Source organism: Patagioenas fasciata, chromosome 3 (genome assembly GCF_037038585.1).
Source record: "Patagioenas fasciata isolate bPatFas1 chromosome 3, bPatFas1.hap1, whole genome shotgun sequence".
In the NCBI taxonomy this organism is placed as follows: Eukaryota; Metazoa; Chordata; class Aves; order Columbiformes; family Columbidae; genus Patagioenas; species Patagioenas fasciata.
In genome coordinates, this window is record NC_092522.1 from 126220666 (window position 1) to 126356874 (window position 136209).

The following is a 136209-nucleotide window of genomic DNA, read 5'->3' on the forward strand; positions in this document are numbered from 1 at the left end:
TTTGTAAATTCTTATGCAGATACTCTTATGCCAACCAGCACGAACTTTTGTGAGTGTGAACTGCTGTGCAGTTAGAAAGAAGAAAGGTGTGTGAGCTAAACCAGCAGGAAGGCTGCAGCCGTGTAACCTGGGGGGCGCAAACGGCACGAAACGGGCTGCAGCGGCGGAGCCCTCGGTCCCGGGCTGTCCCGGGCAGGCGGCAGAGCCCTCGGTCCCGGGCAGACGCAGCCTGAAAGCTCCCGGCCCCGCCCTGCGGGCGGACAGCGCCGCTCTGCGGCCGCCGGTGGCTCCGGGACGGGAGGCGAGGGGCAGGGGGGGCCAGTGCCGGACGCGGAGGCGGGGGGCGGGGGCGCAGCCCGGTGGCGGACGCGGACGGGATTGGCTCCTGCGCGGGATGGGCGGGGACACGCTGCGTAAGTGCGCGGGCCGCGGAGCGCGTGCCGGCGGTGCGGCGGCTGGAGCAGCGCGCGAGGAACGGCGGGGCCGGCGGTGAGCGAGGGGCGGGCGGGCGGACAGCGGGGAGACTGGACGGGGCCGGCCCGGGACCGGCTGAGGGGCGAGGCTGGAGGGTGACAGACGGGCTGGTTTCGGAAGGAGGAAGGCGAGGGGCAGCCAGCCGCAACAGCGCGGCCCCAGGCCGGGGCGAGGGGGAAACACGCGGGCGGCTGTGAGGGAAGGGAGCCCCGCGCTGAGCGCTGCGCGGGGCTCGGGCGGGGCCTTGGGGCGGAGGGGGAGCCCCCGTAGTGACACAGGACAGAGGGAGGAAAGCGAGCGGGAGGGGGCAGCGGCGGGTCGGGAGCGCCAAGGGGGGGCGCGAGGGGCGGGGGGGGCCGGGAACGGAGGGAGCGGCGGAGGAACCTGAGGGCGGGACGGCGCGGGAGGAGCTTAGGCGGGAAAAGCTGAGGTACCTCGGGGAGGGGATGATATCGGGGGAGGCTTTGACAGGAAAGGCTGAGGTACCTCAGGGAGGGGATGATATCGGGGGAGGCTTTGACAGGAAAGGCTGAGGTACCTCGGGGAGGGGATGATATCGGGGGAGGCTTTGACGGGAAAGGCTGAGGTACCTCAGGGAGGGGATGATATCGGGGGAGGCTTTGACGGGAAAGGCTGAGGTACCTCGGGGAGGGGATGATATCGGGGGAGGCTTTGACAGGAAAGGCTGAGGTACCTCGGGGAGGGGATGATATCGGGGGAGGCTTTGGCGGGAAAGGCTGAGGTACCTCGGGGAGGGGATGATATCGGGGGAGGCTTTGACGGGAAAGGCTGAGGTACCTCGGGGAGGGGATGATATCGGGGGAGGCTTTGACAGGAAAGGCTGAGGTACCTCGGGGAGGGGATGATATCGGGGGAGGCTTTGACAGGAAAGGCTGAGGTACCTCGGGGAGGGGATGATATCGGGGGAGGCTTTGGCGGGAAAGGCTGAGGTACCTCGGGGAGGGGATGATATCGGGGGAGGCTTTGACGGGAAAGGCTGAGGTACCTCGGGGAGGGGATGATATCGGGGGAGGCTTTGACAGGAAAGGCTGAGGTACCTCGGGGAGGGGATGATATCGGGGGAGGCTTTGACAGGAAAGGCTGAGGTACCTCGGGGAGGGGATGATATCGGGGGAGGCTTTGACGGGAAAGGCTGAGGTACCTCGGGGAGGGGATGATATCGGGGGAGGCTTTGACGGGAAAGGCTGAGGTACCTCGGGGAGGGGATGATATCGGGGGAGGCTTTGGCGGGAAAGGCTGAGGTACCTCGGGGAGGGGATGATATCGGGGGAGGCTTTGGCGGGAAAGGCTGAGGTACCTCGGGGAGGGGATGATATCGGGGGAGGCTTTGACAGGAAAGGCTGAGGTACCTCGGGGAGGGGATGATATCGGGGGAGGCTTTGATGGGAAAGGCTGAGGTACCTCAGGGAGGGGATGATATTGGGGGAGGCTTTGACGGGAAAGGCTGAGGTACCTCAGGGAGGGGATGATATCGGGGGAGGCTTTGGCGGGAAAGGCTGAGGTACCTCAGGGAGGTGATGACATCGGGGGAGGCTTTGGCGGGAAAGGGTGAGGGACTTAAAGGAGAGGACGGAAGGGAGAGAGGTTTTGGTGGTAAAGGCTGAGGTACCTCAGGGAGGAGATGGCATCGCAGAGGCTGCAGTGGGAAATGCTGAGGTAGCTCTGGGACGGAATGGCACTAAGGTGTGGTTTCAAAGGGAAATGCTGAGGTACTTTGAGGAAAGGATGCTGGGCTAGGAACCATGAACACATCAGATCGGTTAAGAGAATGTTGATGACAGAAATTTCTACAGTAAAGTATTCCAGCAAAGACAGGGAGATGAACAAAACTTATATCAGGCCTCCTAGGATTCCTGCAGGTTAGGGGTCAGGGATGATGAGGTTGTTAACTCGGTCCTAACTTTTTCTTTCTCTCCCTCTCTTGCAGCACCAGACTGAATGGAGAAGCAAGTGGATGGGAAGTTCCTGCGCCACGACACAGACCACATTTATTACTCTCGCCCTCCGAGACCCGGAGAACCGAACCGTTCTCATCGTGCCTTGAAGCAACCTCTGCTCATGCGCTTCTCCCAGGGAGAAGGCAGAATGGGAGTGACTCGCCACGTTAAACAACAGGGTGTACACTCTGCAGCTTTCAAGCCCAGCTCTGCGTTAGCTCACCCCTGCAATTTTGCACCGCCCACGCAAATTTGAGTTGTCGCTGGTTGTTGCAGCGTTTGGCTTTGGTGAGGACAGCGTGTGTTTGTCAGCAGTTGGTGTAGGGTGGAATCTTGAGGAGAAAGTGATATTTCCGTGCCAGAACTGGTTGGTGTTTGCATGGTATTGTGGTAGTTGTTCCCACAGGTGATCAGTGCTGGAGTGTTATTGCAGGATGAGGGGATTTTGAAGGCTTGTCTGTGAGATGCACTAGAGGCAGCAGTTGCAAACGAAAGGCTGAGGTGTGGAGAGTTTGTCGGTGGGTTTTGGACAGTTGTCAGTTGAAGAGTTGGTTGTTTGCAGGTGAGGTGTAGAGCAGAGGGTGAAGCTGACTTTGCCTGGGCGGCGCAACTGGATGGGTGTGCAGAGCTGAGGAGAGCGGGCTTCTGCGGGTGACCCTAAAGCTGGAGAACCAGCCAGCGGCAGCTCCAGACAGTCCCGCTGCCGAGCTTGGCTGTGTAGGGCCGGTGCCCTGGGGCACAGGGAGTGTGACCCTCCGCAAGCACCAAACAGCAGGTGAGGACTGTGGGGATTTGTACTGAGCTATGATATCTCTAAGGCATGTGCGAGGGGCCGGGGCCAAGGCAAGGTGGGCTCATTGTGGGGTGTGGGGAGGTGTCAGCCCCCGGACTCAGCCCCTGTCTGATTGTAGTGCCCTTGGGCTGGTGTAGCTCAGTCCTCTGTGTGTTTCTCTTCAGGTGGAGCAGCGTGCAAAGGAAAAGCAAGGAAGGAGAGGAAGGTGGTGAACCTATGAGGAAGAGTGTAGCGAATCTGGCGTGGACTCACGGTAAGGTGCCATGAGAGACATTTATTACAAACTCAGGTTTGCATTTATACTCGCTATGATGCTTGCTCAAGCATTTGCTCTTTAGCTAAGTTAGACATTACATGAGCGATGTAACTGCCATATACGCATTTTTTTCTATAGTAAGCTGTGCCTCTGTCCCTGATGTATCAGTCCTGTATCCTGTATCTTAGTAGTCATAATTTTTCCCCAAGTAGATGAATATTTGCAAGCAGCTTTATCTCCAGTCGTTACCTGTTCATATAATTCTCATTCATCTTTGTGCCATGTCTCCAACTGAAATGTACCAGTTGTAGGAAAGTCTAGCACATGATTAGCAATCCATTGTAATAAACTCACCAATCAGACCCCTGATACATCCTGATTTTGCGTTTGTAGCGCATGTTGAAGGACATCCAGGGTTTGTCTTTGCTTAAGGGATAACTTCCCTCCCATGGTTCCCAATCGCTCACCTTTCGTTGGTGGTGGGCGCGCACTGTCCTGGTTCCCGGTCCTGTTTCCTGGTTCGATTGGGCTTCGCTACCAGAGCGGCTACTGCCTTTATAGGCACGCTGAAAGTCCCTGTTCCAGGGCGCCATTTGTAGCGAATGCGGTACGGACTCTCTTTTAAGGTGCAATGAGAGATGTTTATTACAAATTCAGGCTTGTGTTTATACTCGCTATGATACTTGCTCAAGCATTTGTTGATTAGCTAAGTTAGTCATTACATAAGTGATGTGTTTTGTGTTCCCACCGAAGTCACTGCCATAAACACCTTTTTTGTCTATCACAAGCTGTCCCTCTGTCCTTGATGCATCAATCCTGTATCAACTCCTCTGTCCTTGATGTATCACATAGCATACAGTCCTTTGTTCTTGTATTTTTCCACTAATGCTTGTTCTCATGCTGTTGACTCTTGCAGTTTCTCATGCGCCCGGTCTTCCGCGTACTGACACAGAAGAGCGATCACGAAAGAGGATTGGAGCGCACCTGTGAGTCAAGCAGAGTCAAGAAAGAAGATGACAGTGGTGGACCTGTGAGTCAGGAGGGGACAAAAGAGGAGAAAGGTGATGGAGCTACGAGTCAAGAGTGAGGAGGAAGATGGGCAGCCTGAGCCAGCGAGAAGGAGAATGTATCCTTAAGCACAGGGAACGATCTGTGATTAGTGCGTCCCCCTCCCACCCCTAGAAACCATGCTCGGGGGTAAAGTGGTAAAATGGGAGCAGGGGCTGTTGGCTGTGTTTTGGGAGGTGGGGGTGGTGAGCAGGGGCTGGGCTCTTGGACTTGGGAGCCGTTAAGGGAGCAGGGTGGTCATCCCTTGGGAGGTGTCTGTCTGCCAGCAGGTAAAGGAGGGGGAAGAGGATCCTGCCGGGGTGAGGGCCTGGCCAGCTCTCCACTCCCAGGGCTCTTGATGCTGGTGTGGTGTGTTGCTGTAAGTGCCAGGGGTGACTGGCAAAGAAAGTCTTTGTGGGGTGCATGCTGGGAAACTGTGCTGCTACGGAGGGGCTGGGTTGGTGGGAAGGCCTGTGCGGGGGGCCGGGGCCAAGGCAAGGTGGCCTTGTGGTGGGGTGTGGGGATGCGTCAGCGACCGGACTCGCCCCCTCGTGTGACTGTACGGGCCTGGGGTGGGTATATTTTTGTTTTCTGTGCATCTCTGTTCGGGTGGAGCAGCTCGCAAAGGTGAAAGCAAGAAAGAAGAGGAAGGTGGTGAACCTACGAGGAAGAGCGATCAAGAAAGAGGATTGGAGTGCATCTGCAAGTCAACAGGGATCAAGAAAGAAGATGACGGTGGTAGACCTGCGAGTCAGGAGGGATCAAGAAAGAAGAGGAGGAAGGTGATGGAGCTGCGAGTCAGGAGTGAGGAGGAAGAAAATGTCCCCCTTGGGACAGGGACCTCCCTGTAATCAGGACTGCGCCCTCCCACCCCTGGAAACTGCTCAGGGGCCCAGACATCCATGGGAAGGTTGTGTCCGACAACACGAGCCAGATCTTCAGCACTGGCTGCTGTTCAGCTGGGACCAGGGGCTGCTGGTGGGGTTTTGGGAGGCGGGGTGGGTGAGTAGAGGCTGGGCTTTTGTACTCATGAGTGGTTGAGAGAGAGGGCTGGACACCTCTTGGGAGGTGTCTTGTCTGTCTGCCATCAGCTAAAGGAGGGGGAAGAGGATCCTGCCGGGGTGAGGGCCTGGCCAGCTCTCCACTCCCAGGGCTCTTGATGCTGGTGTGGTGTGTTGCTGTAAGTGCCAGGGGTGACTGGCAAAGAAAGTCTTTGTGGGGTGCATGCTGGGAAACTGTGCTGCTACGGAGGGGCTGGGTTGGTGGGAAGGCCTGTGCGGGGGGCCGGGGCCAAGGCAAGGTGGGCTTGCTGTGGAATGTGGGGATGCGTCAGCGACCGGACTCACCCCCTATGTGACTGTACTGGCTTGGGGTGGGTGTATTTCTGTCTTCAGGGCATTTCGGTTTGGGTGGAGCAGCTCACAAAGGCGAAAGCAAGAAAGGAAAGTAAGGTTGTGAACTTACGAGAAAGAGTGATCAAGAAAGAGGATTTGAGTTCATCCGGGAGTCGAGGGATCAAGAAAGAAGAGGAGGAAGGTGATGGACGTGCATATTGAAAATGAGAGGGAAGATGGGCAACCTGAAGCATGGAGCAAGGGAATGTCTCCTAGAACAAAGGGACCTTTCTGTAATCAGAGATCCCCCCTCCTACCCTACAAACTGAACAAAGAGGACTGCGAGAGGGAGCGCTCTGACAGGACAAGAGGTATCAGTAAATCTGGCAAGAGGAGAGTGGGGGAAGCGCTCTGGCGGATCAACAAGTCTCAATATATGTGGCAAGAGGATGATGGGGGAGAGTTCACCAGTGGTTCAAAAGTCACCCAGAAAAAGGGGAAGAGGATGTCAAGGGGGGAGCGCTCTGGTCGATCACAAGACTCTCCTAAAAAACACAACAGGATGGTGGTGGGGGGGAATGTCCTATATGGGACAAGGGGTCCCGAGAAATCCAGCAAGAGGATGGTGGGGGGGAGCACTCCAGCAGACCAAGAATGTACTAAGGAAAGGCAAAAGGACGGCAGGAGGAGAGACCCAGTGGGTCAAGAGGTACCGAGAAATCCAGCAAGAGGACGACAGGGAGGAGCTCTTTAGCAGGCCAAAATCCCACTGAGGAAAGGCAAGAGGACAGCGGGGGAGAGCGCTCCAGTTCTTCAAGTGACTTCCCAGGCAGAAGGCAGGAGCATGGCGGGGCAGGACTGCGGCAGGTCAAGAATTCTCAGTCTGGCAGTAGGATGGCGGGGAGGAGCGTTCCAGCGGGAGAAGAGCGCCCTGACTAGAGGCAAGACAAGGGTGAGGGAGAGCACTCGGACGTGTCAAGAAGACTCCCCCAAAAAGTGCAAGAGGAAGGCCGGTGGGGAGAGCAATCCAGCAGATCAGGAAGTCTCGATAAATGCGGTAAGAGGATGGCGGGTGGGAGCTCCCCAGTGGTTCAAGAGGTCCCAAGATATCCAGCAAGAGAACTGTGAGGGGGAGCGCTCCAACAGGTCAAGCGGTGTCAAGAAATCCAGCAAGACAATGGTGGAAAACGCTCCGGTGAGTCACAAGATTCCCCCAAAAAAAGGCAAGAGAATGGTGCAGGGGAGCACTCTGGTGGATCAAGAAGCACCCAGGAAAAGGGGAAGAAGATGGTGGGGGGGAGCACTCTGGTTGGTCACAAGACTCCCCCAGAAAACACAAGAGGGTGGCAGGGGGAACGCCCTAATGGGTCAAGAGGACCCAAGAAATCCAGCAAGAGGACGGCGAGGGGGAGCGCTCCAGCAGATCAGGAAGTCTCGATAAATGCGGTAAGAGGATGGCGGGTGGGAGCCCCCCCAGTGGTCCAAGAGATCCCAAGAAATCCAGCAAGAGGACGGCGAGGGGGAGCGCTCTGGCAGATCAGGAGGTCTCAATAAATGCGGTAAAAGGATGGTGGGTGGGAGCCCCTCAGTGGTTCACAAGGTTCCAGGAAATCCAGCAAGAGGACGGCGTGGGGGAGCGCTGTGGCAGATGAAGAACCCTCAGTACATCTGGCAAGAGGACGGTGAGGGGGTGCTCTGATGGGTCAAGGTTGCTCTGAAAAAAGCCCAAGAGGGTGGTAAGGAGAAGCTCACCGGTGATTCAGGAATCACCCAGAAAAAAGGGAAGAGGACAGTGCGGGGGAGCTCTTCAGTTGTTGAAGAGAATCCCCAGAAAAAGGCAGGAGGATGATGAGGGGGAACACTCTGGCGGGTCAAGAAGTCTCAATAAGTCCGGCAAGAAGACGGTGGGGAGGAGAGCTCGTGTGGGTCAAGAGGTCCCAAGAAACCCAGCAAGAGGACAGCAGGGGCGAGCGCTCCGGCAGATCAGGAAATCTCGATAAATGCAGTTAGAGGATGGTGGGTGTGAGCCCCTCAGTTGTTTAAGACGTCCCAAGAAATCCAGCAAGAGAACTGCGAGGGGGAGCGCTCCGGCAGGTCAAGCGATGTCAAGAAATCCAGCAAGACAATGGTGGAGAACTCTCCGGCGAGTCACAAGACTCTCCCAAAAAAGGCAAAAGAATGGTGCAGGGGAGCACTCTGGTGGATCAAGAAGCACCCAGGAAAAGGGGAAGAGGATGGTGGGGGGAAACGGCCTGGTTGGTCACAAGACTCCCCCAAAAACCACAAGAGGGTGGCAGGGGGAACGCCCTAATGGGTCAAGAAGTCCCAAGAAATCCAGCAAGAGGACGACAGGGAGGAGCTCTTTAGCAGGCCAAAATCCCACTGAGGAAAGGCAAGAGGACAGCGGGGGAGAGCGCTCCAGTTCTTCAAGTGACTTCCCAGGCAGAAGGCAGGAGCATGGCGGGGCAGGACTGCGGCAGGTCAAGAATTCTCAGTCTGGCAATAGGATGGCGGGGAGGAGCGTTCCAGCGGGAGAAGAGCGCCCTGACTAGAGGCAAGACAAGGGTGAGGGAGAGCGCTCGGATGTGTGAAGAAGACTCCCCCAAAAAAGTGCAAGAGGAAGGCCAGGGGGAGAGCAATCCAGCAGATCAGGAAGTCTCGATAAATGCGGTAAGAGGATGGCGGGTGGGAGCCCCCCCAGTGGTCCAAGAGATCCCAAGAAATCCAGCAAGAGGACGGCAAGGGGGAGCGCTCCAGCAGATCAGGAAATCTCGATAAATGCGGTTAGAGGATGGTGGGTGGGAGCCCCACAGTTGTTTAAGGCATCCCAAGAAATCCAGCAAAAGGACGGCGAGGGGGAACGCTCTGGCAGATCAGGACGTCTCAATAAATGCGGTAAGAGGATGGCGGGTGGGAGCCCCCCAGTGGTTCAAAATGTCCCAAGATATCCAGCAAGAGAACTGTGAGGGGGAGCGCTCCGGCAGGTCAAGCGATGTCAAGAAATCCAGCAAGACAATGGTGGAGAACGCTCCGGTGAGTCACAAGACTCCACCAAAAAAGGCAAGAGAATGGTTAGAGGATGGTAACAGGCAGCTTTGAGAGCACTCTGGTGGATCAAGAAGCACCCAGGAAAAGGGGAAGAGGATGGTGGGGGGAAACGGCCTGGTTGATCACAAGACTCCCCCAAAAACCACAAGAGGGTGGCAGGGGGAACGCCCTAAGGGGTCAAGAGGTTCCAAGAAATCCAGCAGGAGGACGGCGAGGGGGAGCGCTCCAGCAGGCTGAGATTGTACTAAAGAAAGGCAAAAGGACAGCAGGAGGAGAGACCCAGTGGGTCAAGAGGTCCCAAGAAATCCAGTAAGAGGACAACAGGGAGGAGTGCTCTGGCAGGCCAAAATCTCAGTGAAGAAAGGCAAGAGGACAGCAGGGGGGAGTGCTCCAGTTCTTCAAGTGACTTCCCAGGTAGAAGGCAGAAGGACGGTGGGGTAGCGCTGGGACAGGTCGAGAATTCTCAATCTGGCAATAGGACAGCAGGGAGGAGCATCCAGCGGGACAGGAGCGCCCTGAAAATAGGCAAGACAAGGGTGAGTGAGAGCACTCCGAGATGTCAAGAAGTGTCAAAAAATCTGGTAAAGGATGGCAGGGGGGAGTGCTGTGGATATTCAAGAGACTCCCCAGTAAAAGGCAAGAGGACGGCGCGGGGAAGTGCTCCAGCACGTCAAGATCGCACTGAAGAAAGGCAAGGTCACAGTGGGGGGGAGCATTCCCGTTGTTCCAATGGTTCAAAAGGTCCCAAGAAATCCAACGAGAACTGCGAGGGGGAGCGCTCTGGCAAGTCAAGCGGTGTCAATAACCCCAGCAAGGCAACGGCGGAGAGCGCTCTGGTGAGTCACGAGACTCCCCTACAAAGGACGAGAGGATGGTGGAGGGGAGCCCACCAGTGGTTCAAGCAGCACCCAGGAAAAGGGGAGGAGGCTGGCGAGGGGCAGGCCTCTGGCGGGCCAAGATCACTGAGGGAAGGTGCGGGGGAGCTTGCTGGTGGCTCAAGAGACCTCTAGAAAAAGGTAAGAGGGCGGCGGGGGGTGGGAGGGCGCCTCAGCTGGTGAAGAGGAACCCCGAAAACAAGGCAAGAGAATGTTGGTGGGGGGAGCGCTCTGGCGGTTCCAGAGGCTCCCCGAGATCCGCTCAGACGGCAGCGGGTAACGCGGCAGCTCAGCGTCAATCAAAGAAGAACAGGAAGGCGGTTGACCTGCAATTCCAGAGCGAGGAGGAAGACTGGCAACCCGAACGAGGAGCAGCAGAACTTGGCATGGCCTCTGAAATCCTCCTTTAATCTGGGCTCAGGTAAGCTGGAAGCAGGGGCCGTGGGCTGGGGTTTGGGAGGCGGGCAGGTGAGAAATGATCCGCGTTTTTGATCTCCTGAGTGACTGAAGCGCCTGGGATTGCGTTTGGAGTCGCTGCCTTACTTGATTTTACACTGACTTTCGCATTATATTTTAATTACGTAGAATTTTCTGTTCTGACATCGAAACCTAAACTTCTTTGGAAATTCATCCTCTGTCCCTTCAGTCTCAGCTCGTGGCACTTCCACTGTCTCGTGGCCCGCGTTTCAATGTACATTAGATCGCTTCCCGGGCCTTGGATTTTAAGTAATGGTCCGTCACAAGTTTGTTTTTCTTGTCCTTAACAGGCAGCTTTGAGAGCTCTCTAAGGAAAAGTGATATCTTTTTACCTTGTTACTGCTCTTTCCATGTTACGAGCAGCCACCCTCTTTATGATCAGTCTCATGCTTTTCTTCCTTTCTTGCCCAGGTTCAGAATACCAGGAATTCCAAGCTTCAAGTTTCCTGTGGAACATTGCGGGAGACCTTGATAACGTGGCAATGAGGGAGGTGATGAAGAGAAACAATACCTGTTCCTTTCCCATTTCAAGACGTTATTTTTTACCTTCCTGGTAGCTGTGAGATGATTTGCAATCTTGCGCTAGCATCTGCCTGAAAGAGAACACGGACCCTTTGGGTGCCTCCTCAAGAAATACTTGCTCTATGGTTCTGGCGATGTCCAGGCTTCAAGGGTGGGGCATAGGGGAGTGTAAATCTTAGGGGGCCTCCCGGGATGTCTGCAGGTTTGGGTGACCCGTGGCTGGGACGGGGACGCCGAGGTTGTCAATCTTGCCCTGAATCTCTCGCTCCCTCTCTTGCAGCACCCGAGACCGAATGGAGGAGCAAGTGTGCGGGAAGTTCCTGCGCCACGACACAGATCACATTTATCGCTCTCGCCCTGAGAGACCCGGAGAACCAAACCGTTCCCATCGTGCCTTGAAGCAGCCTCTGCTCACGCGCTTCTCCCAGGGAGAAGGCAGAATGGCAGTAGCTCGCCACGTTATACCACAGGGTGCACACTCTGCAGCTTTCAAGCCCAGCTCTGCGTTAGCTCACCCCTGCAATTTTGCACCGCCCACGCAAATTTGAGTTGTCGCTGGTTGTTGCAGCGTTTGGCTTTGGTGAGGACAGCGTGTGTTTGTCAGCAGTTGGTGTAGGGTGGAATCTTGAGGAGAAAGTGATATTTCCGTGCCAGAACTGGTTGGTGTTTGCATGGTATTGTGGTAGTTGTTCCCACAGGTGATCAGTGCTGGAGTGTTATTGCAGGATGAGGGGATTTTGAAGGCTTGTCTGTGAGATGCACTAGAGGCAGCAGTTGCAAACGAAAGGCTGAGGTGTGGAGAGTTTGTCGGTGGGTTTTGGACAGTTGTCAGTTGAAGAGTTGGTTGTTTGCAGGTGAGGTGTAGAGCAGAGGGTGAAGCTGACTTTGCCTGGGCGGCGCAACTGGATGGGTGTGCAGAGCTGAGGAGAGCGGGCTTCTGCGGGTGACCCTAAAGCTGGAGAACCAGCCAGCGGCAGCTCCAGACAGTCCCGCTGCCGAGCTTGGCCGTGTAGGGCCAGTGCCCTGGGGCACAGGGAGTGTGACCCTCCGCAAGCACCAAACAGCAGGTGAGGACTGTGGGGATTTGTACTGAGCTATGATATCTCTAAGGCATGTGCGAGGGGCCGGGGCCAGGGCAAGGTGGGCTCGTTGTGGGGTGTGGGGAGGTGTCAGCCCCCGGACTCAGCCCCTGTCTGATTGTAGTGCCCTTGGGCTGGTGTAGCTCAGTCCTCTGTGTGTTTCTCTTCAGGTGGAGCAGCGTGCAAAGGAAAAGCAAGGAAGGAGAGGAAGGTGGTGAACCTATGAGGAAGAGTGTAGCGAATCTGGCGTGGACTCACGGTAAGGTGCCATGAGAGACATTTATTACAAACTCAGGTTTGCATTTATACTCGCTATGATGCTTGCTCAAGCATTTGCTCTTTAGCTAAGTTAGACATTACATGAGCGATGTAACTGCCATATACGCATTTTTTTCTATAGTAAGCTGTCCCTCTGTCCCTGATGTATCAGTCCTGTATCCTGTATCTTAGTAGTCATAATTTTTCCCCAAGTAGATGAATATTTGCAAGCAGCTTTATCTCCAGTCGTTACCTGTTCATATAATTCTCATTCATCTTTGTGCCATGTCTCCAACTGAAATGTACCAGTTGTAGGAAAGTCTAGCACATGATTAGCAATCCATTGTAATAAACTCACCAATCAGACCCCTGATACATCCTGATTTTGCGTTTGTAGCGCATGTTGAAGGACATCCAGGGTTTGTCTTTGCTTAAGGGATAACTTCCCTCCCATGGTTCCCAATCGCTCACCTTTCGTTGGTGGTGGGCGCGCACTGTCCTGGTTCCCGGTCCTGTTTCCTGGTTCGATTGGGCTTCGCTACCAGAGCGGCTACTGCCTTTATAGGCACGCTGAAAGTCCCTGTTCCAGGGCGCCATTTGTAGCGAATGCGGTACGGACTCTCTTTTAAGGTGCAATGAGAGATGTTTATTACAAATTCAGGCTTGTGTTTATACTCGCTATGATACTTGCTCAAGCATTTGTTGATTAGCTAAGTTAGTCATTACATGAGTGATGTGTTTTGTGTTCCCACCAAAGTCACTGCCATAAACACCTTTTTTGTCTATCACAAGCTGTCCCTCTGTCCTTGATGCATCAATCCTGTATCAACTCCTCTGTCCTTGATGTATCACATAGCATACAGTCCTTTGTTCTTGTATTTTTCCACTAATGCTTGTTCTCATGCTGTTGACTCTTGCAGTTTCTCATGCGCCCGGTCTTCCGCGTACTGACACAGAAGAGCGATCACGAAAGAGGATTGGAGCGCACCTGTGAGTCAAGCAGAGTCAAGAAAGAAGATGACAGTGGTGGACCTGTGAGTCAGGAGGGGACAAAAGAGGAGAAAGGTGATGGAGCTATGAGTCCAGAGTGAGGAGGAAGATGGGCAGCCTGAGCCAGCGAGAAGGAGAATGTATCCTTAAGCACAGGGAACGATCTGTGATTAGTGCGTCCCCCTCCCACCCCTAGAAACCGTGCTCGGGGGTAAAGTGGTAAAATGGGAGCAGGGGCTGTTGGCTGTGTTTTGGGAGGTGGGGGTGGTGAGCAGGGGCTGGGCTCTTGGACTTGGGAGCAGTTAAGGGAGCAGGGTGGTCATCCCTTGGGAGGTGTCTGTCTGCCAGCAGGTAAAGGAGGGGGAAGAGGATCCTGCCGGGGTGAGGGCCTGGCCAGCTCTCCACTCCCAGGGCTCTTGATGCTGGTGTGGTGTGTTGCTGTAAGTGCCAGGGGTGACTGGCAAAGAAAGTCTTTGTGGGGTGCATGCTGGGAAACTGTGCTGCTACGGAGGGGCTGGGTTGGTGGGAAGGCCTGTGCGGGGGGCCGGGGCCAAGGCAAGGTGGCCTTGTGGTGGGGTGTGGGGATGCGTCAGCGACCGGACTCGCCCCCTCGTGTGACTGTACGGGCCTGGGGTGGGTATATTTTTGTTTTCTGTGCATCTCTGTTCGGGTGGAGCAGCTCGCAAAGGTGAAAGCAAGAAAGAAGAGGAAGGTGGTGAACCTACGAGGAAGAGCGATCAAGAAAGAGGATTGGAGTGCATCTGCAAGTCAACAGGGATCAAGAAAGAAGATGACGGTGGTAGACCTGCGAGTCAGGAGGGATCAAGAAAGAAGAGGAGGAAGGTGATGGAGCTGCGAGTCAGGAGTGAGGAGGAAGAAAATGTCCCCCTTGGGACAGGGACCTCCCTGTAATCAGGACTGCGCCCTCCCACCCCTGGAAACTGCTCAGGGGCCCAGACATCCATGGGAAGGTTGTGTCCGACAACACGAGCCAGATCTTCAGCACTGGCTGCTGTTCAGCTGGGACCAGGGGCTGCTGGTGGGGTTTTGGGAGGCGGGGTGGGTGAGTAGAGGCTGGGCTTTTGTACTCATGAGTGGTTGAGAGAGAGGGCTGGACACCTCTTGGGAGGTGTCTTGTCTGTCTGCCATCAGCTAAAGGAGGGGGAAGAGGATCCTGCCGGGGTGAGGGCCTGGCCAGCTCTCCACTCCCAGGGCTCTTGATGCTGGTGTGGTGTGTTGCTGTAAGTGCCAGGGGTGACTGGCAAAGAAAGTCTTTGTGGGGTGCATGCTGGGAAACTGTGCTGCTACGGAGGGGCTGGGTTGGTGGGAAGGCCTGTGCGGGGGGCCGGGGCCAAGGCAAGGTGGGCTTGCTGTGGGATGTGGGGATGCGTCAGCGACCGGACTCACCCCCTATGTGACTGTACGGGCTTGGGGTGGGTGTATTTCTGTCTTCAGGGCATTTCGGTTTGGGTGGAGCAGCTCACAAAGGTGAAAGCAAGAAAGGAAAGTAAGGTTGTGAACTTACGAGAAAGAGTGATCAAGAAAGAGGATTTGAGTTCATCCGGGAGTCGAGGGATCAAGAAAGAAGAGGAGGAAGGTGATGGACGTGCATATTGAAAATGAGAGGGAAGATGGGCAACCTGAAGCATGGAGCAAGGGAATGTCTCCTAGAACAAAGGGACCTTTCTGTAATCAGAGATCCCCCCTCCTACCCTACAAACTGAACAAAGAGGACTGCGAGAGGGAGCGCTCTGACAGGACAAGAGGTATCAGTAAATCTGGCAAGAGGAGAGTGGGGGAAGCGCTCTGGCGGATCAACAAGTCTCAATATATGTGGCAAGAGGATGATGGGGGAGAGTTCACCAGTGGTTCAAAAGTCACCCAGAAAAAGGGGAAGAGGATGTCAAGGGGGGAGCGCTCTGGTCGATCACAAGACTCTCCTAAAAAACACAACAGGATGGTGGTGGGGGGGAATGTCCTATATGGGACAAGGGGTCCCGAGAAATCCAGCAAGAGGATGGTGGGGGGGAGCACTCCAGCAGACCAAGAATGTACTAAGGAAAGGCAAAAGGACGGCAGGAGGAGAGACCCAGTGGGTCAAGAGGTACCGAGAAATCCAGCAAGAGGACGACAGGGAGGAGCTCTTTAGCAGGCCAAAATCCCACTGAGGAAAGGCAAGAGGACAGCGGGGGAGAGCGCTCCAGTTCTTCAAGTGACTTCCCAGGCAGAAGGCAGGAGCATGGCGGGGCAGGACTGCGGCAGGTCAAGAATTCTCAGTCTGGCAATAGGATGGCGGGGAGGAGCGTTCCAGCGGGAGAAGAGCGCCCTGACTAGAGGCAAGACAAGGGTGAGGGAGAGCACTCGGACGTGTCAAGAAGACTCCCCCAAAAAGTGCAAGAGGAAGGCCGGTGGGGAGAGCAATCCAGCAGATCAGGAAGTCTCAATAAATGCGGTAAGAAGGTGGCAGGTGGGAGCTCCCCAGTGGTTCAAGAGGTCCCAAGATATCCAGCAAGAGAACTGTGAGGGGGAGCGCTCCAACAGGTCAAGCGGTGTCAAGAAATCCAGCAAGACAATGGTGGAAAACGCTCCGGTGAGTCACAAGATTCCTCCAAAAAAAGGCAAGAGAATGGTGCAGGGGAGCACTCTGGTGGATCAAGAAGCACCCAGGAAAAGGGGAAGAAGATGGTGGGGGGGAGCACTCTGGTTGGTCACAAGACTCCCCCAGAAAACACAAGAGGGTGGCAGGGGGAACGCCCTAATGGGTCAAGAGGACCCAAGAAATCCAGCAAGAGGACGGCGAGGGGGAGCGCTCCAGCAGATCAGGAAGTCTCGATAAATGCGGTAAGAGGATGGCGGGTGGGAGCCCCCCCAGTGGTCCAAGAGGTCCCAAGAAATCCAGCAAGAGGACGGCGAGGGGGAGCGCTCTGGCAGATCAGGACGTCTCAATAAATGCGGTAAAAGGATGGTGGGTGGGAGCCCCTCAGTGGTTCACAAGGTTCCAGGAAATCCAGCAAGAGGACGGCGTGGGGGAGCGCTGTGGCAGATGAAGAACCCTCAGTACATCTGGCAAGAGGACGGTGAGGGGGTGCTCTGATGGGTCAAGGTTGCTCTGAAAAAAGCCCAAGAGGGTGGTAAGGAGAAGCTCACCGGTGATTCAGGAATCACCCAGAAAAAAGGGAAGAGGGCAGTGCGGGGGAGCTCTTCAGTTGTTGAAGAGAATCCCCAGAAAAAGGCAGGAGGATGATGAGGGGGAACACTCTGGCGGGTCAAGAAGTCTCAATAAGTCCGGCAAGAAGACGGTGGGGAGGAGAGCTCGTGTGGGTCAAGAGGTCCCAAGAAACCCAGCAAGAGGACAGCAGGGGCGAGCGCTCCGGCAGATCAGGAAATCTCGATAAATGCAGTTAGAGGATGGTGGGTGTGAGCCCCTCAGTTGTTTAAGACGTCCCAAGAAATCCAGCAAGAGAACTGCGAGGGGGAGCGCTCCGGCAGGTCAAGCGATGTCAAGAAATCCAGCAAGACAATGGTGGAGAACTCTCCGGCGAGTCACAAGACTCTCCCAAAAAAGGCAAAAGAATGGTGCAGGGGAGCACTCTGGTGGATCAAGAAGCACCCAGGAAAAGGGGAAGAGGATGGTGGGGGGAAACGGCCTGGTTGGTCACAAGACTCCCCCAAAAACCACAAGAGGGTGGCAGGGGGAACGCCCTAATGGGTCAAGAAGTCCCAAGAAATCCAGCAAGAGGACGACAGGGAGGAGCTCTTTAGCAGGCCAAAATCCCACTGAGGAAAGGCAAGAGGACAGCGGGGGAGAGCGCTCCAGTTCTTCAAGTGACTTCCCAGGCAGAAGGCAGGAGCATGGCGGGGCAGGACTGCGGCAGGTCAAGAATTCTCAGTCTGGCAATAGGATGGCGGGGAGGAGCGTTCCAGCGGGAGAAGAGCGCCCTGACTAGAGGCAAGACAAGGGTGAGGGAGAGCGCTCGGATGTGTGAAGAAGACTCCCCCAAAAAAGTGCAAGAGGAAGGCCAGGGGGAGAGCAATCCAGCAGATCAGGAAGTCTCAATAAATGCGGTAAGAGGATGGCGGGTGGGAGCCCCCCCAGTGGTCCAAGAGATCCCAAGAAATCCAGCAAGAGGACGGCAAGGGGGAGCGCTCCAGCAGATCAGGAAATCTCGATAAATGCGGTTAGAGGATGGTGGGTGGGAGCCCCACAGTTGTTTAAGGCATCCCAAGAAATCCAGCAAAAGGACGGCGAGGGGGAACGCTCTGGCAGATCAGGACGTCTCAATAAATGCGGTAAGAGGATGGCGGGTGGTTCAAAATGTCCCAAGATATCCAGCAAGAGAACTGTGAGGGGGAGCGCTCCGGCAGGTCAAGCGATGTCAAGAAATCCAGCAAGACAATGGTGGAGAACGCTCCGGTGAGTCACAAGACTCCACCAAAAAAGGCAAGAGAATGGTTAGAGGATGGTAACAGGCAGCTTTGAGAGCACTCTGGTGGATCAAGAAGCACCCAGGAAAAGGGGAAGAGGATGGTGGGGGGAAACGGCCTGGTTGATCACAAGACTCCCCCAAAAACCACAAGAGGGTGGCAGGGGGAACGCCCTAAGGGGTCAAGAGGTTCCAGGAAATCCAGCAGGAGGACGGCGAGGGGGAGCGCTCCAGCAGGCTGAGATTGTACTAAAGAAAGGCAAAAGGACAGCAGGAGGAGAGACCCAGTGGGTCAAGAGGTCCCAAGAAATCCAGTAAGAGGACAACAGGGAGGAGTGCTCTGGCAGGCCAAAATCTCAGTGAAGAAAGGCAAGAGGACAGCAGGGGGGAGTGCTCCAGTTCTTCAAGTGACTTCCCAGGTAGAAGGCAGAAGGACGGTGGGATAGCGCTGGGACAGGTCGAGAATTCTCAATCTGGCAATAGGACAGCAGGGAGGAGCATCCAGCGGGACAGGAGCGCCCTGAAAATAGGCAAGACAAGGGTGAGTGAGAGCACTCCGAGATGTCAAGAAGTGTCAAAAAATCTGGTAAAGGATGGCAGGGGGGAGTGCTGTGGATATTCAAGAGACTCCCCAGTAAAAGGCAAGAGGACGGCGTGGGGAAGTGCTCCAGCACGTCAAGATCGCACTGAAGAAAGGCAAGGTCACAGTGGGGGGGAGCATTCCCGTTGTTCCAATGGTTCAAAAGGTCCCAGGAAATCCAACAAGAGAACTGCGAGGGGGAGCGCTCTGGCAAGTCAAGCGGTGTCAATAACCCCAGCAAGGCAACGGCGGAGAGCGCTCTGGTGAGTCACGAGACTCCCCTACAAAGGACGAGAGGATGGTGGAGGGGAGCCCACCAGTGGTTCAAGCAGCACCCAGGAAAAGGGGAGGAGGCTGGCGAGGGGCAGGCCTCTGGCGGGCCAAGATCACTGAGGGAAGGTGCGGGGGAGCTTGCTGGTGGCTCAAGAGACCTCTAGAAAAAGGTAAGAGGGCGGCGGGGGGTGGGAGGGCGCCTCAGCTGGTGAAGAGGAACCCCGAAAACAAGGCAAGAGAATGTTGGTGGGGGGAGCGCTCTGGCGGTTCCAGAGGCTCCCCGAGATCCGCTCAGACGGCAGCGGGTAACGCGGCAGCTCAGCGTCGATCAAAGAAGAACAGGAAGGCGGTTGACCTGCAATTCCAGAGCGAGGAGGAAGACTGGCAACCCGAACGAGGAGCAGCAGAACTTGGCATGGCCTCTGAAATCCTCCTTTAATCTGGGCTCAGGTAAGCTGGAAGCAGGGGCCGTGGGCTGGGGTTTGGGAGGTGGGCAGGTGAGAAATGATCCGCATTTTTGATCTCCTGAGTGACTGAAGCGCCTGGGAGTTCATTTGGAGTCGTTGCCTTACTTGATTTTACACTGACTTTTGCATTATATTTTAATGACGTAGAATTTTCCGTTTTGACATCGAAACCTAAACTTCTTTGGAAATTCATCCTCTGTCCCTTCAGTCTCAGCTCGTGGCACTTCCACTGTCTCGTGGCCCGCGTTTCAATGTACATTAGATCGCTTCCCGGGCCTTGGATTTTAAGTAATGGTCCGTCACAAGTTTGTTTTTCTTGTCCTTAACAGGCAGCTTTGAGAGCTCTCTAAGGAAAAGTGATATCTTTTTACCTTGTTACTGCTCTTTCCATGTTACGAGCAGCCACCCTCTTTATGATCAGTCTCATGCTTTTCTTCCTTTCTTGCCCAGGTTCAGAAGACCGGGAATTCCAAGCTTCAAGTTTCCTGTGGAACATTGCGGGAGACCTTGATAACGTGGCAATGAGGGAGGTGATGAAGAGGAACAATACCTGTTCCTTTCCCATTTCAAGACGTTATTTTTTACCTTCCTGGTAGCTGTGAGATGATTTGCAATCTTGCGCTAGCATCTGCCTGAAAGAGAACACGGACCCTTTGGGTGCCTCCTCAAGAAATACTTGCTCTATGGTTCTGGCGATGTCCAGGCTTCAAGGGTGGGGCATAGGGGAGTGTAAATCTTAGGGGGCCTCCCGGGATGTCTGCAGGTTTGGGTGACCCGTGGCTGGGACGGGGACGCCGAGGTTGTCAATCTTGTCTTGAATCTCTCGCTCCCTCTCTTGCAGCACCCGAGACCGAATGGAGGAGCAAGTGTGCGGGAAGTTCCTGCGCCACGACACAGATCACATTTATCGCTCTCGCCCTGAGAGACCCGGAGAACCAAACCGTTCCCATCGTGCCTTGAAGCAGCCTCTGCTCACGCGCTTCTCCCAGGGAGAAGGCAGAATGGCAGTAGCTCGCCACGTTATACCACAGGGTGCACACTCTGCAGCTTTCAAGCCCAGCTCTGCGTTAGCTCACCCCTGCAATTTTGCACCGCCCACGCAAATTTGAGTTGTCGCTGGTTGTTGCAGCGTTTGGCTTTGGTGAGGACAGCGTGTGTTTGTCAGCAGTTGGTGTAGGGTGGAATCTTGAGGAGAAAGTGATATTTCCGTGCCAGAACTGGTTGGTGTTTGCATGGTATTGTGGTAGTTGTTCCCACAGGTGATCAGTGCTGGAGTGTTATTGCAGGATGAGGGGATTTTGAAGGCTTGTCTGTGAGATGCACTAGAGGCAGCAGTTGCAAACGAAAGGCTGAGGTGTGGAGAGTTTGTCGGTGGGTTTTGGACAGTTGTCAGTTGAAGAGTTGGTTGTTTGCAGGTGAGGTGTAGAGCAGAGGGTGAAGCTGACTTTGCCTGGGCGGCGCAACTGGATGGGTGTGCAGAGCTGAGGAGAGCGGGCTTCTGCGGGTGACCCTAAAGCTGGAGAACCAGCCGGCAGCTCCAGACACTCCCGCAGGGCCGGGCAGGGCCAGTGCCCTGGGGCACAGTGAGCGTGACCCTCCGCAAGCACCAAACAGCAGGTGAGGACCGTGGGGATTTGTACTGAGCTATGATATCTCTAACCCATGAAACTGGGGTCCAGCCTGAGCAGGGCATGTGCGGAAGCTGTGCTGCAGCGGAGGGGCAGAGCTGAGGGGAAGGGCTGTGTGAGGGGCCGGGGCCAAGGCAAGGCGGGCACGCTGTGGGGTGTGGGGAGGTGTCAGCCCCCAGATTCAGCCCCCGTCTGACTGTAGTGCCCTGGGGCTGATGTAGCTCAGTCCTCTGTGTGTTTCTCTTCAGGTGGAGCAGTGTGCAAAGGAAAAGCAAGGAAGGAGGCGAACCTGTGAGGAAGAGTGATCGAGAAAGAGGATTGGAGGGCACCTGTGAGTCAAGAGGGATCAAGAAAGAAGACAACGGTGGTGGAACCGCAGGTCAGGAGAGCTCAAGGAAGGAGAAAGGTGATTGTGGCAGTATTCTGACATTGGGCCTATGAGAAACTGTGAGAGTTGACAGCGTGAGAACAATCATTAGTGGAATAACACAAGAAGCAAGTACTGTATGCTACGTGATACATCGAGGACAGAGGGATTGGTACAGGAATGATACATCAAGGGGGATGACGGGGGTAGCTTGTGGTATAGACAACGATGCTTTTATGGCAGTAACAATATATCACTTATGTTATGACGAACTTACCAAATTAGCAAATGCTTGAGCAAGCATCATAGCGAGTATAAATGCAAACCTGAGTTTGTAACAAATGTCTCTTGTCTCACCTTAAAAGAGAGTCGGTGCCACATTCACTACAAATGGCACCCGAACAGGGACTTTGAGTGCGGCTGTAAAGGCAGCAGCCGTTCTGGTGGCAAAGCCCAATTGAACAAGGACAGGGAAACAGAGCCAGGAAACAGAAACCACAGCGTGCGCCCATCAGCAAGAAAAGATGAGCAATTTGGAACCATAGGAGGGAAGTTATCCCTTGAACCAAACAAACCCTAGATGTCCTTCAACTTTTATTAAGAAAGCAAAATCACAATGTACCAGTAGTCCGATTAATGACTTTATAAGAAAGGCTTGCTGATCATGTGCTGGACTTTCCTACAACTGGTACATTTTAGTTGGAGGCATGGCAGAAAGTTGAACGAGAATTATATGAACAGGCAGCAACTGGAGATAAAGCTGCTTGTGAATATTTATCTACTTGGGCAAAAATTATGTCTGCTTTAATAGCGACTCAGAAGGAAGTAGTTGCGTGGGTTGCAACTAATTGTGAACCTTCTGCTCCTCCCTTGCCAGGGAAGGAGGGGGATCCTGTAGATAGATCAGGCAAAAATGCACTGACCACAGATGTAGTAGTGGATAAAGGATTGGCTGATAACAAAGCCCCTGCATGTACACTACAGTGAACACTTTTGGCAAATGATGGTTTGTGGGAGTCGCCTGACAAGCCCCTTGATCCTGGCCCGACGGACCCAGAGTAAGACCCTGATTTATTCCCCCCGGATGTTACTTTGCAACCGAAAGTGCACACTAATTAAACCATGTGGGATAAATGTAGAGAAGAGGCTTTGAAAACAGGAGACTCGAAAGTGGTTACGGCATGGCCTGTGATCTGTTGTGAACAGCAATCTCCAGGCTTTCAGCAGCTACCATATGATGTTGTAAAGGAATTACCAACATTAGCTAAAGAAAATGGGGTTACTTTATCATTTGTTATACATTTTTGAAGCATTAAGCTCCTCTTACGAACTTACTCCACATGACTGGCGTTCTTTGTTGAAAATGATCTTAACCATACGGTATATTGACTAGTAGTTATCTGATTTTTGGGAGAACTGTACTATAGAGACCGTTGATAATGCATATTGGATGAGATGGATTGATTGCAGTCCTTTAGCTGGGGAATGTGCCCACGCTTTGCCAGATAATCAAGTTGCGTAACCCAGAGAGATATATATGTGGTGTAATAGCAAAACTAGCAATGAAAGTGGTTCGGAAGTTACTGGAGGTTGGGAGAGATGCCAATACGTGCTTTTCAAAAATCTTGCAAAGATCACAGGAACCTTATGCGCTGTTTTTAGACCGCTTGCAAACTGCTTTGGAGAGACAAATTGATAATGACACAGCGCATGAGTTGTTACTAAAATAATTGGCTTTTGAGAATGCTAATGCTGATTGTCAGCGTGTGTTGCAGGATTTGGGGAATAGGGAAAGGTGTACTATAGCAGATATGAGAGTGTGTCAAAACATAAGTCAACTGAACATTATACCAGCTCTCTAGCTGCTGCTTTAGCAGCACAGTTACAAGTATTGGGAACAGAACTGAAATCGAATTGTTTTTGTTGTGGGACACTGGGTCGTGTAAAGAAAGATTACACAAAGTATGCACGCCAGACTTCAAAGGCTGTACCTCCTAGAGATCGTCCAAAATGGGGAAAGGGCAAGCACTGTGTGAGTGAACATCATTCAAGGGTTAATGTAAAGGGGGAGCCAATTAACCCTTCCCAGGAGGTGGGGGACAGGACTTCCCCCACCCCCATCAAATAAATTCAAGTCTAAACTCATGACCCGAGATCTCTTCCCTGGAACAGCTGGAAGTGCAGGGCTGGACTTGGCTGCCAGCCCGTCAGTGATGATAATTAATTACTGCTGTGGTATTGCTTATTCCCAGAGGAGTGTGGGGGCCTTTAGTGCCTAGTGTGCATGCTTTGTTAATAGGTTGGTCATCTACTACCAAATTGGGTTTGTTTGTTTTACCTGGAGTAATTGACTCTGATTATCAAGGTGAAATCAAAATTATGGCATGGACACCTGTGCCACCTTGCTACATCCTGAGGATGCCCCCAGATTTGCATTTTGTGTTCCTTCACTTAATCAAGAGGAGCCTATGAAGAGATAGCATTGGGTGGTATCACCACAAGGGATGAGAAATAGTCCAACCATTTGCAAGACAGTAGTTGCAGCAGCTGTACAACCTGTGAGGAAGCTGTACCCCTCAGCTTGTATCTGTCGTTATATGGATGATATCTTGCTTGTCATGTTATAAGAGCAGGAACTACAACAAGTAATGCAAGTCCTATGTAACGCTATACAAAAGGCTAGATTACAAATTGCACAAGAAAAAATTCAGAAAACTGCTCCATGGAAATATTTGGGGTGGCAAATAACAGAACAAGAAATCATTCCTTAGCCAGTAACTCTTAAATTCCATAATATCATGACCTTAAATGACTTACAAAATTGCTAGGAGCCATAAATTGGCTCCGACCTATTTTGGGCATTGCCACAGAGGAACTGTGTCTACTTTTTACAGTTTTGAAAGGAGACCTGAATTTATTGTCTACTCAGGTATTGGATGACAAAGCTCAGCAGGCCATATAGAAAGTATTCGATGCTGTTGAACAAAAATAGGGATGGGGACGCAATTTGCAGCTGCCAGTTTGGCTGGCACTCATAGCCAATACCGTCCAACCGTTTGCAGTACCGTTTCAATGGGACAAGTCATTAAGTGATTCTTTAAGAGTTGGAATGGGTTTTTCTAGCTCACACACCAATGAAAACAGTTTGGATAATAAAAGAAATGTATGCAAACCCAATAATTAAAGGCAGAGAATGTTTGTATGCTATGTATGGGACAGACTTTGAATGTATATTTATTCCTACAACAAAGGAGAATTTGCAATGGTAATTAACTGAAGATGTGAATTTCCAGATTGCATTGGCAACATACGCAGGGAACATATCAGTTTATTACCCTCAACATAAACTGTGGGCTGAAATTGGTAATTTACCGTTGTAGGGCAAATGCTGCTGTCAGCAACGACCAGTAAGTGACAAGACTGTATTTACTGATGCCTTTGGTCGCTCACGTAAAGTTGTAATTATGTGGCTAAACTCAGATACCCAGTGTTCCAAACACAAGGTAGAAAAAGGAGACCAAGGGTCAAACAAGTTCTTGAGCTGACAGCTGTTAGGATCGCTTTTGAGTGTTCTGTAATGAGCCTTTGAATGTTGTAACTGACTCATTATGCAGCTGGCATACTTAACCGCCTGGAAGCTTCTTTTCTGAAGGAAGAGGATAATCCTCTTTTGATGGCTGAATTGAGAATGCTATGGTTCCTAATAAATCATAGACGTCATGGTTTTTATGCAGCGCACATCCGCTCTCGCGCTGCCCTTCCAGGACCTCTTGTGGAAGGCAATAGGAGGGCCGATGCACGAGCTGTGCCGCTTACTGTGCCTAAAGCCTTGGAGCAAGCTAAATTATCACATAAACTCTTTCACCAGAATGCAAAGTCGTTAAAATGACAATTTCAAATTACAACGGATCAGGCCAGGAGCGTTCTTATGTCCTGCCCTGATTGCCAACAGTCGGCACCCGTGCCATCCAAAGAGGGTGTTAATCCAGGAGGGATTACTGACAAGTACGGCCAGCTGATGTAACGCGTTGTTCTGAATTGGGTAAATACGTATGTGTTTCTGTAGACGCTCATTCCAGATTTCTCGTTGCGGCTGCACGCACTGGTGAAAGAGCACGGGACGTCTGTAAACAGTGGTTGGCGTGTTTTGCTGTTTCAGGAGTTCCAGGATATGTAAAACCAGAGGAAAGCGGAACGCACGCTGGATTAGAGGAGCGATCCCCCGAGTGCCCAGCGCGCCGTAATAAAAGTGCCTGCTTTTTAACACTTTCAAAACCATGTTAAAGGGTCTGTTTGCCGACTTTTCGGTATCGTTTTCTGGCGACGAGGATGGGATAATCTGCCTGACCTCCCGTGGACCCCAGGATCTCTGGGACCTTGTGCCGGCACCGGGGAATTCCCGGAAGGGATCACGGATCCTCGGGCCAGCTCGGGACGTGGGTAAAACCCCATCAATGAGATAAGGCACTTTCATAGTCTGGTTTGTTTGCAGGCTGCCTGCGCGAGACGTGGGCGACACCAGCGCGTTGGGTCTGCGCGTTTTGGTAAATTGGGTAAATTAAAAAGAAATAAAAAACCAAAGAGGAAAATGAGAAAACAATAAATAAAAGAGAAAAACGAGGGAATAGTAATTTGGTAAAGGTACCTTTAGTGATTTTGCTGTTTGTGCCTTAGCAATTGTATGATTGTTTGTGTCTTTAGTGATTTGTTGTTGTTGTTACTTGTGTCTTGGGTGATTTTGTAGTCCAATACTTATGGTTCACCAATTGTCTGTTATTGTGATTGTGAAATAGGTAGTGGACAATGGACAGGAGCGATTCGGAAGAAATCCCCCCCGGGCTGTGTTTTGTGACATTGGAAAAGGATCGTTTGACTCCCTAGGGAACAGCAACCAGGGAATATTGTAATTAATGGTGGCCACTGTCAATAATATTAATATGCTGCACAGGTCTGGGTGGGTATACCCGAGATGTGTAGTATAGTAATGCACTACATGTAATATATAATGAGATATGTTTTAAATCATATATTGTCTATTATATAATGCATATTACACAATACAAAATGTTACATACGCATTGTATTTGAAAAAGGATAATCAGAGAAAGAAATTGAAACCAGTAAAAGGTTTGTTGACGAACAGATATTGGTGTAGAATACACAGAGAACATTAGATCAGGATTGTCCCTTGGTGAATGCAGGGTGGCATCCTGATGTCCTTATATCGGGGGACAGGCTGAATTGGTATGGACAGTGCATTTTATACGGGATTGGACACGCTGTGCCTAAAGCTGTAAATACGCCAAAGCCTTCTGAGATAAAACAGGATCGTCTGTGCCTCATTTGCTACACCCCTTTATCTGTTTCCCAAATTACGATTTAGACTGTATTTACCATTGTAAAAATAAAGCTTTCCCCCTTTAATTTTTGTCATGTATTGTAATTCATAGAGATATTGGAGCCCGTCCTACCTAAACTGTAGAAAAGACAGCAGCCATGTGCATTTTTAAATAAAGATTAAACCAAGTCTGCTAGCCCATTATCTCTAAGCGTTCTACTGTGATCACCTCCCTCCCAAGGTTTTGTGTCTATTGTATCAGGGCCTGACACCCACGGCCACAGTGGATGAATCGCCATGGGCACAGCACCAGGACCCGCTTGTTGGTGTCCAGGGTATCCACTCCAGCAGACACTGTTAGTAAAAGAGCACATCATGAAACTGGAGAACCATCTAATTGTGTCATTATACACATTCACTGCTCTTTTTTCTGCTTTATACCCCTGGTAGCTTTTTAAAATGGCACAGTTTGAAAAGGATTTCTGTTTTGGCCCTGCACACGGAGGCTGATTTTCCTTTTCTAGGGCCTTCCACCCGGTTCACCGCACCCGTGTGATCACTGCGCTGCACGTGGGCAAAATCAGCTGTGCCCTGTGTTTCTCCCGTAAAATAGTAAGAACGCTAATACAATCGTGCCAGGAACTACCTTCACTGTGAATATTTGAAGGAACCCACTGCTAATGTATTGTTAATGGGTACTTGCATTGTGGATTAGATGCAACAAAAATCCATACTTTCTTTTATCCTTTGCTGTACAGGAGGTGGTTGAACTTTTCTATAGCAGATTCAATCACCTGTTGTAAAGCGAGATGGTTGTCTCCTGTGAGGAAGCAGGGTAGATTTACCCATACTCTATAAGCACCATGGATGAGCTATATAGAGTAACAGCTTAAAAACAAACCAACCAGCAACAAGAAGCTAACGATCAAAACAACAAAAGGAAAAAAACCCCAAACAAACCAACCCAAAAGCGCAGAGGCTCCTGAATGCCCCCTCTCAGTGCTGTGATGTCCGTTTCCAGGAAGCCCGTGGGGTGTCCCCACAACCGCAGACACAGGTGACCCGGCTGGGTGGTGCCAGCAGAGAACAGTTGGTGTGACCCAGCCCGCTGCGCTGCCCTGGGAAAGCCGGGGACAAAGGGCCGGGCCGGGGCATGGGGAGGTTGGTTCCAGCTCACGGATCAACTCACAGCGACTGCGGAAACAGCCCCGAGCCGGGACGGGCCCGGCCGTGTGCTCCTGTCCCCCCGCCGCGGGGTCCTGGCTCTGGACATCGTTGCACAGGATCGTTTGAGAACCGTTCCTGAAGGATGCGCAGCGCCCAGAGCAGCAGCGCCTGCCCGGCTGCTGCTCAGCCGAGGGTAAGGGCTGGAACTGACCCTGTAGCAGCAGCAGAGCTGCCACAGCTGCGGGCGAGCCGAGTTACTGCTGCAGACAAGACACGGGGCACAGGGAGAGGCAATGTATTTTATTAGGATAGAAGGCATCTTTAGGAAAAAAAAACATTTTAGCAATGTTGGGCTATTATCTTTTATCAGTGTGTCTGCCATGTGCGCGGCTCTGGGAAAGCGCGTTCGGGGAGCTCGGGCTGCCCACGGGTCAAGAAAAAGCGCCCGCGCTGCGGGGCCCGGGGGCGCTGCGTGACCGCGCTCGGTGCTGCCGTCTGGTGGCCACAGCCCGGAACTGCAGCTGGGGAGCGGCGCCCGGTGCCCGTGCCGCGGGTAAGAGGGGGGCGCTGCCGCTGCGACCGAGGTCGTGCCCGTCAGAAAGGGGGGGCAGCGGTCGGACGAGCCGCCGGGAAAAAAAGAGGCGCCCGGCTCTCCCGGGGCGGCCCCGCTGCGAGGGGAACGGGCGAGGCGGCAGCAGGAGGAGGCGGCGTCTCCTCAGTCCCGGGCACAGGGGAGAGAAACCTGCCGGCCGGAGCTCCTTACGGCTCTCTCTGTTCACAATGAATTTAAGGGTAGGTGACCACCCGCCCCCCTTGTCAGCGTAAAGCAAAGGAGCGCGGTTTGTTGTTTCCTTTCAAACGCGGCTGCTGGAAGCCGCGCGGGCAAAGGGCGGGGGGGGCCCGGCAGGGCGGAGAGCAGACGGGTGAGGGTGCAGAGCGGGCCAATCAGATGGCGCGGGAAGGCTGGGGGGGGGGGCGGATCGCTGATAGGCTGCCAAGGCACGTCAATTGCCATTCTGTCCGCCAATCAGATTGCCGGAGGGGCGGGTGTCGGAGGCTCCGTACTGCGCATGAGCAAACTGCGAGTACTGATGGGCCAAGAGAATGATGATTGACTTGTCTTCGGCAGCCAATCGTGTTGCGGAAAGGGGCGGGTGCTGCTCTCTCCCTACTGCGCCTGCCCTCACTGCGAGCTCTGATAGGCGGAGAAAATGGTGATTGACGTGCCTAGGCAGGCTATCATTTTGCCGGAGGGGCGGGCGTTGCGGGCCTCTGGGCGCCGGACGGAGCATCCAATAGGAGGACAGCGTGGTGGGGTGGAAAGCAGCCAATCAGCGCGGGTCCTGGCGAGCGGGTCCGTGGTGTCTCGGGGTGGGTACCGGGAATTAACGGGAACGGGGGTCGGGGCGGCTGTGGAGCGGTTGCTGCAACCGGTACCCGGGGACCTGGAGGCAGTCGGCTCAGGGTAGCCCTTCGTGAGGTCCCCGGAGGCGGCAGAAAGGAAGGAGGCGACAGAAAGGCAGAGGGGGCCTCCCGCCGCGGAGGTCTCCGGGGCGCGGCGGGTGTCGGTGCCCGCGGAGCCCGGCGGGACGGTGGGAGAGTGCGAGGGGAACGGAGCGGCGAAAGAGGCGGCAGGTGAGTGCGGCCGCGGCGAGGGTGACCGTGCCGTTGGAACGGGGGGAGTGGGATGGGCCGGCGCGGTGAGGAGGCGTTCGGTTCAGTTTCCCCCCTGCCCTTACGGCCGAGTTGGCGAAGCCGGTGGGAGGTGTGTGACCCCGAGGGCAGGTGCGCCGAAGGCTTACGGTCTGGAGCCGTGTGTCCCTCCGGGACAGCAGTCGCTCCGGGAGCGGCGCAGCCCCCGTTAGTCGGGGGGAGACGTTTCAAACCAGAGCTAAGGCGCGGTGGCAGGCTCGGTGGCGTGGCGGGTCGGGCGCCGCTTCGGCGGGAGCTCGGGGCGAGGCCCGGCGGGTTCTGTGTCCTGTACGCGCGGCTTTCGTTCCGCGGCTCTCTGTGTGCGTTTTTGTTTCGTTGCGTTTGTTTTCTGGAGTTTATTTTGCGGGGTTCCCGCGAAACGCGGCACGACCGCTCGCCCGGGGCTGCCGCGGCGGTCTCAGTGCTGCCGCCCTGTGGCGAAACTCGGGTACTGCAGCGCACGGCCGGGGGAAGAGGCGCCGTTTGACCCGAAGCGGTCAGAAGTGCCAGAAACCAACGCCAGAACCGGCAGGAGCTGCGGCTTCGCAGTTCTGTCAGCATTGATCTTAGGACTCTGATTTTGATGCTAGTCGTTTTTACTTACATTACGCTACAGTGTTCTGTTTGGTACTGCTAGTGGGTAACAAATAATTGTGCTGTACCACAACGCGAGAGGATAATATTTCATAGACTTATACTGCCAAAGAGTTTGCAAGTATATTGAAAAGGGGGGAATTCAAGAGAAGCTACCAAGTTAATGTATACTGCGATGAAGTTATAGAAGATGTACCCTTCATTAACCGGTTCACGTGGGGTAAATGCTTTCTGACCGCCTGCACGATGAGGGGATATTTTTCACCTTTTAGATCCTTCTGCATGACAAGAGGGAGACAGAAGATTTAATAACACATTGTTTAGAAGCTGAGAGCTTAGTTTATATTTAACTAATAGATGTGTTGTCAGTGAGAAACTAAACATTTATAACTAACTTCATCAATTATTTCTTAGGTTAGATATATTGTATGTTCAAAATTTAAAACAATTGTAATTAATATGTAGCAACTGTGTGATTATAAGCAATGCAAGAGCATCCAGTCGTGGGAGCACTTACAGAGGACGACCCCCAGAGCTCCCCAGTGCAGATGAAAGAAACATTGCCTGCTTAACGGTGTAATTGACTCTGCTGTCAAGCTTATTTCTCCGTTTCAGTACGAGCCCATCCCGTGGCCTCACAGGGCTGTGTCCTGTGGCGGTGCTGTGGGGAAGGGGCGAGATGCTTTCCTGCACCGGTGGATGTGTTTGCTTTTATGCTGAGCGTGTCCTAAACGGTGTCAGTTTGTCTTAATGCTGTCTGGCGTTGCTGCAGTTGCTCTGGTTTTTTGAGGATGCCTTGTGTTTTGAGGTGGCCCGTTTCCCTCGAATCCTCCGTTAGCTCAGCTGCTCTCCTGTCCCTTCTTCTGACTAATTCCTCTGCTTTCTCCTGCTCTATATTTTTTCAGAGGTTGAACTCTAATTTGGAATTTCTGTGTTTCTGAGGGGGAGCTGTGAACGCCCGATGCTCAGCAGACCCCCCAGCCCAGGCGGGGAATGGAACCTGGGGAGCAGCGCCCAGGTGGGAGACGCGGCGCCATCCTCCGTCCCCAGCGTGCGGCAGAGGAGCAGGAGGCGACAGCCGGCCGGGGGCAGATGCCGGGTGCGTCCCCAGCTCGCCAGAGCTCCCCCCGAGCCTCCTCCCGCGGCCCCGCTCGCCCCGTGCAGCCGCTCCCAGCTCCGGCAGCTCCTGCGAGCCCGTCCCGTGTTCCTGGGCCGCTCCCAAGCCCCGTCGTGAAGGCGGCAAGCCGGCCCTCGGCACCTCTCCGGTGGCCCCTGCGGAAGGAGCAGGCTGGGGCAGGGGTGAGCTACGGTGCTAACGGCCGCTGCTTCTTCTCTCCCTCTCCCAGAGGCCGCGCTGAGGATGTGGCCGTTCGCTCCCAGCCCGGGGGATGCCGTTGGCTGCGCCCGCCTCGGGCTGGCGAGGCTCGTCTGGCAGCGTGGCGGGAGAAGGGACAGGGGAGCACGTCCCGTGCGTGGACGGGGGCTGCTGCTGCTGGAGCCAGAGAGGTTGGGGAGAGGTAAAGAGGAAGAAATGCGGGGCCGTCGGCCCAACGTCCGCTTCCTGCGGCGGGCGAGAGAGCGAGCCCCTCTCTCCGGGTGGCGAAGGCTCCCTCTGCGCGGCGTGCGGCGGGCCGGGGGCCAACGTGCGCGGCAGGGTCCGTGCGCGTATCCTGGAGCGGGACGGCTGCCTGGCGAGCGAGCCAGCGAGGCTCCATGTCCCCGAAGCCTCGTCTCGTAGGAGCCCTGACACCCCACCGTGTTCTCCTAGGCTGAGGACGGCCGAGCGCCCCGAGTTACCGGAGAGGAAGGGAGGAGAGAAGGAGACGGGAGCGTCTGAGCTGTTAGAAGCCTCCTGGCAGCCACTGAAAGCGAGAGCCGCTGTGAGTCCCTGGCCCTCGGGGCCTCGTCCCCGGCTTGTGTGTCCTGGTGCCTCCCTGCCCCTCCGTCTACTTTTTCCCCACGCTTTCTCTGGCCCGTTCTTTTCCCTGCCATTAGTTTCCTCTCTGTGTCTGTATGTGCTGCTCTGTCTCTTTCCTTCCTCCCTCCCTTCGCCGTCTCTCTCTCTGTGCCTTTGTCGTGCTCGGCGTTGCCGGCTTTCTTCATTCCGTACGGCACTGTTCCCGTCCTCGTTCACGTTCTGAGCCTTTGTGCCGCCCCGTTTTTTTTTCTCTCTTTTTATTTTCTTTTTTCCTGTCCTCCGTCTCTCCGCAGGGCTCCGCATTCCTCTCTTTCTTCCTCCAAGCCCCTGTGTTCCCCGCGGTCTCTCGCTCTGCCATCGTTTTTGCCTGTTGCCCTCTCTCTTGCTTCCCGTTGATAGGAGGAACAAAAATCTTGTAGAAAGCCCTTGGCATAAGGCAGCAAGACCAGGCCTAACGGAACAGAAACCTAACAGAGAAACACTAGCTCTGTAGGGACTGGAGGTGGGGCAAAGCGGGATGTCCTTGGCTCGCAGGCTGGGAAAATGGGACGTTCCACTAAATGGAGAAGGAGCTACTTGAGTAGCAGCACAAAATGACAGCGGGCGTGCTCAAGACATGAGGTCGAGGAGCCGACACCGGGGCAGGGGGCACCGGGCTGCAGGGGCACCGGGGACCGCTGGAGACCCTTGATGGACACTGGCATACCAGAGATGGACTGCCAGCGAAGGGTGGGGTTATGGAAAGAACTTCTGTTTAATGCACTAACTAAGCGGTAGAAGCAAATGAATATGCAATAGGTGTATGTAAAGAATACCAAGAAGCGTGAATCACACGTACGCTCAAATACAGGGGCCATCCTCTGAGCGTGCGGTGCGCTGTATTGAAATTGCCCGCCGTTTCACACTTTCAGAACAGCGTTAGAGAGTCTTTTTTGCCGACTTTTTGGTATCTCTCCGCGTCCCGTGGTTCCTCGCCGTGTCCCCGTGTCCCGCTCCCTGCCCGTGGTCGCGTTCCTCTCTGTCCCGTTGACCGTTCCGGGTTTTTTTCCTCCGTCTCCGCGCCGCTGCCGCCGCGCCGATTTGTTTCTTTCTGTGCCCTGTTCCTGGTGCTCTTCCGGCCTCTTTTCCTCTGTCCCCCCCGCTGCTTTGATCTCTGCCTTGTTTTTTCAGAGCCCTGTCCCTTTTTTCTCTTCTCGCTTTTGAAGAGAAGCTGCCAAGTTAACGTATACTGCGATGAAGTTATAGAAGGTGTACCCGTCATTAACCAGTTGACATGAGGTAAATGCTTTCTGACCGCCTGCACGATGAGGGGATATTTTTCACCTTTTAGATCCTTCTGCACGACAAGAGGGAGATGGAAGGTTAAGTAACACGTTGTTTAGAAGCTGAGAGCTTAGTTTATATTTGACTAATAATTAACAGATGTATTGTCAGCGAGAAACTAAACAATTATAACTAACGTCGTCAAATGAAATAAAGAACGTGGCTTAGCAGTGCTGCTGACTCTGCCGTCCCGTTTCTTTCCCCGTTTCAGGCGGTGAGCCAGCCGGAGGACCCGCTCTGTCCGGCCGCAGGGCCCGTGGAGCCGAGGACTCTCTTGGCGCACCCCGGGGATGTCTCTGGAGAGACTCCTCGTCTCGGTCGGATCGCCGCGGGGACGGACGAGGACCTCTGGTGAGAAGTCTTTCTTCTCTGAAATTTGGGACCGGTCACGTGCTCGCGAACTGTCCGTAAGTCGTGGTACGGAATTTCGGCAGGATAGCGTGGACGGGGTTGCGAGCACCTTAGAGGTATACAGTAGTTGCTGTGGAGTTGTTTGTGCGGCCAGCTTTTGGTGTTGGTTGTTCCCGTGCTCCGTTGTGGTGCAAAGCTGGCTCTGTATGTAGCTGTGAAGAGTACCGTAGTTGGGTTTAATTCTTGGATGTGCCTTGGTTCTGACTATGCACTTGAACACCGAAAACTACAGCAGGAGCTGCTGTGGCTTTAACTTGCGAGGAGTGTGAGCGTTGTGGAGCCATCTGTGTTGCAGAGTGTCCTAATTGCGGTGCTGAGTGTTAGAGAGATTTGAGCTGGGTACCGGAATTGTTTTGTTTTGGAGACGGTGGGATAAACTTGGAGTACAACTTGTGAGGGCGGTGTGTCGTGGGTAGGTTTGAGTATTATCTGTGGAGTACTGCTGTAGGTGTTAATAGTTATTTGCTCGTATTTGTTACAAGATGAGCCGTGTCGTTCCGTGTGACGCGTAATGGGAGGACGGCGTAGTAGCGGTATTCTGAAAAAGAGCCCGTTAGGGTGTATTTTAGCTCACAGGAAAGAGATTGAGGAACCACCTGGTGATAATGTGAATAGAGCAACCTTGATGAAATCTTGTGAGCAGAGGCCATTGTATAAATTGGACAAGGAAGGAAAGCCTGTGCGCAAAGCGCGGTGCTGCACCCGGAAGGAGGCGAACCTGTGAGGAAGAGTGATCGAGAAGGAGGGTTGGAGCGCACCTGTGAGTCAAGAGGGCCCCAGAAAGAAGACACGGGTGGTGGAACCACAGGTCAGGAGAGCTCAAGGAAGGAGAAAGGTGATTGGGGCAGTATGGGTTTTTCTAGCTCACGCGCTAATGGAAACAGTTTGGATAATAAAAGAAATGTATTCAAAACCAATAATTAAAGGCAGGGAATGTTTATATGCTATGTATTGGATAGACCTGAAGGTGTATTTGTTCCTAGAACAAAGGTGAAGTTACAATGGTAATTAACTGAAGATGTGAATTTCCAGATTGCATTGGCAACATACGCAGGGAACATATCAGTTTATTACCCTCAACATAAACTGTGGGCTGAAATTGGTAATTTACCGTTGCATGGCAAGTGCTGCTGTCAGCAACGACAAGACTGAATTTACCAATGCCTCTGGTTGCTCACGTAAAGTTGTAATTACATGGCTAAACTCAGATACCCAGTGTTGCAAACACAAGGTAGAAAAAGGAGACCAAGGGTCAAACAAGTTCTTGAGCTGACAGCTGTTAGGATCGCTTTTGAGTGTTCTGTAATGAGCCTTTGAATGTTGTAACTGACTCATTATGCAGCTGGCATACTTAACCGCCTGGAAGCTTCTTTTCTTAAGGAAGAGGATAATCCTCTTTTGATGGCTGGATTGAGAATGCTATGGTTCCTAATAAATCATAGACGTCATGGTTTTTATGCAGCGCACATCCGCTCTCGCGCTGCCCTTCCAGGACCTCTTGCGGAAGGCAATAGGAGGGCCGATGCACGAGCTGTGCCGCTTACTGTGCCTAAAGCCTTGGAGCAAGCTAAATTATCACATAAACTCTTTCACCAGAATGCAAAGTCGTTAAAACGACAATTTCAAATTACAACGGATCAGGCCAGGAGCGTTCTTATGTCCTGCCCTGATTGCCAACAGTCGGCACCCGTGCCATCCAAAGAGGGTGTTAATCCAGGAGGGATTACTGACAAGTACGGCCAGCTGATGTAACGCGTTGTTCTGAATTGGGTAAATACGTATGTGTTTCTGTAGACGCTCATTCCAGATTTCTCGTTGCGGCTGCACGCACTGGTGAAAGAGCACGGGACGTCTGTAAACAGTGGTTGGCGTGTTTTGCTGTTTCAGGAGTTCCAGGATATGTAAAACCAGAGGAAAGCGGAACGCACGCTGGATTAGAGGAGCGATCCCCCGAGTGCCCAGCGCGCCGTAATAAAAGTGCCTGCTTTTTAACACTTTCAAAACAGTGTTAAAGAGTCTGTTTGCCGACTTTTCGGTATCGTTTTCTGGCGACGAGGATGGGATAATCTGCCTGACCTCCCGTGGACCCCAGGATCTCTGGGACCTTGTGCCGGCACCGGGGAATTCCCGGAAGGGATCACGGATCCTCGGGCCAGCTCGGGACGTGGGTAAAACCCCATCAATGAGATAAGGCACTTTCATAGTCTGGTTTGTTTGCAGGCTGCCTGCGCGAGACGTGGGCGACACCAGCGCGTTGGGTCTGCGCGTTTTGGTAAATTGGGTAAATTAAAAAGAAATAAAAAACCAAAGAGGAAAATGAGAAAACAATAAATAAAAGAGAAAAACGAGGGAATAGTAATTTGGTAAAGGTACCTTTAGTGATTTTGCTGTTTGTGCCTTAGCAATTGTATGATTGTTTGTGTCTTTAGTGATTTGTTGTTGTTGTTACTTGTGTCTTGGGTGATTTTGTAGTCCAATACTTACGGTTCACCAATTGTCTGTTATTGTGATTGTGAAATAGGTAGTGGACAATGGACAGGAGCGATTCGGAAGAAATCCCGCCCGGGCTGTGTTTTGTGACAGTGGAAAAGGATCGTTTGACTCCCTAGGGAACAGCAACCAGGGAATATTGTAATTAATGGTGGCCACTGTCAATAATATTAATATGCTGCACAGGTCTGGGTGGGTATACCCGAGATGTGTAGTATAGTAATGCACTACATGTAATATATAATGAGATATGTTTTAAATCATATATTGTCTATTATATAATGCATATTACACAATACAAAATGTTACATACGCATTGTATTTGAAAAAGGACAATCAGGGAAAGAAATTGAAACCAGTAAAAGGTTTGTTGACGAACAGATATTGGTGTAGAATACACAGAGAACATTAGATCAGGATTGTCCCTTGGTGAATGCAGGGTGGCATCCTGATGTCCTTATATCGGGGGACAGGCTGAATTGGTATGGACAGTGCATTTTATACGGGATTGGACACGCTGTGCCTAAAGCTGTAAATACGCCAAAGCCTTCTGAGATAAAACAGGATGGTCTGTGCCTCATTTGCTACACCCCTTTATCTGTTTCCCAAATTACGATTTAGACTGTATTTACCATTGTAAAAATAAAGCTTTCCCCCTTTAATTTTTGTCATGTATTGTAATTCATAGAGATATTGGAGCCCGTCCTACCTAAACTGTAGAAAAGACAGCAGCCATGTGTATTTTTAAATAAAGATTAAACCAAGTCTGCTAGCCCATTATCTCTAAGCGTTCTACTGTGATCACCTCCCTCCCAAGGTTTTGTGTCTATTGTATCAGGGCCTGACACCCACGGCCACAGTGGATGAATCGCCATGGGCACAGCACCAGGACCCGCTTGTTGGTGTCCAGGGTATCCACTCCAGCAGACACTGTTAGTAAAAGAGCACATCATGAAACTGGAGAACCATCTAATTGTGTCATTATACACATTCACTGCTCTTTTTTCTGCTTTATACCCCTGGTAGCTTTTTAAAATGGCACAGTTTGAAAAGGATTTCTGTTTTGGCCCTGCACACGGAGGCTGATTTTCCTTTTCTAGGGCCTTCCACCCGGTTCACCGCACCCGTGTGATCACTGCGCTGCACGTGGGCAAAATCAGCTGTGCCCTGTGTTTCTCCCGTAAAATAGTAAGAACGCTAATACAATCGTGCCAAGAACTACCTTCACTGTGAATATTTGAAGGAACCCACTGCTAATGTATTGTTAATGGGTACTTGCATTGTGGATTAGATGCAACAAAAATCCATACTTTCTTTTATCCTTTGCTGTACAGGAGGTGGTTGAACTTTTCTATAGCAGATTCAATCACCTGTTGTAAAGCGAGATGGTTGTCTCCTGTGAGGAAGCAGGGTAGATTTACCCATACTCTATAAGCACCATGGATGAGCTATATAGAGTAACAGCTTAAAAACAAACCAACCGACAACAAGAAGCTAACGATCAAAACAACAAAAGGAAAAAAAACCCAAACAAACCAACCCAAAAGCGCAGAGGCTCCTGAACGCCCCCTCTCAGTGCTGTGATGTCCGTTTCCAGGGAGCCCGTGGGGTGTCCCCACAACCGCAGACACAGGTGACCCGGCTGGGTGGTGCCAGCAGAGAACAGTTGGTGTGACCCAGCCCGCTGCGCTGCCCTGGGAAAGCCGGGGACAAAGGGCCGGGCCGGGGCATGGGGAGGTTGGTTCCAGCTCACGGATCAGCTCACAGCGACTGCGGAAACAGCCCCGAGCCGGGACGGGCCCGGCCGTGTGCTCCTGTCCCCCCGCCGCGGGGTCCTGGCTCTGGACATCGTTGCACAGGATCGTTTGAGAACCGTTCCTGAAGGATGCGCAGCGCCCAGAGCAGCAGCGCCTGCCCGGCTGCTGCTCAGCCGAGGGTAAAGGGCTGGAACTGACCCTGTAGCAGCAGCAGAGCTGCCACAGCTGCAGCTGGGGAGCGGCGCCCGGTGCCCGTGCCGCGGGTAAGAGGGGGGCGCTGCCGCTGCGACCGAGGTCGTGCCCGTCAGAAAGGGGGGGCAGCGGTCGGACGAGCCGCCGGGAAAAAAAGAGGCGCCCGGCTCTCCCGGGGCGGCCCCGCTGCGAGGGGAACGGGCGAGGCGGCAGCAGGAGGAGGCGGCGTCTCCTCAGTCCCGGGCACAGGGGAGAGAAACCTGCCGGCCGGAGCTCCTTACGGCTCTCTCTGTTCACAATGAATTTAAGGGTAGGTGACCACCCGCCCCCCTTGTCAGCGTAAAGCAAAGGAGCGCGGTTTGTTGTTTCCTTTCAAACGCGGCTGCTGGAAGCCGCGCGGGCAAAGGGCGTGGGGGGCCCGGCAGGGCGGAGAGCAGACGGGTGAGGGTGCAGAGCGGGCCAATCAGATGGCGCGGGAAGGCTGGGGGGGGGGGCGGATCGCTGATAGGCTGCCAAGGCACGTCAATTGCCATTCTGTCCGCCAATCAGATTGCCGGAGGGGCGGGTGTCGGAGGCTCCGTAGTGCGCATGAGCAAACTGCGAGTACTGACGGGCCAAGAGAATGATGATTGACTTGTCTTCGGCAGCCAATCGTGTTGCGGAAAGGGGCGGGTGCTGCTCTCTCCCTACTGCGCCTGCCCTCACTGCGAGCTCTGATAGGCGGAGAAAATGGTGATTGACGTGCCTAGGCAGGCTATCATTTTGCCGGAGGGGCGGGCGTTGCGGGCCTCTGGGCGCCGGACGGAGCATCCAATAGGAGGACAGCGTGGTGGGGTGGAAAGCAGCCAATCAGCGCGGGTCCTGGCGAGCGGGTCCGTGGTGTCTCGGGGTGGGTACCGGGAATTAACGGGAACGGGGGTCGGGGCGGCTGTGGAGCGGTTGCTGCAACCGGCACCCGGGGACCTGGAGGCAGTCGGCTCAGGGTAGCCCTTCGTGAGGTCCCCGGAGGCGGCAGAAAGGAAGGAGGCGACAGAAAGGCAGAGGGGGCCTCCCGCCGCGGAGGTCTCCGGGGCGCGGCGGGTGTCGGTGCCCGCGGAGCCCGGCGGGACGGTGGGAGAGTGCGAGGGGAACGGAGCGGCGAAAGAGGCGGCAGGTGAGTGCGGCCGCGGCGAGGGTGACCGTGCCGTTGGAACGGGGGGAGTGGGATGGGCCGGCGCGGTGAGGAGGCGTTCGGTTCAGTTTCCCCCCTGCCCTTACGGCCGAGTTGGCGAAGCCGGTGGGAGGTGTGTGACCCCGAGGGCAGGTGCGCCGAAGGCTTACGGTCTGGAGCCGTGTGTCCCTCCGGGACAGCAGTCGCTCCGGGAGCGGCGCAGCCCCCGTTAGTCGGGGGGAGACGTTTCAAACCAGAGCTAAGGCGCGGTGGCAGGCTCGGTGGCGTGGCGGGTCGGGCGCCGCTTCGGCGGGAGCTCGGGGCGAGGCCCGGCGGGTTCTGTGTCCTGTACGCGCGGCTTTCGTTCCGCGGCTCTCTGTGTGCGTTTTTGTTTCGTTGCGTTTGTTTTCTGGAGTTTATTTGGCGGGGTTCCCGCGAAACGCGGCACGACCGCTCGCCCGGGGCTGCCGCGGCGGTCTCAGTGCTGCCGCCCTGTGGCGAAACTCGGGTACTGCAGCACACGGCCGGGGGAAGAGGCGCCGTTTGACCCGAAGCGGTCAGAAGTGCCAGAAACCAACGCCAGAACCGGCAGGAGCTGCGGCTTCGCAGTTCTGTCAGCATTGATCTTAGGACTCTGATTTTGATACTAGTCGTTTTTACTTACATTACGCTACAGTGTTCTGTTTGGTACTGCTAGTGGGTAACAAATAATTGTGCTGTACCACAACGCGAGAGGATAATATTTCATAGACTTATACTGCCAAAGAGTTTGCAAGTGTATTGAAAAGGGGGGAATTCAAGAGAAGCTACCAAGTTAATGTATACTGCGATGAAGTTATAGAAGATGTACCCTTCATTAACTGGTTCACGTGGGGTAAATGCTTTCTGACCGCCTGCACGATGAGGGGATATTTTTCACCTTTTAGATCCTTCTGCATGACAAGAGGGAGACAGAAGATTTAATAACACATTGTTTAGAAGCTGAGAGCTTAGTTTATATTTAACTAATAGATGTTTTGTCAGTGAGAAACTAAACATTTATAACTAACTTCATCAATTATTTCTTAGGTTAGATATATTGTATGTTCAAAATTTAAAACAATTGTAATTAATATGTAGCAACTGTGTGATTATAAGCAATGCAAGAGCATCCAGTCGTGGGAGCACTTACAGAGGACGACCCCCAGAGCTCCCCAGTGCAGATGAAAGAAACATTGCCTGCTTAACGGTGTAATTGACTCTGCTGTCAAGCTTATTTCTCCGTTTCAGTACGAGCCCATCCCGTGGCCTCACAGGGCTGTGTCCTGTGGCGGTGCTGTGGGGAAGGGGCGAGATGCTTTCCTGCACCGGTGGATGTGTTTGCTTTTATGCTGAGCGTGTCCTAAACGGTGTCAGTTTGTCTTAATGCTGTCTGGCGTTGCTGCAGTTGCTCTGGTTTTTTGAGGATGCCTTGTGTTTTGAGGTGGCCCGTTTCCCTCGAATCCTCCGTTAGCTCAGCTGCTCTCCTGTCCCTTCTTCTGACTAATTCCTCTGCTTTCTCCTGCTCTATTTTTTTCAGAGGCTGAACTCTAATTTGGAATTTCTGTGTTTCTGAGGGGGAGCTGTGAACGCCCGATGCTCAGCAGACCCCCCAGCCCAGGCGGGGAATGGAACCTGGGGAGCAGCGCCCAGGTGGGAGACGCGGCGCCGTCCTCCGTCCCCAGCGTGCGGCAGAGGAGCAGGAGGCGGCAGCCGGCCGGGGGCAGATGCCGGGTGCGTCCCCAGCTCGCCAGAGCTCCCCCCGAGCCTCCTCCCGCGGCCCCGCTCGCCCCGTGCAGCCGCCCCCAGCTCCGGCAGCTCCTGCGAGCCCGTCCCGTGTTCCTGGGCCGCTCCCAAGCCCCGTCGTGAAGGCGGCAAGCCGGCCCTCGGCACCTCTCCGGTGGCCCCTGCGGAAGGAGCAGGCTGGGGCAGGGGTGAGCTACGGTGCTAACGGCCGCTGCTTCTTCTCTCCCTCTCCCAGAGGCCGCGCTGAGGATGTGGCCGTTCGCTCCCAGCCCGGGGGATGCCGTTGGCTGCGCCCGCCTCGGGCTGGCGAGGCTCGTCTGGCAGCGTGGCGGGAGAAGGGACAGGGGAGCACGTCCCGTGCGTGGACGGGGGCTGCTGCTGCTGGAGCCAGAGAGGTTGGGGAGAGGTAAAGAGGAAGAAATGCGGGGCCGTTGGCCCAACGTCCGCTTCCTGCGGCGGGCGAGAGAGCGAGCCCCTCTCTCCGGGTTATTTGCTCGTATTTGTTACAAGATGAGCCGTGTCGTTCCGTGTGACGCGTAATGGGAGGACGGCGTAGTAGCGGTATTCTGAAAAAGAGCCCGTTAGGGTGTATTTTAGCTCACAGGAAAGAGATTGAGGAACCACCTGGTGATAATGTGAATAGAGCAACCTTGATGAAATCTTGTGAGCAGAGGCCATTGTATAAATTGGACAAGGAAGGAAAGGCTGTGCGCAAAGCGCGGTGCTGCACCCGGGCGCCCCAATGCCGTGCCGCAGCGCGCCTCAGTGCTGCCGCCCTGTGGCGAAACTCGGGTACTGCAGCGCACGGCCGGGGGCAGAGGCGCTGTTCGCCCCGCAGGGCTCGCGGCCAGGTATCTGTGTGTCAGTGCCCGTCCCCATTTGTGTAAAAACGACATCCCTCCCTCGGTGGCTCCTTAGAACGTTTAAAGATGTAAATATTGCTACCACTAACATTGTCGATCCGGCTTCTTTCCTCAGTGTAAAGCAAAGGAGCGCGGTTTGTTGTTTCCTTTTAAAGGCGGCTGTTGGAAGCCGCGCGGGCAAAGGGCGTGGGGGTCCCGGCAGGGTGGCGAGAAGGCGAGTGAGGATGCAGAGCGGGCCAATCAGATCGCTCGGGAGGGCTGGAGGGGCGGAGCGCTGATAGGCGGGGAGAATGGCAATTGATGTGCGCAGGCAGCCAATCAGATTGCCAGAGGGGCGGGCGTTGAGGCCTCAGTATTGCGCATGCCCAAATTGCGCAGTCCGCAGTCAGGTCCGACCCTGAGGCGGGCACCTGGGCGCGGAGCGCGGGAAGGAGCATCCAATAGGAGGACGGCGCGCTGGGGTGAAAAGCAGCCAATCAGAGCGCACCGACTCAATCCCGTTTGAACAGCTGCCTCCCTGGCAAGCGCGTCCGTGGTGTCTCGGGGCGGGCACCGGGAGTTAAGGGGGAAACGGGGGTCGAGGCGAGGGAGGGGAGGCTGAGGAGCGCTCATTTTGGCCTCTCCTTCCCCTTGCCCTGCCTCTCCGTCCCTTTTGCCTCTCTCTCCCTCTCTCTGTGTCACCTTGTCTTGCTCCCTGTCCCTATCTGTCTCTGACAAGCTGACCTGCTCCTTGCCCTCCTTTTGTATGGAATCACAGGCTCATTCTGCTTGGAGAAGACATGTGCAATTTTCTAATGACTTGACGGTTTAGAGAAACGGCCTGGAAGAGATCATTCCTTTGTCTTTTTTTTGTGTGTGTTTTTTGTGTGTTTTTTTTTTTTTTTTTTCCCCACGTGGAGGAAAAAAAAAAAAACAAAAAAACAGAAGAGGCAAATTCAGTGCCTCTGCGGAGAAGCTGGCGACCAGTTTTAGTTAAGAACGCACACCCCGTTGGCGAACGGGTCCCGCGGCAGTTCCACGTGTTGCAGGTAAAAGAAGGAAGTTTGATCTGCCATAGAGGAACAGCCGCCTCTTTCCCTCCTTAGGGTCGAGCGTTGCCCTTGTCTTTGTTCACATGAATTTATGGGCACGCTGGAAATAGCCTTTAAGATTTATATGTAGAGTTTAATCTAAGTGGTAAGTGGCATGGGCATAGTTAATTTTTGAACACCTTGCTGCCAGTTGAAATGTAAGGGATGAAATGTGATGGGAAGTAATAAGTAAATTTGGGTTTGACTTCTAGGGTGTTTTTTTCCCCATTAGTGTAAATCAATGGCACCGTTGTCCTGTGGCTCAATCTCCGTTCTGTTCCGTGGAGTCTTCAATTTAGGATGTTCAGGTAAGAAAGTTTGTCCTTCCAAAGAATGACCAGCCATTGGTAGGACAGAGAGAGGCTTTTAAGTGCATGATCAGAATTTAAGCCAAATTCCACTTGACGTTGCTGCTGTTGGTTTTGGCTTTCACTGGTTTCCCCACAGCTCCCTAGTGTTTGGGAGCTCGGAGTGGGCATTTTTTTCCCCCAGGGAGAGGCTATGCTTAAGAATGAATTTGTTTCCTTAGAGGAGTGAGAGTCCGTTTGTGTAACACAAAGAAAAACCCCAGCCTAGTCGAGTTCTGAGTGTGTGTCTGTGAGATGGCTGCTTTACTTTGATGAGTTCACACCTGTGCAATTGCAATGCCAAAGAGCAATGCAAGATAGGAGGGTTTTTTCCGCTGTGGGGGGGGATGCATAAAACCAGAGCTAAGGTGCGGTTGCAGGCTTGGTGGTGTGGCGAGTGGGGCGCCGCTTCGGTGGGAGCTCGGGGTGAGGCCCAGCGGGTTCTGTGTCCTGTACGCGTGGCTTTCGTGCCGCGGCTCTCTGTGTGCGTTTTTGTTTTGTTGTGTTTGTTTTTTGTGTTTTTTTCTGCGGGATTCCCGCGAAACGCGGCACAACCGCTCGGCCCGGGCTGCCGCGGCGGTCTCAGTGCTGCCGTCCTGTGGGCAAAGCGCGGTGCTGCACCCGGGCGCCCCAATGCCGTGCCGCAGCGCGCCTCAGTGCTGCCGCCCTGTGGCGAAACTCGGGTACTGCAGCGCACGGCCGGGGGCAGAGGCGCTGTTCGCCCCGCAGGGCTCGCAGCCAGGTATCTGTGTGTCAGTGTCCGTCCCCGTTTGTGTAAAAACGACATCCCTGCCTCGATGGCTCCTTAGAACGTTTAAAGATGTAAATATTTCTACCACTAACATTGTCGATCCGACTTCTTTCCTCAGTGGATCCGTTTTGCAGTCGGTGACCCACGATTACTTGGAAACAGCAGAAGCTGTTCGCTCCGGCGGAGCGGATTGAAAGGACCAGCCGCTGGAGGATGCTGAAGACTCCTGGGTCGCTGATGGAAGCAGCTTTGCATAAAGCAAGGGGTACGTGAACCTGGGCATGCAGTGACGACTGCCCAGCAGGTAATGGAAGCTAAACCTTTACCTCCAACGCCCGACAAAAATAACGCCAAGAAATGCCACTGAAAAAAACACAGTCAGGGAGGGTTTTTTTTAAATTTCCTTTAGTTCCCCCCCCTCTGCCCCGCCCTGCTGCGTTTAGTGCAGTGAATGACCCATTGGGAGATGACTGTGGATCTGGCTGTTGAAGGGTGTCTGAAGGAGAGGGAGATGTGTGTAGAGCAGGATTGGTTGTGGGGGTGAGTGTAACTGGTTTGGATGTGGGGTTGTAAATTCTTTTTGGAGGCTTCCTAGTTTCTGGTGTCACCTGTGGGGTGAAGCGTCTTTCTGTGTGCAGGTTTGAAAGGTGCGACGTACGGAGCTCCATCATTTGCCACCAGAACTCCAAATCACAGAGACAACGTTGCTGTGCAGCTGCTAAGGACAGTGTGTGTCTCAGGTAGAGTAACGTCCTTTGTGCTCTGTGTGCGTGTTCCTCCCTTGAAACGAAGGTGCGCTGCCCGGAGTTTCACGTTCCGTGTGGTACCTGCTGGGCTGAGTCTCCTCCCTACGCTCGCCCGTTTTAGCCACGTCTCTGCTCCAGCCCAGTTCGGGAGCAGAGTGGGTCATCACTGACTGCAGGGCGGTTGCACCTTCTTCAAGCTGCTAACACAGGAGGATGAATTTGGCTTTCTGCTCACATCACACATTCAGATACTGGGCAAGCTGCGTATCTCCTTCAAAAAAGAAACACTGTCAAGGGGCTGACAGAGCGTGAGTTTCACAACACAACAAACCAACTCTGCTAGGCTTACATCGTTTTGGTGGTGCATAGCATGTTTCACTTAATCCCGTCATTGCAGGTCTCTTCTAGAGCCTCCATTGTCAAATCTTGCTGGTTACTCACCCAATTTCCTTTCCTAACTGTCTTCCCTTTTTCCTTAGCGTTTTGAGAAGCTTGATCCTGGGGTGTCTGGGGGTTGCCAGCTGACAAAATGACATTGCTGTGGCCTTGCTGAGAACAGGTGTCCCTGTGAGCCACCTCCCGGGAGCAGAGCTGAAGTTGAAAGGCGGCCTGAAAGCCCCGGTGAGAGTTTTCGTTAAAGAAACCGGAGATGATGGGGTTGACGCTGCTATTGAAAAAGGCCAGCCGGTGAGCAAAGGGATAGATATAAATGTGAAAGAACTGCAACTGGACATCTGAAAGGTTGACATAGTCAGAAAGCATCATCAGAGTCCACAAGGGAAGCCAGGAGAGGGTGAAAAGCAAACCCACAATAATGAGCATTTTGATTACTCTTTGTTTCTTCTTTGACGTGCTGTGCCATCGCTCCTGGCTGTGCTTTCCCACCGTGGGCATCGCAGTGTTGAAGAGAGCAATGCTTATCCTGGCGTACATGATAACAGTGAGCGACAGGGGAGCCAGATAGATGTTCGCAAAGAGAACTGTTGTGTAGATCTTTCTCATTCCTGGGTCAGGCCAGTCCTCTCGGCACCAGTATACGGGGCGGGTTTCGTTGCCGTAGCCGAGGATCACCCTGAAATGTTTCTCTTCTTGTACGTGCAGCATGACGGCAGAAGGACACGTGATTGCGATGGCCAGAATCCAAGTGACGGCTATGATGATGACTGCAGTTGAAACGGTCAGCTTCTGCTCGAACGGATGAACGATGCAGCGAAACCTGCAGCAAAGATATCCGGCGACATACGTAGAGAAGCTGATTAAGGAACGCTCACTCAAACAGGCAAGCATACGTTCACTTCTTCAATTGCATGCTTTTGAAACAGATTAAACATGATACTCCAGTTGTTGGAAGCTGTGCTGTTGCTGGAAAAGTTACCATCGTGCGTTGCAAAGGGCCTCAGAAGGGAAACACTGATCAGGAAACTGGAAATAAGTTAGCAGATGCCAGTGTGAAACCAGCCACCGAAAGGACAGAGACCGATACAAAAGCCACACCTCTGATCCCAGGTGGCTGTCTCCTCCAGCCAACATCAGGAAACCGCAACAAAGAGGATAAGAAATTAATAGGAGATTTATAGCCGAATTAGAATTAGGGTCCAAAGAAGCTGTCACTGGTGACGGGAGAGCAGTGGTACCTCGCAGCGCAAGGAGCTGATGCGCTCTATTAAGATTAGGTGAAAAGGTAAGAGTGAATTTATAAACTGTTTGCGAAGGAGTGACCCAGCAATGTGAAATGTGTCTAGAAAACCATCATCTTAATACTGTATACAGGGTATAAATAAGAACAATTGGACGAGGGAAACGTCCCAGGACAACACTGGCAAATAGGGTTCTCCAAGCTGCCTAGAAAAGAGGGGTATGGCTATTGGGTGGCACTCACAGCAGCTCCCTTCTCAGGTTGGCCAGGAGCATTGCCGTGCCGGGGGGCGGCTGCCGGCCTGTGGGCCGGGGGCTGCGGCTGTTTGGGGCGCTGCCCCCGCTTTGTTTTCCTAGGGGAGCCCCCCCCCGCTTTTTGGGGGTTGTGGTACGTGCACGTGTAAATGACACAATGAGAGTAAATGACACAATGAGCTGCCTGTCGGGGCCGTTTCCCTCGTGTCGCGTGACGGTGTCGCTTGTGGCGCCCCAGCGTGAGCAGGGGCCGGCGATGCGGGTGGGGGACGCGGGGGTCAAAAGGGAGTCCCCCTGAAAAGAGGGGGTCACAGTCCAAACGTGCCTGAAAATTCCCGGGGGAGGAGAACACGTGTTCGACCTGTAAACACGAGTGTGGCAATTGCAAACAGAGAAATCTGTCCTTGGTATTTATATATTGCAGGATGGCATTCACGTGTATATCAAATGCTTTTATATCAACGCCCTTTTCTACTCTATTATATAAAGGATTTTTCGAATGTAAAAAATTCCTGTTGATGGTTTTAAAAATACCAATATCTTGTCTATACGTAAATTAAAAAATGAAGGACTCGAAAATGAGAAAAAATTATATAGAAAGCAATTTAAAATAGAGAAAAGTGTGAGTAGGTAGAGCTACCTGTAATGACTGTGCGTTACATAATCTAAACGGATATTAAATATCATCTCTATGTATTCACTCATACCCGTGTACGTATTTTTTTAATAAGTGCAAATAGATATCTCCGTCTAAACCTATGTAATTGTAAATATGTCAAAATCTGTAGATCTGGAAGGATCCTGAAGCAATGCGGGGCTGTGGGCCCGACGTCCGCTTCCTGCGGCAGGCGAGAGAGCGAGCCCCTCTCTCCGGGTGGCGAAGGCTCCCTCTGCGCGGCGTGCGGCGGGCCGGGGGCCAACGTGCGCGGCAGGGTCCGTGCGCGTATCCTGGAGCGGGACGGCTGCCTGGCGAGCGAGCCAGCGAGGCTCCATGTCCCCGAAGCCTCGTCTCGTAGGAGCCCTGACACCCCACCGTGTTCTCCTAGGCTGAGGACGGCCGAGCGCCCCGAGTTACCGGAGAGGAAGGGAGGAGAGAAGGAGACGGGAGCGTCTGAGCTGTTAGAAGCCTCCTGGCAGCCACCGAAAGCGAGAGCCGCTGTGAGTCCCTGGCCCTCGGGGCCTCGTCCCCGGCTTGTGTGTCCTGGTGCCTCCCTGCCCCTCCGTCTCCTTTTTCCCCACGCTTTCTCTGGCCCGTTCTTTTCCCTGCCATTAGTTTCCTCTCTGTGTCTGTATGTGCTGCTCTGTCTCCTTCCTTCCTCCCTCCCTTCGCCGTCTCTCTCTCTGTGCCTTTGTCGTGCTCGGCGTTGCCGGCTTTCTTCATTCCGTACGGCACTGTTCCCGTCCTCGTTCACGTTCTGAGCCTTTGTGCTGCCCCCCGCCCCGTTTTTTTTCTCTCTTTTTATTTTCTTTTTTCCTGTCCTCCGTCTCTCCGCGGGGCTCCTCATTCCTCTCTTTCTTCCTCCAAGCCCCTGTGTTCCCCGCGGTCTCTCGCTCTGCCATCGTTTTTGCCTGTTGCCCTCTCTCTTGCTTCCCGTTGATAGGAGGAACAAAAATCTTTTAGAAAGCCCTTGGCATAAGGCAGCAAGACCAGGCCTAACGGAACAGAAACCTAACAGAGAAACACTAGCTCTGTAGGGACTGGAGGTGGGGCAAAGCGGGATGTCCTTGGCTCGCAGGCTGGGAAAACGGGACGTTCCACTAAATGGAGAAGGAGCTACTTGAGTAGCAGCACAAAATGACAGCGGGCGTGCTCAAGACATGAGGTCGAGGAGCCGACACCGGGGCAGGGGGCACCGGGCTGCAGGGGCACCGGGGACCCCTGGAGACCCTTGATGGACACTGGCATACCAGAGATGGACTGCCAGCGAAGGGTGGGGTTATGGAAAGAACTTCTGTTTAATGCACTAACTAAGCGGTAGAAGCAAATGAATATGCAATAGGTGTATGTAAAGAATACCAAGAAGCGTGAATCACACGTACGCTCAAATACAGGGGCCATCCTCTGAGCGTGCGGTGCGCTGTATTGAAATTGCCCGCCGTTTAACACTTTCAGAACAGCGTTAGAGAGTCTTTTTTGCCGACTTTTTGGTATCTCTCCGCGTCCCGTGGTTCCTCGCCGTGTCCCCGTGTCCCGCTCCCTGCCCGTGGTCGCGTTCCTCTCTGTCCCGTTGACCGTGCCGGGTTTTTTTCCTCCGTCTCCGCGCCGCTGCCGCCGCGCCGATTTGTTTCTTTCTGTGCCCTGTTCCTGGTGCTCTTCCGGCCTCTTTTCCTCTGTCCCCGCCGCTGCTTTGATCTCTGCCTTGTTTTTTCAGAGCCCTGTCCCTTTTTTCTCTTCTCGCTTTTGAAGAGAAGCTGCCAAGTTAACGTATACTGCGATGAAGTTATAGAAGGTGTACCCGTCATTAACCAGTTGACATGAGGTAAATGCTTTCTGACCGCCTGCACGATGAGGGGATATTTTTCACCTTTTAGATCCTTCTGCACGACAAGAGGGAGATGGAAGATTAAGTAACACGTTGTTTAGAAGCTGAGAGCTTAGTTTATATTTGACTAATAATTAACAGATGTATTGTCAGCGAGAAACTAAACAATTATAACTAACATCGTCAAATGAAATAAAGAACGTGGCTCAGCAGTGCTGCTGACTCTGCCGTCCCGTTTCTTTCCCCGTTTCAGGCGGTGAGCCAGCCGGAGGACCCGCTCTGTCCGGCCGCAGGGCCCGCGGAGCCGAGGACTCTCTTGGCGCACCCCGGGGATGTCTCTGGAGAGACTCCTCGTCTCGGTCGGATCGCCGCGGGGACGGACGAGGACCTCTGGTGAGAAGTCTTTCTTCTCTGAAATTTGGGACCGGTCACGTGCTCGCGAACTGTCCGTAAGTCGTGGTACGGAATTTCGGCAGGATAGCGTGGACGGGGTTGCGAGCACCTTAGAGGTATACAGTAGTTGCTGTGGAGTTGTTTGTGCGGCCAGCTTTTGGTGTTGGTTGTTCCCGTGCTCCGTTGTGGTGCAAAGCTGGCTCTGTATGTAGCTGTGAAGAGTACCGTAGTTCGGTTTAATTCTTGGATGTGCCTTGGTTCTGACTATGCACTTGAACACCGAAAACTACAGCAGGAGCTGCTGTGGCTTTAACTTGCGAGGAGTGTGAGCGTTGTGGAGCCATCTGTGTTGCAGAGTGTCCTAATTGCGGTGCTGAGTGTTAGAGAGATTTGAGCTGGGTACCGGAATTGTTTTGTTTTGGAGACGGTGGGATAAACTTGGAGTACAACTTGTGAGGGCGGTGTGTCGTGGGTAGGTTTGAGTATTATCTGTGGAGTACTGCTGTAGGTGTTAATAGTTATTTGCTCGTATTTGTTACAAGATGAGCCGTGTCGTTCCGTGTGACGCGTAATGGGAGGACGGCGTAGTAGCGGTATTCTGAAAAAGAGCCTGTTAGGGTGTATTTTAGCTCACAGGAAAGAGATTGAGGAACCACCTGGTGATAATGTGAATAGAGCAACCTTGATGAAATCTTGTGAGCAGAGGCCATTGTATAAATTGGACAAGGAAGGAAAGGCTGTGCGCAAAGCGCGGTGCTGCACCCGGGCGCCCCAATGCCGTGCCGCAGCGCGCCTCAGTGCTGCCGCCCTGTGGCGAAACTCGGGTACTGCAGCGCACGGCCGGGGGCAGAGGCGCTGTTCGCCCCGCAGGGCTCGCAGCCAGGTATCTGTGTGTCAGTGCCCGTCCCCATTTGTGTAAAAACGACATCCCTCCCTCGGTGGCTCCTTAGAACGTTTAAAGATGTAAATATTGCTACCACTAACATTGTCGATCCGGCTTCTTTCCTCAGTGTAAAGCAAAGGAGCGCGGTTTGTTGTTTCCTTTTAAAGGCGGCTGTTGGAAGCCGCGCGGGCAAAGGGCGTGGGGGTCCCGGCAGGGTGGCGAGAAGGCGAGTGAGGATGCAGAGCGGGCCAATCAGATCGCTCGGGAGGGCTGGAGGGGCGGAGCGCTGATAGGCGGGGAGAATGGCAATTGATGTGCGCAGGCAGCCAATCAGATTGCCAGAGGGGCGGGCGTTGAGGCCTCAGTATTGCGCATGCCCAAATTGCGCAGTCCTCAGTCAGGTCCGACCCTGAGGCGGGCACCTGGGCGCGGAGCGCGGGAAGGAGCATCCAATAGGAGGACGGCGCGCTGGGGTGAAAAGCAGCCAATCAGAGCGCACCGACTCAATCCCGTTTGAACAGCTGCCTCCCTGGCAAGCGCGTCCGTGGTGTCTCGGGGCGGGCACCGGGAGTTAAGGGGGAAACGGGGGTCGAGGCGAGGGAGGGGAGGCTGAGGAGCGCTCATTTTGGCCTCTCCTTCCCCTTGCCCTGCCTCTCCGTCCCTTTTGCCTCTCTCTCCCTCTCTCTGTGTCACCTTGTCTTGCTCCCTGTCCCTATCTGTCTCTGACAAGCTGACCTGCTCCTTGCCCTCCTTTTGTATGGAATCACAGGCTCATTCTGCTTGGAGAAGACATGTGCAATTTTCTAATGACTTGACGGTTTAGAGAAACGGCCTGGAAGAGATCATTCCTTTGTCTTTTTTTTGTGTGTGTTTTTTGTGTGTTGTGTGTTTTTTTTTTCCCCACGTGGAGGAAAAAAAAAAAAAAAAAAAAACAGAAGAGGCAAATTCAGTGCCTCTGCGGAGAAGCTGGCGACCAGTTTTAGTTAAGAACGCACACCCCGTTGGCGAACGGGTCCCGCGGCAGTTCCACGTGTTGCAGGTAAAAGAAGGAAGTTTGATCTGCCATAGAGGAACAGCCGCCTCTTTCCCTCCTTAGGGTCGAGCGTTGCCCTTGTCTTTGTTCACATGAATTTATGGGCACGCTGGAAATAGCCTTTAAGATTTATATGTAGAGTTTAATCTAAGTGGTAAGTGGCATGGGCATAGTTAATTTTTGAACACCTTGCTGCCAGTTGAAATGTAAGGGATGAAATGTGATGGGAAGTAATAAGTAAATTTGGGGTTGACTTCTAGGGTGTTTTTTTCCCCATTAGTGTAAATCAATGGCACCGTTGTCCTGTGGCTCAATCTCCGTTCTGTTCCGTGGAGTCTTCAATTTAGGATGTTCAGGTAAGAAAGTTTGTCCTTCCAAAGAATGACCAGCCATTGGTAGGACAGAGAGAGGCTTTTAAGTGCATGATCAGAATTTAAGCCAAATTCCACTTGACGTTGCTGCTGTTGGTTTTGGTTTTCACTGGTTTCCCCACAGCTCCCTAGTGTTTGGGAGCTCGGAGTGGGCATTTTTTTCCCCCAGGGAGAGGCTATGCTTAAGAATGAATTTGTTTCCTTAGAGGAGTGAGAGTCCGTTTGTGTAACACAAAGAAAAACCCCAGCCTAGTCGAGTTCTGAGTGTGTGTCTGTGAGATGGCTGCTTTACTTTGATGAGTTCACACCTGTGCAATTGCAATGCCAAAGAGCAATGCAAGATAGGAGGGTTTTTTCCGCTGTGGGGGGGGATGCATAAAACCAGAGCTAAGGTGCGGTTGCAGGCTTGGTGGTGTGGCGAGTGGGGCGCCGCTTCGGTGGGAGCTCGGGGTGAGGCCCAGCGGGTTCTGTGTCCTGTACGCGTGGCTTTCGTGCCGCGGCTCTCTGTGTGCGTTTTTGTTTTGTTGTGTTTGTTTTTTGTGTTTTTTTCTGCGGGATTCCCGCGAAACGCGGCACAACCGCTCGGCCCGGGCTGCCGCGGCGGTCTCAGTGCTGCCGTCCTGTGGGCAAAGCGCGGTGCTGCACCCGGGCGCCCCAATGCCGTGCCGCAGCGCGCCTCAGTGCTGCCGCCCTGTGGCGAAACTCGGGTACTGCAGCGCACGGCCGGGGGCAGAGGCGCTGTTCGCCCCGCAGGGCTCGCAGCCAGGTATCTGTGTGTCAGTGTCCGTCCCCGTTTGTGTAAAAACGACATCCCTGCCTCGATGGCTCCTTAGAACGTTTAAAGATGTAAATATTTCTACCACTAACATTGTCGATCCGACTTCTTTCCTCAGTGGATCCGTTTTGCAGTCGGTGACCCACGATTGCTTGGAAACAGCAGAAGCTGTTCGCTCCGGCGGAGCGGATTGAAAGGACCAGCCGCTGGAGGATGCTGAAGACTCCTGGGTCGCTGATGGAAGCAGCTTTGCATAAAGCAAGGGGTACGTGAACCTGGGCATGCAGTGACGACTGCCCAGCAGGTAATGGAAGCTAAACCTTTACCTCCAACGCCCGACAAAAATAACGCCAAGAAATGCCACTGAAAAAAACACAGTCAGGGAGGGTTTTTTTTAAATTTCCTTTAGTTCCCCCCCCTCTGCCCCGCCCTGCTGCGTTTAGTGCAGTGAATGACCCATTGGGAGATGACTGTGGATCTGGCTGTTGAAGGGTGTCTGAAGGAGAGGGAGATGTGTGTAGAGCAGGATTGGTTGTGGGGGTGAGTGTAACTGGTTTGGATGTGGGGTTGTAAATTCTTTTTGGAGGCTTCCTAGTTTCTGGTGTCACCTGTGGGGTGAAGCGTCTTTCTGTGTGCAGGTTTGAAAGGTGCGACGTACGGAGCTCCATCATTTGCCACCAGAACTCCAAATCACAGAGACAACGTTGCTGTGCAGCTGCTAAGGACAGTGTGTGTCTCAGGTAGAGTAACGTCCTTTGTGCTCTGTGTGCGTGTTCCTCCCTTGAAACGAAGGTGCGCTGCCCGGAGTTTCACGTTCCGTGTGGTACCTGCTGGGCTGAGTCTCCTCCCTACGCTCGCCCGTTTTAGCCACGTCTCTGCTCCAGCCCAGTTCGGGAGCAGAGTGGGTCATCACTGACTGCAGGGCGGTTGCACCTTCTTCAAGCTGCTAACACAGGAGGATGAATTTGGCTTTCTGCTCACATCACACATTCAGATACTGGGCAAGCTGCGTATCTCCTTCAAAAAAGAAACACTGTCAAGGGGCTGACAGAGCGTGAGTTTCACAACACAACAAACCAACTCTGCTAGGCTTACATCGTTTTGGTGGTGCATAGCATGTTTCACTTAATCCCGTCATTGCAGGTCTCTTCTAGAGCCTCCATTGTCAAATCTTGCTGGTTACTCACCCAATTTCCTTTCCTAACTGTCTTCCCTTTTTCCTTAGCGTTTTGAGAAGCTTGATCCTGGGGTGTCTGGGGGTTGCCAGCTGACAAAATGACATTGCTGTGGCCTTGCTGAGAACAGGTGTCCCTGTGAGCCACCTCCCGGGAGCAGAGCTGAAGTTGAAAGGCGGCCTGAAAGCCCCGGTGAGAGTTTTCGTTAAAGAAACCGGAAATGATGGGGTTGACGCTGCTATTGAAAAAGGCCAGCCGGTGAGCAAAGGGATAGATATAAATGTGAAAGAACTGCAACTGGACATCTGAAAGGTTGACATAGTCAGAAAGCATCATCAGAGTCCACAAGGGAAGCCAGGAGAGGGTGAAAAGCAAACCCACAATAATGAGCATTTTGATTACTCTTTGTTTCTTCTTTGACGTGCTGTGCCATCGCTCCTGGCTGTGCTTTCCCACCGTGGGCATCGCAGTGTTGAAGAGAGCAATGCTTATCCTGGCGTACATGATAACAGTGAGCGACAGGGGAGCCAGATAGATGTTCGCAAAGAGAACTGTTGTGTAGATCTTTCTCATTCCTGGGTCAGGCCAGTCCTCTCGGCACCAGTATACGGGGCGGGTTTCGTTGCCGTAGCCGAGGATCACCCTGAAATGTTTCTCTTCTTGTACGTGCAGCATGACGGCAGAAGGACACGTGATTGCGATGGCCAGAATCCAAGTGACGGCTATGATGATGACTGCAGTTGAAACGGTCAGCTTCTGCTCGAACGGATGAACGATGCAGCGAAACCTGCAGCAAAGATATCCGGCGACATACGTAGAGAAGCTGATTAAGGAACGCTCACTCAAACAGGCAAGCATACGTTCACTTCTTCAATTGCATGCTTTTGAAACAGATTAAACATGATACTCCAGTTGTTGGAAGCTGTGCTGTTGCTGGAAAAGTTACCATCGTGCGTTGCAAAGGGCCTCAGAAGGGAAACACTGATCAGGAAACTGGAAATAAGTTAGCAGATGCCAGTGTGAAACCAGCCACCGAAAGGACAGAGACCGATACAAAAGCCACACCTCTGATCCCAGGTGGCTGTCTCCTCCAGCCAACATCAGGAAACCGCAACAAAGAGGATAAGAAATTAATAGGAGATTTATAGCCGAATTAGAATTAGGGTCCAAAGAAGCTGTCACTGGTGACGGGAGAGCAGTGGTACCTCGCAGCGCAAGGAGCTGATGCGCTCTATTAAGATTAGGTGAAAAGGTAAGAGTGAATTTATAAACTGTTTGCGAAGGAGTGACCCAGCAATGTGAAATGTGTCTAGAAAACCATCATCTTAATACTGTATACAGGGTATAAATAAGAACAATTGGACGAGGGAAACGTCCCAGGACAACACTGGCAAATAGGGTTCTCCAAGCTGCCTAGAAAAGAGGGGTATGGCTATTGGGTGGCACTCACAGCAGCTCCCTTCTCAGGTTGGCCAGGAGCATTGCCGTGCCGGGGGGCGGCTGCCGGCCTGTGGGCCGGGGGCTGCGGCTGTTTGGGGCGCTGCCCCCGCTTTGTTTTCCTAGGGGAGCCCCCCCCCGCTTTTTGGGGGTTGTGGTACGTGCACGTGTAAATGACACAATGAGAGTAAATGACACAATGAGCTGCCTGTCGGGGCCGTTTCCCTCGTGTCGCGTGACGGTGTCGCTTGTGGCGCCCCAGCGTGAGCAGGGGCCGGCGATGCGGGTGGGGGACGCGGGGGTCAAAAGGGAGTCCCCCTGAAAAGAGGGGGTCACAGTCCAAACGTGCCTGAAAATTCCCGGGGGAGGAGAACACGTGTTCGACCTGTAAACACGAGTGTGGCAATTGCAAACAGAGAAATCTGTCCTTGGTATTTATATATTGCAGGATGGCATTCACGTGTATATCAAATGCTTTTATATCAACGCCCTTTTCTACTCTATTATATAAAGGATTTTTCGAATGTAAAAAATTCCTGTTGATGGTTTTAAAAATACCAATATCTTGTCTATACGTAAATTAAAAAATGAAGGACTCGAAAATGAGAAAAAATTATATAGAAAGCAATTTAAAATAGAGAAAAGTGTGAGTAGGTAGAGCTACCTGTAATGACTGTGCGTTACATAATCTAAACGGATATTAAATATCATCTCTATGTATTCACTCATACCCGTGTACGTATTTTTTTAATAAGTGCAAATAGATATCTCCGTCTAAACCTATGTAATTGTAAATATGTCAAAATCTGTAGATCTGGAAGGATCCTGAAGCAATGCGGGGCTGTGGGCCCGACGTCCGCTTCCTGCGGCAGGCGAGAGAGCGAGCCCCTCTCTCCGGGTGGCGAAGGCTCCCTCTGCGCGGCGTGCGGCGGGCCGGGGGCCAACGTGCGCGGCAGGGTCCGTGCGCGTATCCTGGAGCGGGACGGCTGCCTGGCGAGCGAGCCAGCGAGGCTCCATGTCCCCGAAGCCTCGTCTCGTAGGAGCCCTGACACCCCACCGTGTTCTCCTAGGCTGAGGACGGCCGAGCGCCCCGAGTTACCGGAGAGGAAGGGAGGAGAGAAGGAGACGGGAGCGTCTGAGCTGTTAGAAGCCTCCTGGCAGCCACCGAAAGCGAGAGCCGCTGTGAGTCCCTGGCCCTCGGGGCCTCGTCCCCGGCTTGTGTGTCCTGGTGCCTCCCTGCCCCTCCGTCTCCTTTTTCCCCACGCTTTCTCTGGCCCGTTCTTTTCCCTGCCATTAGTTTCCTCTCTGTGTCTGTATGTGCTGCTCTGTCTCCTTCCTTCCTCCCTCCCTTCGCCGTCTCTCTCTCTGTGCCTTTGTCGTGCTCGGCGTTGCCGGCTTTCTTCATTCCGTACGGCACTGTTCCCGTCCTCGTTCACGTTCTGAGCCTTTGTGCTGCCCCCCGCCCCGTTTTTTTTCTCTCTTTTTATTTTCTTTTTTCCTGTCCTCCGTCTCTCCGCGGGGCTCCTCATTCCTCTCTTTCTTCCTCCAAGCCCCTGTGTTCCCCGCGGTCTCTCGCTCTGCCATCGTTTTTGCCTGTTGCCCTCTCTCTTGCTTCCCGTTGATAGGAGGAACAAAAATCTTTTAGAAAGCCCTTGGCATAAGGCAGCAAGACCAGGCCTAACGGAACAGAAACCTAACAGAGAAACACTAGCTCTGTAGGGACTGGAGGTGGGGCAAAGCGGGATGTCCTTGGCTCGCAGGCTGGGAAAACGGGACGTTCCACTAAATGGAGAAGGAGCTACTTGAGTAGCAGCACAAAATGACAGCGGGCGTGCTCAAGACATGAGGTCGAGGAGCCGACACCGGGGCAGGGGGCACCGGGCTGCAGGGGCACCGGGGACCCCTGGAGACCCTTGATGGACACTGGCATACCAGAGATGGACTGCCAGCGAAGGGTGGGGTTATGGAAAGAACTTCTGTTTAATGCACTAACTAAGCGGTAGAAGCAAATGAATATGCAATAGGTGTATGTAAAGAATACCAAGAAGCGTGAATCACACGTACGCTCAAATACAGGGGCCATCCTCTGAGCGTGCGGTGCGCTGTATTGAAATTGCCCGCCGTTTAACACTTTCAGAACAGCGTTAGAGAGTCTTTTTTGCCGACTTTTTGGTATCTCTCCGCGTCCCGTGGTTCCTCGCCGTGTCCCCGTGTCCCGCTCCCTGCCCGTGGTCGCGTTCCTCTCTGTCCCGTTGACCGTGCCGGGTTTTTTTCCTCCGTCTCCGCGCCGCTGCCGCCGCGCCGATTTGTTTCTTTCTGTGCCCTGTTCCTGGTGCTCTTCCGGCCTCTTTTCCTCTGTCCCCGCCGCTGCTTTGATCTCTGCCTTGTTTTTTCAGAGCCCTGTCCCTTTTTTCTCTTCTCGCTTTTGAAGAGAAGCTGCCAAGTTAACGTATACTGCGATGAAGTTATAGAAGGTGTACCCGTCATTAACCAGTTGACATGAGGTAAATGCTTTCTGACCGCCTGCACGATGAGGGGATATTTTTCACCTTTTAGATCCTTCTGCACGACAAGAGGGAGATGGAAGATTAAGTAACACGTTGTTTAGAAGCTGAGAGCTTAGTTTATATTTGACTAATAATTAACAGATGTATTGTCAGCGAGAAACTAAACAATTATAACTAACATCGTCAAATGAAATAAAGAACGTGGCTCAGCAGTGCTGCTGACTCTGCCGTCCCGTTTCTTTCCCCGTTTCAGGCGGTGAGCCAGCCGGAGGACCCGCTCTGTCCGGCCGCAGGGCCCGCGGAGCCGAGGACTCTCTTGGCGCACCCCGGGGATGTCTCTGGAGAGACTCCTCGTCTCGGTCGGATCGCCGCGGGGACGGACGAGGACCTCTGGTGAGAAGTCTTTCTTCTCTGAAATTTGGGACCGGTCACGTGCTCGCGAACTGTCCGTAAGTCGTGGTACGGAATTTCGGCAGGATAGCGTGGACGGGGTTGCGAGCACCTTAGAGGTATACAGTAGTTGCTGTGGAGTTGTTTGTGCGGCCAGCTTTTGGTGTTGGTTGTTCCCGTGCTCCGTTGTGGTGCAAAGCTGGCTCTGTATGTAGCTGTGAAGAGTACCGTAGTTCGGTTTAATTCTTGGATGTGCCTTGGTTCTGACTATGCACTTGAACACCGAAAACTACAGCAGGAGCTGCTGTGGCTTTAACTTGCGAGGAGTGTGAGCGTTGTGGAGCCATCTGTGTTGCAGAGTGTCCTAATTGCGGTGCTGAGTGTTAGAGAGATTTGAGCTGGGTACCGGAATTGTTTTGTTTTGGAGACGGTGGGATAAACTTGGAGTACAACTTGTGAGGGCGGTGTGTCGTGGGTAGGTTTGAGTATTATCTGTGGAGTACTGCTGTAGGTGTTAATAGTTATTTGCTCGTATTTGTTACAAGATGAGCCGTGTCGTTCCGTGTGACGCGTAATGGGAGGACGGCGTAGTAGCGGTATTCTGAAAAAGAGCCTGTTAGGGTGTATTTTAGCTCACAGGAAAGAGATTGAGGAACCACCTGGTGATAATGTGAATAGAGCAACCTTGATGAAATCTTGTGAGCAGAGGCCATTGTATAAATTGGACAAGGAAGGAAAGGCTGTGCGCAACGCGCGGTGCTGCACCCGGGCGCCCCAATGCCGTGCCGCAGCGCGCCTCAGTGCTGCCGCCCTGTGGCGAAACTCGGGTACTGCAGCGCACGGCCGGGGGCAGAGGCGCTGTTCGCCCCGCAGGGCTCGCGGCCAGGTATCTGTGTGTCAGTGCCCGTCCCCATTTGTGTAAAAACGACATCCCTCCCTCGGTGGCTCCTTAGAACGTTTAAAGATGTAAATATTGCTACCACTAACATTGTCGATCCGGCTTCTTTCCTCAGTGTAAAGCAAAGGAGCGCGGTTTGTTGTTTCCTTTTAAAGGCGGCTGTTGGAAGCCGCGCGGGCAAAGGGCGTGGGGGTCCCGGCAGGGTGGCGAGAAGGCGAGTGAGGATGCAGAGCGGGCCAATCAGATCGCTCGGGAGGGCTGGAGGGGCGGAGCGCTGATAGGCGGGGAGAATGGCAATTGATGTGCGCAGGCAGCCAATCAGATTGCCAGAGGGGCGGGCGTTGAGGCCTCAGTATTGCGCATGCCCAAATTGCGCAGTCCTCAGTCAGGTCCGACCCTGAGGCGGGCACCTGGGCGCGGAGCGCGGGAAGGAGCATCCAATAGGAGGACGGCGCGCTGGGGTGAAAAGCAGCCAATCAGAGCGCACCGACTCAATCCCGTTTGAACAGCTGCCTCCCTGGCAAGCGCGTCCGTGGTGTCTCGGGGCGGGCACCGGGAGTTAAGGGGGAAACGGGGGTCGAGGCGAGGGAGGGGAGGCTGAGGAGCGCTCATTTTGGCCTCTCCTTCCCCTTGCCCTGCCTCTCCGTCCCTTTTGCCTCTCTCTCCCTCTCTCTGTGTCACCTTGTCTTGCTCCCTGTCCCTATCTGTCTCTGACAAGCTGACCTGCTCCTTGCCCTCCTTTTGTATGGAATCACAGGCTCATTCTGCTTGGAGAAGACATGTGCAATTTTCTAATGACTTGACGGTTTAGAGAAACGGCCTGGAAGAGATCATTCCTTTGTCTTTTTTTTGTGTGTGTTTTTTGTGTGTTTTTTTTTTTTTTTTCCCCACGTGGAGGAAAAAAAAAAAAAAAAAAAAAAAACAGAAGAGGCAAATTCAGTGCCTCTGCGGAGAAGCTGGCGACCAGTTTTAGTTAAGAACGCACACCCCGTTGGTGAACGGGTCCCGCGGCAGTTCCACGTGTTGCAGGTAAAAGAAGGAAGTTTGATCTGCCATAGAGGAACAGCCGCCTCTTTCCCTCCTTAGGGTCGAGCGTTGCCCTTGTCTTTGTTCACATGAATTTATGGGCACGCTGGAAATAGCCTTTAAGATTTATATGTAGAGTTTAATCTAAGTGGTAAGTGGCATGGGCATAGTTAATTTTTGAACACCTTGCTGCCAGTTGAAATGTAAGGGATGAAATGTGATGGGAAGTAATAAGTAAATTTGGGGTTGACTTCTAGGGTGTTTTTTTCCCCATTAGTGTAAATCAATGGCACCGTTGTCCTGTGGCTCAATCTCCGTTCTGTTCCGTGGAGTCTTCAATTTAGGATGTTCAGGTAAGAAAGTTTGTCCTTCCAAAGAATGACCAGCCATTGGTAGGACAGAGAGAGGCTTTTAAGTGCATGATCAGAATTTAAGCCAAATTCCACTTGACGTTGCTGCTGTTGGTTTTGGCTTTCACTGGTTTCCCCACAGCTCCCTAGTGTTTGGGAGCTCGGAGTGGGCATTTTTTTCCCCCAGGGAGAGGCTATGCTTAAGAATGAATTTGTTTCCTTAGAGGAGTGAGAGTCCGTTTGTGTAACACAAAGAAAAACCCCAGCCTAGTCGAGTTCTGAGTGTGTGTCTGTGAGATGGCTGCTTTACTTTGATGAGTTCACACCTGTGCAATTGCAATGCCAAAGAGCAATGCAAGATAGGAGGGTTTTTTCCGCTGTGGGGGGGGATGCATAAAACCAGAGCTAAGGTGCGGTTGCAGGCTTGGTGGTGTGGCGAGTGGAGTGCCGCTTCGGTGGGAGCTCGGGGTGAGGCCCAGCGGGTTCTGTGTCCTGTACGCGTGGCTTTCGTGCCGCGGCTCTCTGTGTGCGTTTTTGTTTTGTTGTGTTTGTTTTTTGTGTTTTTTTCTGCGGGATTCCCGCGAAACGCGGCACAACCGCTCGGCCCGGGCTGCCGCGGCGGTCTCAGTGCTGCCGTCCTGTGGGCAAAGCGCGGTGCTGCACCCGGGCGCCCCAATGCCGTGCCGCAGCGCGCCTCAGTGCTGCCGCCCTGTGGCGAAACTCGGGTACTGCAGCGCACGGCCGGGGGCAGAGGCGCTGTTCGCCCCGCAGGGCTCGCAGCCAGGTATCTGTGTGTCAGTGTCCGTCCCCGTTTGTGTAAAAACGACATCCCTGCCTCGATGGCTCCTTAGAACGTTTAAAGATGTAAATATTTCTACCACTAACATTGTCGATCCGACTTCTTTCCTCAGTGGATCCGTTTTGCAGTCGGTGACCCACGATTGCTTGGAAACAGCAGAAGCTGTTCGCTCCGGCGGAGCGGATTGAAAGGACCAGCCGCTGGAGGATGCTGAAGACTCCTGGGTCGCTGATGGAAGCAGCTTTGCATAAAGCAAGGGGTACGTGAACCTGGGCATGCAGTGACGACTGCCCAGCAGGTAATGGAAGCTAAACCTTTACCTCCAACGCCCGACAAAAATAACGCCAAGAAATGCCACTGAAAAAAACACAGTCAGGGAGGGTTTTTTTTAAATTTCCTTTAGTTCCCCCCCCTCTGCCCCGCCCTGCTGCGTTTAGTGCAGTGAATGACCCATTGGGAGATGACTGTGGATCTGGCTGTTGAAGGGTGTCTGAAGGAGAGGGAGATGTGTGTAGAGCAGGATTGGTTGTGGGGGTGAGTGTAACTGGTTTGGATGTGGGGTTGTAAATTCTTTTTGGAGGCTTCCTAGTTTCTGGTGTCACCTGTGGGGTGAAGCGTCTTTCTGTGTGCAGGTTTGAAAGGTGCGACGTACGGAGCTCCATCATTTGCCACCAGAACTCCAAATCACAGAGACAACGTTGCTGTGCAGCTGCTAAGGACAGTGTGTGTCTCAGGTAGAGTAACGTCCTTTGTGCTCTGTGTGCGTGTTCCTCCCTTGAAACGAAGGTGCGCTGCCCGGAGTTTCACGTTCCGTGTGGTACCTGCTGGGCTGAGTCTCCTCCCTACGCTCGCCCGTTTTAGCCACGTCTCTGCTCCAGCCCAGTTCGGGAGCAGAGTGGGTCATCACTGACTGCAGGGCGGTTGCACCTTCTTCAAGCTGCTAACACAGGAGGATGAATTTGGCTTTCTGCTCACATCACACATTCAGATACTGGGCAAGCTGCGTATCTCCTTCAAAAAAGAAACACTGTCAAGGGGCTGACAGAGCGTGAGTTTCACAACACAACAAACCAACTCTGCTAGGCTTACATCGTTTTGGTGGTGCATAGCATGTTTCACTTAATCCCGTCATTGCAGGTCTCTTCTAGAGCCTCCATTGTCAAATCTTGCTGGTTACTCACCCAATTTCCTTTCCTAACTGTCTTCCCTTTTTCCTTAGCGTTTTGAGAAGCTTGATCCTGGGGTGTCTGGGGGTTGCCAGCTGACAAAATGACATTGCTGTGGCCTTGCTGAGAACAGGTGTCCCTGTGAGCCACCTCCCGGGAGCAGAGCTGAAGTTGAAAGGCGGCCTGAAAGCCCCGGTGAGAGTTTTCGTTAAAGAAACCGGAGATGATGGGGTTGACGCTGCTATTGAAAAAGGCCAGCCGGTGAGCAAAGGGATAGATATAAATGTGAAAGAACTGCAACTGGACATCTGAAAGGTTGACATAGTCAGAAAGCATCATCAGAGTCCACAAGGGAAGCCAGGAGAGGGTGAAAAGCAAACCCACAATAATGAGCATTTTGATTACTCTTTGTTTCTTCTTTGACGTGCTGTGCCATCGCTCCTGGCTGTGCTTTCCCACCGTGGGCATCGCAGTGTTGAAGAGAGCAATGCTTATCCTGGCGTACATGATAACAGTGAGCGACAGGGGAGCCAGATAGATGTTCGCAAAGAGAACTGTTGTGTAGATCTTTCTCATTCCTGGGTCAGGCCAGTCCTCTCGGCACCAGTATACGGGGCGGGTTTCGTTGCCGTAGCCGAGGATCACCCTGAAATGTTTCTCTTCTTGTACGTGCAGCATGACGGCAGAAGGACACGTGATTGCGATGGCCAGAATCCAAGTGACGGCTATGATGATGACTGCAGTTGAAACGGTCAGCTTCTGCTCGAACGGATGAACGATGCAGCGAAACCTGCAGCAAAGATATCCGGCGACATACGTAGAGAAGCTGATTAAGGAACGCTCACTCAAACAGGCAAGCATACGTTCACTTCTTCAATTGCATGCTTTTGAAACAGATTAAACATGATACTCCAGTTGTTGGAAGCTGTGCTGTTGCTGGAAAAGTTACCATCGTGCGTTGCAAAGGGCCTCAGAAGGGAAACACTGATCAGGAAACTGGAAATAAGTTAGCAGATGCCAGTGTGAAACCAGCCACCGAAAGGACAGAGACCGATACAAAAGCCACACCTCTGATCCCAGGTGGCTGTCTCCTCCAGCCAACATCAGGAAACCGCAACAAAGAGGATAAGAAATTAATAGGAGATTTATAGCCGAATTAGAATTAGGGTCCAAAGAAGCTGTCACTGGTGACGGGAGAGCAGTGGTACCTCGCAGCGCAAGGAGCTGATGCGCTCTATTAAGATTAGGTGAAAAGGTAAGAGTGAATTTATAAACTGTTTGCGAAGGAGTGACCCAGCAATGTGAAATGTGTCTAGAAAACCATCATCTTAATACTGTATACAGGGTATAAATAAGAACAATTGGACGAGGGAAACGTCCCAGGACAACACTGGCAAATAGGGTTCTCCAAGCTGCCTAGAAAAGAGGGGTATGGCTATTGGGTGGCACTCACAGCAGCTCCCTTCTCAGGTTGGCCAGGAGCATTGCCGTGCCGGGGGGCGGCTGCCGGCCTGTGGGCCGGGGGCTGCGGCTGTTTGGGGCGCTGCCCCCGCTTTGTTTTCCTAGGGGAGCCCCCCCCCGCTTTTTGGGGGTTGTGGTACGTGCACGTGTAAATGACACAATGAGAGTAAATGACACAATGAGCTGCCTGTCGGGGCCGTTTCCCTGGTGTCGCGTGACGGTGTCGCTTGTGGCGCCCCAGCGTGAGCAGGGGCCGGCGATGCGGGTGGGGGACGCGGGGGTCAAAAGGGAGTCCCCCTGAAAAGAGGGGGTCACAGTCCAAACGTGCCTGAAAATTCCCGGGGGAGGAGAACACGTGTTCGACCTGTAAACACGAGTGTGGCAATTGCAAACAGAGAAATCTGTCCTTGGTATTTATATATTGCAGGATGGCATTCACGTGTATATCAAATGCTTTTATATCAACGCCCTTTTCTACTCTATTATATAAAGGATTTTTCGAATGTAAAAAATTCCTGTTGATGGTTTTAAAAATACCAATATCTTGTCTATACGTAAATTAAAAAATGAAGGACTCGAAAATGAGAAAAAATTATATAGAAAGCAATTTAAAATAGAGAAAAGTGTGAGTAGGTAGAGCTACCTGTAATGACTGTGCGTTACATAATCTAAACGGATATTAAATATCATCTCTATGTATTCACTCATACCCGTGTACGTATTTTTTTAATAAGTGCAAATAGATATCTCCGTCTAAACCTATGTAATTGTAAATATGTCAAAATCTGTAGATCTGGAAGGATCCTGAAGCAATGCGGGGCTGTGGGCCCGACGTCCGCTTCCTGCGGCAGGCGAGAGAGCGAGCCCCTCTCTCCGGGTGGCGAAGGCTCCCTCTGCGCGGCGTGCGGCGGGCCGGGGGCCAACGTGCGCGGCAGGGTCCGTGCGCGTATCCTGGAGCGGGACGGCTGCCTGGCGAGCGAGCCAGCGAGGCTCCATGTCCCCGAAGCCTCGTCTCGTAGGAGCCCTGACACCCCACCGTGTTCTCCTAGGCTGAGGACGGCCGAGCGCCCCGAGTTACCGGAGAGGAAGGGAGGAGAGAAGGAGACGGGAGCGTCTGAGCTGTTAGAAGCCTCCTGGCAGCCACCGAAAGCGAGAGCCGCTGTGAGTCCCTGGCCCTCGGGGCCTCGTCCCCGGCTTGTGTGTCCTGGTGCCTCCCTGCCCCTCCGTCTCCTTTTTCCCCACGCTTTCTCTGGCCCGTTCTTTTCCCTGCCATTAGTTTCCTCTCTGTGTCTGTATGTGCTGCTCTGTCTCCTTCCTTCCTCCCTCCCTTCGCCGTCTCTCTCTCTGTGCCTTTGTCGTGCTCGGCGTTGCCGGCTTTCTTCATTCCGTACGGCACTGTTCCCGTCCTCGTTCACGTTCTGAGCCTTTGTGCTGCCCCCCGCCCCGTTTTTTTTCTCTCTTTTTATTTTCTTTTTTCCTGTCCTCCGTCTCTCCGCGGGGCTCCTCATTCCTCTCTTTCTTCCTCCAAGCCCCTGTGTTCCCCGCGGTCTCTCGCTCTGCCATCGTTTTTGCCTGTTGCCCTCTCTCTTGCTTCCCGTTGATAGGAGGAACAAAAATCTTTTAGAAAGCCCTTGGCATAAGGCAGCAAGACCAGGCCTAACGGAACAGAAACCTAACAGAGAAACACTAGCTCTGTAGGGACTGGAGGTGGGGCAAAGCGGGATGTCCTTGGCTCGCAGGCTGGGAAAACGGGACGTTCCACTAAATGGAGAAGGAGCTACTTGAGTAGCAGCACAAAATGACAGCGGGCGTGCTCAAGACATGAGGTCGAGGAGCCGACACCGGGGCAGGGGGCACCGGGCTGCAGGGGCACCGGGGACCCCTGGAGACCCTTGATGGACACTGGCATACCAGAGATGGACTGCCAGCGAAGGGTGGGGTTATGGAAAGAACTTCTGTTTAATGCACTAACTAAGCGGTAGAAGCAAATGAATATGCAATAGGTGTATGTAAAGAATACCAAGAAGCGTGAATCACACGTACGCTCAAATACAGGGGCCATCCTCTGAGCGTGCGGTGCGCTGTATTGAAATTGCCCGCCGTTTAACACTTTCAGAACAGCGTTAGAGAGTCTTTTTTGCCGACTTTTTGGTATCTCTCCGCGTCCCGTGGTTCCTCGCCGTGTCCCCGTGTCCCGCTCCCTGCCCGTGGTCGCGTTCCTCTCTGTCCCGTTGACCGTGCCGGGTTTTTTTCCTCCGTCTCCGCGCCGCTGCCGCCGCGCCGATTTGTTTCTTTCTGTGCCCTGTTCCTGGTGCTCTTCCGGCCTCTTTTCCTCTGTCCCCGCCGCTGCTTTGATCTCTGCCTTGTTTTTTCAGAGCCCTGTCCCTTTTTTCTCTTCTCGCTTTTGAAGAGAAGCTGCCAAGTTAACGTATACTGCGATGAAGTTATAGAAGGTGTACCCGTCATTAACCAGTTGACATGAGGTAAATGCTTTCTGACCGCCTGCACGATGAGGGGATATTTTTCACCTTTTAGATCCTTCTGCACGACAAGAGGGAGATGGAAGATTAAGTAACACGTTGTTTAGAAGCTGAGAGCTTAGTTTATATTTGACTAATAATTAACAGATGTATTGTCAGCGAGAAACTAAACAATTATAACTAACATCGTCAAATGAAATAAAGAACGTGGCTCAGCAGTGCTGCTGACTCTGCCGTCCCGTTTCTTTCCCCGTTTCAGGCGGTGAGCCAGCCGGAGGACCCGCTCTGTCCGGCCGCAGGGCCCGTGGAGCCGAGGACTCTCTTGGCGCACCCCGGGGATGTCTCTGGAGAGACTCCTCGTCTCGGTCGGATCGCCGCGGGGACGGACGAGGACCTCTGGTGAGAAGTCTTTCTTCTCTGAAATTTGGGACCGGTCACGTGCTCGCGAACTGTCCGTAAGTCGTGGTACGGAATTTCGGCAGGATAGCGTGGACGGGGTTGCGAGCACCTTAGAGGTATACAGTAGTTGCTGTGGAGTTGTTTGTGCGGCCAGCTTTTGGTGTTGGTTGTTCCCGTGCTCCGTTGTGGTGCAAAGCTGGCTCTGTATGTAGCTGTGAAGAGTACCGTAGTTCGGTTTAATTCTTGGATGTGCCTTGGTTCTGACTATGCACTTGAACACCGAAAACTACAGCAGGAGCTGCTGTGGCTTTAACTTGCGAGGAGTGTGAGCGTTGTGGAGCCATCTGTGTTGCAGAGTGTCCTAATTGCGGTGCTGAGTGTTAGAGAGATTTGAGCTGGGTACCGGAATTGTTTTGTTTTGGAGACGGTGGGATAAACTTGGAGTACAACTTGTGAGGGCGGTGTGTCGTGGGTAGGTTTGAGTATTATCTGTGGAGTACTGCTGTAGGTGTTAATAGTTATTTGCTCGTATTTGTTACAAGATGAGCCGTGTCGTTCCGTGTGACGCGTAATGGGAGGACGGCGTAGTAGCGGTATTCTGAAAAAGAGCCTGTTAGGGTGTATTTTAGCTCACAGGAAAGAGATTGAGGAACCACCTGGTGATAATGTGAATAGAGCAACCTTGATGAAATCTTGTGAGCAGAGGCCATTGTATAAATTGGACAAGGAAGGAAAGGCTGTGCGCAACGCGCGGTGCTGCACCCGGGCGCCCCAATGCCGTGCCGCAGCGCGCCTCAGTGCTGCCGCCCTGTGGCGAAACTCGGGTACTGCAGCGCACGGCCGGGGGCAGAGGCGCTGTTCGCCCCGCAGGGCTCGCGGCCAGGTATCTGTGTGTCAGTGCCCGTCCCCATTTGTGTAAAAACGACATCCCTCCCTCGGTGGCTCCTTAGAACGTTTAAAGATGTAAATATTGCTACCACTAACATTGTCGATCCGGCTTCTTTCCTCAGTGTAAAGCAAAGGAGCGCGGTTTGTTGTTTCCTTTTAAAGGCGGCTGTTGGAAGCCGCGCGGGCAAAGGGCGTGGGGGTCCCGGCAGGGTGGCGAGAAGGCGAGTGAGGATGCAGAGCGGGCCAATCAGATCGCTCGGGAGGGCTGGAGGGGCGGAGCGCTGATAGGCGGGGAGAATGGCAATTGATGTGCGCAGGCAGCCAATCAGATTGCCAGAGGGGCGGGCGTTGAGGCCTCAGTATTGCGCATGCCCAAATTGCGCAGTCCTCAGTCAGGTCCGACCCTGAGGCGGGCACCTGGGCGCGGAGCGCGGGAAGGAGCATCCAATAGGAGGACGGCGCGCTGGGGTGAAAAGCAGCCAATCAGAGCGCACCGACTCAATCCCGTTTGAACAGCTGCCTCCCTGGCAAGCGCGTCCGTGGTGTCTCGGGGCGGGCACCGGGAGTTAAGGGGGAAACGGGGGTCGAGGCGAGGGAGGGGAGGCTGAGGAGCGCTCATTTTGGCCTCTCCTTCCCCTTGCCCTGCCTCTCCGTCCCTTTTGCCTCTCTCTCCCTCTCTCTGTGTCACCTTGTCTTGCTCCCTGTCCCTATCTGTCTCTGACAAGCTGACCTGCTCCTTGCCCTCCTTTTGTATGGAATCACAGGCTCATTCTGCTTGGAGAAGACATGTGCAATTTTCTAATGACTTGACGGTTTAGAGAAACGGCCTGGAAGAGATCATTCCTTTGTCTTTTTTTTGTGTGTGTTTTTTGTGTGTTTTTTTTTTTTTTTTTTTCCCCACGTGGAGGAAAAAAAAAAAAAAAAAAAAAAACAGAAGAGGCAAATTCAGTGCCTCTGCGGAGAAGCTGGCGACCAGTTTTAGTTAAGAACGCACACCCCGTTGGCGAACGGGTCCCGCGGCAGTTCCACGTGTTGCAGGTAAAAGAAGGAAGTTTGATCTGCCATAGAGGAACAGCCGCCTCTTTCCCTCCTTAGGGTCGAGCGTTGCCCTTGTCTTTGTTCACATGAATTTATGGGCACGCTGGAAATAGCCTTTAAGATTTATATGTAGAGTTTAATCTAAGTGGTAAGTGGCATGGGCATAGTTAATTTTTGAACACCTTGCTGCCAGTTGAAATGTAAGGGATGAAATGTGATGGGAAGTAATAAGTAAATTTGGGGTTGACTTCTAGGGTGTTTTTTTCCCCATTAGTGTAAATCAATGGCACCGTTGTCCTGTGGCTCAATCTCCGTTCTGTTCCGTGGAGTCTTCAATTTAGGATGTTCAGGTAAGAAAGTTTGTCCTTCCAAAGAATGACCAGCCATTGGTAGGACAGAGAGAGGCTTTTAAGTGCATGATCAGAATTTAAGCCAAATTCCACTTGACGTTGCTGCTGTTGGTTTTGGCTTTCACTGGTTTCCCCACAGCTCCCTAGTGTTTGGGAGCTCGGAGTGGGCATTTTTTTCCCCCAGGGAGAGGCTATGCTTAAGAATGAATTTGTTTCCTTAGAGGAGTGAGAGTCCGTTTGTGTAACACAAAGAAAAACCCCAGCCTAGTCGAGTTCTGAGTGTGTGTCTGTGAGATGGCTGCTTTACTTTGATGAGTTCACACCTGTGCAATTGCAATGCCAAAGAGCAATGCAAGATAGGAGGGTTTTTTCCGCTGTGGGGGGGGATGCATAAAACCAGAGCTAAGGTGCGGTTGCAGGCTTGGTGGTGTGGCGAGTGGGGCGCCGCTTCGGTGGGAGCTCGGGGTGAGGCCCAGCGGGTTCTGTGTCCTGTACGCGTGGCTTTCGTGCCGCGGCTCTCTGTGTGCGTTTTTGTTTTGTTGTGTTTGTTTTTTGTGTTTTTTTCTGCGGGATTCCCGCGAAACGCGGCACAACCGCTCGGCCCGGGCTGCCGCGGCGGTCTCAGTGCTGCCGTCCTGTGGGCAAAGCGCGGTGCTGCACCCGGGCGCCCCAATGCCGTGCCGCAGCGCGCCTCAGTGCTGCCGCCCTGTGGCGAAACTCGGGTACTGCAGCGCACGGCCGGGGGCAGAGGCGCTGTTCGCCCCGCAGGGCTCGCAGCCAGGTATCTGTGTGTCAGTGTCCGTCCCCGTTTGTGTAAAAACGACATCCCTGCCTCGATGGCTCCTTAGAACGTTTAAAGATGTAAATATTTCTACCACTAACATTGTCGATCCGACTTCTTTCCTCAGTGGATCCGTTTTGCAGTCGGTGACCCACGATTGCTTGGAAACAGCAGAAGCTGTTCGCTCCGGCGGAGCGGATTGAAAGGACCAGCCGCTGGAGGATGCTGAAGACTCCTGGGTCGCTGATGGAAGCAGCTTTGCATAAAGCAAGGGGTACGTGAACCTGGGCATGCAGTGACGACTGCCCAGCAGGTAATGGAAGCTAAACCTTTACCTCCAACGCCCGACAAAAATAACGCCAAGAAATGCCACTGAAAAAAACACAGTCAGGGAGGGTTTTTTTTAAATTTCCTTTAGTTCCCCCCCCTCTGCCCCGCCCTGCTGCGTTTAGTGCAGTGAATGACCCACTGGGAGATGACTGTGGATCTGGCTGTTGAAGGGTGTCTGAAGGAGAGGGAGATGTGTGTAGAGCAGGATTGGTTGTGGGGGTGAGTGTAACTGGTTTGGATGTGGGGTTGTAAATTCTTTTTGGAGGCTTCCTAGTTTCTGGTGTCACCTGTGGGGTGAAGCGTCTTTCTGTGTGCAGGTTTGAAAGGTGCGACGTACGGAGCTCCATCATTTGCCACCAGAACTCCAAATCACAGAGACAACGTTGCTGTGCAGCTGCTAAGGACAGTGTGTGTCTCAGGTAGAGTAACGTCCTTTGTGCTCTGTGTGCGTGTTCCTCCCTTGAAACGAAGGTGCGCTGCCCGGAGTTTCACGTTCCGTGTGGTACCTGCTGGGCTGAGTCTCCTCCCTACGCTCGCCCGTTTTAGCCACGTCTCTGCTCCAGCCCAGTTCGGGAGCAGAGTGGGTCATCACTGACTGCAGGGCGGTTGCACCTTCTTCAAGCTGCTAACACAGGAGGATGAATTTGGCTTTCTGCTCACATCACACATTCAGATACTGGGCAAGCTGCGTATCTCCTTCAAAAAAGAAACACTGTCAAGGGGCTGACAGAGCGTGAGTTTCACAACACAACAAACCAACTCTGCTAGGCTTACATCGTTTTGGTGGTGCATAGCATGTTTCACTTAATCCCGTCATTGCAGGTCTCTTCTAGAGCCTCCATTGTCAAATCTTGCTGGTTACTCACCCAATTTCCTTTCCTAACTGTCTTCCCTTTTTCCTTAGCGTTTTGAGAAGCTTGATCCTGGGGTGTCTGGGGGTTGCCAGCTGACAAAATGACATTGCTGTGGCCTTGCTGAGAACAGGTGTCCCTGTGAGCCACCTCCCGGGAGCAGAGCTGAAGTTGAAAGGCGGCCTGAAAGCCCCGGTGAGAGTTTTCGTTAAAGAAACCGGAGATGATGGGGTTGACGCTGCTATTGAAAAAGGCCAGCCGGTGAGCAAAGGGATAGATATAAATGTGAAAGAACTGCAACTGGACATCTGAAAGGTTGACATAGTCAGAAAGCATCATCAGAGTCCACAAGGGAAGCCAGGAGAGGGTGAAAAGCAAACCCACAATAATGAGCATTTTGATTACTCTTTGTTTCTTCTTTGACGTGCTGTGCCATCGCTCCTGGCTGTGCTTTCCCACCGTGGGCATCGCAGTGTTGAAGAGAGCAATGCTTATCCTGGCGTACATGATAACAGTGAGCGACAGGGGAGCCAGATAGATGTTCGCAAAGAGAACTGTTGTGTAGATCTTTCTCATTCCTGGGTCAGGCCAGTCCTCTCGGCACCAGTATACGGGGCGGGTTTCGTTGCCGTAGCCGAGGATCACCCTGAAATGTTTCTCTTCTTGTACGTGCAGCATGACGGCAGAAGGACACGTGATTGCGATGGCCAGAATCCAAGTGACGGCTATGATGATGACTGCAGTTGAAACGGTCAGCTTCTGCTCGAACGGATGAACGATGCAGCGAAACCTGCAGCAAAGATATCCGGCGACATACGTAGAGAAGCTGATTAAGGAACGCTCACTCAAACAGGCAAGCATACGTTCACTTCTTCAATTGCATGCTTTTGAAACAGATTAAACATGATACTCCAGTTGTTGGAAGCTGTGCTGTTGCTGGAAAAGTTACCATCGTGCGTTGCAAAGGGCCTCAGAAGGGAAACACTGATCAGGAAACTGGAAATAAGTTAGCAGATGCCAGTGTGAAACCAGCCACCGAAAGGACAGAGACCGATACAAAAGCCACACCTCTGATCCCAGGTGGCTGTCTCCTCCAGCCAACATCAGGAAACCGCAACAAAGAGGATAAGAAATTAATAGGAGATTTATAGCCGAATTAGAATTAGGGTCCAAAGAAGCTGTCACTGGTGACGGGAGAGCAGTGGTACCTCGCAGCGCAAGGAGCTGATGCGCTCTATTAAGATTAGGTGAAAAGGTAAGAGTGAATTTATAAACTGTTTGCGAAGGAGTGACCCAGCAATGTGAAATGTGTCTAGAAAACCATCATCTTAATACTGTATACAGGGTATAAATAAGAACAATTGGACGAGGGAAACGTCCCAGGACAACACTGGCAAATAGGGTTCTCCAAGCTGCCTAGAAAAGAGGGGTATGGCTATTGGGTGGCACTCACAGCAGCTCCCTTCTCAGGTTGGCCAGGAGCATTGCCGTGCCGGGGGGCGGCTGCCGGCCTGTGGGCCGGGGGCTGCGGCTGTTTGGGGCGCTGCCCCCGCTTTGTTTTCCTAGGGGAGCCCCCCCCCGCTTTTTGGGGGTTGTGGTACGTGCACGTGTAAATGACACAATGAGAGTAAATGACACAATGAGCTGCCTGTCGGGGCCGTTTCCCTGGTGTCGCGTGACGGTGTCGCTTGTGGCGCCCCAGCGTGAGCAGGGGCCGGCGATGCGGGTGGGGGACGCGGGGGTCAAAAGGGAGTCCCCCTGAAAAGAGGGGGTCACAGTCCAAACGTGCCTGAAAATTCCCGGGGGAGGAGAACACGTGTTCGACCTGTAAACACGAGTGTGGCAATTGCAAACAGAGAAATCTGTCCTTGGTATTTATATATTGCAGGATGGCATTCACGTGTATATCAAATGCTTTTATATCAACGCCCTTTTCTACTCTATTATATAAAGGATTTTTCGAATGTAAAAAATTCCTGTTGATGGTTTTAAAAATACCAATATCTTGTCTATACGTAAATTAAAAAATGAAGGACTCGAAAATGAGAAAAAATTATATAGAAAGCAATTTAAAATAGAGAAAAGTGTGAGTAGGTAGAGCTACCTGTAATGACTGTGCGTTACATAATCTAAACGGATATTAAATATCATCTCTATGTATTCACTCATACCCGTGTACGTATTTTTTTAATAAGTGCAAATAGATATCTCCGTCTAAACCTATGTAATTGTAAATATGTCAAAATCTGTAGATCTGGAAGGATCCTGAAGCAATGCGGGGCTGTGGGCCCGACGTCCGCTTCCTGCGGCAGGCGAGAGAGCGAGCCCCTCTCTCCGGGTGGCGAAGGCTCCCTCTGCGCGGCGTGCGGCGGGCCGGGGGCCAACGTGCGCGGCAGGGTCCGTGCGCGTATCCTGGAGCGGGACGGCTGCCTGGCGAGCGAGCCAGCGAGGCTCCATGTCCCCGAAGCCTCGTCTCGTAGGAGCCCTGACACCCCACCGTGTTCTCCTAGGCTGAGGACGGCCGAGCGCCCCGAGTTACCGGAGAGGAAGGGAGGAGAGAAGGAGACGGGAGCGTCTGAGCTGTTAGAAGCCTCCTGGCAGCCACCGAAAGCGAGAGCCGCTGTGAGTCCCTGGCCCTCGGGGCCTCGTCCCCGGCTTGTGTGTCCTGGTGCCTCCCTGCCCCTCCGTCTCCTTTTTCCCCACGCTTTCTCTGGCCCGTTCTTTTCCCTGCCATTAGTTTCCTCTCTGTGTCTGTATGTGCTGCTCTGTCTCCTTCCTTCCTCCCTCCCTTCGCCGTCTCTCTCTCTGTGCCTTTGTCGTGCTCGGCGTTGCCGGCTTTCTTCATTCCGTACGGCACTGTTCCCGTCCTCGTTCACGTTCTGAGCCTTTGTGCTGCCCCCCGCCCCGTTTTTTTTCTCTCTTTTTATTTTCTTTTTTCCTGTCCTCCGTCTCTCCGCGGGGCTCCTCATTCCTCTCTTTCTTCCTCCAAGCCCCTGTGTTCCCCGCGGTCTCTCGCTCTGCCATCGTTTTTGCCTGTTGCCCTCTCTCTTGCTTCCCGTTGATAGGAGGAACAAAAATCTTTTAGAAAGCCCTTGGCATAAGGCAGCAAGACCAGGCCTAACGGAACAGAAACCTAACAGAGAAACACTAGCTCTGTAGGGACTGGAGGTGGGGCAAAGCGGGATGTCCTTGGCTCGCAGGCTGGGAAAACGGGACGTTCCACTAAATGGAGAAGGAGCTACTTGAGTAGCAGCACAAAATGACAGCGGGCGTGCTCAAGACATGAGGTCGAGGAGCCGACACCGGGGCAGGGGGCACCGGGCTGCAGGGGCACCGGGGACCCCTGGAGACCCTTGATGGACACTGGCATACCAGAGATGGACTGCCAGCGAAGGGTGGGGTTATGGAAAGAACTTCTGTTTAATGCACTAACTAAGCGGTAGAAGCAAATGAATATGCAATAGGTGTATGTAAAGAATACCAAGAAGCGTGAATCACACGTACGCTCAAATACAGGGGCCATCCTCTGAGCGTGCGGTGCGCTGTATTGAAATTGCCCGCCGTTTAACACTTTCAGAACAGCGTTAGAGAGTCTTTTTTGCCGACTTTTTGGTATCTCTCCGCGTCCCGTGGTTCCTCGCCGTGTCCCCGTGTCCCGCTCCCTGCCCGTGGTCGCGTTCCTCTCTGTCCCGTTGACCGTGCCGGGTTTTTTTCCTCCGTCTCCGCGCCGCTGCCGCCGCGCCGATTTGTTTCTTTCTGTGCCCTGTTCCTGGTGCTCTTCCGGCCTCTTTTCCTCTGTCCCCGCCGCTGCTTTGATCTCTGCCTTGTTTTTTCAGAGCCCTGTCCCTTTTTTCTCTTCTCGCTTTTGAAGAGAAGCTGCCAAGTTAACGTATACTGCGATGAAGTTATAGAAGGTGTACCCGTCATTAACCAGTTGACATGAGGTAAATGCTTTCTGACCGCCTGCACGATGAGGGGATATTTTTCACCTTTTAGATCCTTCTGCACGACAAGAGGGAGATGGAAGATTAAGTAACACGTTGTTTAGAAGCTGAGAGCTTAGTTTATATTTGACTAATAATTAACAGATGTATTGTCAGCGAGAAACTAAACAATTATAACTAACATCGTCAAATGAAATAAAGAACGTGGCTCAGCAGTGCTGCTGACTCTGCCGTCCCGTTTCTTTCCCCGTTTCAGGCGGTGAGCCAGCCGGAGGACCCGCTCTGTCCGGCCGCAGGGCCCGTGGAGCCGAGGACTCTCTTGGCGCACCCCGGGGATGTCTCTGGAGAGACTCCTCGTCTCGGTCGGATCGCCGCGGGGACGGACGAGGACCTCTGGTGAGAAGTCTTTCTTCTCTGAAATTTGGGACCGGTCACGTGCTCGCGAACTGTCCGTAAGTCGTGGTACGGAATTTCGGCAGGATAGCGTGGACGGGGTTGCGAGCACCTTAGAGGTATACAGTAGTTGCTGTGGAGTTGTTTGTGCGGCCAGCTTTTGGTGTTGGTTGTTCCCGTGCTCCGTTGTGGTGCAAAGCTGGCTCTGTATGTAGCTGTGAAGAGTACCGTAGTTCGGTTTAATTCTTGGATGTGCCTTGGTTCTGACTATGCACTTGAACACCGAAAACTACAGCAGGAGCTGCTGTGGCTTTAACTTGCGAGGAGTGTGAGCGTTGTGGAGCCATCTGTGTTGCAGAGTGTCCTAATTGCGGTGCTGAGTGTTAGAGAGATTTGAGCTGGGTACCGGAATTGTTTTGTTTTGGAGACGGTGGGATAAACTTGGAGTACAACTTGTGAGGGCGGTGTGTCGTGGGTAGGTTTGAGTATTATCTGTGGAGTACTGCTGTAGGTGTTAATAGTTATTTGCTCGTATTTGTTACAAGATGAGCCGTGTCGTTCCGTGTGACGCGTAATGGGAGGACGGCGTAGTAGCGGTATTCTGAAAAAGAGCCTGTTAGGGTGTATTTTAGCTCACAGGAAAGAGATTGAGGAACCACCTGGTGATAATGTGAATAGAGCAACCTTGATGAAATCTTGTGAGCAGAGGCCATTGTATAAATTGGACAAGGAAGGAAAGGCTGTGCGCAACGCGCGGTGCTGCACCCGGGCGCCCCAATGCCGTGCCGCAGCGCGCCTCAGTGCTGCCGCCCTGTGGCGAAACTCGGGTACTGCAGCGCACGGCCGGGGGCAGAGGCGCTGTTCGCCCCGCAGGGCTCGCGGCCAGGTATCTGTGTGTCAGTGCCCGTCCCCATTTGTGTAAAAACGACATCCCTCCCTCGGTGGCTCCTTAGAACGTTTAAAGATGTAAATATTGCTACCACTAACATTGTCGATCCGGCTTCTTTCCTCAGTGTAAAGCAAAGGAGCGCGGTTTGTTGTTTCCTTTTAAAGGCGGCTGTTGGAAGCCGCGCGGGCAAAGGGCGTGGGGGTCCCGGCAGGGTGGCGAGAAGGCGAGTGAGGATGCAGAGCGGGCCAATCAGATCGCTCGGGAGGGCTGGAGGGGCGGAGCGCTGATAGGCGGGGAGAATGGCAATTGATGTGCGCAGGCAGCCAATCAGATTGCCAGAGGGGCGGGCGTTGAGGCCTCAGTATTGCGCATGCCCAAATTGCGCAGTCCTCAGTCAGGTCCGACCCTGAGGCGGGCACCTGGGCGCGGAGCGCGGGAAGGAGCATCCAATAGGAGGACGGCGCGCTGGGGTGAAAAGCAGCCAATCAGAGCGCACCGACTCAATCCCGTTTGAACAGCTGCCTCCCTGGCAAGCGCGTCCGTGGTGTCTCGGGGCGGGCACCGGGAGTTAAGGGGGAAACGGGGGTCGAGGCGAGGGAGGGGAGGCTGAGGAGCGCTCATTTTGGCCTCTCCTTCCCCTTGCCCTGCCTCTCCGTCCCTTTTGCCTCTCTCTCCCTCTCTCTGTGTCACCTTGTCTTGCTCCCTGTCCCTATCTGTCTCTGACAAGCTGACCTGCTCCTTGCCCTCCTTTTGTATGGAATCACAGGCTCATTCTGCTTGGAGAAGACATGTGCAATTTTCTAATGACTTGACGGTTTAGAGAAACGGCCTGGAAGAGATCATTCCTTTGTCTTTTTTTTGTGTGTGTTTTTTGTGTGTTTTTTTTTTTTTTTTTTTCCCCACGTGGAGGAAAAAAAAAAAAAAAAAAAAAACAGAAGAGGCAAATTCAGTGCCTCTGCGGAGAAGCTGGCGACCAGTTTTAGTTAAGAACGCACACCCCGTTGGCGAACGGGTCCCGCGGCAGTTCCACGTGTTGCAGGTAAAAGAAGGAAGTTTGATCTGCCATAGAGGAACAGCCGCCTCTTTCCCTCCTTAGGGTCGAGCGTTGCCCTTGTCTTTGTTCACATGAATTTATGGGCACGCTGGAAATAGCCTTTAAGATTTATATGTAGAGTTTAATCTAAGTGGTAAGTGGCATGGGCATAGTTAATTTTTGAACACCTTGCTGCCAGTTGAAATGTAAGGGATGAAATGTGATGGGAAGTAATAAGTAAATTTGGGGTTGACTTCTAGGGTGTTTTTTTCCCCATTAGTGTAAATCAATGGCACCGTTGTCCTGTGGCTCAATCTCCGTTCTGTTCCGTGGAGTCTTCAATTTAGGATGTTCAGGTAAGAAAGTTTGTCCTTCCAAAGAATGACCAGCCATTGGTAGGACAGAGAGAGGCTTTTAAGTGCATGATCAGAATTTAAGCCAAATTCCACTTGACGTTGCTGCTGTTGGTTTTGGCTTTCACTGGTTTCCCCACAGCTCCCTAGTGTTTGGGAGCTCGGAGTGGGCATTTTTTTCCCCCAGGGAGAGGCTATGCTTAAGAATGAATTTGTTTCCTTAGAGGAGTGAGAGTCCGTTTGTGTAACACAAAGAAAAACCCCAGCCTAGTCGAGTTCTGAGTGTGTGTCTGTGAGATGGCTGCTTTACTTTGATGAGTTCACACCTGTGCAATTGCAATGCCAAAGAGCAATGCAAGATAGGAGGGTTTTTTCCGCTGTGGGGGGGGATGCATAAAACCAGAGCTAAGGTGCGGTTGCAGGCTTGGTGGTGTGGCGAGTGGGGCGCCGCTTCGGTGGGAGCTCGGGGTGAGGCCCAGCGGGTTCTGTGTCCTGTACGCGTGGCTTTCGTGCCGCGGCTCTCTGTGTGCGTTTTTGTTTTGTTGTGTTTGTTTTTTGTGTTTTTTTCTGCGGGATTCCCGCGAAACGCGGCACAACCGCTCGGCCCGGGCTGCCGCGGCGGTCTCAGTGCTGCCGTCCTGTGGGCAAAGCGCGGTGCTGCACCCGGGCGCCCCAATGCCGTGCCGCAGCGCGCCTCAGTGCTGCCGCCCTGTGGCGAAACTCGGGTACTGCAGCGCACGGCCGGGGGCAGAGGCGCTGTTCGCCCCGCAGGGCTCGCAGCCAGGTATCTGTGTGTCAGTGTCCGTCCCCGTTTGTGTAAAAACGACATCCCTGCCTCGATGGCTCCTTAGAACGTTTAAAGATGTAAATATTTCTACCACTAACATTGTCGATCCGACTTCTTTCCTCAGTGGATCCGTTTTGCAGTCGGTGACCCACGATTGCTTGGAAACAGCAGAAGCTGTTCGCTCCGGCGGAGCGGATTGAAAGGACCAGCCGCTGGAGGATGCTGAAGACTCCTGGGTCGCTGATGGAAGCAGCTTTGCATAAAGCAAGGGGTACGTGAACCTGGGCATGCAGTGACGACTGCCCAGCAGGTAATGGAAGCTAAACCTTTACCTCCAACGCCCGACAAAAATAACGCCAAGAAATGCCACTGAAAAAAACACAGTCAGGGAGGGTTTTTTTTAAATTTCCTTTAGTTCCCCCCCCTCTGCCCCGCCCTGCTGCGTTTAGTGCAGTGAATGACCCACTGGGAGATGACTGTGGATCTGGCTGTTGAAGGGTGTCTGAAGGAGAGGGAGATGTGTGTAGAGCAGGATTGGTTGTGGGGGTGAGTGTAACTGGTTTGGATGTGGGGTTGTAAATTCTTTTTGGAGGCTTCCTAGTTTCTGGTGTCACCTGTGGGGTGAAGCGTCTTTCTGTGTGCAGGTTTGAAAGGTGCGACGTACGGAGCTCCATCATTTGCCACCAGAACTCCAAATCACAGAGACAACGTTGCTGTGCAGCTGCTAAGGACAGTGTGTGTCTCAGGTAGAGTAACGTCCTTTGTGCTCTGTGTGCGTGTTCCTCCCTTGAAACGAAGGTGCGCTGCCCGGAGTTTCACGTTCCGTGTGGTACCTGCTGGGCTGAGTCTCCTCCCTACGCTCGCCCGTTTTAGCCACGTCTCTGCTCCAGCCCAGTTCGGGAGCAGAGTGGGTCATCACTGACTGCAGGGCGGTTGCACCTTCTTCAAGCTGCTAACACAGGAGGATGAATTTGGCTTTCTGCTCACATCACACATTCAGATACTGGGCAAGCTGCGTATCTCCTTCAAAAAAGAAACACTGTCAAGGGGCTGACAGAGCGTGAGTTTCACAACACAACAAACCAACTCTGCTAGGCTTACATCGTTTTGGTGGTGCATAGCATGTTTCACTTAATCCCGTCATTGCAGGTCTCTTCTAGAGCCTCCATTGTCAAATCTTGCTGGTTACTCACCCAATTTCCTTTCCTAACTGTCTTCCCTTTTTCCTTAGCGTTTTGAGAAGCTTGATCCTGGGGTGTCTGGGGGTTGCCAGCTGACAAAATGACATTGCTGTGGCCTTGCTGAGAACAGGTGTCCCTGTGAGCCACCTCCCGGGAGCAGAGCTGAAGTTGAAAGGCGGCCTGAAAGCCCCGGTGAGAGTTTTCGTTAAAGAAACCGGAGATGATGGGGTTGACGCTGCTATTGAAAAAGGCCAGCCGGTGAGCAAAGGGATAGATATAAATGTGAAAGAACTGCAACTGGACATCTGAAAGGTTGACATAGTCAGAAAGCATCATCAGAGTCCACAAGGGAAGCCAGGAGAGGGTGAAAAGCAAACCCACAATAATGAGCATTTTGATTACTCTTTGTTTCTTCTTTGACGTGCTGTGCCATCGCTCCTGGCTGTGCTTTCCCACCGTGGGCATCGCAGTGTTGAAGAGAGCAATGCTTATCCTGGCGTACATGATAACAGTGAGCGACAGGGGAGCCAGATAGATGTTCGCAAAGAGAACTGTTGTGTAGATCTTTCTCATTCCTGGGTCAGGCCAGTCCTCTCGGCACCAGTATACGGGGCGGGTTTCGTTGCCGTAGCCGAGGATCACCCTGAAATGTTTCTCTTCTTGTACGTGCAGCATGACGGCAGAAGGACACGTGATTGCGATGGCCAGAATCCAAGTGACGGCTATGATGATGACTGCAGTTGAAACGGTCAGCTTCTGCTCGAACGGATGAACGATGCAGCGAAACCTGCAGCAAAGATATCCGGCGACATACGTAGAGAAGCTGATTAAGGAACGCTCACTCAAACAGGCAAGCATACGTTCACTTCTTCAATTGCATGCTTTTGAAACAGATTAAACATGATACTCCAGTTGTTGGAAGCTGTGCTGTTGCTGGAAAAGTTACCATCGTGCGTTGCAAAGGGCCTCAGAAGGGAAACACTGATCAGGAAACTGGAAATAAGTTAGCAGATGCCAGTGTGAAACCAGCCACCGAAAGGACAGAGACCGATACAAAAGCCACACCTCTGATCCCAGGTGGCTGTCTCCTCCAGCCAACATCAGGAAACCGCAACAAAGAGGATAAGAAATTAATAGGAGATTTATAGCCGAATTAGAATTAGGGTCCAAAGAAGCTGTCACTGGTGACGGGAGAGCAGTGGTACCTCGCAGCGCAAGGAGCTGATGCGCTCTATTAAGATTAGGTGAAAAGGTAAGAGTGAATTTATAAACTGTTTGCGAAGGAGTGACCCAGCAATGTGAAATGTGTCTAGAAAACCATCATCTTAATACTGTATACAGGGTATAAATAAGAACAATTGGACGAGGGAAACGTCCCAGGACAACACTGGCAAATAGGGTTCTCCAAGCTGCCTAGAAAAGAGGGGTATGGCTATTGGGTGGCACTCACAGCAGCTCCCTTCTCAGGTTGGCCAGGAGCATTGCCGTGCCGGGGGGCGGCTGCCGGCCTGTGGGCCGGGGGCTGCGGCTGTTTGGGGCGCTGCCCCCGCTTTGTTTTCCTAGGGGAGCCCCCCCCCGCTTTTTGGGGGTTGTGGTACGTGCACGTGTAAATGACACAATGAGAGTAAATGACACAATGAGCTGCCTGTCGGGGCCGTTTCCCTCGTGTCGCGTGACGGTGTCGCTTGTGGCGCCCCAGCGTGAGCAGGGGCCGGCGATGCGGGTGGGGGACGCGGGGGTCAAAAGGGAGTCCCCCTGAAAAGAGGGGGTCACAGTCCAAACGTGCCTGAAAATTCCCGGGGGAGGAGAACACGTGTTCGACCTGTAAACACGAGTGTGGCAATTGCAAACAGAGAAATCTGTCCTTGGTATTTATATATTGCAGGATGGCATTCACGTGTATATCAAATGCTTTTATATCAACGCCCTTTTCTACTCTATTATATAAAGGATTTTTCGAATGTAAAAAATTCCTGTTGATGGTTTTAAAAATACCAATATCTTGTCTATACGTAAATTAAAAAATGAAGGACTCGAAAATGAGAAAAAATTATATAGAAAGCAATTTAAAATAGAGAAAAGTGTGAGTAGGTAGAGCTACCTGTAATGACTGTGCGTTACATAATCTAAACGGATATTAAATATCATCTCTATGTATTCACTCATACCCGTGTACGTATTTTTTTAATAAGTGCAAATAGATATCTCCGTCTAAACCTATGTAATTGTAAATATGTCAAAATCTGTAGATCTGGAAGGATCCTGAAGCAATGCGGGGCTGTGGGCCCGACGTCCGCTTCCTGCGGCAGGCGAGAGAGCGAGCCCCTCTCTCCGGGTGGCGAAGGCTCCCTCTGCGCGGCGTGCGGCGGGCCGGGGGCCAACGTGCGCGGCAGGGTCCGTGCGCGTATCCTGGAGCGGGACGGCTGCCTGGCGAGCGAGCCAGCGAGGCTCCATGTCCCCGAAGCCTCGTCTCGTAGGAGCCCTGACACCCCACCGTGTTCTCCTAGGCTGAGGACGGCCGAGCGCCCCGAGTTACCGGAGAGGAAGGGAGGAGAGAAGGAGACGGGAGCGTCTGAGCTGTTAGAAGCCTCCTGGCAGCCACCGAAAGCGAGAGCCGCTGTGAGTCCCTGGCCCTCGGGGCCTCGTCCCCGGCTTGTGTGTCCTGGTGCCTCCCTGCCCCTCCGTCTCCTTTTTCCCCACGCTTTCTCTGGCCCGTTCTTTTCCCTGCCATTAGTTTCCTCTCTGTGTCTGTATGTGCTGCTCTGTCTCCTTCCTTCCTCCCTCCCTTCGCCGTCTCTCTCTCTGTGCCTTTGTCGTGCTCGGCGTTGCCGGCTTTCTTCATTCCGTACGGCACTGTTCCCGTCCTCGTTCACGTTCTGAGCCTTTGTGCTGCCCCCCGCCCCGTTTTTTTTCTCTCTTTTTATTTTCTTTTTTCCTGTCCTCCGTCTCTCCGCGGGGCTCCTCATTCCTCTCTTTCTTCCTCCAAGCCCCTGTGTTCCCCGCGGTCTCTCGCTCTGCCATCGTTTTTGCCTGTTGCCCTCTCTCTTGCTTCCCGTTGATAGGAGGAACAAAAATCTTTTAGAAAGCCCTTGGCATAAGGCAGCAAGACCAGGCCTAACGGAACAGAAACCTAACAGAGAAACACTAGCTCTGTAGGGACTGGAGGTGGGGCAAAGCGGGATGTCCTTGGCTCGCAGGCTGGGAAAACGGGACGTTCCACTAAATGGAGAAGGAGCTACTTGAGTAGCAGCACAAAATGACAGCGGGCGTGCTCAAGACATGAGGTCGAGGAGCCGACACCGGGGCAGGGGGCACCGGGCTGCAGGGGCACCGGGGACCCCTGGAGACCCTTGATGGACACTGGCATACCAGAGATGGACTGCCAGCGAAGGGTGGGGTTATGGAAAGAACTTCTGTTTAATGCACTAACTAAGCGGTAGAAGCAAATGAATATGCAATAGGTGTATGTAAAGAATACCAAGAAGCGTGAATCACACGTACGCTCAAATACAGGGGCCATCCTCTGAGCGTGCGGTGCGCTGTATTGAAATTGCCCGCCGTTTAACACTTTCAGAACAGCGTTAGAGAGTCTTTTTTGCCGACTTTTTGGTATCTCTCCGCGTCCCGTGGTTCCTCGCCGTGTCCCCGTGTCCCGCTCCCTGCCCGTGGTCGCGTTCCTCTCTGTCCCGTTGACCGTGCCGGGTTTTTTTCCTCCGTCTCCGCGCCGCTGCCGCCGCGCCGATTTGTTTCTTTCTGTGCCCTGTTCCTGGTGCTCTTCCGGCCTCTTTTCCTCTGTCCCCGCCGCTGCTTTGATCTCTGCCTTGTTTTTTCAGAGCCCTGTCCCTTTTTTCTCTTCTCGCTTTTGAAGAGAAGCTGCCAAGTTAACGTATACTGCGATGAAGTTATAGAAGGTGTACCCGTCATTAACCAGTTGACATGAGGTAAATGCTTTCTGACCGCCTGCACGATGAGGGGATATTTTTCACCTTTTAGATCCTTCTGCACGACAAGAGGGAGATGGAAGATTAAGTAACACGTTGTTTAGAAGCTGAGAGCTTAGTTTATATTTGACTAATAATTAACAGATGTATTGTCAGCGAGAAACTAAACAATTATAACTAACATCGTCAAATGAAATAAAGAACGTGGCTCAGCAGTGCTGCTGACTCTGCCGTCCCGTTTCTTTCCCCGTTTCAGGCGGTGAGCCAGCCGGAGGACCCGCTCTGTCCGGCCGCAGGGCCCGTGGAGCCGAGGACTCTCTTGGCGCACCCCGGGGATGTCTCTGGAGAGACTCCTCGTCTCGGTCGGATCGCCGCGGGGACGGACGAGGACCTCTGGTGAGAAGTCTTTCTTCTCTGAAATTTGGGACCGGTCACGTGCTCGCGAACTGTCCGTAAGTCGTGGTACGGAATTTCGGCAGGATAGCGTGGACGGGGTTGCGAGCACCTTAGAGGTATACAGTAGTTGCTGTGGAGTTGTTTGTGCGGCCAGCTTTTGGTGTTGGTTGTTCCCGTGCTCCGTTGTGGTGCAAAGCTGGCTCTGTATGTAGCTGTGAAGAGTACCGTAGTTCGGTTTAATTCTTGGATGTGCCTTGGTTCTGACTATGCACTTGAACACCGAAAACTACAGCAGGAGCTGCTGTGGCTTTAACTTGCGAGGAGTGTGAGCGTTGTGGAGCCATCTGTGTTGCAGAGTGTCCTAATTGCGGTGCTGAGTGTTAGAGAGATTTGAGCTGGGTACCGGAATTGTTTTGTTTTGGAGACGGTGGGATAAACTTGGAGTACAACTTGTGAGGGCGGTGTGTCGTGGGTAGGTTTGAGTATTATCTGTGGAGTACTGCTGTAGGTGTTAATAGTTATTTGCTCGTATTTGTTACAAGATGAGCCGTGTCGTTCCGTGTGACGCGTAATGGGAGGACGGCGTAGTAGCGGTATTCTGAAAAAGAGCCTGTTAGGGTGTATTTTAGCTCACAGGAAAGAGATTGAGGAACCACCTGGTGATAATGTGAATAGAGCAACCTTGATGAAATCTTGTGAGCAGAGGCCATTGTATAAATTGGACAAGGAAGGAAAGGCTGTGCGCAACGCGCGGTGCTGCACCCGGGCGCCCCAATGCCGTGCCGCAGCGCGCCTCAGTGCTGCCGCCCTGTGGCGAAACTCGGGTACTGCAGCGCACGGCCGGGGGCAGAGGCGCTGTTCGCCCCGCAGGGCTCGCGGCCAGGTATCTGTGTGTCAGTGCCCGTCCCCATTTGTGTAAAAACGACATCCCTCCCTCGGTGGCTCCTTAGAACGTTTAAAGATGTAAATATTGCTACCACTAACATTGTCGATCCGGCTTCTTTCCTCAGTGTAAAGCAAAGGAGCGCGGTTTGTTGTTTCCTTTTAAAGGCGGCTGTTGGAAGCCGCGCGGGCAAAGGGCGTGGGGGTCCCGGCAGGGTGGCGAGAAGGCGAGTGAGGATGCAGAGCGGGCCAATCAGATCGCTCGGGAGGGCTGGAGGGGCGGAGCGCTGATAGGCGGGGAGAATGGCAATTGATGTGCGCAGGCAGCCAATCAGATTGCCAGAGGGGCGGGCGTTGAGGCCTCAGTATTGCGCATGCCCAAATTGCGCAGTCCTCAGTCAGGTCCGACCCTGAGGCGGGCACCTGGGCGCGGAGCGCGGGAAGGAGCATCCAATAGGAGGACGGCGCGCTGGGGTGAAAAGCAGCCAATCAGAGCGCACCGACTCAATCCCGTTTGAACAGCTGCCTCCCTGGCAAGCGCGTCCGTGGTGTCTCGGGGCGGGCACCGGGAGTTAAGGGGGAAACGGGGGTCGAGGCGAGGGAGGGGAGGCTGAGGAGCGCTCATTTTGGCCTCTCCTTCCCCTTGCCCTGCCTCTCCGTCCCTTTTGCCTCTCTCTCCCTCTCTCTGTGTCACCTTGTCTTGCTCCCTGTCCCTATCTGTCTCTGACAAGCTGACCTGCTCCTTGCCCTCCTTTTGTATGGAATCACAGGCTCATTCTGCTTGGAGAAGACATGTGCAATTTTCTAATGACTTGACGGTTTAGAGAAACGGCCTGGAAGAGATCATTCCTTTGTCTTTTTTTTGTGTGTGTTTTTTGTGTGTTTTTTTTTTTTTTTTTTCCCCACGTGGAGGAAAAAAAAAAAAAAAAAAAAAAACAGAAGAGGCAAATTCAGTGCCTCTGCGGAGAAGCTGGCGACCAGTTTTAGTTAAGAACGCACACCCCGTTGGCGAACGGGTCCCGCGGCAGTTCCACGTGTTGCAGGTAAAAGAAGGAAGTTTGATCTGCCATAGAGGAACAGCCGCCTCTTTCCCTCCTTAGGGTCGAGCGTTGCCCTTGTCTTTGTTCACATGAATTTATGGGCACGCTGGAAATAGCCTTTAAGATTTATATGTAGAGTTTAATCTAAGTGGTAAGTGGCATGGGCATAGTTAATTTTTGAACACCTTGCTGCCAGTTGAAATGTAAGGGATGAAATGTGATGGGAAGTAATAAGTAAATTTGGGGTTGACTTCTAGGGTGTTTTTTTCCCCATTAGTGTAAATCAATGGCACCGTTGTCCTGTGGCTCAATCTCCGTTCTGTTCCGTGGAGTCTTCAATTTAGGATGTTCAGGTAAGAAAGTTTGTCCTTCCAAAGAATGACCAGCCATTGGTAGGACAGAGAGAGGCTTTTAAGTGCATGATCAGAATTTAAGCCAAATTCCACTTGACGTTGCTGCTGTTGGTTTTGGCTTTCACTGGTTTCCCCACAGCTCCCTAGTGTTTGGGAGCTCGGAGTGGGCATTTTTTTCCCCCAGGGAGAGGCTATGCTTAAGAATGAATTTGTTTCCTTAGAGGAGTGAGAGTCCGTTTGTGTAACACAAAGAAAAACCCCAGCCTAGTCGAGTTCTGAGTGTGTGTCTGTGAGATGGCTGCTTTACTTTGATGAGTTCACACCTGTGCAATTGCAATGCCAAAGAGCAATGCAAGATAGGAGGGTTTTTTCCGCTGTGGGGGGGGATGCATAAAACCAGAGCTAAGGTGCGGTTGCAGGCTTGGTGGTGTGGCGAGTGGGGCGCCGCTTCGGTGGGAGCTCGGGGTGAGGCCCAGCGGGTTCTGTGTCCTGTACGCGTGGCTTTCGTGCCGCGGCTCTCTGTGTGCGTTTTTGTTTTGTTGTGTTTGTTTTTTGTGTTTTTTTCTGCGGGATTCCCGCGAAACGCGGCACAACCGCTCGGCCCGGGCTGCCGCGGCGGTCTCAGTGCTGCCGTCCTGTGGGCAAAGCGCGGTGCTGCACCCGGGCGCCCCAATGCCGTGCCGCAGCGCGCCTCAGTGCTGCCGCCCTGTGGCGAAACTCGGGTACTGCAGCGCACGGCCGGGGGCAGAGGCGCTGTTCGCCCCGCAGGGCTCGCAGCCAGGTATCTGTGTGTCAGTGTCCGTCCCCGTTTGTGTAAAAACGACATCCCTGCCTCGATGGCTCCTTAGAACGTTTAAAGATGTAAATATTTCTACCACTAACATTGTCGATCCGACTTCTTTCCTCAGTGGATCCGTTTTGCAGTCGGTGACCCACGATTGCTTGGAAACAGCAGAAGCTGTTCGCTCCGGCGGAGCGGATTGAAAGGACCAGCCGCTGGAGGATGCTGAAGACTCCTGGGTCGCTGATGGAAGCAGCTTTGCATAAAGCAAGGGGTACGTGAACCTGGGCATGCAGTGACGACTGCCCAGCAGGTAATGGAAGCTAAACCTTTACCTCCAACGCCCGACAAAAATAACGCCAAGAAATGCCACTGAAAAAAACACAGTCAGGGAGGGTTTTTTTTAAATTTCCTTTAGTTCCCCCCCCTCTGCCCCGCCCTGCTGCGTTTAGTGCAGTGAATGACCCATTGGGAGATGACTGTGGATCTGGCTGTTGAAGGGTGTCTGAAGGAGAGGGAGATGTGTGTAGAGCAGGATTGGTTGTGGGGGTGAGTGTAACTGGTTTGGATGTGGGGTTGTAAATTCTTTTTGGAGGCTTCCTAGTTTCTGGTGTCACCTGTGGGGTGAAGCGTCTTTCTGTGTGCAGGTTTGAAAGGTGCGACGTACGGAGCTCCATCATTTGCCACCAGAACTCCAAATCACAGAGACAACGTTGCTGTGCAGCTGCTAAGGACAGTGTGTGTCTCAGGTAGAGTAACGTCCTTTGTGCTCTGTGTGCGTGTTCCTCCCTTGAAATGAAGGTGCGCTGCCCGGAGTTTCACGTTCCGTGTGGTACCTGCTGGGCTGAGTCTCCTCCCTACGCTCGCCCGTTTTAGCCACGTCTCTGCTCCAGCCCAGTTCGGGAGCAGAGTGGGTCATCACTGACTGCAGGGCGGTTGCACCTTCTTCAAGCTGCTAACACAGGAGGATGAATTTGGCTTTCTGCTCACATCACACATTCAGATACTGGGCAAGCTGCGTATCTCCTTCAAAAAAGAAACACTGTCAAGGGGCTGACAGAGCGTGAGTTTCACAACACAACAAACCAACTCTGCTAGGCTTACATCGTTTTGGTGGTGCATAGCATGTTTCACTTAATCCCGTCATTGCAGGACTCTTCTAGAGCCTCCATTGTCAAATCTTGCTGGTTACTCACCCAATTTCCTTTCCTAACTGTCTTCCCTTTTTCCTTAGCGTTTTGAGAAGCTTGATCCTGGGGTGTCTGGGGGTTGCCAGCTGACAAAATGACATTGCTGTGGCCTTGCTGAGAACAGGTGTCCCTGTGAGCCACCTCCCGGGAGCAGAGCTGAAGTTGAAAGGCGGCCTGAAAGCCCCGGTGAGAGTTTTCGTTAAAGAAACCGGAGATGATGGGGTTGACGCTGCTATTGAAAAAGGCCAGCCGGTGAGCAAAGGGATAGATATAAATGTGAAAGAACTGCAACTGGACATCTGAAAGGTTGACATAGTCAGAAAGCATCATCAGAGTCCACAAGGGAAGCCAGGAGAGGGTGAAAAGCAAACCCACAATAATGAGCATTTTGATTACTCTTTGTTTCTTCTTTGACGTGCTGTGCCATCGCTCCTGGCTGTGCTTTCCCACCGTGGGCATCGCAGTGTTGAAGAGAGCAATGCTTATCCTGGCGTACATGATAACAGTGAGCGACAGGGGAGCCAGATAGATGTTCGCAAAGAGAACTGTTGTGTAGATCTTTCTCATTCCTGGGTCAGGCCAGTCCTCTCGGCACCAGTATACGGGGCGGGTTTCGTTGCCGTAGCCGAGGATCACCCTGAAATGTTTCTCTTCTTGTACGTGCAGCATGACGGCAGAAGGACACGTGATTGCGATGGCCAGAATCCAAGTGACGGCTATGATGATGACTGCAGTTGAAACTGTCAGCTTCTGCTCGAACGGATGAACGATGCAGCGAAACCTGCAGCAAAGATATCCGGCGACATACGTAGAGAAGCTGATTAAGGAACGCTCACTCAAACAGGCAAGCATACGTTCACTTCTTCAATTGCATGCTTTTGAAACAGATTAAACATGATACTCCAGTTGTTGGAAGCTGTGCTGTTGCTGGAAAAGTTACCATCGTGCGTTGCAAAGGGCCTCAGAAGGGAAACACTGATCAGGAAACTGGAAATAAGTTAGCAGATGCCAGTGTGAAACCAGCCACCGAAAGGACAAAGACCGATACAAAAGCCACACCTCTGATCCCAGGTGGCTGTCTCCTCCAGCCAACATCAGGAAACCGCAACAAAGAGGATAAGAAATTAATAGGAGATTTATAGCCGAATTAGAATTAGGGTCCAAAGAAGCTGTCACTGGTGACGGGAGAGCAGTGGTACCTCGCAGCGCAAGGAGCTGATGCGCTCTATTAAGATTAGGTGAAAAGGTAAGAGTGAATTTATAAACTGTTTGCGAAGGAGTGACCCAGCAATGTGAAATGTGTCTAGAAAACCATCATCTTAATACTGTATACAGGGTATAAATAAGAACAATTGGACGAGGGAAACGTCCCAGGACAACACTGGCAAATAGGGTTCTCCAAGCTGCCTAGAAAAGAGGGGTATGGCTATTGGGTGGCACTCACAGCAGCTCCCTTCTCAGGTTGGCCAGGAGCATTGCCGTGCCGGGGGGCGGCTGCCGGCCTGTGGGCCGGGGGCTGCGGCTGTTTGGGGCGCTGCCCCCGCTTTGTTTTCCTAGGGGAGCCCCCCCCCGCTTTTTGGGGGTTGTGGTACGTGCACGTGTAAATGACACAATGAGAGTAAATGACACAATGAGCTGCCTGTCGGGGCCGTTTCCCTCGTGTCGCGTGACGGTGTCGCTTGTGGCGCCCCAGCGTGAGCAGGGGCCGGCGATGCGGGTGGGGGATGCGGGGGTCAAAAGGGAGTCCCCCTGAAAAGAGGGGGTCACAGTCCAAACGTGCCTGAAAATTCCCGGGGGAGGAGAACACGTGTTCGACCTGTAAACACGAGTGTGGCAATTGCAAACAGAGAAATCTGTCCTTGGTATTTATATATTGCAGGATGGCATTCACGTGTATATCAAATGCTTTTATATCAACGCCCTTTTCTACTCTATTATATAAAGGATTTTTAGAATGTAAAAAATTCCTGTTGATGGTTTTAAAAATACCAATATCTTGTCTATACGTAAATTAAAAAATGAAGGACTCGAAAATGAGAAAAAAATTATATAGAAAGCAATTTAAAATAGAGAAAAGTGTGAGTGGGTAGAGCTACCTGTAATGACTGTGCGTTACATAATGTAAACGGATATTAAATATCATCTCTATGTATTCACTCATACCCGTGTACGTATTTTTTTAATAAGTGCAAATAGATATCTCCGTCTAAACCTGTGTAATTGTAAATATGTCAAAATCTGTAGATCTGGAAGGATCCTGAAGCAATGCGGGGCTGTGGGCCCGACGTCCGCTTCCTGCGGCAGGCGAGAGAGCGAGCCCCTCTCTCCGGGTGGCGAAGGCTCCCTCTGCGCGGCGTGCGGCGGGCCGGGGGCCAACGTGCGCGGCAGGGTCCGTGCGCGTATCCTGGAGCGGGACGGCTGCCTGGCGAGCGAGCCAGCGAGGCTCCATGTCCCCGAAGCCTCGTCTCGTAGGAGCCCTGACACCCCACCGTGTTCTCCTAGGCTGAGGACGGCCGAGCGCCCCGAGTTACCGGAGAGGAAGGGAGGAGAGAAGGAGACGGGAGCGTCTGAGCTGTTAGAAGCCTCCTGGCAGCCACCGAAAGCGAGAGCCGCTGTGAGTCCCCGGCCCTCGGGGCCTCGTCCCCGGCTTGTGTGTCCTGGTGCCTCCCTGCCCCTCCGTCTCCTTTTTCCCCATGCTTTCTCTGGCCCGTTCTTTTCCCTGCCATTAGTTTCCTCTCTGTGTCTGTATGTGCTGCTCTGTCTCTTTCCTTCCTCCCTCCCTTCGCCGTCTCTCTCTCTGTGCCTTTGTCGTGCTCGGCGTTGCCGGCTTTCTTCATTCCGTACGGCACTGTTCCCGTCCTCGTTCACGTTCTGAGCCTTTGTGCTGCCCCCCGCCCCGTTTTTTTTCTCTCTTTTTATTTTCTTTTTTCCTGTCCTCCGTCTCTCCGCGGGGCTCCTCATTCCTCTCTTTCTTCCTCCAAGCCCCTGTGTTCCCCGCGGTCTCTCGCTCTGCCATCGTTTTTGCCTGTTGCCCTCTCTCTTGCTTCCCGTTGATAGGAGGAACAAAAATCTTTTAGAAAGCCCTTGGCATAAGGCAGCAAGACCAGGCCTAACGGAACAGAAACCTAACAGAGAAACACTAGCTCTGTAGGGACTGGAGGTGGGGCAAAGCGGGATGTCCTTGGCTCGCAGGCTGGGAAAACGGGACGTTCCACTAAATGGAGAAGGAGCTACTTGAGTAGCAGCACAAAATGACAGCGGGCGTGCTCAAGACATGAGGTCGAGGAGCCGACACCGGGGCAGGGGGCACCGGGCTGCAGGGGCACCGGGGACCCCTGGAGACCCTTGATGGACACTGGCATACCAGAGATGGACTGCCAGCGAAGGGTGGGGTTATGGAAAGAACTTCTGTTTAATGCACTAACTAAGCGGTAGAAGCAAATGAATATGCAATAGGTGTATGTAGAGAATACCAAGAAGCGTGAATCACACGTACGCTCAAATACAGGGGCCATCCTCTGAGCGTGCGGTGCGCTGTATTGAAATTGCCCGCCGTTTAACACTTTCAGAACAGCGTTAGAGAGTCTTTTTTGCCGACTTTTTGGTATCTCTCCGCGTCCCGTGGTTCCTCGCCGTGTCCCCGTGTCCCGCTCCCTGCCCGTGGTCGCGTTCCTCTCTGTCCCGTTGACCGTGCCGGGTTTTTTTCCTCCGTCTCCGCGCCGCTGCCGCCGCGCCGATTTGTTTCTTTCTGTGCCCTGTTCCTGGTGCTCTTCCGGCCTCTTTTCCTCTGTCCCCGCCGCTGCTTTGATCTCTGCCTTGTTTTTTCAGAGCCCTGTCCCTTTTTTCTCTTCTCGCTTTTGAAGAGAAGCTGCCAAGTTAACGTATACTGCGATGAAGTTATAGAAGGTGTACCCGTCATTAACCAGTTGACATGAGGTAAATGCTTTCTGACCGCCTGCACGATGAGGGGATATTTTTCACCTTTTAGATCCTTCTGCACGACAAGAGGGAGATGGAAGATTAAGTAACACGTTGTTTAGAAGCTGAGAGCTTAGTTTATATTTGACTAATAATTAACAGATGTATTGTCAGCGAGAAACTAAACAATTATAACTAACATCGTCAAATGAAATAAAGAACGTGGCTCAGCAGTGCTGCTGACTCTGCCGTCCCGTTTCTTTCCCCGTTTCAGGCGGTGAGCCAGCCGGAGGACCCGCTCTGTCCGGCCGCAGGGCCCGCGGAGCCGAGGACTCTCTTGGCGCACCCCGGGGATGTCTCTGGAGAGACTCCTCGTCTCGGTCGGATCGCCGCGGGGACGGACGAGGACCTCTGGTGAGAAGTCTTTCTTCTCTGAAATTTGGGACCGGTCACATGCTCGCGAACTGTCCGTAAGTTGTGGTACGGAATTTCGGCAGGATAGCGTGGACGGGGTTGCGAGCACCTTAGAGGTATACAGTAGTTGCTGTGGAGTTGTTTGTGCGGCCAGCTTTTGGTGTTGGTTGTTCCCGTGCTCCGTTGTGGTGCAAAGCTGGCTCTGTATGTAGCTGTGAAGAGTACCGTAGTTCGGTTTAATTCTTGGATGTGCCTTGGTTCTGACTATGCACTTGAACACCGAAAACTACAGCAGGAGCTGCTGTGGCTTTAACTTGCGAGGAGTGTGAGCGTTGTGGAGCCATCTGTGTTGCAGAGTGTCCTAATTGCGGTGCTGAGTGTTAGAGAGATTTGAGCTGGGTACCGGAATTGTTTTGTTTTGGAGACGGTGGGATAAACTTGGAGTACAACTTGTGAGGGCGGTGTGTCGTGGGTAGGTTTGAGTATTATCTGTGGAGTACTGCTCTGGGTGTTAGTAGTTATTTGCTCATATTTGTTACAAGATGACCCGTGTCGTTCCGTGTGACGCGTAATGGGAGGACGGCGTAGTAGCGGTATTCTGAAAAAGAGCCCGTTAGGGTGTATTTTAGCTCGCAGGAAAGAGATTGAGGAACCACCTGGTGATAATGTGAATAGAGCAATCTTGTGAGCAGAGGCCATTGTATAAATTGGACAAGGAAGGAAAGCCTGTGCGCAAAGCGCGGTGCTGCACCCAGGCGCCCCAATGCCGTGCCGCAATTGTAATGCCAAAGAGCAATGCAAGATAGGAGGGTTTTTTCCGCTGTGAGGGGGGATGCATAAAACCAGAGCTAAGGTGCGGTTGCAGGCTTGGTGGTGTGGCGAGTGGGGCGCTGCTTCGGTGGGAGCTCGGGGTGAGGCCCAGCGGGTTCTGTGTCCTGTACGCGTGGCTTTCGTGCCGCGGCTCTCTGTGTGCGTTTTTGTTTTGTTGTGTTTGTTTTTTGTTTATTTTTCTGCGGGATTCCCGCGAAACGCGGCACAACCGCTCGGCCCGGGCTGCCGCGGCGGTCTCAGTGCTGCCGTCCTGTGGGCAAAGCGCGGTGCTGCACCCGGGCGCCCCAATGCCGTGCCGCAGCGCGCCTCAGTGCTGCCGCCCTGTGGCGAAACTCGGGTACTGCAGCGCACGGCCGGGGGCAGAGGCGCTGTTCGCCCCGCAGGGCTCGCAGCCAGGTATCTGTGTGTCAGTGCCCGTCCCCATTTGTGTAAAAACGACATCCCTCCCTCGGTGGCTCCTTAGAACGTTTAAAGATGTAAATATTTCTACCACTAACATTGTCGATCCGACTTCTTTCCTCAGTGGATCCGTTTTGCAGTCGGTGGCCCACGATTGCTTGGAAACAGCAGAAGCTGTTCGCTCCGGTGGAGCGGATTGAAAGGACCAGCCGCTGGAGGATGCTGAAGACTCCTGGGTCGCTGATGGAAGCAGCTTTGCATAAAGCAAGGGGTACGTGAACCTGGGCATGCAGTGACGACTGCCCAGCAGGTAATGGAAGCTAAACCTTTACCTCCAACACCCGACAAAAATAACGCCAAGAAATGCCACTGAAAAAAACACAGTCAGGGAGGGGTTTTTTTAAATTTCCTTTAGTTCCCCCCCCTCTCCCCCGCCCTGCTGCGTTTAGTGCAGTGAATGACCCATTGGGAGATGACTGTGGATCTGGCTGTTGAAGGGTGTCTGAAGGAGAAGGAGATGTGTGTAGAGCAGGATTGGTTGTGGGGGTGAGTGTAACTGGTTTGGATGTGGGGTTGTAAATTCTTTTTGGAGGCTTCCTAGTTTCTGGTGTCACCTGTGGGGTGAAGCGTCTTTCTGTGTGCAGGTTTGAAAGGTGCGACGTACAGAGCTCCATCATTTGCCACCAGAACTCCAAATCACAGAGACAACGTTGCTGTGCAGCTGCTAAGGACAGTGTGTGTCTCAGGTAGAGTAACGTCCTTTGTGCTCTGTGTGCGTGTTCCTCCCTTGAAATGAAGGTGCGCTGCCCGGAGTTTCACGTTCCGTGTGGTACCTGCTGGGCTGAGTCTCCTCCCCACGCTCGCGGTCGGTTCCCTCGCGCTGCCGCAGCCTCGGCAGCACCGTGGGGCTCGTCGGACGCGTTGTTGGCGGAGCCGGCACCGACAAACTCTGGACACGTCGAGGCGCCACGGTGGGTTTTCCTGGAAATTCCAAGGTCCTTGTGTTTTATTATTTTAACTACTTACTTACTGTAAGACATTTAGAATTAAAACTTAAGTAAGAGTAACCAGAAGAGTCTTTGGGAGTAAATAATGCCTATAATCTACTCTAGCTGTTACTCAAAGTTCTGCAGACAGTAATTATCCCAAATTTATATAGTAAAAGAGTGAATATAAATACTGGAGCACTATTTGGAAGTAATACCTGTAGAGAAAAAATCTCTAGTTTATATCTATAATAATAAATAATGTGTGCTAGTTAATTCGCCTGGTAGTAATGTAAGGATTAAAATGTTGAAGTGTAAATGAAATTATTTAGGCGTGATCAATAACTAAATTTAATTTCAGCTATTACTTGGTGAACTAGGGAGCAATTATTCCCAATCTGTATCATAGTTTAAAAAACACATTGTTTGGAATTCCTTTTAAATGATTAAGGCAGAAAACTAAATTGGAGTCATTAGTAGCTACATTTGAACAACCGTTATGAAATAAACTGCAGACACGAATGACTGCATAGGAAACTATGTAAGGAAGCTTTAGATTTTAAACAGTATTGGAAAGTAATCGGGAGTGTTTAGTATTTATATTACAACAGAGCCATGAGATTGGAGGCAACAACGCTCAGAACCGGACAGAGTCAAAACGTTACACTTTTTTTTCCAAAGAGAGGTAAAAAGGAACCACCAGATAGTGGCTGTTTATAAATGGAGGCATTAAAAAGTTCCCAGGCAGTAATGATTCCCAACAGAACATTAAAAGATGTTTAGATGTAAAATAAAATTAGAAAACAGTGTTATGATTGTCTAAATTTATCTACAGCTTTTTTGGGGTTGTGTGAGAACATGATCGGTATTAGTTACCTTTGAGTTACAGTAAAAAGACAGCAATGTCCATCTGATTACCAGCAGTTAATTTTAATGTTTCAGTGTGTTGTCCAGTCTGGCTTCTCCCTCCAGGGGCGTGGTCTGAGAAAACCACACCCCACCTCCACCCCTTCCAAGCTCCCCCCCACCAGTCTGTGCCCTGCCCGAGGGGTGTGTCCCTTACAGACCCCTCCCCTTTTGTCGTGCCCACCCCCAGCAGGACCGTGCACCGAAGTCCCGCCCCCAGGTCCATCCCCACCGTCATCCCTACTAAACCACACCCCCTCAGAGCACGTGCTATACAGAGCCCACCCATACCTCGGCTCCACCTCTCCTTTCCTAAGCCACGCCCCCATCGTGCGTGTCCCATGGTAACCCCGCCCCAAGAGGCTCCTCCTACGGGGGCGTGACACACGGAGGCTGCACCCCCTGCTCCCTTTTCCCAGGCGGCCTCCCCGTGGGCGTGTCCTCCCAGTTCCCGCCCCTCAGCATTGACCCCACCCCCGTAGGTGGGGCCACTGTCAGCTGCACCCCCCACCCTGCCCGCAATACGTGACCCCTAAGTAACCCCACAGCAACCCTATGGCTGCCCCACAGGTACCGCTATAGCAGCCCTGTACCTGCCCCCTAAGAGCCCCAGACGTGCCTCTCACGAGCCCTCACAGCAGCCACTTAAGTGCCCACAGGTACGGCCACAGCCGCCCCATCCCGCCCCACGGCCGCCGCTGCGGGACCCCCGGAGCCCCCGGTTCCGCGCCCGCCCCGCAGCGCGTGGTCTCGCGCCCCCGGTGCCCGTGAAGCCACGTCCTGGCCGCGGCCGGAGGAGCCGCCGCTTTTCCGCCCCCCACATCCCCCGATCCCCCGATCGCTGCTGCTGCTGCCTGAGGAGCCGCCGCTTTTCCGCCCCCCACATCCCCCGATCGCTGCTGCCGCTGCCTGAGGAGCCGCCGCTTTTCCGCCCCCCACATCCCCCGATCGTTGCTGCTGCCCAAGGAGCAGCCGCTTTTTTTGCCCAGCCCCGACTCCCCCCCTTCCTCCTCAGTCGCTGCCGTCATGACGCCCCTTCTTCCGCCATCTTGTTTCCCCTTTCTCGGCACATTCGCTATTTTATACTGAGGGAGGGAGAAGGCGCTCGGTGATTGGCTAATGGTGTCAGCCGCGGAAGTCGCCCATTGGCTCATCCCCACGCGGGGTTCTCCCAGGAGGTGGGAGAAAGGCACTGACTGGTCACCGTATAGCTGAGGAGAGGAAGGCACTGATTGGTCACTTCCTTCCCGCCGAAGTTCGCACTCCCAGTGCCAGGCGCTGATTCGCTAGTGCACCTGAGGTACAAAAGGCGCTGATTGGTCGCCGTTTTCCCGCCGACGTTCGCCCACAGCAGCGAAGCGCTGATTGGGCAGCGCGGCTGAGGCGGGCGGTTCGCCCATTGGCCGGAGGGCTGGTGGGGGGCAGAACCGGGCGGGACAACGAGGCGATAAATAGGGCGACGCAGGGCGCTCGCAGGACCACAAAGGTGGATGCGTCAGCCGTTACGCGAGCCGCTCAGCGCTGACGAGCCGGCTGAGCACCACCCCCCACCACCACCCCCCCCCCCCCCGTCTTCACCGTGGGACCCCGGGAGCGGCGGGAACGGCGGCCGGAATCAGTGAGCGGGGCGGGCTGGGGCGGTCGTTACCGTGCGGTGTTAACCGGGGCTCGGCGGGTTCATGAGGGATCGCGGGCTGGGCTGTGCTGGGGGTTCTAAAGCCGCGGGTTTGTGACGGGGGGCGGGGATTAAGGCTCCCGCAGCCGCTTTAGCGGTTTAAATCGTGTTTAAAGCGGGAGGAGCCGGTCCGGGGATTTTCTCAGCAATCGGGGCTGGTTTGGGTCGAATTCGGCTTTTAAAAGGTTTTTTTAAGTATTTTTTTGGTTTTTTTGGGCGCCGATTTGTGCCAAAAGGCGCCTTTAAAATCCGTTTATTGACGGTGTGTCAGGAGAATTAAAGTTTAAACCTCGGGGGATCTGGGGCTTTTCCCTGGGATTTTGAGTCCAAATCAGGGTTTTTTTAGAGCCCGTATTTATTGAAATTATTATGTTTAGAGGTTTTATTTGGAACATCTCGGGCGGGTTGAGGCTCCTAGAATGTAATTGTTGATTTATTAATGTCACATCGCTGTGTTTGACTTCCGAGGGCACTGAGCGCGTTCAGTGCGGATCCGGGGGGGGGAGGAGCCGTTTTGGGGCCGTTTGGGTCTAAATCGGCTTTTAAAAAGTTTATGTAACGCGGTTAAAGTTTGAGGAGCCGATTTGCGACTTCAAAGGTTTTTGAATCTACTTATTGATAAGAATTTATACAGTGGATTAATATTTAAAGACCGGGGGGCGATCTGGGGAGTCCAAATGCGGCTTTTTCCTTTAACCACTTGTTAATTTAAACTATTACATTGAAACGGGGCTTTCTGAGATTTTGAGTTCGTTTTTTTTTTTTTTGAGCATTTTGGGCGGTTCTGAGGCTCCTAAAGCCGCTTAATTGTTTAAATTATTAATTGTGGAAACAATTTAAATAGTTTTTGAGATAAGTGTGTGAATTTTTGTATTTAAAGTCGGGAGGGGCATTTCGTTGCTTTTTGAGGGGTTTTGGGGCTGAATTCACTTTACTGAACGTGTCCGGAGCTGGAGGTCCCAGATCTGGTGCTGATTTGGACCCCAAAAAAAGCTTTTAAAATCTATTTATGGATAATTTACTGAATTAATATTTAAGCGGGAACAAATTCGGCTTTTTTAACCCACCGCCGTTTTGTCTCCCCCTCCCGTTCTCCCCTCACGCTGAGGGGGCCGAGGAGGCGCTCGCTGATTGGCCGGTGCCGTCTGGCGGGAAAGCCTCCACTGACTGCGCCCCGCGCGGCTGTCTCCGAGGTGAGAAAGGTGCTGATTGGTCGCTGCCTCTGAGGAGAGGAAGGTGCTGATTGGTCGCCGCCTCCCTAAACCCACTTAATTGTTTACATTGTATTTTAAAATTTATTTTTATTTTTAATTTAATTCAATTTACATTTAAATTCTTTAATTTAATTTAATATATTTCAATTTAATTTATTTATTAAATAATATATTAACATTAAATATATAAAATCAATATAGTAATATACTAATATAAATGATATTATTTGATGAATAGTAGAAATATATATAATATATAATCTGATATAATGAACTAATCAACTAATATTCATTGATATTAATGTAATTAATATTTAATATATAATGACATATATAACATAATGTATTAATAATTATATTCATTATATAATATTAATATCTATATTAATATATATAATTACTATGTAATGTATCTAATCTATTTTTACATATATATCTTATTATATAAAGCTGTGAGGGACCATATTTGGGTGGGTCTTTGAGATTTTTAAGGCTGTTTGGTCTCAAATTCAATTTACTTGATTTTGGGGCTGTTTTTAGGATTATTTGTTGTCAAGGAAGCTTTTAAGATCCATTTTTTGGCAAATAATTTGCCCACTAAGTTAAGATTGAAGCGGGGGGATTTGAGGCTGTTTGACAGGACTGTGACACAAATAACGGCCCTTTCCTTCCCTTTCCTCCTGCAGCTCCTGCTCAGAGAACAGCGAAGGCAGCCTGGCCGCTCCCTGCTCCGGCTGACCGCGCCCCCCCCGCCCCGCTCCGGCTGACCGCGCCCTGCGCCCCCCGCTCCGGCTGACCGCACCCCCCCTGCTCCGGCTGACCGCGCCCACCCCCCCCCCAACTCCGGCTGACCGCGCCCCTTCCCCCCGCCTCTGGCTGACCGCGCCCCTTCCCCCCGCCTCTGGCTGACCGCGCCCGCCCCCCCCCCCCCCCGGCTGACTGTTCCTCCACTGCACACCATGGTGGGGAAGCGGAGGGGATCACAAGGGTCTATGGGGTGGTGTGGGTGTCAGGGGGGCTGTGGGAGCAATGGGGCTGTTGTGGGATGAAAGAAGCTGAACCCCCTGCAGGTGAGTGACCCACACACTGACCCACAGCACCCCATAGCACCTCCACTCTGCCCTATAGATCCACAGCACTGCCCCACAGCACCCTATAGCTCTTGCTTGCTATCCCACAGCACCCCATAGCTTCTCCACTCTGCCCCATACATCTACAGCAGTGCCACAGAGTACCTGATTTGTCTTCAGTCTGCCCCATGGATGCAGAGTGCTGCCCTACAGAACCCTATAGCTCCTGTACTCTGCCCTATAGACCCACAGTACTGCCCCACAATGCTCCATAGCTCCTACACTCTGCCCCATAGACCCACAACACTGCCTCACAGGACCCCAGACATCGTCCGCTCTGCCCCATAGATCCACAGAAGTGCCCAACACCCCACAGCTGCTCCATTCTGCCCCATAGAGCCACAGTGCTGCCCCACAACACTCCATTGCTCCTGCACTCTGCCCCATAGATGCCCAGTACTGCCCCACAGCACCATATAGCTCCTGTGCTCTGCCCCATACATCCACAGCAGTGTCCCAGAGTACCTCATTTCTTCCACTCTGCCCTATAGATGCCCAGTACTGCCCCACAGCACCAAATAGCTGCTGTACTCTGCCCCATACATCCATAGCAGTGCCTCACAGCACCCCATACTGACCTTGCCCCATAGACCCACAGTACTGCCTCACAGGACCCCATAGGACTCTACTCTGCCCCTTAGACCCAGAGAGCTGCCCCATAGCAGCCTTTAGGTGCTGCATTCTGCCCCATAGGTGCAAAGTGCTGCCCCACAGCACCCCACACCTCTGTCCACTTGACCACCCTTTCCCCCCGACCACGCCTGCACTGCCTACTATGGGTGGGTCACAAGGGTCTGTGGGGTGGCTGTGGGGATCAGGGGGGCTATGGGGTCAATGGGGCTGTTGTGGGGTGAAACACCCCTGAAGAGGCTGAAACCCTGCAGGTGAGTGACCCACACACTGACCCACAGCACCCCATAGCACCTCTACTCTGCCCTGTAGATCCACAGCACCCTGTAGCCACTCTAATCTGCCCTATACAGACACACCACCCCGTAGCTGATTTTACTCTGCCCCATAAATGGACAGCACTGCTCCACAGCACCCTATGTCTCCACTCTGCCCCATAGATGCACAGTGCTGTTCCACAGCACCCCATATCTTGTTCACTCTGCCCTATAGACCCACAGTGTAACCCCACAGCACCCCATGGCTCCTCTGCCCTATAGATCAACAGCACTGTCCCAGAAAACACCATAGCTGCTTCACACTCGCCCATAGGCCAGCAATGCTGCCCCACAGCACACTGTAGCTCCTGCACTCTGCCGCATAGACCCACAGCAGTGCCCCACAGCACCCCACACATCTGGTCTACCCTATACATCCACAGCACTGCTCTGCAGCACCATATAGTTCCAGCACTGTGCCTCATTAATATTTAGCACCCCACAGTTTCTGCATTCTGCCCATAGATCCACATTCCTGGGTCCCCTCACCCCACCAGATGTCCTGGGTTGCGATGCTGTGTGGGGCCCTGCACACAACGGAGAAAATGAGGATAGCATGGCTGCTGGGCTCCACCCTGCTTGGAATCTGAGATGACTGGGGGGCGAGGCTGGTGCCCATGCTGGCACTGCCGCAGGGGCTGTTTTTCTGGGCTGTGCTCTGGTGGCAGCTCCTGGCTGTATCAGCTGCTCCCATTGGCTGCCCCTGTGGCCCTGCACTGTGCTTTGCCCTGTGCCCTCCCTGCCAATGGGAACAAGATGGCAACCCTGATGGGCGTGGCCACCTTGGCTGCTGTGTCTCTGCTGGTGGCTGGGGCTATGGATGTCGTGGCTGCCAAGCCTGTGCTGGGAGGGTGGGGCTGAGGTGGGCGGAGCCTGTGTAGTGTGGCCATTTTGGGGCCCAAGGTGGGTGGTGGGACTCATGACTCTGGTTACCCATGGGGGCCATCTTGGAAAAGGGCAGCACTGTGCTGCTGCCATCCTCACTTGGCTCACCCACGGCCATGTTGGGGGATTTTTAACTTGGTTTTGGGGCCAATTCTCACCCAATAAAATTAAAAAATGTAAAAAAAACGTAAGCGTGTGGTTTGTTCTGTTTCCAGTGAATGATTTGGGGCTGGGGTTTGGGGTTGAGGCTGGGGCTGAAGATGTGGGTGGGGCCACTGCCAACTCCACCCTCCCCCAAGCTCAGTCCCCCCAATGTGCCTCCCTCGAGGGGTGTGTCCCAACCAGGCCCCACCCCCTTTCTAAGCACCCCGCCCTCCCTGTTGGGCTCCTCCCCCTTGACCCACGTTTCAACCCCCATTCGTGGGCTCCCTGACAGGGCATGACAGGGACTGACAAAGCTCCAGAAAGCCCAACAGAGCCCGGCAGGTCTCGACACTGCCTGACAAAGCCCGAGAGAGTTTGACGGATCCTCACAGAGCCTGACAAAGCTTGACAGAGGCCAACAGGACGCGTCAGGGCCTGACAAATCTTGTCAGTTCCTGATAGAGCCTTGATATGTATGACAGAGCCCTGGGGGTCTCAACAGAGCCTGAGAAATCTTGACAGGACTCAGCAGAGCCCAACAGGTCTCGACAGAACCCTACAGAGCCCACCAAAGCCTGACAGAGTCTGACAGACCCCAAGAGGTCTTGACAGGGCTTGACAAAAACCGACAGTGTCTGACAGAGCCTGACAGGAGTGCAGGTGCTGTCATTTCCAGTGAGGGCCCAGGTGATTTCATAAGGGTGGTGGACGGGCCCTGGGGTGATTGACGCCCTCCCCTTTCTCAGGGGATTGTGGGAAGGGGGTGGGTGGGGCTCAGAGTAGTCGAGCCCCAGCCCCTGAGCGGGGAGCTCATTCTGCTCCAGGACTGCTTGGGTGCTGGTTGTTTGCTACTCCTTCAACAGTCGGCAGCTGTTGAGCTGTTTAAGGTACATAGGCCGATGTGTTTGGAGAAGTGGAGGTGCCTGTTTGACGTAAGATCTTCAGGAGCAGCTATAGTAGAAGGTATGTTTGTAACTATGTTTCATTTATTGAATCAATGCCTGGTGCTTTGCGTTTTCCCAAAATTCTTGACTGCTATGAAGATGGAGCGTTCTTTTTTGGTTTGTATTGCTGTATTAATAGTTGCTGATATAATCTTTCCTCCTAGGACTGATGCTCAGGTTATCTAGCAGGGGTTAGGATGAGCACCTTGTATCTACAGGTGGAGTTTTACCATTTCTGAAGGAAGCAGCAGGGCCATAGGGCAGAGTGTCTTTCAGGCTATGGAGTGGCTCATCGCCTCCCTGATCACCCACAGAACAGTGTATTGTCCGCAGAACCTTTGCACTGTGTGGTGGCCCCTGGTAGATCATTCAAATGTACCTCCAGGAACTCAGCCAAGGTGAGCAATGCCTCGTGGACTAGTACTGATAAACATCATCTGAGTGCTCATTATTGTGTGTGTGTTTTCTTATTGCGGGTGGTGAAGGGGAAAGTGGCAACTGCAGGAAGATCCCTGTGAGCTCACGTGGTGTTTTCCTCTGTTGGGGATGAATTCAGTCCCTTGGCCCTCTGAAAGCTAAGTGGAGGCACGAGGGCTGGGAAGGGGCTGGGAATTGCAGGGAGGGAGTTTAAAGCTCTCATAGGGGAAAGGGCCGTCCAGGAACAGTCCCCTTTGGGAGGGCAAAGGGTGCAGGTTTTCGGCTCCTTTGTATTCTAGGGTTGCAGTAGAGGCTCCTCGCCTCACCAGTGTCTCCCTGTAGATTATTTTGATCGATGCCTCTCTGGTCTCGGAGTCGTTTTCGTTGCAGAGCGTTTTTGGCTCCATTGCCGTCGCGTTGTCCGTAACGTTCTGTGGAGCGTGTGTCTGCGCGCGTGCGCATTTGGCTCGGAGCTGCTCTGCCCGGAGGTGTGGAGTCAGGGCTGGGTGCACTGAGCTCTAGGAGTCCATGGTGTCACGGTCTGTTCGGTGATGGACTCGTGATGCTTTTTAAACCTTCATCTCAGAGTGGAAAATTAAGGTGACCAAAAAGCCAAGGGGTTATAATTCAATCAAGCAGTGTTACTTTATCAATTTGCCTGTAAAGCGGCACGTGATAGAGAGAGAATAAGAAAAGAAAGGGGAAAGAAACAGGGAAAAGTAAAGGAAAATATGAGAAATGAGGTTGGATTTATCACCAGTCCAGTTCCAGAAGCGTTCCTCTGGTCTCCAGTCCTATAGAGTCCTGCTGGTCCTACGCGGTGGTTCGGGATCCTCTGGCGATAAGACCTTCAACGGTGTCCTTTCTGGTCTCATCTTTTATGTTTCTTCAACCCCCCTTGCTCCCATTGTTTTAGGTCAGTCTCCAACTTGATTTCGCAGACCAGGCTCGTACTGCGCAGGCTCGAGAGATTCACGCTTTCTTTTGCCAACGCTTACGTGTCCAGCATTCAGGGGTCTTTCTCTGGTCCATCGGGTGACCTCAGGACCCTTGGCAAGCTTCTGGGCATGCTCCTTTTTGTGGACCATTGTTTGGGGGAGCAGGTGGGGGGCACATGTAACTGAGGCTGCAGGTCCTCAGCTACGTGGGCAGATGTCTTTGGAGAAGTGGAGGTGTCCATTTGAGGTAAGAGCTTCAGGGGCAGCAAAGGTTTAGTAGCAGCTGTGGTGGAAAGTATGTTTGTAACTATGTTTCATTAATTGATTCAATTCCAGGTGCTTTGCATTTTTGCAGAATTCCTGATTGTAATGAAAATGGAGTGTTGGTTATTGTATTTCATTTTCTATCTGCTCCCTAGAAAAGCTAAGTTGAAATCCATACTCAGTCCCATTGCAGGTGCAATAGCATCAATAAAGTGCAGATGCTGTCACTTCCAGTGACATTCCAGGTAATTTGAAAAGGGTCCTGGGGGGGGCCTGGGGTGATTGACCCCCTTCCCTTTCCCCAGGGATTGTGGGAAGGGGGTGGGCGGGGCTCAGGATATTTGAGCCCCAGTCCCCAGGTAGGGAGCTCGTTCTGCTCTAGGGCGGCTTGGGTGCTTGTTCTCTGCCCCTCCTTCAGCAGTCAGCAGCTTTTGAGCCGTTTAAGCTACATGGGCAGATGTATTTGGACAAGCGGAGGTGTCTGTTTGAGGTAAGAGTTTCAGGGACAGTGAAGGTTTGACAATAGCTGTAGTAGAAAAGTTGTTTGTCATTATGTTTCATTTGTTGATTCATTTCCAGGTGCTTTGCATTTTCCCCAAATTCCTGACTACAATGAAGATGGCGTGTTATTTTTTGGTTTGTATTGCTGTATTAATAGTTGTTAATATAATCTCTTCTCCTGGAAGGGCGTCCTGTCTCCAGAACCTTTGCGGCGTGCAGTGGCCCCCGGTAGATCATTCAAATGTACCTCCCAGAACTCACCCAAGGTGAGCGATTACTTGTAGGCCACTACCGATAAATACTATTTGGATGCTCAATAGTGTGCGTGTCCTTGCTTTCCTTACTGTAGGTGATGAAGGAGAAAGTGACAACTGCAGGAAGATCCCTGTTAGCAGATGTTGTGTTTTCCTCTGTGAAGACGGATTCGGTCCCTTGGCCCTCTAAAAGTTAAGTGGAGGCACGAGGGCTGGGAAGGGGCTGGGAACTGCAGGGTGGGTTTAAACTTCTCAGACGGAAAAGGGCAGTCCAGGAACAGACCCCTTTGGGAGGGTAAGGGGTCCAGGGAACTGATGCCAGCTTGTGTGGGGCAGGGCACCTTCAGCCTGGGTCTGTTGTCGTGTACTTTGGGAAGCCTGCCTTGCGCCTCTCAGGCGATCCTGGGGTCTCGTTGTGCTCGAGGGGCCCAAGAGGCATCTCGGGTGCCATCCTGGGATCTGGAATGCTGGTCCTAATTGGCATAGTGCCAATCGGGTGCTGGATTCTTGTATCAGCAGCAGAAAGCGTGGATGGTTCTTGCATTTTGGGTGTTTCTGGTCAGTTGTGATTTATGGTGTCATTCTGGCCTGCATCAGCAGCTCTGCTCTCTACCCGTCCAGTGTAAGGGACTGGCACTTCAAGATGTTGGGAAGAAGTTCTTAGGTCGTGCCGCCGTCTCTGTGTGTTTGCGCCAGTGCTGCTGTCTTGTAAGGGGCCGTGACGTTTGGCTCCTTTTTTTTCTGGGATTGTGATAGAGGCTCCTCGCCTTACTAATTGGGTGTAATAATTGGGTGCTGGTTTTCTTGTATCAGCAGACGAAAGCGTGGACGGTTCTTGTGCCTTGGAAGTCGCTGGTCAGTTGTGTGTTCTGGTATCGCTGAGGGCTGCGTCGGCAGCTCTGCTCTCTACCTATCCAGTCTCAGGGACTGGCACTTCAAGATGCTGGGAAGAAGTTATTAGTTCTTGCAGCAGCTTCTTGTGTTTGCGCTGTCTCTGTGTGTTTGCGCCAGTGCCGCCGTCTCACAAGGGGCCAAGACGATTGGCTCAGTTTTATTGTGGGGTTGTAGTAGAGACTCCTTGCCTCACCACTGCCTCCCTGTAGGTTTTTGGACGGTGCCGTGTCTGCTTTTGGCGTCTTTGTTGTGGAGCGTTTTTTGGTGGCGTTTCCGTCGTGTTGTCTATTGCGTTCTGTGGAGCGTCTGTCTGCACGTGCGCACAGTTGGCTGAGAGCTGCTCTGCCCGGAGGTTTGGAGTCTGGGGTGGATGCACTGAGCTGTAGGAGTCCACGGTTAATCTGTGGACGTGTTAAATTGTGTAGGCAAAGGCTGTGCAGTCATCTGGGAAGGAGTAGCCGTGGGCAGTGGGGGGGACAGTCCCTTCCCCAGTGTTTTAGGGACGCAATTAGAGCTTCTGATGGGATTCCTGAATAGAAAGCAGACCTGTGGAATGGTCAAGCTGTAGATGAGCTCCTGGGTGACTTGTTGAATAACGTGATTTCAGATGCAGAGGGACAACTTGGCACGAAAAAGCCATGGAAGAGGCGAGCAGAGCGCCGTCAGCAGGAGGCTTTTAAGTGCACCATCAGAATTGGAGCGAAATTCCACTTGACGTTGCTGCTGTCGGTCTTGGCTTTCACTGGTTTCCCCACGGCTCCCTAATGTTCGGGAGTTCAGAGTGGGCATTTTTTTTCCCCAAGGAGAGGCTATGCTTAAAAATGAGTTTGTTTCCTCAAAGAAGTGCAAGTCCGTTTGTGTAACCCGAGCCTAGTCAGGTTGTGTTTTACGGGCGGTAGCTGAACCTCTTTGTGGTCAACAGCGTGGCAGTCCAAAGCAAGGGCGGGCAGGCGGGCGAGCGGCCCAGGTAAGGGCGGGGGAGGCGGGCCCGTCCGCGGGCAGGCTGTGCTTCCGGGCAGCGTCCGAGCGGGTGCCTTTGTTTTTGCAGGTGCCGCAGACGAGCTCGGAGGAGCGAAGCCGCACGCCTACCCGCAGCAGCCGAGAAGGTGAGGCGGCGGTGGGAGTTGAGGAGCCCAGTGTCGCGTGGTGACTCGGTTCAGCGTTTCTTTCTTATTTTGCAGGCCCCTTTTGGGCCCTTTGGGCTTGGAGGAGCGTTTTCGGTGAGCTGGGGTAGGGGCTCAGAAGAGCATGGGGCTGGGGACTCACTCCAAGCGCTACGGTTCTTTTGTTTCTCGCTGTCTTAGGCGTCACGAGCGATGCGGGTTTCTGACTGCGCCCGAGGCACCACACGCTGAGCGGAACGCCGTGGAACTTAGCAGGAGGTGGGTGCTGCGGAAGGGGTCGGCGTTCACCCCGCCATACTGTGTGCTGGCACGGCTCGGTGAGCGTGTGTTTTCTCGTGTTACTGTAGATGTTGAAGAGGAACCCGGCGATGCGGGGAGATCCCTGTTAGCGCACGTGGCGTTTTCTCTGTTGAAGATGGATTCGGTCCCTTGGCCCTCTTAAAGATAAGTGGAGGCACGGGGGCTGGGAAGAGGCTGGGAATCGCAGGGAGGGGGGTAAAGTTCTGATAAGGGAAAGGGCCGTCCAGGAAAAGTCCCCTTTGGGTGGGTAAAGGGCCCAGGGAATTTACAGTGCGATACCAGCATGTGCTGGGCAGGGCAGCTCCAGCCTCTGTGTGTGGTGTTGTGTAGCTCGGGAAGCCTGCCTTGCGCCTCTCAGACGATCCTGGGGTCTCGTTGTGCTCGAGGGGCCCAAGAGGCATCTCGGGTGCCATCCTGGGATCTGGAATGCTGGTCCTAATTGGCATAGTGCCAATCGGGTGCTGGATTCTTGTATCAGCCGCAGAAAGCGTGGATGGTTCTTGCATTTTGGGTGTTTCTGGTCAGTTGTGATTTATGGTGTCATTCTGGGCTGCATCAGCAGCTCTGCTCTCTACCCGTCCAGTGTAAGGGACTGGCACTTCAAGATGTTGGGAAGAAGTTCTTAGGTCGTGCCGCCATCTCTGTGTGTTTGCGCCAGTGCTGCTGTCTTGTAAGGGGCCGTGACGTTTGGCTCCTTTTTTTTCTGGGATTGTGATAGAGGCTCCTCGCCTTACTAATTGGGTGTAATAATTGGGTGCTGGTTTTCTTGTATCAGCAGACGAAAGCGTGGACGGTTCTTGTGCCTTGGAAGTCGCTGGTCAGTTGTGTGTTCTGGTATCGCTGAGGGCTGCGTCGGCAGCTCTGCTCTCTACCTATCCAGTCTCAGGGACTGGCACTTCAAGATGCTGGGAAGAAGTTATTAGTTCTTGCAGCAGCTTCTTGTGTTTGCGCTGTCTCTGTGTGTTTGCGCCAGTGCCGCCGTCTCACAAGGGGCCAAGACGATTGGCTCAGTTTTATTGTGGGGTTGTAGTAGAGACTCCTTGCCTCACCACTGCCTCCCTGTAGGTTTTTGGACGGTGCCGTGTCTGCTTTTGGCGTCTTTGTTGTGGAGCGTTTTTTGGTGGCGTTTCCGTCGTGTTGTCTATTGCGTTCTGTGGAGCGTCTGTCTGCACGTGCGCACAGTTGGCTGAGAGCTGCTCTGCCCGGAGGTTTGGAGTCTGGGGTGGATGCACTGAGCTGTAGGAGTCCACGGTTAATCTGTGGACGTGTTAAATTGTGTAGGCAAAGGCTGTGCAGTCATCTGGGAAGGAGTAGCCGTGGGCAGTGGGGGGGACAGTCCCTTCCCCAGTGTTTTAGGGACGCAATTAGAGCTTCTGATGGGATTCCTGAATAGAAAGCAGACCTGTGGAATGGTCAAGCTGTAGATGAGCTCCTGGGTGACTTGTTGAATAACGTGATTTCAGATGCAGAGGGACAACTTGGCACGAAAAAGCCATGGAAGAGGCGAGCAGAGCGCCGTCAGCAGGAGGCTTTTAAGTGCACCATCAGAATTTGAGCGAAATTCCACTTGACGTTGCTGCTGTCAGTCTTGGCTTTCACTGGTTTCCCCACGGCTCCCTAATGTTCGGGAGTTCAGAGTGGGCATTTTTTTTCCCCAAGGAGAGGCTATGCTTAAAAATGAGTTTGTTTCCTCAAAGAAGTGCAAGTCCGTTTGTGTAACCCGAGCCTAGTCAGGTTGTGTTTTACGGGCGGTAGCTGAACCTCTTTGTGGTCAACAGCGTGGCAGTCCAAAGCAAGGGCGGGCAGGCGGGCGAGCGGCCCAGGTAAGGGAGGGGGAGGCGGGCCCGTCCGCGGGCAGGCTGTGCTTCCGGGCAGCGTCCGAGCGGGTGCCTTTGTTTTTGCAGGTGCCGCAGACGAGCTCGGAGGAGCGAAGCCGCACGCCGACCAGCAGCAGCCGAGAAGGTGAGGCGGCGGTGGGAGTTGAAAAGCCCAGTGTCGCGTGGTGACTCGGTTCAGCGTTTCTTTCTTATTTTGCAGGCCCCTTTTGGGCCCTTTGGGCTTGGAGGAGCGTTTTCGGTGAGCTGGGGTAGGGGCTCAGAAGAGCATGGGGCTGGGGACTCACTCCAAGCGCTACGGTTCTTTTGTTTCTCGCTGTCTTAGGCGTCACGAGCGATGCGGGTTTCTGACTGCGCCCGAGGCACCACACGCTGAGCGGAACGCCGTGGAACTTAGCAGGAGGTGGGTGCTGCGGAAGGGGTCGGCGTTCACCCCGCCATACTGTGTGCTGGCACGGCTCGGTGAGCGTGTGTTTTCTCGTGTTACTGTAGATGTTGAAGAGGAACCCGGCGATGCGGGGAGATCCCTGTTAGCGCACGTGGCGTTTTCTCTGTTGAAGATGGATTCGGTCCCTTGGCCCTCTTAAAGATAAGTGGAGGCACGGGGGCTGGGAAGAGGCTGGGAATCGCAGGGAGGGGGGTAAAGTTCTGATAAGGGAAAGGGCCGTCCAGGAAAAGTCCCCTTTGGGTGGGTAAAGGACCCAGGGAATTTACAGTGTGATACCAGCATGTGCCGGGCAGGGCAGCTCCAGCCTCTGTGTGTGGTGTTGTGTAGCTTGGGAAGCCTGCCTTGCGCCTCTCAGACGATCCTGGGGTCTCGTTGTGCTCGAGGGGCCCAAGAGGCATCTCGGGTGCCATCCTGGGATCTGGAATGCTGGTCCTAATTGGCATAGTGCCAATCGGGTGCTGGATTCTTGTATCAGCAGCAGAAAGCGTGGATGGTTCTTGCATTTTGGGTGTTTCTGGTCAGTTGTGATTTATGGTGTCATTCTGGCCTGCATCAGCAGCTCTGCTCTCTACCCGTCCAGTGTAAGGGACTGGCACTTCAAGATGTTGGGAAGAAGTTCTTAGGTCGTGCCGCCGTCTCTGTGTGTTTGCGCCAGTGCTGCTGTCTTGTAAGGGGCCGTGACGTTTGGCTCCTTTTTTTTCTGGGATTGTGATAGAGGCTCCTCGCCTTACTAATTGGGTGTAATAATTGGGTGCTGGTTTTCTTGTATCAGCAGACGAAAGCGTGGACGGTTCTTGTGCCTTGGAAGTCGCTGGTCAGTTGTGTTTTCTGGTATCGCTGAGGGCTGCGTCGGCAGCTCTGCTCTCTACCTATCCAGTCTCAGGGACTGGCACTTCAAGATGCTGGGAAGAAGTTATTAGTTCTTGCAGCAGCTTCTTGTGTTTGCGCTGTCTCTGTGTGTTTGCGCCAGTGCCGCCGTCTCACAAGGGGCCAAGACGATTGGCTCAGTTTTATTGTGGGGTTGTAGTAGAGACTCCTTGCCTCACCACTGCCTCCCTGTAGGTTTTTGGACGGTGCCGTGTCTGCTTTTGGCGTCTTTGTTGTGGAGCGTTTTTTGGTGGCGTTTCCGTCGTGTTGTCTATTGCGTTCTGTGGAGCGTCTGTCTGCACGTGCGCACAGTTGGCTGAGAGCTGCTCTGCCCGGAGGTTTGGAGTCTGGGGTGGATGCACTGAGCTGTAGGAGTCCACGGTTAATCTGTGGACGTGTTAAATTGTGTAGGCAAAGGCTGTGCAGTCATCTGGGAAGGAGTAGCCGTGGGCAGTGGCGGGGACAGTCCCTTCCCCAGTGTTTTAGGGACGCAATTAGAGCTTCTGATGGGATTCCTGAATAGAAAGCAGACCTGTGGAATGGTCAAGCTGTAGATGAGCTCCTGGGTGACTTGTTGAATAACGTGATTTCAGATGCAGAGGGACAACTTGGCACGAAAAAGCCATGGAAGAGGCGAGCAGAGCGCCGTCAGCAGGAGGCTTTTAAGTGCACCATCAGAATTGGAGCGAAATTCCACTTGACGTTGCTGCTGTCGGTCTTGGCTTTCACTGGTTTCCCCACGGCTCCCTAATGTTCGGGAGTTCAGAGTGGGCATTTTTTTTCCCCAAGGAGAGGCTATGCTTAAAAATGAGTTTGTTTCCTCAAAGAAGTGCAAGTCCGTTTGTGTAACCCGAGCCTAGTCAGGTTGTGTTTTACGGGCGGTAGCTGAACCTCTTTGTGGTCAACAGCGTGGCAGTCCAAAGCAAGGGCGGGCAGGCGGGCGAGCGGCCCAGGTAAGGGAGGGGGAGGCGGGCCCGTCCGCGGGCAGGCTGTGCTTCCGGGCAGCGTCCGAGCGGGTGCCTTTGTTTTTGCAGGTGCCGCAGACGAGCTCGGAGGAGCGAAGCCGCACGCCGACCAGCAGCAGCCGAGAAGGTGAGGCGGCGGTGGGAGTTGAAAAGCCCAGTGTCGTGTGGTGACTCGGTTCAGCGTTTCTTTCTTATTTTGCAGGCCCCTTTTGGGCCCTTTGGGCTTGGAGGAGCGTTTTCGGTGAGCTGGGGTAGGGGCTCAGAAGAGCATGGGGCTGGGGACTCACTCCAAGCGCTACGGTTCTTTTGTTTCTCGCTGTCTTAGGCGTCACGAGCGATGCGGGTTTCTGACTGCGCCCGAGGCACCACACGCTGAGCGGAACGCCGTGGAACTTAGCAGGAGGTGGGTGCTGCGGAAGGGGTCGGCGTTCACCCCGCGATACTGTGTGCTGGCACGGCTCGGTGAGCGTGTGTTTTCTCGTGTTACTGTAGATGTTGAAGAGGAACCCGGCGATGCGGGGAGATCCCTGTTAGCGCACGTGGCGTTTTCTCTGTTGAAGATGGATTCGGTCCCTTGGCCCTCTTAAAGATAAGTGGAGGCACGGGGGCTGGGATAGAGGCTGGGAATCGCAGGGAGGGGGGTAAAGTTCTGATAAGGGAAAGGGCCGTCCAGGAAAAGTCCCCTTTGGGTGGGTAAAGGGCCCAGGGAATTTACAGTGCGATACCAGCATGTGCCGGGCAGGGCAGCTCCAGCCTCTGTGTGTGGTGTTGTGTAGCTCGGGAAGCCTGCCTTGCGCCTGTCAGACGATCCTGGGGTCTCGTTGTGCTCGAGGGGCCCAAGAGGCATCTCGGGTGCCATCCTGGGATCTGGAATGCTGGTCCTAATTGGCATAGTGCCAATCGGGTGCTGGATTCTTGTATCAGCCGCAGAAAGCGTGGATGGTTCTTGCATTTTGGGTGTTTCTGGTCAGTTGTGATTTATGGTGTCATTCTGGGCTGCATCAGCAGCTCTGCTCTCTACCCGTCCAGTGTAAGGGACTGGCACTTCAAGATGTTGGGAAGAAGTTCTTAGGTCGTGCCGCCGTCTCTGTGTGTTTGCGCCAGTGCTGCTGTCTTGTAAGGGGCCGTGACGTTTGGCTCCTTTTTTTTCTGGGATTGTGATAGAGGCTCCTCGCCTTACTAATTGGGTGTAATAATTGGGTGCTGGTTTTCTTGTATCAGCAGACGAAAGCGTGGACGGTTCTTGTGCCTTGGAAGTCGCTGGTCAGTTGTGTTTTCTGGTATCGCTGAGGGCTGCGTCGGCAGCTCTGCTCTCTACCTATCCAGTCTCAGGGACTGGCACTTCAAGATGCTGGGAAGAAGTTATTAGTTCTTGCAGCAGCTTCTTGTGTTTGCGCTGTCTCTGTGTGTTTGCGCCAGTGCCGCCGTCTCACAAGGGGCCAAGACGATTGGCTCAGTTTTATTGTGGGGTTGTAGTAGAGACTCCTTGCCTCACCACTGCCTCCCTGTAGGTTTTTGGACGGTGCCGTGTCTGCTTTTGGCGTCTTTGTTGTGGAGCGTTTTTTGGTGGCGTTTCCGTCGTGTTGTCTATTGCGTTCTGTGGAGCGTCTGTCTGCACGTGCGCACAGTTGGCTGAGAGCTGCTCTGCCCGGAGGTTTGGAGTCTGGGGTGGATGCACTGAGCTGTAGGAGTCCACGGTTAATCTGTGGACGTGTTAAATTGTGTAGGCAAAGGCTGTGCAGTCATCTGGGAAGGAGTAGCCGTGGGCAGTGGCGGGGACAGTCCCTTCCCCAGTGTTTTAGGGACGCAATTAGAGCTTCTGATGGGATTCCTGAATAGAAAGCAGACCTGTGGAATGGTCAAGCTGTAGATGAGCTCCTGGGTGACTTGTTGAATAACGTGATTTCAGATGCAGAGAGACAACTTGGCATGAAAAAGCCATGGAAGAGGCGAGCAGAGCGCCGTCAGCAGGAGGCTTTTAAGTGCACCATCAGAATTGGAGCGAAATTCCACTTGACGTTGCTGCTGTCGGTCTTGGCTTTCACTGGTTTCCCCACGGCTCCCTAATGTTCGGGAGTTCAGAGTGGGCATTTTTTTTCCCCAAGGAGAGGCTATGCTTAAAAATGAGTTTGTTTCCTCAAAGAAGTGCAAGTCCGTTTGTGTAACCCGAGCCTAGTCAGGTTGTGTTTTACGGGCGGTAGCTGAACCTCTTTGTGGTCAACAGCGTGGCAGTCCAAAGCAAGGGCGGGCAGGCGGGCGAGCGGCCCAGGTAAGGGAGGGGGAGGCGGGCCCGTCCGCGGGCAGGCTGTGCTTCCGGGCAGCGTCCGAGCGGGTGCCTTTGTTTTTGCAGGTGCCGCAGACGAGCTCGGAGGAGCGAAGCCGCACGCCGACCAGCAGCAGCCGAGAAGGTGAGGCGGCGGTGGGAGTTGAAAAGCCCAGTGTCGCGTGGTGACTCGGTTCAGCGTTTCTTTCTTATTTTGCAGGCCCCTTTTGGGCCCTTTGGGCTTGGAGGAGCGTTTTCGGTGAGCTGGGGTAGGGGCTCAGAAGAGCATGGGGCTGGGGACTCACTCCAAGCGCTACGGTTCTTTTGTTTCTCGCTGTCTTAGGCGTCACGAGCGATGCGGGTTTCTGACTGCACCCGAGGCACCACACGCTGAGCGGAACGCCGTGGAACTTAGCAGGAGGTGGGTGCTGCGGAAGGGGTCGGCGTTCACCCCGCGATACTGTGTGCTGGCACGGCTCGGTGAGCGTGTGTTTTCTCGTGTTACTGTAGATGTTGAAGAGGAACCCGGCGATGCGGGGAGATCCCTGTTAGCGCACGTGGCGTTTTCTCTGTTGAAGATGGATTCGGTCCCTTGGCCCTCTTAAAGATAAGTGGAGGCACGGGGGCTGGGAAGAGGCTGGGAATCGCAGGGAGGGGGGTAAAGTTCTGATAAGGGAAAGGGCCGTCCAGGAAAAGTCCCCTTTGGGTGGGTAAAGGGCCCAGGGAATTTACAGTGCGATACCAGCATGTGCCGGGCAGGGCAGCTCCAGCCTCTGTGTGTGGTGTTGTGTAGCTTGGGAAGCCTGCCTTGCGCCTCTCAGACGATCCTGGGGTCTCGTTGTGCTCGAGGGGCCCAAGAGGCATCTCGGGTGCCATCCTGGGATCTGGAATGCTGGTCCTAATTGGCATAGTGCCAATCGGGTGCTGGATTCTTGTATCAGCAGCAGAAAGCGTGGATGGTTCTTGCATTTTGGGTGTTTCTGGTCAGTTGTGATTTATGGTGTCATTCTGGGCTGCATCAGCAGCTCTGCTCTCTACCCGTCCAGTGTAAGGGACTGGCACTTCAAGATGTTGGGAAGAAGTTCTTAGGTCGTGCCGCCGTCTCTGTGTGTTTGCGCCAGTGCTGCTGTCTTGTAAGGGGCCGTGACGTTTGGCTCCTTTTTTTTCTGGGATTGTGATAGAGGCTCCTCGCCTTACTAATTGGGTGTAATAATTGGGTGCTGGTTTTCTTGTATCAGCAGACGAAAGCGTGGACGGTTCTTGTGCCTTGGAAGTCGCTGGTCAGTTGTGTTTTCTGGTATCGCTGAGGGCTGCGTCGGCAGCTCTGCTCTCTACCTATCCAGTCTCAGGGACTGGCACTTCAAGATGCTGGGAAGAAGTTATTAGTTCTTGCAGCAGCTTCTTGTGTTTGCGCTGTCTCTGTGTGTTTGCGCCAGTGCCGCCGTCTCACAAGGGGCCAAGACGATTGGCTCAGTTTTATTGTGGGGTTGTAGTAGAGACTCCTTGCCTCACCACTGCCTCCCTGTAGGTTTTTGGACGGTGCCGTGTCTGCTTTTGGCGTCTTTGTTGTGGAGCGTTTTTTGGTGGCGTTTCCGTCGTGTTGTCTATTGCGTTCTGTGGAGCGTCTGTCTGCACGTGCGCACAGTTGGCTGAGAGCTGCTCTGCCCGGAGGTTTGGAGTCTGGGGTGGATGCACTGAGCTGTAGGAGTCCACGGTTAATCTGTGGACGTGTTAAATTGTGTAGGCAAAGGCTGTGCAGTCATCTGGGAAGGAGTAGCCGTGGGCAGTGGCGGGGACAGTCCCTTCCCCAGTGTTTTAGGGACGCAATTAGAGCTTCTGATGGGATTCCTGAATAGAAAGCAGACCTGTGGAATGGTCAAGCTGTAGATGAGCTCCTGGGTGACTTGTTGAATAACGTGATTTCAGATGCAGAGGGACAACTTGGCATGAAAAAGCCATGGAAGAGGCGAGCAGAGCGCCGTCAGCAGGAGGCTTTTAAGTGCACCATCAGAATTGGAGCGAAATTCCACTTGACGTTGCTGCTGTCGGTCTTGGCTTTCACTGGTTTCCCCACGGCTCCCTAATGTTCGGGAGTTCAGAGTGGGCATTTTTTTTCCCCAAGGAGAGGCTATGCTTAAAAATGAGTTTGTTTCCTCAAAGAAGTGCAAGTCCGTTTGTGTAACCCGAGCCTAGTCAGGTTGTGTTTTACGGGCGGTAGCTGAACCTCTTTGTGGTCAACAGCGTGGCAGTCCAAAGCAAGGGCGGGCAGGCGGGCGAGCGGCCCAGGTAAGGGAGGGGGAGGCGGGCCCGTCCGCGGGCAGGCTGTGCTTCCGGGCAGCGTCCGAGCGGGTGCCTTTGTTTTTGCAGGTGCCGCAGACGAGCTCGGAGGAGCGAAGCCGCACGCCGACCAGCAGCAGCCGAGAAGGTGAGGCGGCGGTGGGAGTTGAAAAGCCCAGTGTCGCGTGGTGACTCGGTTCAGCGTTTCTTTCTTATTTTGCAGGCCCCTTTTGGGCCCTTTGGGCTTGGAGGAGCGTTTTCGGTGAGCTGGGGTAGGGGCTCAGAAGAGCATGGGGCTGGGGACTCACTCCAAGCGCTACGGTTCTTTTGTTTCTCGCTGTCTTAGGCGTCACGAGCGATGCGGGTTTCTGACTGCGCCCGAGGCACCACACGCTGAGCGGAACGCCGTGGAACTTAGCAGGAGGTGGGTGCTGCGGAAGGGGTCGGCGTTCACCCCGCGATACTGTGTGCTGGCACGGCTCGGTGAGCGTGTGTTTTCTCGTGTTACTGTAGATGTTGAAGAGGAACCCGGCGATGCGGGGAGATCCCTGTTAGCGCACGTGGCGTTTTCTCTGTTGAAGATGGATTCGGTCCCTTGGCCCTCTTAAAGATAAGTGGAGGCACGGGGGCTGGGAAGAGGCTGGGAATCGCAGGGAGGGGGGTAAAGTTCTGATAAGGGAAAGGGCCGTCCAGGAAAAGTCCCCTTTGGGTGGGTAAAGGGCCCAGGGAATTTACAGTGCGATACCAGCATGTGCCGGGCAGGGCAGCTCCAGCCTCTGTGTGTGGTGTTGTGTAGCTTGGGAAGCCTGCCTTGCGCCTCTCAGACGATCCTGGGGTCTCGTTGTGCTCGAGGGGCCCAAGAGGCATCTCGGGTGCCATCCTGGGATCTGGAATGCTGGTCCTAATTGGCATAGTGCCAATCGGGTGCTGGATTCTTGTATCAGCAGCAGAAAGCGTGGATGGTTCTTGCATTTTGGGTGTTTCTGGTCAGTTGTGATTTATGGTGTCATTCTGGGCTGCATCAGCAGCTCTGCTCTCTACCCGTCCAGTGTAAGGGACTGGCACTTCAAGATGTTGGGAAGAAGTTCTTAGGTCGTGCCGCCATCTCTGTGTGTTTGCGCCAGTGCTGCTGTCTTGTAAGGGGCCGTGACGTTTGGCTCCTTTTTTTTCTGGGATTGTGATAGAGGCTCCTCGCCTTACTAATTGGGTGTAATAATTGGGTGCTGGTTTTCTTGTATCAGCAGACGAAAGCGTGGACGGTTCTTGTGCCTTGGAAGTCGCTGGTCAGTTGTGTTTTCTGGTATCGCTGAGGGCTGCGTCGGCAGCTCTGCTCTCTACCTATCCAGTCTCAGGGACTGGCACTTCAAGATGCTGGGAAGAAGTTATTAGTTCTTGCAGCAGCTTCTTGTGTTTGCGCTGTCTCTGTGTGTTTGCGCCAGTGCCGCCGTCTCACAAGGGGCCAAGACGATTGGCTCAGTTTTATTGTGGGGTTGTAGTAGAGACTCCTTGCCTCACCACTGCCTCCCTGTAGGTTTTTGGACGGTGCCGTGTCTGCTTTTGGCGTCTTTGTTGTGGAGCGTTTTTTGGTGGCGTTTCCGTCGTGTTGTCTATTGCGTTCTGTGGAGCGTCTGTCTGCACGTGCGCACAGTTGGCTGAGAGCTGCTCTGCCCGGAGGTTTGGAGTCTGGGGTGGATGCACTGAGCTGTAGGAGTCCACGGTTAATCTGTGGACGTGTTAAATTGTGTAGGCAAAGGCTGTGCAGTCATCTGGGAAGGAGTAGCCGTGGGCAGTGGCGGGGACAGTCCCTTCCCCAGTGTTTTAGGGACGCAATTAGAGCTTCTGATGGGATTCCTGAATAGAAAGCAGACCTGTGGAATGGTCAAGCTGTAGATGAGCTCCTGGGTGACTTGTTGAATAACGTGATTTCAGATGCAGAGGGACAACTTGGCATGAAAAAGCCATGGAAGAGGCGAGCAGAGCGCCGTCAGCAGGAGGCTTTTAAGTGCACCATCAGAATTGGAGCGAAATTCCACTTGACGTTGCTGCTGTCGGTCTTGGCTTTCACTGGTTTCCCCACGGCTCCCTAATGTTCGGGAGTTCAGAGTGGGCATTTTTTTTCCCCAAGGAGAGGCTATGCTTAAAAATGAGTTTGTTTCCTCAAAGAAGTGCAAGTCCGTTTGTGTAACCCGAGCCTAGTCAGGTTGTGTTTTACGGGCGGTAGCTGAACCTCTTTGTGGTCAACAGCGTGGCAGTCCAAAGCAAGGGCGGGCAGGCGGGCGAGCGGCCCAGGTAAGGGAGGGGGAGGCGGGCCCGTCCGCGGGCAGGCTGTGCTTCCGGGCAGCGTCCGAGCGGGTGCCTTTGTTTTTGCAGGTGCCGCAGACGAGCTCGGAGGAGCGAAGCCGCACGCCGACCAGCAGCAGCCGAGAAGGTGAGGCGGCGGTGGGAGTTGAAAAGCCCAGTGTCGCGTGGTGACTCGGTTCAGCGTTTCTTTCTTATTTTGCAGGCCCCTTTTGGGCCCTTTGGGCTTGGAGGAGCGTTTTCGGTGAGCTGGGGTAGGGGCTCAGAAGAGCATGGGGCTGGGGACTCACTCCAAGCGCTACGGTTCTTTTGTTTCTCGCTGTCTTAGGCGTCACGAGCGATGCGGGTTTCTGACTGCGCCCGAGGCACCACACGCTGAGCGGAACGCCGTGGAACTTAGCAGGAGGTGGGTGCTGCGGAAGGGGTCGGCGTTCACCCCGCGATACTGTGTGCTGGCACGGCTCGGTGAGCGTGTGTTTTCTCGTGTTACTGTAGATGTTGAAGAGGAACCCGGCGATGCGGGGAGATCCCTGTTAGCGCACGTGGCGTTTTCTCTGTTGAAGATGGATTCGGTCCCTTGGCCCTCTTAAAGATAAGTGGAGGCACGGGGGCTGGGAAGAGGCTGGGAATCGCAGGGAGGGGGGTAAAGTTCTGATAAGGGAAAGGGCCGTCCAGGAAAAGTCCCCTTTGGGTGGGTAAAGGGCCCAGGGAATTTACAGTGCGATACCAGCATGTGCCGGGCAGGGCAGCTCCAGCCTCTGTGTGTGGTGTTGTGTAGCTTGGGAAGCCTGCCTTGCGCCTCTCAGACGATCCTGGGGTCTCGTTGTGCTCGAGGGGCCCAAGAGGCATCTCGGGTGCCATCCTGGGATCTGGAATGCTGGTCCTAATTGGCATAGTGCCAATCGGGTGCTGGATTCTTGTATCAGCAGCAGAAAGCGTGGATGGTTCTTGCATTTTGGGTGTTTCTGGTCAGTTGTGATTTATGGTGTCATTCTGGGCTGCATCAGCAGCTCTGCTCTCTACCCGTCCAGTGTAAGGGACTGGCACTTCAAGATGTTGGGAAGAAGTTCTTAGGTCGTGCCGCCGTCTCTGTGTGTTTGCGCCAGTGCTGCTGTCTTGTAAGGGGCCGTGACGTTTGGCTCCTTTTTTTTCTGGGATTGTGATAGAGGCTCCTCGCCTTACTAATTGGGTGTAATAATTGGGTGCTGGTTTTCTTGTATCAGCAGACGAAAGCGTGGACGGTTCTTGTGCCTTGGAAGTCGCTGGTCAGTTGTGTTTTCTGGTATCGCTGAGGGCTGCGTCGGCAGCTCTGCTCTCTACCTATCCAGTCTCAGGGACTGGCACTTCAAGATGCTGGGAAGAAGTTATTAGTTCTTGCAGCAGCTTCTTGTGTTTGCGCTGTCTCTGTGTGTTTGCGCCAGTGCCGCCGTCTCACAAGGGGCCAAGACGATTGGCTCAGTTTTATTGTGGGGTTGTAGTAGAGACTCCTTGCCTCACCACTGCCTGCCTGTAGGTTTTTGGACGGTGCCGTGTCTGCTTTTGGCGTCTTTGTTGTAGAGCGTTTTTTGGTGGCGTTTCCGTCGTGTTGTCTATTGCGTTCTGTGGAGCGTCTGTCTGCACGTGCGCACAGTTGGCTGAGAGCTGCTCTGCCCGGAGGTTTGGAGTCTGGGGTGGATGCACTGAGCTGTAGGAGTCCACGGTTAATCTGTGGACGTGTTAAATTGTGTAGGCAAAGGCTGTGCAGTCATCTGGGAAGGAGTAGCCGTGGGCAGTGGCGGGGACAGTCCCTTCCCCAGTGTTTTAGGGACGCAATTAGAGCTTCTGATGGGATTCCTGAATAGAAAGCAGACCTGTGGAATGGTCAAGCTGTAGATGAGCTCCTGGGTGACTTGTTGAATAACGTGATTTCAGATGCAGAGGGACAACTTGGCACGAAAAAGCCATGGAAGAGGCGAGCAGAGCGCCGTCAGCAGGAGGCTTTTAAGTGCACCATCAGAATTGGAGCGAAATTCCACTTGGCGTTGCTGCTGTCGGTCTTGGCTTTCACTGGTTTCCCCACGGCTCCCTAATGTTCGGGAGTTCAGAGTGGGCATTTTTTTTCCCCAAGGAGAGGCTATGCTTAAAAATGAGTTTGTTTCCTCAAAGAAGTGCAAGTCCGTTTGTGTAACCCGAGCCTAGTCAGGTTGTGTTTTACGGGCGGTAGCTGAACCTCTTTGTGGTCAACAGCGTGGCAGTCCAAAGCAAGGGCGGGCAGGCGGGCGAGCGGCCCAGGTAAGGGAGGGGGAGGCGGGCCCGTCCGCGGGCAGGCTGTGCTTCCGGGCAGCGTCCGAGCGGGTGCCTTTGTTTTTGCAGGTGCCGCAGACGAGCTCGGAGGAGCGAAGCCGCACGCCGACCAGCAGCAGCCGAGAAGGTGAGGCGGCGGTGGGAGTTGAAAAGCCCAGTGTCGCGTGGTGACTCGGTTCAGCGTTTCTTTCTTATTTTGCAGGCCCCTTTTGGGCCCTTTGGGCTTGGAGGAGCGTTTTCGGTGAGCTGGGGTAGGGGCTCAGAAGAGCATGGGGCTGGGGACTCACTCCAAGTGCTACGGTTCTTTTGTTTCTCGCTGTCTTAGGCGTCACGAGCGATGCGGGTTTCTGACTGCGCCCGAGGCACCACACGCTGAGCGGAACGCCGTGGAACTTAGCAGGAGGTGGGTGCTGCGGAAGGGGTCGGCGTTCACCCCGCGATACTGTGTGCTGGCACGGCTCGGTGAGCGTGTGTTTTCTCGTGTTACTGTAGATGTTGAAGAGGAACCCGGCGATGCGGGGAGATCCCTGTTAGCGCACGTGGCGTTTTCTCTGTTGAAGATGGATTCGGTCCCTTGGCCCTCTTAAAGATAAGTGGAGGCACGGGGGCTGGGATAGAGGCTGGGAATCGCAGGGAGGGGGGTAAAGTTCTGATAAGGGAAAGGGCCGTCCAGGAAAAGTCCCCTTTGGGTGGGTAAAGGGCCCAGGGAATTTACAGTGCGATACCAGCATGTGCCGGGCAGGGCAGCTCCAGCCTCTGTGTGTGGTGTTGTGTAGCTCGGGAAGCCTGCCTTGCGCCTCTCAGACGATCCTGGGGTCTCGTTGTGCTCGAGGGGCCCAAGAGGCATCTCGGGTGCCATCCTGGGATCTGGAATGCTGGTCCTAATTGGCATAGTGCCAATCGGGTGCTGGATTCTTGTATCAGCCGCAGAAAGCGTGGATGGTTCTTGCATTTTGGGTGTTTCTGGTCAGTTGTGATTTATGGTGTCATTCTGGCCTGCATCAGCAGCTCTGCTCTCTACCCGTCCAGTGTAAGGGACTGGCACTTCAAGATGTTGGGAAGAAGTTCTTAGGTCGTGCCGCCGTCTCTGTGTGTTTGCACCAGTGCTGCTGTCTTGTAAGGGGCCGTGACGTTTGGCTCCTTTTTTTTCTGGGATTGTGATAGAGGCTCCTCGCCTTACTAATTGGGTGTAATAATTGGGTGCTGGTTTTCTTGTATCAGCAGACGAAAGCGTGGACGGTTCTTGTGCCTTGGAAGTCGCTGGTCAGTTGTGTTTTCTGGTATCGCTGAGGGCTGCGTCGGCAGCTCTGCTCTCTACCTATCCAGTCTCAGGGACTGGCACTTCAAGATGCTGGGAAGAAGTTATTAGTTCTTGCAGCAGCTTCTTGTGTTTGCGCTGTCTCTGTGTGTTTGCGCCAGTGCCGCCGTCTCACAAGGGGCCAAGACGATTGGCTCAGTTTTATTGTGGGGTTGTAGTAGAGACTCCTTGCCTCACCACTGCCTCCCTGTAGGTTTTTGGACGGTGCCGTGTCTGCTTTTGGCGTCTTTGTGGAGCGTTTTTTGGTGGCGTTTCCGTCGTGTTGTCTATTGCGTTCTGTGGAGCGTCTGTCTGCACGTGCGCACAGTTGGCTGAGAGCTGCTCTGCCCGGAGGTTTGGAGTCTGGGGTGGATGCACTGAGCTGTAGGAGTCCACGGTTAATCTGTGGACGTGTTAAATTGTGTAGGCAAAGGCTGTGCAGTCATCTGGGAAGGAGTAGCCGTGGGCAGTGGCGGGGACAGTCCCTTCCCCAGTGTTTTAGGGACGCAATTAGAGCTTCTGATGGGATTCCTGAATAGAAAGCAGACCTGTGGAATGGTCAAGCTGTAGATGAGCTCCTGGGTGACTTGTTGAATAACGTGATTTCAGATGCAGAGGGACAACTTGGCACGAAAAAGCCATGGAAGAGGCGAGCAGAGCGCCGTCAGCAGGAGGCTTTTAAGTGCACCATCAGAATTGGAGCGAAATTCCACTTGACGTTGCTGCTGTCGGTCTTGGCTTTCACTGGTTTCCCCACGGCTCCCTAATGTTCGGGAGTTCAGAGTGGGCATTTTTTTTCCCCAAGGAGAGGCTATGCTTAAAAATGAGTTTGTTTCCTCAAAGAAGTGCAAGTCCGTTTGTGTAACCCGAGCCTAGTCAGGTTGTGTTTTACGGGCGGTAGCTGAACCTCTTTGTGGTCAACAGCGTGGCAGTCCAAAGCAAGGGCGGGCAGGCGGGCGAGCGGCCCAGGTAAGGGCGGGGGAGGCGGGCCCGTCCGCGGGCAGGCTGTGCTTCCGGGCAGCGTCCGAGCGGGTGCCTTTGTTTTTGCAGGTGCCGCAGACGAGCTCGGAGGAGCGAAGCCGCACGCCGACCAGCAGCAGCCGAGAAGGTGAGGCGGCGGTGGGAGTTGAGGAGCCCAGTGTCGCGTGGTGACTCGGTTCAGCGTTTCTTTCTTATTTTGCAGGCCCCTTTTGGGCCCTTTGGGCTTGGAGGAGCGTTTTCGGTGAGCTGGGGTAGGGGCTCAGAAGAGCATGGGGCTGGGGACTCACTCCAAGCGCTACGGTTCTTTTGTTTCTCGCTGTCTTAGGCGTCACGAGCGATGCGGGTTTCTGACTGCGCCCGAGGCACCACACGCTGAGCGGAACGCCGTGGATCTTAGCAGGAGGTGGGTGCTGCGGAAGGGGTCGGCGTTCACCCTGCGATACTGTGTGCTGGCACGGCTCGGTGAGCGTGTGTTTTCTCGTGTTACTGTAGATGTTGAAGAGGAACCCGGCGATGCGGGGAGATCCCTGTTAGCGCACGTGGCGTTTTCTCTGTTGAAGATGGATTCGGTCCCTTGGCCCTCTTAAAGATAAGTGGAGGCACGGGGGCTGGGAAGAGGCTGGGAATCGCAGGGAGGGGGGTAAAGTTCTGATAAGGGAAAGGGCCGTCCAGGAAAAGTCCCCTTTGGGTGGGTAAAGGGCCCAGGGAATTTACAGTGCGATACCAGCATGTGCTGGGCAGGGCAGCTCCAGCCTCTGTGTGTGGTGTTGTGTAGCTCGGGAAGCCTGCCTTGCGCCTCTCAGACGATCCTGGGGTCTCGTTGTGCTCGAGGGGCCCAAGAGGCATCTTGGGTGCCATCCTGGGATCTGGAATGCTGGTCCTAATTGGCATAGTGCCAATCGGGTGCTGGATTCTTGTATCAGCCGCAGAAAGCGTGGATGGTTCTTGCATTTTGGGTGTTTCTGGTCAGTTGTGATTTATGGTGTCATTCTGGGCTGCATCAGCAGCTCTGCTCTCTACCCGTCCAGTGTAAGGGACTGGCACTTCAAGATGTTGGGAAGAAGTTCTTAGGTCGTGCCGCCGTCTCTGTGTGTTTGCGCCAGTGCTGCTGTCTTGTAAGGGGCCGTGACGTTTGGCTCCTTTTTTTTCTGGGATTGTGATAGAGGCTCCTCGCCTTACTAATTGGGTGTAATAATTGGGTGCTGGTTTTCTTGTATCAGCAGACGAAAGCGTGGACGGTTCTTGTGCCTTGGAAGTCGCTGGTCAGTTGTGTTTTCTGGTATCGCTGAGGGCTGCGTCGGCAGCTCTGCTCTCTACCTATCCAGTCTCAGGGACTGGCACTTCAAGATGCTGGGAAGAAGTTATTAGTTCTTGCAGCAGCTTCTTGTGTTTGCGCTGTCTCTGTGTGTTTGCGCCAGTGCCGCCGTCTCACAAGGGGCCAAGACGATTGGCTCAGTTTTATTGTGGGGTTGTAGTAGAGACTCCTTGCCTCACCACTGCCTCCCTGTAGGTTTTTGGACGGTGCCGTGTCTGCGTTTGGCGTCTTTGTTGTGGAGCGTTTTTTGGTGGCGTTTCCGTCGTGTTGTCTATTGCGTTCTGTGGAGCGTCTGTCTGCACGTGCGCACAGTTGGCTGAGAGCTGCTCTGCCCGGAGGTTTGGAGTCTGGGGTGGATGCACTGAGCTGTAGGAGTCCACGGTTAATCTGTGGACGTGTTAAATTGTGTAGGCAAAGGCTGTGCAGTCATCTGGGAAGGAGTAGCCGTGGGCAGTGGCGGGGACAGTCCCTTCCCCAGTGTTTTAGGGACGCAATTAGAGCTTCTGATGGGATTCCTGAATAGAAAGCAGACCTGTGGAATGGTCAAGCTGTAGATGAGCTCCTGGGTGACTTGTTGAATAACGTGATTTCAGATGCAGAGGGACAACTTGGCACGAAAAAGCCATGGAAGAGGCGAGCAGAGCGCCGTCAGCAGGAGGCTTTTAAGTGCACCATCAGAATTTGAGCGAAATTCCACTTGACGTTGCTGCTGTCGGTCTTGGCTTTCACTGGTTTCCCCACGGCTCCCTAATGTTCGGGAGTTCAGAGTGGGCATTTTTTTTCCCCAAGGAGAGGCTATGCTTAAAAATGAGTTTGTTTCCTCAAAGAAGTGCAAGTCCGTTTGTGTAACCCGAGCCTAGTCAGGTTGTGTTTTACGGGCGGTAGCTGAACCTCTTTGTGGTCAACAGCGTGGCAGTCCAAAGCAAGGGCGGGCAGGCGGGCGAGCGGCCCAGGTAAGGGCGGGGGAGGCGGGCCCGTCCGCGGGCAGGCTGTGCTTCCGGGCAGCGTCCGAGCGGGTGCCTTTGTTTTTGCAGGTGCCGCAGACGAGCTCGGAGGAGCGAAGCCGCACGCCGACCAGCAGCAGCCGAGAAGGTGAGGCGGCGGTGGGAGTTGAGGAGCCCAGTGTCGCGTGGTGACTCGGTTCAGCGTTTCTTTCTTATTTTGCAGGCCCCTTTTGGGCCCTTTGGGCTTGGAGGAGCGTTTTCGGTGAGCTGGGGTAGGGGCTCAGAAGAGCATGGGGCTGGGGACTCACTCCAAGCGCTACGGTTCTTTTGTTTCTCGCTGTCTTAGGCGTCACGAGCGATGCGGGTTTCTGACTGCGCCCGAGGCACCACACGCTGAGCGGAACGCCGTGGAACTTAGCAGGAGGTGGGTGCTGCGGAAGGGGTCGGCGTTCACCCCGCGATACTGTGTGCTGGCACGGCTCGGTGAGCGTGTGTTTTCTCGTGTTACTGTAGATGTTGAAGAGGAACCCGGCGATGCGGGGAGATCCCTGTTAGCGCACGTGGCGTTTTCTCTGTTGAAGATGGATTCGGTCCCTTGGCCCTCTTAAAGATAAGTGGAGGCACGGGGGCTGGGAAGAGGCTGGGAATCGCAGGGAGGGGGGTAAAGTTCTGATAAGGGAAAGGGCCGTCCAGGAAAAGTCCCCTTTGGGTGGGTAAAGGGCCCAGGGAATTTACAGTGCGATACCAGCATGTGCCGGGCAGGGCAGCTCCAGCCTCTGTGTGTGGTGTTGTGTAGCTCGGGAAGCCTGCCTTGCGCCTCTCAGACGATCCTGGGGTCTCGTTGTGCTCGAGGGGCCCAAGAGGCATCTCGGGTGCCATCCTGGGATCTGGAATGCTGGTCCTAATTGGCATAGTGCCAATCGGGTGCTGGATTCTTGTATCAGCAGCAGAAAGCGTGGATGGTTCTTGCATTTTGGGTGTTTCTGGTCAGTTGTGATTTATGGTGTCATTCTGGGCTGCATCAGCAGCTCTGCTCTCTACCCGTCCAGTGTAAGGGACTGGCACTTCAAGATGTTGGGAAGAAGTTCTTAGGTCGTGCCGCCGTCTCTGTGTGTTTGCGCCAGTGCTGCTGTCTTGTAAGGGGCCGTGACGTTTGGCTCCTTTTTTTTCTGGGATTGTGATAGAGGCTCCTCGCCTTACTAATTGGGTGTAATAATTGGGTGCTGGTTTTCTTGTATCAGCAGACGAAAGCGTGGACGGTTCTTGTGCCTTGGAAGTCGCTGGTCAGTTGTGTTTTCTGGTATCGCTGAGGGCTGCGTCGGCAGCTCTGCTCTCTACCTATCCAGTCTCAGGGACTGGCACTTCAAGATGCTGGGAAGAAGTTATTAGTTCTTGCAGCAGCTTCTTGTGTTTGCGCTGTCTCTGTGTGTTTGCGCCAGTGCCGCCGTCTCACAAGGGGCCAAGACGATTGGCTCAGTTTTATTGTGGGGTTGTAGTAGAGACTCCTTGCCTCACCACTGCCTCCCTGTAGGTTTTTGGACGGTGCCGTGTCTGCTTTTGGCGTCTTTGTTGTGGAGCGTTTTTTGGTGGCGTTTCCGTCGTGTTGTCTATTGCGTTCTGTGGAGCGTCTGTCTGCACGTGCGCACAGTTGGCTGAGAGCTGCTCTGCCCGGAGGTTTGGAGTCTGGGGTGGATGCACTGAGCTGTAGGAGTCCACGGTTAATCTGTGGACGTGTTAAATTGTGTAGGCAAAGGCTGTGCAGTCATCTGGGAAGGAGTAGCCGTGGGCAGTGGCGGGGACAGTCCCTTCCCCAGTGTTTTAGGGACGCAATTAGAGCTTCTGATGGGATTCCTGAATAGAAAGCAGACCTGTGGAATGGTCAAGCTGTAGATGAGCTCCTGGGTGACTTGTTGAATAACGTGATTTCAGATGCAGAGGGACAACTTGGCACGAAAAAGCCATGGAAGAGGCGAGCAGAGCGCCGTCAGCAGGAGGCTTTTAAGTGCACCATCAGAATTTGAGCGAAATTCCACTTGGCGTTGCTGCTGTCGGTCTTGGCTTTCACTGGTTTCCCCACGGCTCCCTAATGTTCGGGAGTTCAGAGTGGGCATTTTTTTTCCCCAAGGAGAGGCTATGCTTAAAAATGAGTTTGTTTCCTCAAAGAAGTGCAAGTCCGTTTGTGTAACCCGAGCCTAGTCAGGTTGTGTTTTACGGGCGGTAGCTGAACCTCTTTGTGGTCAACAGCGTGGCAGTCCAAAGCAAGGGCGGGCAGGCGGGCGAGCGGCCCAGGTAAGGGCGGGGGAGGCGGGCCCGTCCGCGGGCAGGCTGTGCTTCCGGGCAGCGTCCGAGCGGGTGCCTTTGTTTTTGCAGGTGCCGCAGACGAGCTCGGAGGAGCGAAGCCGCACGCCGACCAGCAGCAGCCGAGAAGGTGAGGCGGCGGTGGGAGTTGAAAAGCCCAGTGTCGCGTGGTGACTCGGTTCAGCGTTTCTTTCTTATTTTGCAGGCCCCTTTTGGGCCCTTTGGGCTTGGAGGAGCGTTTTCGGTGAGCTGGGGTAGGGGCTCAGAAGAGCATGGGGCTGGGGACTCACTCCAAGCGCTACGGTTCTTTTGTTTCTCGCTGTCTTAGGCGTCACGAGCGATGCGGGTTTCTGACTGCGCCCGAGGCACCACACGCTGAGCGGAACGCCGTGGAACTTAGCAGGAGGTGGGTGCTGCGGAAGGGGTCGGCGTTCACCCCGCGATACTGTGTGCTGGCACGGCTCGGTGAGCGTGTGTTTTCTCGTGTTACTGTAGATGTTGAAGAGGAACCCGGCGATGCGGGGAGATCCCTGTTAGCGCACGTGGCGTTTTCTCTGTTGAAGATGGATTCGGTCCCTTGGCCCTCTTAAAGATAAGTGGAGGCACGGGGGCTGGGAAGAGGCTGGGAATTGCAGGGAGGGGGGTAAAGTTCTGATAAGGGAAAGGGCCGTCCAGGAAAAGTCCCCTTTGGGTGGGTAAAGGGCCCAGGGAATTTACAGTGCGATACCAGCATGTGCCGGGCAGGGCAGCTCCAGCCTCTGTGTGTGGTGTTGTGTAGCTCGGGAAGCCTGCCTTGCGCCTCTCAGACGATCCTGGGGTCTCGTTGTGCTCGAGGGGCCCAAGAGGCATCTCGGGTGCCATCCTGGGATCTGGAATGCTGGTCCTAATTGGCATAGTGCCAATCGGGTGCTGGATTCTTGTATCAGCAGCAGAAAGCGTGGATGGTTCTTGCATTTTGGGTGTTTCTGGTCAGTTGTGATTTATGGTGTCATTCTGGGCTGCATCAGCAGCTCTGCTCTCTACCCGTCCAGTGTAAGGGACTGGCACTTCAAGATGTTGGGAAGAAGTTCTTAGGTCGTGCCGCCGTCTCTGTGTGTTTGCGCCAGTGCTGCTGTCTTGTAAGGGGCCGTGACGTTTGGCTCCTTTTTTTTCTGGGATTGTGATAGAGGCTCCTCGCCTTACTAATTGGGTGTAATAATTGGGTGCTGGTTTTCTTGTATCAGCAGACGAAAGCGTGGACGGTTCTTGTGCCTTGGAAGTCGCTGGTCAGTTGTGTGTTCTGGTATCGCTGAGGGCTGCGTCGGCAGCTCTGCTCTCTACCTATCCAGTCTCAGGGACTGGCACTTCAAGATGCTGGGAAGAAGTTATTAGTTCTTGCAGCAGCTTCTTGTGTTTGCGCTGTCTCTGTGTGTTTGCGCCAGTGCCGCCGTCTCACAAGGGGCCAAGACGATTGGCTCAGTTTTATTGTGGGGTTGTAGTAGAGACTCCTTGCCTCACCACTGCCTCCCTGTAGGTTTTTGGACGGTGCCGTGTCTGCTTTTGGCGTCTTTGTTGTGGAGCGTTTTTTGGTGGCGTTTCCGTCGTGTTGTCTATTGCGTTCTGTGGAGCGTCTGTCTGCACGTGCGCACAGTTGGCTGAGAGCTGCTCTGCCCGGAGGTTTGGAGTCTGGGGTGGATGCACTGAGCTGTAGGAGTCCACGGTTAATCTGTGGACGTGTTAAATTGTGTAGGCAAAGGCTGTGCAGTCATCTGGGAAGGAGTAGCCGTGGGCAGTGGGGGGACAGTCCCTTCCCCAGTGTTTTAGGGACGCAATTAGAGCTTCTGATGGGATTCCTGAATAGAAAGCAGACCTGTGGAATGGTCAAGCTGTAGATGAGCTCCTGGGTGACTTGTTGAATAACGTGATTTCAGATGCAGAGGGACAACTTGGCACGAAAAAGCCATGGAAGAGGCGAGCAGAGCGCCGTCAGCAGGAGGCTTTTAAGTGCACCATCAGAATTTGAGCGAAATTCCACTTGACGTTGCTGCTGTCGGTCTTGGCTTTCACTGGTTTCCCCACGGCTCCCTAATGTTCGGGAGTTCAGAGTGGGCATTTTTTTTCCCCAAGGAGAGGCTATGCTTAAAAATGAGTTTGTTTCCTCAAAGAAGTGCAAGTCCGTTTGTGTAACCCGAGCCTAGTCAGGTTGTGTTTTACGGGCGGTACCTGAACCTCTTTGTGGTCAACAGCGTGGCAGTCCAAAGCAAGGGCGGGCAGGCGGGCGAGCGGCCCAGGTAAGGGAGGGGGAGGCGGGCCCGTCCGCGGGCAGGCTGTGCTTCCGGGCAGCGTCCGAGCGGGTGCCTTTGTTTTTGCAGGTGCCGCAGACGAGCTCGGAGGAGCGAAGCCGCACGCCGACCAGCAGCAGCCGAGAAGGTGAGGCGGCGGTGGGAGTTGAAAAGCCCAGTGTCGCGTGGTGACTCGGTTCAGCGTTTCTTTCTTATTTTGCAGGCCCCTTTTGGGCCCTTTGGGCTTGGAGGAGCGTTTTCGGTGAGCTGGGGTAGGGGCTCAGAAGAGCATGGGGCTGGGGACTCACTCCAAGCGCTACGGTTCTTTTGTTTCTCGCTGTCTTAGGCGTCACGAGCGATGCGGGTTTCTGACTGCGCCCGAGGCACCACACGCTGAGCGGAACGCCGTGGAACTTAGCAGGAGGTGGGTGCTGCGGAAGGGGTCGGCGTTCACCCCGCGATACTGTGTGCTGGCACGGCTCGGTGAGCGTGTGTTTTCTCGTGTTACTGTAGATGTTGAAGAGGAACCCGGCGATGCGGGGAGATCCCTGTTAGCGCACGTGGCGTTTTCTCTGTTGAAGATGGATTCGGTCCCTTGGCCCTCTTAAAGATAAGTGGAGGCACGGGGGCTGGGAAGAGGCTGGGAATCGCAGGGAGGGGGGTAAAGTTCTGATAAGGGAAAGGGCCGTCCAGGAAAAGTCCCCTTTGGGTGGGTAAAGGGCCCAGGGAATTTACAGTGCGATACCAGCATGTGCCGGGCAGGGCAGCTCCAGCCTCTGTGTGTGGTGTTGTGTAGCTCGGGAAGCCTGCCTTGCGCCTCTCAGACGATCCTGGGGTCTCGTTGTGCTCGAGGGGCCCAAGAGGCATCTCGGGTGCCATCCTGGGATCTGGAATGCTGGTCCTAATTGGCATAGTGCCAATCGGGTGCTGGATTCTTGTATCAGCCGCAGAAAGCGTGGATGGTTCTTGCATTTTGGGTGTTTCTGGTCAGTTGTGATTTATGGTGTCATTCTGGCCTGCATCAGCAGCTCTGCTCTCTACCCGTCCAGTGTAAGGGACTGGCACTTCAAGATGTTGGGAAGAAGTTCTTAGGTCGTGCCGCCGTCTCTGTGTGTTTGCGCCAGTGCTGCTGTCTTGTAAGGGGCCGTGACGTTTGGCTCCTTTTTTTTCTGGGATTGTGATAGAGGCTCCTCGCCTTACTAATTGGGTGTAATAATTGGGTGCTGGTTTTCTTGTATCAGCAGACGAAAGCGTGGACGGTTCTTGTGCCTTGGAAGTCGCTGGTCAGTTGTGTGTTCTGGTATCGCTGAGGGCTGCGTCGGCAGCTCTGCTCTCTACCTATCCAGTCTCAGGGACTGGCACTTCAAGATGCTGGGAAGAAGTTATTAGTTCTTGCAGCAGCTTCTTGTGTTTGCGCTGTCTCTGTGTGTTTGCGCCAGTGCCGCCGTCTCACAAGGGGCCAAGACGATTGGCTCAGTTTTATTGTGGGGTTGTAGTAGAGACTCCTTGCCTCACCACTGCCTCCCTGTAGGTTTTTGGACGGTGCCGTGTCTGCTTTTGGCGTCTTTGTTGTGGAGCGTTTTTTGGTGGCGTTTCCGTCGTGTTGTCTATTGCGTTCTGTGGAGCGTCTGTCTGCACGTGCGCACAGTTGGCTGAGAGCTGCTCTGCCCGGAGGTTTGGAGTCTGGGGTGGATGCACTGAGCTGTAGGAGTCCACGGTTAATCTGTGGACGTGTTAAATTGTGTAGGCAAAGGCTGTGCAGTCATCTGGGAAGGAGTAGCCGTGGGCAGTGGGGGGACAGTCCCTTCCCCAGTGTTTTAGGGACGCAATTAGAGCTTCTGATGGGATTCCTGAATAGAAAGCAGACCTGTGGAATGGTCAAGCTGTAGATGAGCTCCTGGGTGACTTGTTGAATAACGTGATTTCAGATGCAGAGGGACAACTTGGCACGAAAAAGCCATGGAAGAGGCGAGCAGAGCGCCGTCAGCAGGAGGCTTTTAAGTGCACCATCAGAATTTGAGCGAAATTCCACTTGACGTTGCTGCTGTCGGTCTTGGCTTTCACTGGTTTCCCCACGGCTCCCTAATGTTCGGGAGTTCAGAGTGGGCATTTTTTTTCCCCAAGGAGAGGCTATGCTTAAAAATGAGTTTGTTTCCTCAAAGAAGTGCAAGTCCGTTTGTGTAACCCGAGCCTAGTCAGGTTGTGTTTTACGGGCGGTAGCTGAACCTCTTTGTGGTCAACAGCGTGGCAGTCCAAAGCAAGGGCGGGCAGGCGGGCGAGCGGCCCAGGTAAGGGAGGGGGAGGCGGGCCCGTCCGCGGGCAGGCTGTGCTTCCGGGCAGCGTCCGAGCGGGTGCCTTTGTTTTTGCAGGTGCCGCAGACGAGCTCGGAGGAGCGAAGCCGCACGCCGACCAGCAGCAGCCGAGAAGGTGAGGCGGCGGTGGGAGTTGAAAAGCCCAGTGTCGCGTGGTGACTCGGTTCAGCGTTTCTTTCTTATTTTGCAGGCCCCTTTTGGGCCCTTTGGGCTTGGAGGAGCGTTTTCGGTGAGCTGGGGTAGGGGCTCAGAAGAGCATGGGGCTGGGGACTCACTCCAAGCGCTACGGTTCTTTTGTTTCTCGCTGTCTTAGGCGTCACGAGCGATGCGGGTTTCTGACTGCGCCCGAGGCACCACACGCTGAGCGGAACGCCGTGGAACTTAGCAGGAGGTAAGTGCTGCGGAAGGGGTCGGCGTTCACCCCGCGATACTGTGTGCTGGCACGGCTCGGTGAGCGTGTGTTTTCTCGTGTTACTGTAGATGTTGAAGAGGAACCCGGCGATGCGGGGAGATCCCTGTTAGCGCACGTGGCGTTTTCTCTGTTGAAGATGGATTCGGTCCCTTGGCCCTCTTAAAGATAAGTGGAGGCACGGGGGCTGGGAAGAGGCTGGGAATCGCAGGGAGGGGGGTAAAGTTCTGATAAGGGAAAGGGCCGTCCAGGAAAAGTCCCCTTTGGGTGGGTAAAGGGCCCAGGGAATTTACAGTGCGATACCAGCATGTGCCGGGCAGGGCAGCTCCAGCCTCTGTGTGTGGTGTTGTGTAGCTTGGGAAGCCTGCCTTGCGCCTCTCAGACGATCCTGGGGTCTCGTTGTGCTCGAGGGGCCCAAGAGGCATCTCGGGTGCCATCCTGGGATCTGGAATGCTGGTCCTAATTGGCATAGTGCCAATCGGGTGCTGGATTCTTGTATCAGCAGCAGAAAGCGTGGATGGTTCTTGCATTTTGGGTGTTTCTGGTCAGTTGTGATTTATGGTGTCATTCTGGGCTGCATCAGCAGCTCTGCTCTCTACCCGTCCAGTGTAAGGGACTGGCACTTCAAGATGTTGGGAAGAAGTTCTTAGGTCGTGCCGCCGTCTCTGTGTGTTTGCGCCAGTGCTGCTGTCTTGTAAGGGGCCGTGACGTTTGGCTCCTTTTTTTTCTGGGATTGTGATAGAGGCTCCTCGCCTTACTAATTGGGTGTAATAATTGGGTGCTGGTTTTCTTGTATCAGCAGACGAAAGCGTGGACGGTTCTTGTGCTTTGGAAGTCGCTGGTCAGTTGTGTTTTCTGGTATCGCTGAGGGCTGCGTCGGCAGCTCTGCTCTCTACCTATCCAGTCTCAGGGACTGGCACTTCAAGATGCTGGGAAGAAGTTATTAGTTCTTGCAGCAGCTTCTTGTGTTTGCGCTGTCTCTGTGTGTTTGCGCCAGTGCCGCCGTCTCACAAGGGGCCAAGACGATTGGCTCAGTTTTATTGTGGGGTTGTAGTAGAGACTCCTTGCCTCACCACTGCCTCCCTGTAGGTTTTTGGACGGTGCCGTGTCTGCTTTTGGCGTCTTTGTTGTGGAGCGTTTTTTGGTGGCGTTTCCGTCGTGTTGTCTATTGCGTTCTGTGGAGCGTCTGTCTGCATGTGCGCACAGTTGGCTGAGAGCTGCTCTGCCCGGAGGTTTGGAGTCTGGGGTGGATGCACTGAGCTGTAGGAGTCCACGGTTAATCTGTGGACGTGTTAAATTGTGTAGGCAAAGGCTGTGCAGTCATCTGGGAAGGAGTAGCCGTGGGCAGTGGGGGGGACAGTCCCTTCCCCAGTGTTTTAGGGACGCAATTGGAGCTTCTGATGGGATTCCTGAATAGAAAGCAGACCTGTGGAATGGTCAAGCTGTAGATGAGCTCCTGGGTGACTTGTTGAATAACGTGATTTCAGATGCAGAGGGACAACTTGGCACGAAAAAGCCGTGGAAGAGGCGAGCAGAGCGCCGTCAGCAGGAGGCTTTTAAGTGCACCATCAGAATTTGAGCGAAATTCCACTTGACGTTGCTGCTGTCGGTCTTGGCTTTCACTGGTTTCCCCACGGCTCCCTAATGTTCGGGAGTTCAGAGTGGGCATTTTTTTTCCCCAAGGAGAGGCTATGCTTAAAAATGAGTTTGTTTCCTCAAAGAAGTGCAAGTCCGTTTGTGTAACCCGAGCCTAGTCAGGTTGTGTTTTACGGGCGGTAGCTGAACCTCTTTGTGGTCAACAGCGTGGCAGTCCAAAGCAAGGGCGGGCAGGCGGGCGAGCGGCCCAGGTAAGGGAGGGGGAGGCGGGCCCGTCCGCGGGCAGGCTGTGCTTCCGGGCAGCGTCCGAGCGGGTGCCTTTGTTTTTGCAGGTGCCGCAGACGAGCTCGGAGGAGCGAAGCCGCACGCCGACCAGCAGCAGCCGAGAAGGTGAGGCGGCGGTGGGAGTTGAAAAGCCCAGTGTCGCGTGGTGACTCGGTTCAGCGTTTCTTTCTTATTTTGCAGGCCCCTTTTGGGCCCTTTGGGCTTGGAGGAGCGTTTTCGGTGAGCTGGGGTAGGGGCTCAGAAGAGCATGGGGCTGGGGACTCACTCCAAGCGCTACGGTTCTTTTGTTTCTCGCTGTCTTAGGCGTCACGAGCGATGCGGGTTTCTGACTGCGCCCGAGGCACCACACGCTGAGCGGAACGCCGTGGAACTTAGCAGGAGGTGGGTGCTGCGGAAGGGGTCGGCGTTCACCCCGCGATACTGTGTGCTGGCACGGCTCGGTGAGCGTGTGTTTTCTCGTGTTACTGTAGATGTTGAAGAGGAACCCGGCGATGCGGGGAGATCCCTGTTAGCGCACGTGGCGTTTTCTCTGTTGAAGATGGATTCGGTCCCTTGGCCCTCTTAAAGATAAGTGGAGGCACGGGGGCTGGGAAGAGGCTGGGAATCGCAGGGAGGGGGGTAAAGTTCTGATAAGGGAAAGGGCCGTCCAGGAAAAGTCCCCTTTGGGTGGGTAAAGGGCCCAGGGAATTTACAGTGCGATACCAGCATGTGCCGGGCAGGGCAGCTCCAGCCTCTGTGTGTGGTGTTGTGTAGCTCGGGAAGCCTGCCTTGCGCCTCTCAGACGATCCTGGGGTCTCGTTGTGCTCGAGGGGCCCAAGAGGCATCTCGGGTGCCATCCTGGGATCTGGAATGCTGGTCCTAATTGGCATAGTGCCAATCGGGTGCTGGATTCTTGTATCAGCAGCAGAAAGCGTGGATGGTTCTTGCATTTTGGGTGTTTCTGGTCAGTTGTGATTTATGGTGTCATTCTGGGCTGCATCAGCAGCTCTGCTCTCTACCCGTCCAGTGTAAGGGACTGGCACTTCAAGATGTTGGGAAGAAGTTCTTAGGTCGTGCCGCCGTCTCTGTGTGTTTGCGCCAGTGCTGCTGTCTTGTAAGGGGCCGTGACGTTTGGCTCCTTTTTTTTCTGGGATTGTGATAGAGGCTCCTCGCCTTACTAATTGGGTGTAATAATTGGGTGCTGGTTTTCTTGTATCAGCAGACGAAAGCGTGGACGGTTCTTGTGCCTTGGAAGTCGCTGGTCAGTTGTGTTTTCTGGTATCGCTGAGGGCTGCGTCGGCAGCTCTGCTCTCTACCTATCCAGTCTCAGGGACTGGCACTTCAAGATGCTGGGAAGAAGTTATTAGTTCTTGCAGCAGCTTCTTGTGTTTGCGCTGTCTCTGTGTGTTTGCGCCAGTGCCGCCGTCTCACAAGGGGCCAAGACGATTGGCTCAGTTTTATTGTGGGGTTGTAGTAGAGACTCCTTGCCTCACCACTGCCTCCCTGTAGGTTTTTGGACGGTGCCGTGTCTGCTTTTGGCGTCTTTGTTGTGGAGCGTTTTTTGGTGGCGTTTCCGTCGTGTTGTCTATTGCGTTCTGTGGAGCGTCTGTCTGCACGTGCGCACAGTTGGCTGAGAGCTGCTCTGCCCGGAGGTTTGGAGTCTGGGGTGGATGCACTGAGCTGTAGGAGTCCACGGTTAATCTGTGGACGTGTTAAATTGTGTAGGCAAAGGCTGTGCAGTCATCTGGGAAGGAGTAGCCGTGGGCAGTGGCGGGGACAGTCCCTTCCCCAGTGTTTTAGGGACGCAATTAGAGCTTCTGATGGGATTCCTGAATAGAAAGCAGACCTGTGGAATGGTCAAGCTGTAGATGAGCTCCTGGGTGACTTGTTGAATAACGTGATTTCAGATGCAGAGGGACAACTTGGCACGAAAAAGCCATGGAAGAGGCGAGCAGAGCGCCGTCAGCAGGAGGCTTTTAAGTGCACCATCAGAATTTGAGCGAAATTCCACTTGGCGTTGCTGCTGTCGGTCTTGGCTTTCACTGGTTTCCCCACGGCTCCCTAATGTTCGGGAGTTCAGAGTGGGCATTTTTTTTCCCCAAGGAGAGGCTATGCTTAAAAATGAGTTTGTTTCCTCAAAGAAGTGCAAGTCCGTTTGTGTAACCCGAGCCTAGTCAGGTTGTGTTTTACGGGCGGTAGCTGAACCTCTTTGTGGTCAACAGCGTGGCAGTCCAAAGCAAGGGCGGGCAGGCGGGCGAGCGGCCCAGGTAAGGGCGGGGGAGGCGGGCCCGTCCGCGGGCAGGCTGTGCTTCCGGGCAGCGTCCGAGCGGGTGCCTTTGTTTTTGCAGGTGCCGCAGACGAGCTCGGAGGAGCGAAGCCGCACGCCGACCAGCAGCAGCCGAGAAGGTGAGGCGGCGGTGGGAGTTGAAAAGCCCAGTGTCGCGTGGTGACTCGGTTCAGCGTTTCTTTCT

The 136209-nt window shown here is 53.5% G+C and overlaps 1 protein-coding gene and 8 long non-coding RNA genes across 28 annotated transcripts; all 9 read left to right on the top strand.

The window, feature by feature from the left end:
- The first annotated feature begins 427 nt into the window (after positions 1–427).
- Positions 428–17406, top strand: LOC139827669 (uncharacterized). Of its 2 annotated transcripts, XR_011738591.1 has the most exons (8): positions 428–489; positions 2423–3207; positions 3390–3478; positions 4398–10206; positions 10674–10753; positions 11065–11851; positions 12034–12122; positions 13042–17406. It is a non-coding gene; the product is annotated as an uncharacterized lncRNA (long non-coding RNA). The 2 variants fall into 2 exon arrangements; XR_011738590.1 differs by having other exon boundaries at positions 4398–10753.
- A 23-nt stretch (positions 17407–17429) lies between these two features.
- On the top strand, positions 17430–25091 carry LOC139827670 (uncharacterized). Of its 2 annotated transcripts, XR_011738594.1 has the most exons (5): positions 17430–18838; positions 19306–19385; positions 19697–20472; positions 20732–20889; positions 25010–25091. It is a non-coding gene; the product is annotated as an uncharacterized lncRNA (long non-coding RNA). The 2 variants fall into 2 exon arrangements; XR_011738592.1 differs by lacking the exon at positions 25010–25091 and having other exon boundaries at positions 20732–21046.
- A 3629-nt stretch (positions 25092–28720) lies between these two features.
- LOC139827786 (uncharacterized) lies at positions 28721–42887 on the top strand. Of its 3 annotated transcripts, none has more exons than XR_011738724.1 (6): positions 28721–28990; positions 30547–30940; positions 31410–31521; positions 32730–32837; positions 33094–33233; positions 42812–42887. XR_011738724.1 is itself a non-coding variant. In XM_071807312.1 (5 exons), the coding sequence occupies exons 3-5, from the start codon at positions 31030–31032 to the stop codon at positions 42876–42878; spliced, it is 699 nt and encodes a 232-aa protein (XP_071663413.1). In that variant the 5' UTR covers positions 28721–28990; positions 30547–30740; positions 30988–31029; the 3' UTR covers positions 42879–42887. The 3 variants fall into 3 exon arrangements, 1 of the variants encoding a protein (XP_071663413.1); XR_011738723.1 differs by having other exon boundaries at positions 30547–30740; positions 30988–31521; positions 32765–32837; XM_071807312.1 differs by lacking the exon at positions 32730–32837 and having other exon boundaries at positions 30547–30740; positions 30988–31521.
- A 946-nt stretch (positions 42888–43833) lies between these two features.
- On the top strand, positions 43834–45698 carry LOC139827787 (uncharacterized). Its single transcript, XR_011738725.1, has 3 exons — positions 43834–43942; positions 44316–44417; positions 44903–45698. It is a non-coding gene; the product is annotated as an uncharacterized lncRNA (long non-coding RNA).
- A 1465-nt stretch (positions 45699–47163) lies between these two features.
- Positions 47164–54272, top strand: LOC139827788 (uncharacterized). Of its 2 annotated transcripts, XR_011738727.1 has the most exons (9): positions 47164–47246; positions 47360–47471; positions 48686–48793; positions 49050–49189; positions 51386–51461; positions 52370–52516; positions 52890–52991; positions 53477–53618; positions 54099–54272. It is a non-coding gene; the product is annotated as an uncharacterized lncRNA (long non-coding RNA). The 2 variants fall into 2 exon arrangements; XR_011738726.1 differs by lacking the exon at positions 54099–54272 and having other exon boundaries at positions 53477–53659.
- Positions 54273–55737: 1465 nt separating this feature from the next.
- Positions 55738–62848, top strand: LOC136102462 (uncharacterized). 3 transcript variants are annotated; one of them, XR_011738729.1, is made up of 9 exons: positions 55738–55820; positions 55934–56045; positions 57260–57367; positions 57624–57763; positions 59962–60037; positions 60946–61092; positions 61466–61567; positions 62053–62260; positions 62675–62848. It is a non-coding gene; the product is annotated as an uncharacterized lncRNA (long non-coding RNA). The 3 variants fall into 3 exon arrangements; XR_011738730.1 differs by having other exon boundaries at positions 62053–62194; XR_011738728.1 differs by having other exon boundaries at positions 62053–62848.
- A 1465-nt stretch (positions 62849–64313) lies between these two features.
- On the top strand, positions 64314–71426 carry LOC136102533 (uncharacterized). Of its 5 annotated transcripts, none has more exons than XR_010651451.2 (9): positions 64314–64396; positions 64510–64621; positions 65836–65943; positions 66200–66339; positions 68540–68615; positions 69524–69670; positions 70044–70145; positions 70631–70838; positions 71253–71426. It is a non-coding gene; the product is annotated as an uncharacterized lncRNA (long non-coding RNA). The 5 variants fall into 5 exon arrangements; XR_011738732.1 differs by having other exon boundaries at positions 70631–70772; XR_011738731.1 differs by having other exon boundaries at positions 70631–71426.
- Positions 71427–72891: 1465 nt separating this feature from the next.
- Positions 72892–80003, top strand: LOC139827789 (uncharacterized). Of its 5 annotated transcripts, none has more exons than XR_011738736.1 (9): positions 72892–72974; positions 73088–73199; positions 74414–74521; positions 74778–74917; positions 77117–77192; positions 78101–78247; positions 78621–78722; positions 79208–79415; positions 79830–80003. It is a non-coding gene; the product is annotated as an uncharacterized lncRNA (long non-coding RNA). The 5 variants fall into 5 exon arrangements; XR_011738737.1 differs by having other exon boundaries at positions 79208–79349; XR_011738735.1 differs by having other exon boundaries at positions 79208–80003.
- Positions 80004–81468: 1465 nt separating this feature from the next.
- Positions 81469–92066, top strand: LOC139827790 (uncharacterized). Of its 5 annotated transcripts, XR_011738741.1 has the most exons (12): positions 81469–81551; positions 81665–81776; positions 82991–83098; positions 83355–83494; positions 85694–85769; positions 86678–86824; positions 87198–87299; positions 87785–87992; positions 88407–88584; positions 90243–90354; positions 91569–91676; positions 91933–92066. It is a non-coding gene; the product is annotated as an uncharacterized lncRNA (long non-coding RNA). The 5 variants fall into 5 exon arrangements; XR_011738740.1 differs by having other exon boundaries at positions 87785–88584; XR_011738742.1 differs by having other exon boundaries at positions 87785–88584; positions 91604–91676.
- The last annotated feature ends 44143 nt before the right edge of the window (positions 92067–136209 follow it).

What these genes read in the sequence shown, in the direction of transcription:
- LOC139827786 (XM_071807312.1), top strand. Translation starts at nt 31,030, where the DNA reads ATGCCGTTGGCTGCGCCCGCCTCGGGCTGGCGAGGCTCGTCTGGCAGC. An exon ending in CACTGAAAGCGAGAGCCGCT is followed by an intron (nt 31,522 to 33,093) that starts GTGAGTCCCTGG and finishes TCCCCGTTTCAG; the next exon opens with GCGGTGAGCCAGCCGGAGGA. An exon ending in GGGACGGACGAGGACCTCTG is followed by an intron (nt 33,234 to 42,811) that starts GTGAGAAGTCTT and finishes TTTCCCCATTAG; the next exon opens with TGTAAATCAATGGCACCGTT.